At 38.0% G+C, this 144,179-nt stretch overlaps 2 protein-coding genes and 1 pseudogene across 2 annotated transcripts; all 3 read left to right on the forward strand.

Moving 5' to 3' along the window:
- The first annotated feature begins 11,828 nt into the window (after positions 1 to 11,828).
- LOC140507621 (NACHT, LRR and PYD domains-containing protein 12-like) lies at positions 11,829 to 40,567 on the forward strand. Its single transcript, XM_072615638.1, has 9 exons — positions 11,829 to 12,072; positions 14,212 to 14,254; positions 18,127 to 19,761; positions 31,767 to 31,880; positions 33,297 to 33,467; positions 36,561 to 36,731; positions 39,019 to 39,189; positions 39,988 to 40,158; positions 40,459 to 40,567. The coding sequence occupies exons 1-9, from the start codon at positions 11,829 to 11,831 to the stop codon at positions 40,565 to 40,567; spliced, it is 2,829 nt and encodes a 942-aa protein (XP_072471739.1).
- Positions 40,568 to 40,860: 293 nt separating this feature from the next.
- LOC140507622 (uncharacterized) lies at positions 40,861 to 106,736 on the forward strand. The gene is given in 26 exon segments (XM_072615639.1): positions 40,861 to 40,935; positions 41,744 to 41,841; positions 45,305 to 45,475; positions 47,372 to 47,542; positions 48,323 to 48,493; positions 49,758 to 49,925; positions 53,264 to 53,434; positions 54,778 to 54,948; positions 56,361 to 56,531; positions 58,485 to 58,655; positions 63,276 to 63,446; positions 64,243 to 64,413; positions 65,753 to 65,923; positions 67,333 to 67,503; positions 69,457 to 69,627; positions 70,409 to 70,579; positions 72,491 to 72,658; positions 85,794 to 85,879; positions 90,549 to 90,711; positions 91,147 to 91,367; positions 100,772 to 101,031; positions 101,246 to 101,371; positions 101,701 to 101,839; positions 103,703 to 103,753; positions 104,396 to 104,678; positions 104,680 to 106,736. Coding segments are annotated over 26 exon segments (4,098 nt in total). The 3' UTR covers positions 104,717 to 106,736.
- Positions 106,737 to 138,782: 32,046 nt separating this feature from the next.
- LOC140508831 (RNA polymerase II subunit A C-terminal domain phosphatase SSU72 pseudogene) lies at positions 138,783 to 139,363 on the forward strand (annotated as a pseudogene).
- The last annotated feature ends 4,816 nt before the right edge of the window (positions 139,364 to 144,179 follow it).

The following is a 144,179-nucleotide window of genomic DNA, read 5'->3' on the forward strand; positions in this document are numbered from 1 at the left end:
GGTAAGAAAGGCTTGGCAAGTGATTGTATATGAAGAGTAAGAGAGAAGATTAAATCTATGATCACTTCAGAATTGTGCATCTGGGTGACTGAAAGAATAGTTGTGCCCTGGACAGAAGGACAAAAAGGAGAAGGGTAGATCTGTGGGGAAAGAAAACTAGTTTGTTTTTGAGCATATTAAATTTAGATGCTTAGAGTTCAGTGATTTAGAGATATACGCAATTGGTGATGTGAGACTGAATTCAGAAGACACCAAAGCTGGATTTGTGGATTTGGGAGTTGTTTGTATAAAGGTCATAGCTGAACTCCTGGAAGCTGTAGAGATCTCCATGAGAGTACACACTGAGAAGTGAATAGAAGAGAGCCCAGGATAAAGCCTGGGGGCACTCCCACAAAATGAAGAAAATAAGTATGTAGATTGGAAAACAGGCATCTGTACAGAGATGCAGAGCAAACACTAACTGAAACAGAATAAATGATAGCCTGTGTTGATTATAAACATAACTGCATTGTAACAGTCTTCTGACATACTCAACACAGTATTTCAGGCGTGACCTAATCAGGGATCTATCACCTCGAATTCCTAAAAATGATTCTTTCATAAAGCCCAAAGTCAATTTAGCTCTTTTAGATGCCACATCACATGAGTACCTACTATTCCCCTAAAACACCAAGATAAACTGTTTCCAACCATAACTTTTTAGTCTTATATCAAATGATCAAATGAGTTAATGTGGAAATTACTTTACAGACCTTAAAGCAATATGTATACTGTTCATAGAAACTTTGTGTTCATTTTAAATCGAGATTCTTCCTAGCTGGGTTAGGACATTGAAAAGATAAACAATGTCCAGAAAGCAGCAAGCAGAAGGAGAAAGGTCTTGGAGCCCATGACAATGAGAATTTGCTGAAGAACAGGGCACAGAATATATTGCTTTAAAAACTTACTCCTCCATATTTAGTTCAGATAAGTTGAGCACTTGGAAAGGTAGCCTAGTCTGTGACGTAGATAAGATAATTGCTATAAAATATGTAGAATATTTTAAGTTCTACTGCTATTGAGGTAGAAGAAGTAAAAATGAAATTTTTCATTACGTTCTGGTGCTTCTATTTATATATATTCACTTTAGCACTGAAGACTACACTATAATTAGATGGGTAAGATTTGGTGCAGAGAGTTCCTGTGCTTTTTATTCTGTGATTATTTGATATAATTGTTATCTTCATTGTTTTCCCAGCTCCATTTTGTAGGCTTGCTGCAATGTAATAGTATTATCACACCATCAATGGGTAAATATTTTCATGTTGTTTCTAGATTTCACATATTACTATATTTCATATTAGTATGCTGATTATGAAAATAAACAGTAATCAGGAGTGGCAGCATTTTATTTTAAAGAAACTTTTCTTGTTTCAGGTCAATAGTGTGTGACCGTCAAAATGAAATGAAGGAAGATGTCATGACAAAAAAGGAAGTAGCATAAATTTAAAAAATTACTCTTTGATTTTTTTTCCCTCAGAATAATTTACATGTTATGAGACAAGCTCCTTATCGTGGTCTAAATATTTTTCATAAAAATGTGAAAAATTTCAGATTGGAATAGTTGAAGGAGATGAGTATTTAAATATTATCTGGTAAGAGTTAGAAAATTAATGCAATCTGTACTAAACTAAACAAGTGTTCACATATTTTGCTAAACAAATAATTTTATATCTCTAAGTTTTGAATGTAAGCATGTATGTATTTTATTTCATCCTAGTTTGGAAATAATATGTGCATATATTTGTTTTTAATTCATTTTCATTAAAAATTTTGCTTCCTTTCTAAAAAAAAAAATGAATTCATTTTGCCTTAGCTGATGTAAAAAAAAAACAAACAGTGGTAGCAATCATGATCTAAGACAAGGTTTAAGCTAAAGTACTAAAGAAAACCCTGCTCAAATGAATTCAATCCAAGCCTTCTTTCAGCTGAAGAAGGTCAAAGTTTTTTATCTTATCTACAGATGGATTGAGGAAGGAGTCTGGGATTGGCCCCAGGTGGTCTGGGGGTTCCAGGGATGGTAATAATGGGAGTGACCAGTAACCTCGAGATTTAGATCAATAGGATCAAAGATGGGAAATAGAATAGAGATTTGGGCATAATGATAAGGAAGAGTTTATGTGCCTCTAGAAAGCCAGATCAAGTACAGAAATCTAAGGAGCTTTCAAGGTGAGGTTTTTCCAGGGCCATTTTAGACAAATGGGACTAAAACTGCTTTGGAGTAAGGGACAAAGGTCCCAACTTGGAATAAGGTCTTTACCTATTACAAAATGATATAAAAGCAATTGGTATTTAAAACAATTGGACTGAATCAAATTACTGAGACTAAATCAGAGACATCTTTAATTAAGGGGAAAGAATTTGTGTAGTTTCTTAGAGGCAGGTAACCTCTGGTAATATTTGGCATTAATGAAAAATTAAATGCTTCTGTTTTGATTTGAATTCATTTAATGAACATAAGTGGACATTAGTGTTTGAATTTATCATATGTGTAGTTCATTCTTTTAGAATGAGCAGGGTTATAAAGGCATAGAGAAGCTTGGGAAATAGATGTAAACAACATGGTTTTAATGGTAAATTTCATTTTGACTGTTATTTAATCAGGAATTAGAATATGTATAGAAAGGCATGTAAGCTACTTAACACTTGCTTCAAAAGATGTTCCTTAGCCAATGTGAAATTATAGTCATATCTGAAACTGATTATTGGAGTTTGATATGTTAAGGTTTTATGGGACTATTAACTGATTGTTCTTCTGAGTCTAACTCCAGGTGTGGATAGCAAGAAAGATCATCTGAACCATTAATCCATGATGCCAGTGAGCCTTTGAGATGTTGATATGAACTGCAAAGGTGATCTCATGGGAAGGTTGGGGAAACTACTGTTCAGCCCAGGCTGAGGCAGGATTTTCCTGACACAATTTCCCCACTGACACCTGACAGACTTTAACCCTGGCTGGATGCCAGTTGACAATCTACTCCTTCCTGGGACTGACATGAAGTTAGGGAGATGTTCCCCTGAAATGTCCCTAGTCTTAATGTCAATTTCCTATAATCAAAAGTTTTGTAAGCATAATACCAGATCTATTAAATAGTAGATTGTTGGTAGGGGAACATCTGAGGTTAAGTCCAAAAATTAAGTAATTAGGCTTAGGATTTTAGACCAACAGCAATGAGTTAGAGTCCTTTCATTCTTAGTAATAGTATAGAGACAATCAGGTCAAGGGCTTGTGAGGTTAGCATACATAATTATTATTTTGTCTCAGTTGGTTAGTGTGAATTTCTTAAACGTGACAATTGATCAAAGTTCCAATTTTGATTTTGCAACAGTGATAAGTATATAAAGCTCAGGAATGATCATCTAAAATTGTATTAAAGTCAGTTTTGTAGGAGAATGGACATCTGGATTTCTATAAGAAGGCAAAGGAAAGAAGATGCTGAGATGCTGTGCCGAAGATGGCTTGAAGAAGCATCACATGACCAGAAGTGGGAATGATTTTATGATGCGATAGGTACTGTGTTTACAATGATTATTTAGTAAATTTATGTAAGTACTGGAGCCTGTTATTGACTCAGTGAAATTTCATGAAGGGGACTGCCCCCCACCGTAATTTGTCGATGCATCAATCAGCCTCCTACCTGAATGAAGGGACTGGTGCCAACTCGACCCAGTGGACTGTGACATCACAAAATCCTGGAACCTTAAAATTTAAAGAAGGGACTGATCCATTCATGATGGAAAAGACTGTTGTGGGTTTATTGTTCTAATTAGTTGTTATACCTGTTTTTTACTTTCCTGAAGGTGTTTTGAAGTGTACTGGGAATGGTGTAGGGGGTCTTCAAATGAGAAATAAATATCTTTCAGGGATTGAGTGGAACAGGTGTATTTAGTAAAGACCCTGCAGGGAGCAGAATAGGTATATTTAGTGAAAACCTCTCAGGAGCCCCTTGTGTCAGCCCCGTTTGTCTTACCTGGCCTTGAGAAACCAAACAAAAGAGATTCTGGGTTTTTTTTCTTAAAATTCTTTTTTGTGCTACGAGATAGTGCTTGACAGAGACTGCTTTTGCTTACTCCCAGAGTGCCTTTACTCACTGCCTTATCTCCTTTTGTAGACTTTACTCCATGTTATGTGATAGTCCTTGAACAGAAGTTGCTCACTCCCTTACCCCTGTCTTTTTCTAAAAATTACTCTTGTATACGTGTTCCTTGTTGCTGGGGTAGATTTTCCATGGATATATTGTACCCTCTAGGTTCAGCTAATGGGCTAAGAAGAAGGGGGTTAGGGTGGGGTTTTTGTGGTCAGGGTCTATAAAAACTGCTGTGCAGGGCACACCCTAGCCCTCCTCAGCCATCACCATCTTGAGCACAGGCAGGAGTGCCCCTTTTTGAGAAAGCTGAATAAATATCTTTTCTTTTTACTCCTTTGGTCAAGGCTCTAATTTTGTTAAGGGGTTACCCCACACAAAAGGGTCCCTTTTTGTGGAGAACAATCTCCTTCATACTCCTACACCCTAGCTTCCAACCTTTACAATCTGCAAAACCAGTGCCTTCTCAGCCTGCTGTCTGAATAGCTCTCTGGTAGATGTGGGTCACTGCTCCCAAGGACAGAAGAAGCAGAGCTGTCATCAACATTAACACTGTGGCTCTTGTCTCAGTGGAAAAATTGGTGGAGGTGGAAGAGTTGTTGAGACTTCATGGCACTAGCCCCAACCTAGAAAAAGCAGAGATGGCAAAATCAGGGAGGAGTTAGCAATCTCCTTTAGCTAGTATAGAGAGAGAGGGAGTGAACCAGAGTACAATAAAGAAAAACTATCCCCTCCACCATTGTGGATACCATCTCTCTCTCAAAACATTCTTGATTTCTATGTCACAAAGCTGCTTTATATTAAGTTTGTTGTACATATACATACACTCACACAGACACATTCCAGATCTTTCTACACAAATAGTTATCTTGTACAGCCATCTTGTACTTTCACAGTTGATTTTTTGTACCCTATTTAATACATTTTAGAATTTTGTTTGAATCAAAGTGAAGCATCCTGGCCTCTTACTTGAATTACACACCTTCTCCTCCTTTGAATACCGAAGCATTTGTCCCTCTGCAGTCTTGTGGCAATTCTTAAGTCCTTCTACATCACATCTACATTACCAACTAATTTGTTACTTTGGGGGTTTCCTCATGAGGAAGGTACTTATATTAGTGAACACAAAGGTCCAACTCCTGTCTCTGTCCTCATCCACTATCCCCAATACAGATGTGGGTCTACATGGGGATCTGAGTGGGAAATTATTTGTCTCTTTTTTTTTAATTAATTTATCAATCAGGGGGGATTTTCAAAGAAACTAAATGAGATGAAGATAGAATTAGATTTATTGAGTATGGTGATTCTAAATGAACTGTGGGATTGAGCTCTTTCTCAGAGACATATGGGTAGTGAATGAGTGCTGGAGAATGTTAGTGATCATGTCCTGTATGTTTTTTTGTTTCCTTCAGAATAACTTATTCTCAAAGATTTGGTGTTTTTGTTCTGGATTTTTTTCTCTGCTTTCTGCAAGTATGAGAGCCTGAAAACCTTGGACCTGAGTTTTACTCACCTTGCGGAGGGTGAAGTGAAGCTTCTGTGTAATGTTTTGACAAAACCGGAGTTTAAACTACACTCAGGTGAGGCTCTATGAGTTTTCTTGGGATGAGTATCTTTGGTGTGGTGGTGAAAGAGATAAGTAGGAAGGAAAGGTGGATCATAAGTTAGAGGAGGAGATTGGAAGCTCTATTCTTGAGTTAGGTTCAAGAATCAATGTCTCACATGTTTTCATTACTGTAGGGAATTTCTTTCTTCTGAGAAATTGGCCAGAAAGTTGTTTGCTTAGTGATTTCTCAAATTATCCCTGAAAGGCTCATTTGAAAAGTCTCTTAGTTCTACAGCTGCCAAGTGGTAAATATTTTTCTTTCACACACCCTGCCCCTGATTTTTTGTTGTAGTTCTTTGTTTGTTATTTGCTCTGTGTTAAAGGGCTGTGTTCTAGAGTGAAGAGGATGAACAGGACTGGGGAAGAGGCATAACAAAGACTCGATAAGGAAAAATTATGCTGTATTCAGGGAAAAAATTTATTAAGGTGAGACCTTCCCTTATTCACTAATTCCACAGGCCACAGATGGAGAGATCATATTTGTTTCTCAAAGCTATTACAGAGTGACCAAGCTGACACAGAACTCAAAAGTCATCTATTCCAAAATGTCCTTGAATAGGAATCTTCTTACAACATCCCTGAAACATGATCATGTGCATCCCCAGTAGAAGACCTCCTGTGATGAGGAAGCCACAACGTCGTCTGGCAGCTGTTCTATGTTTGAACGCTTTTCATAGTAGGAAAATTTGTATTGATATAGAACTAAATTATGTTTCTCTTAAAGGCATGCATACACCATTGTTTCATTTTCAAAGAAGTAGAGCACATTTCAGACCTCTTTCATGTGGCTGACCTTCAGTTTCTTCAAGTAATTGATTCTTTTCCCCAACCTCTGTTTGTCATTGTCTCCAAAGCTCTTGAATTCTTGTCATGCTTTTCTGGACATACTCCTTTTTAGTCTGCTTCCTAAGTGAGGCAAGGATTCATTTATGGTAAGAAGAAGGAGGTGATAGGCCTTTTGTGCACTACCCTTCTCAAGGTGCTAGACCTGTGTTGTCTCATTAATTGGTTTCATTTGTTTGTGTGTCATTGTTTTCCTTTAACTTCTCCCCACCCACTGAACCTTCCCTTGAAACTGTGAAGAGTATTAAGCAAAACCTAATAAACCACCAAAAGTATCTGCATATACCTCAATCTGCTTCCATAGTTTTCCTACTAAGGAACAGAGTGCATTGGGTCTAAGGTTTTAGGGGAGACAAGAAAGGAAAAAGGGAAGGGAAGGGAAGGGAAGGGAAGGGAAGGGAAGGGAAGGGAAGGGAAGGGAAGGGAAGGGAAGGGAAGGGAAGGGAAGGGAAGGGAAGGGAAGGGAAGGGGAGGGAAGGGGAGGGGAGGGCAGGGGAGGGGAGGGAAGGAAAGGGAAGGGAAGGGAAGGGAAGGGAAGGGAAGGGAAGGGAAGGGAAGGGAAGGGAAGGGAAGGGAAGGGGAGGGCAGGGCAGGGCAGGGAAGGGAAGGGAAGGGAAGGGAAGGGAAGGGAAGGGAAGGGAAGGGAAGGGAAGGGAAGGGAAGGGGAGGGGAGGGGAGGGCAGGGGAGGGGAGGGAAGGAAAGGGAAGGGAAGGGAAGGGAAGGGAAGGGAAGGGAAGGGAAGGGAAGGGAAGGGAAGGGAAGGGGAGGGCAGGGCAGGGCAGGGAAGGGAAGGGAAGGGAAGGGAAGGAAAGGGCAGGGCAGGGAAGGGAAGGGAAGGGAAGGGAAGGGAAAGGAAAAGAAGGGAAGGGGAGGGCAGGGGAGGGGAGGGAAGGGAAGGGAAGGGAAGGGAAGGGGAGGGGAGGGGAGGGCAGGGGAGGGCAGGGGAGGGCAGGGAAGGGAAGGGAATGCACCCCAAGTTAACTGGGCAGCTTCTGGCCACAAAATTTTACCTTCTTTTGAAGAGGAGAAGGAAAAAGAGAGGGCTAGGTAGAGAGAGAAGATGAGATGAGTTACCCAGTTAGCTGGGTCCCTCTTTTGTATTCAAAATTAAGATACTAATCACAGGATGGGGGCCCTTTCAGTATTTCAGGGGAGTAGTCAAGGGAGGAAAGGAGTAGTGAATATTCTGGAATGTTGACCCCAAACTGTATTTTAACATATTATGATCAGTACTTTCTTCAACATACCTATTTATGTTGCCTCAAGATATCTTATGGTAAAGAAGTTGAGGGCACTGAGGGAGGAAGGAGGAGATAATTATACCAGTTCTTCAAGGCAGAAATGACTTGAATAATGAAAATGATCAACAAAAAGGTTCTTGGCAGAATTGTGCCTAAAATGTAGTGCAGTATCAACTTCCCTCCTTCACCAAAAGCTTCAAGGTGCTGATTTAGATGAATTCTGACAGTAACCAGAAAGTAAGGATTGGGCCCAGGACCATTTATTTTCAAAATAACTCCATGGGTCCCCTAAATAGAGCCCAGGAACAGATTAAACTCCTCTAGCAGGATTTTGGGAGCAGAATTGCCCTATCCTTGGTGACTTCTCCTTAAGCTCACTAAAGCTGACTGTTTAAGCAGAAGACCAAGTCTGCCAGAGACATCTGTTCATCTATGTTTGTTTATATCGTTTATAGCAGGTCATAAACTCTGCAGGTATAAGCCTTTCCTTAACAGCAATAAGTGACCCAGTCTGGAACTGAAATCAATTTTAAAAGAGGAAGCAGACCACCTGAGAACACTGACCCAGTCTAGGACCAGGAGTTTAATTGTTCCAGGCTGCTCTGGGAATTCCACAACCACAAGATTCTCCATCCAGAGACTCTCAACTGTCCCCAAACAATAGGTTTCTTATTTTGTTCACAGTTCATTGGTGGCTTGTTCAATGCCTATTAACCTATTCTTTGTTTAGAAATATCCAGGACTGAGTGACTGATCTTATGTCTATAGATTCTCCATAATAAAGGGGTGTACAACGACAAAATCACAAGGATCTCTTCCACCTCACCCCAGAACTACTTGACCTCTCACTAAAGAGATTCTTCTTGTTATTTTGGAGTGCTTGACTCAAAATTTTTAGCAGATTTTCCCATATGATTGACTGATACAAGATTAGCAGATCCTTAGGAATAGGAAACAAGGCTAGATATCCTCTGTGTACAGCAGGAGGGAAGAAAGAAAGATGGAAGGAAGGAAGGAAGGAAGGAAGGAAGGAAGGAAGGAAGGAAGGAAGGAAGGAAGGAAGGAAGGAAGGAAGGAAAGAACAAAAAAAAACAAAGAAGGAAGTGGGGAAAAAAAAGACCAGTTTCCAGGATAAGAGCTGAAATGAAACTGTTGGTCAATGAGTTTTGAGAACAGATTCTCCACTGTGCAAGTAAGGTCATTACTTAGTGTTCAACTTTAGCAAAGTTGGGAGACCTCAGAATGAGGAACAGAGCATATAAAAACTTCCCTGACACAGGAAAAGATTGTATTTGTATTCCACTCTTTAGAGAAATAAACATACAGATTTCTAGACTAATGATTTGACTAAATTTTTTAAGGATTTTTAAGTCTTTAACCTGTAGTCCAAATTAATGTTGCACTCAATATACTGTGAATGAATGTTGCTAGTAATGGAAATATTTGTGTTGCCCCTGTTTTGAAGTCCAGACATATCTAGTGCTGAAGGACTACCCCAAAGCTTATTCAAATTACCTTGGCAAAGGATTTGCCTCAGGAAGACATAAGCAAAATACTTTTGAGAAAAAAAAGCAAAATTTGATTTTAAGAATCTAGTCTACCTGAGCACTGTATGAATGATTTTGAAATATTTGGCAGAAGTTAATATAGAAGCAAAGTTACATGAAAAGAATTAGAATAGATCCTGCATTTACAAGTGCTTAAAAACCAAATTGGAAATATTTACTTGGTATAATGAGAAACTGTGAACCTGGAAGTATTCACCCTGACCACCTAAAAGAAAAGTTTTACAGCAAGTTTGAGATGCATAAAAAAAAGACACACTGCAGTGAGGCTTGTAGAGAGAGAAAGAAAAGCCAACTACACCTAAAAACAATTTGAATAATTACTTGAAAGCAGAGAAGTTTAGAAAATGAATTTCTGAACTGAGTCAGGATAGAATGCCAAAATTGTTACAGGATATTTCTTTATGATTTTTTTGTTAGAAGAAGTGGAGATGCATTCAGCTGGATTAATATCATATGAATTCAAATGTATTGAATTGTATTAATTGAACTGGATTAATATTATTTGACTGGCAACATAATATGATTTTTCCTTTGTTCAAGATTCCTATAAATGTTACCTCAAATCAACTTCTGGTACAGAGTCATGTTCAAAGATATGTAAAGGATCATTCCAGTTTGAAAACTTCTCTCTCCTGTGTAGAAAGGGCTTTGATATTGAATAATGACCATTTAAATGAAATTATTTCTGGCAGATTTGTGTCTAAAACATATGATGTTACTATTTTTTTTTTCCCCAGTAGGACGAGGCTATAAAGGGCTTTAAGTTCCCAACCCAGGTACTTATATTTCATCCCAGAGGCAATAGGGAGCCAGGGAAGTTTTTGAGCAGTGACACAGACAGACCTGTTTTTAGGAATATCACTGGCAGCAGCAATGGGGAAGGTAGATTGGAGAAGGGTAGAAATGAATTAGGAGGCTATTGCTGATCCAGGTGAGTAGGGGAATCTGATAGACTGAATTAGGGTGGGAGTTGTAGCAATACACAGCAAGCGGTATATGTGAGAGAACTGCTGTGGAGCTAGAAACATCAAGATTTGCAACTGATGGCACCTGTGACCTGAGGGGGAAACATAATAAGAATTTACTAACTCTGCATTCTCTCTGGTGCCAGTTCTAATCTTCCCATTCTCCTCATGGAAAGTCCCTAACCCTTCTTTCATCTTATTTTCTTCTAACATAGACTAAACAAATAAAACAAAGAAAAAAAAAAACTTTGTTTTCCTTAGGAGCAACAAAAGGGAGAAAAGTTCCTGCCTTTTTTAATTTCTGGGTTCCCTCCAAAGAGCTCACTTACTGGTTATATGGGGCAGTAGGTGGCAAAGTGAATGGGATTCCAGGCCTGGAGTCAGGAACAATCATTTCTGTGTTCAAATCTGCCCTCAGACACTTACTAGCTGTGTGACTCTGGGTATGTCACTTAATACTGTTTGCCTCAGTTCTAATCTGTAAAATGAGCTAGAGAAGAAAACAACAAACTGTTCCAGTATCTTTGCTAAGAAAATTCCAAATGGAGTCACAAAGAATCTGAAGCTACTGACCAACTGCATTATACATGTTTTGGGCCATAAGCAACTCCTATTATGCTAAATACTGAGGACACAAAGTTTTCTTCAAAGCTCAGCTCAGAGATGGCCTCCTACCTAGTTCTAGAAATGTTAGTCATGATGATAAGGGAAGGGTATTAAAAAAAAGAATACTCATTATCAGAGAGGAGACAGGGTGATCTATGTATCAGGAGAGAAGTAAGTGATCATCGGATTGCAGATGCAGCTCAGAAAGGGTAGGGGGAGAAAAGAACCATTTATTAAGCACCTTTCAATTCTATGCGATTAACTTTCATTAAGCTCCTCTTATATGGGAGGCATTCTGCTAATACTTTACAAATATTATCTGTGAAAGGCAGGCATCCCAGAAGCCCTGTAGTCTAATTTCTGTCCTGAATTTTACAGATGAGAAAACTGAAGCCTATGGAAGTTAAATGACTTTCCTAAGGTAATACTAGCAATAACTCCCATAAGTGGCATTTGAATCCAGGACCTCTACTTCCAGGTCACTAGGCTGATGTAGACTGGAGGATGGAAGAAGGAAAGATGCAAATACCTGGGCTGTGCAGGGATCAGACAGGCTGCACTCCCCAGTCTCATCCCCAGGGCCTCTGGCTCCTCTGACCAGGTACTAGGAGTAGTCTGGGCCATTAACAGTCAAAAAAAAAAAAAAAAAAAAGCCTGGTCCTTGAGCCCAGTCAGGCTCCTCTTCCCTCCAATTCAGCCAGTGATCTAGGGAGGGGAAAATCCAAAGGTCTTGGGCGGGTATCATTCTTGTTCTTTGCCCAAGGCGTCACCGAAATTTACAAGGCTGCTTGTTGGGGACTGCTTCACTTGTACTTGTACTTGTTTTTTCCTCTAGTCTCACTTAGTCTAAGGCAGGGTAGCAGAGGGGGCTTCGATGGACATAAGTATCCACCACCAGATGCTGGTTCAGGGCTTGAAGAACCTGACACCAGAGGAACTAGAGACATTCAAGCTGTACCTGCCAGACTGTCTTCCCCGGGGCCTCCTGGAGGAGGCCGATCACACCATAGTGACAGATCTCCTGGTCAGTTCTCATGGGCCATATGAGGCTTGGGTGCTGTCTCTGAGGATCTGGAAAATGATGGGCCTAACAGAGCTGGGGGAGCCAGCCAGGAAGGGTAAGGGTCTGCCTGAGAGCTGGAGCTTCCCTCTCCACTTTGCAGGGCTCCCCAAAGTCCCTAAGTTCGTTCATTCTTTTCTTCCTTCCTCCCTCATTGCCTCCATCCTTCCTCTCTCCCTTCCTTCTTTCCTTACTTCCTCCCTCTTTCCTTCCTTAAAATATTTTTCTAGGACTTCTCCCAGATCACAATTACTTTATCTTCATTCTGTATAGATTTTGCATTTACAAGTAGTTTCCCTCTACAAAATGTAAGCTTCTTCAGCACAGGCACTGTTTCATTTTTATATCTGTATGTCAAACACCTAACCTGGTGTCTTGCCCATGGGGACTTAAATCCTCATATGGTAATTTCTGACTTTTGACTTTAGAATAAGAGGATCCAAGTGGGATACATGACAAGGCTTAGATAGGAGGGACTGTCACCTTTATGCTTTTTCCTAACCGTCAAGATGGGAGGAGTGGAATTCAGTCACTGTGCCCCGATACTGGGGAAGAGGAACATCTGGGCCCTGAGGAGAGTTTGCTGGAGGCAAGAGCGTATTCAAGAGATCCCACCAGGGAAGGAAGGAACTGAAGAGAAGGGGAGATGGTTGATCTGGGACAATAGAAGTAATGGGGGAGATTTCAGCTATGGTCTCAGCTAGTAAAGAAGAAAAAGATTCGGGGCTGGGGTTACAGGAACAGTAGAGAAAGGAGATGAAATGAAATGGGTCAGGCTTTGATCAAATATTGTATCTCAGCACAAGGAAAATGTCCCAGGAAGAACCTGTTTAGACTGCTGAATTTAACACAATTACTTAGAATCTGTGCTGAGTCAGGAACAAGGATAGAAGTTCTTTTCTTTTTTAAAATGAGTGCTAAATAACAAGTCCATCAGATGGCATGAATCAGATGGCAAGAATAAGAAAGAATTTGGTTTTGTTGGCGAGTCATGACTCTTTGTGATCCTACTTAGGGTCTTCTTGGCATAGATACGGGAGCGATTTGCCATTTTTTTTCTCCACCTCATTTTACAGATAAGGAACTGAGGCAAACAATATAAAGTGACTTGCCCAGGATTATACAGCTAAATGTCTGAGGCCAGATTTGAACTCAAGAAGATGAGTTTTCCTGACTTCAGGTCCACTGCTTTATCCACTGTGTCACCAATTGCCTGAAACTTTAGTGGGTCATTATCAAAAGGTCACCTCAGAGGCATGTGGTCGACTGCTTCACTTGTACTTTCTTTTCCCTCTAGTCTCTCCATGCCTGTGCCCACTCCCATCTAGGACTTGAAATTTAGATACCCAGGACTGGGAAGGAGAGAAGAAATAGGAAATAGCAATAATTGTCATTTAAAGTTCTAAAGTAGAGACAGTAACTTAGGATCTTTAAAACATTGGTATGATATTTGTGACCCCATCTCTCACTGGGTTTCTCAGACTAGCTCAGCCTTACCAGGAAACACTGAGGTCCAAACCACAAGCTTTCTGGGCACTTGGAACTCTCCGTAAGAGCCCTGGTGTGTGTTGAATGGTTTTGCCAAGTTATTATCAATCTCCAGTTTGAACATCTGATGTCACTGATTAAAAAAGTTAAAATTCCTCTTTTATTCCCTTAGAATTCAAAGACAAGAACCAAGAGGAAAATAACATGAAGCCAAGGTTCTACTCAGCTGGAGACAAAAGGGTGCTAGATCCTCTCCTTTTCCCCACCTGAGCAATACAGAAGATCATCCCATTCCCTTGAGACCCAGATCAAGTCTCACTTCCTTCAGGAAGTCTTCTGTAATCCATCAGCCTACAAAGATCTCTTTTTTCTCTTGAGCTCCTGGTTATCTAAATGCCTTTAGAAGAGGAATACCTGGCATACAGCCAGTATTTAATAAATGCTTGGTGATTAATTGATTCATATATCATATAGTTTCCCAACCAGAGCTCACAAATCATATTATTGTGTATGTGTCAGTCAATATGCCTTTATTTGTGGAGATTGTGGTGCTGAGACCAAGCACAATTCATTTGAGTTCCTCAGGGCTCAAACTGAAATCTACTCCCTAATGCTTTCCTCCAGCTCCATTCCTACTTTCAGCTCCCAACTATCTCCTTATGTACCAGATGGGTCTCTCATTATCTTCTGTTTTTTTTTTTTCCTACAGAGGATTGTGGGTTAGTTCCTGCTCAAGTTCTTCCAGCCTCCTCAGATCAGTAAACACTGTCAATGCTTGTCTTGGATCAGTTAGTTTTGGGGTTTTTTTTCCACACATTTGTCATCCTGGATCTCACATTGCCTGTTAATAGAATCCCATCAGTGAAATTTAAGGGGATATGCTGCAGGAACCTGGACCACTTCTTCACCCACTGAGTGAATTAAAGTCTTGTGTGTTATCGTAGATAATATATCTCCTAGGAGTGCATATGGACAAATACTGGTAGTGCCCTTGTTTGGTAGTAGGGTAAAATGGTCAGACCTACACTGTATTGATGCTAGAGGTAATAGAGAAGTATTGGAGTTTATTGATAAGGGAAATCTCATGATCAGACCAATGCTTTAGTAATTAGCCTTTGTAGTAGTATGGTAGATGGAGAGGGGAGAGGTTTAAGATGAGAGGCTGACTAATTAGGAAGCTAATGTAACAGGACGGGACAGGAGGGAGGTAGTGTACTCTTAGATCTAGTGACTCTGACCTAGCTTTTTCCAGGAATAAGACTGTCCATCTCTAGTTCTTGGCATTTTCTCTGACTGTCCCCCATGCCTGGAATACTCTTCCTTCACCATCTCCTCCTACCGGTTTCCCCAGCTTGCTTTGAATCGCAGCTGAAATATCATCTTTTACACTGTTTTTCGTGATACCCCTTAATACCAGTGCTTTCCCTCTCTTGGGTATTTTCTATTAGCTTGTATATAGCTCATTTATACATATTGGTTTGCTAATTTGCCCAAATAGATTGCAATTCTGTGAAGGAAAGGACGATCTTTTGCATCTTTTTGTGTCCCCAGTGCTTAACATAGTGCTTGACGTATACTAGACACTTCATTAATGTTTCTTGACTGTTTTAACAGTATTCTTATACATATATGTATATATTTAAGCATAGACATGCAGTATAGACACACACACATGTATACATGAACTCTGACAGACACAAAAATGTACACTTACACATAAACAAATTCATTCATGGGCTCTCAGAATGCCATTCCAGGTTATAGACATTTTGTCCTTCATACTATTTTGCAGACTGTGCCTCTTGACATTTCATCATTAGTGTGTTTACTTTTGCTAATTTTCAAAAAGCATATACTCATTTTAAATCACAATCACTTGGGAAATATTCAAATAAATCAAAATATAAAATATTAATTATTAGTTAATTAATAATTAAAATACTTTATTTTAAATTAAATTTTAATCAATTAACTTAATTTCATAAATTAATTTGATTTATTATTTATCATTAACCAATTAATTATTCATTATTTTATTTATCTAATTATTTTATTTAATTATTATTAATTTTCATTCAATATTAATTACATTAATTTCTTATTTAAATTTTAAATTAAGTCACAGTTATCCTTATATACAGATTAGTACCCCAATTTACATTTGAGTTTGACATCACTAATGTAGAGGGCACTCATTCTCCTACAAATCCACACCCTTAGTTAGAAGACTAGAAATGCCTAAGAACTGTGTATGGGATACATACTAGTGAGAATACTTTTGACCAGAGTACATGTATTGAGGGATGTCTTCTGGAGGTGTCATTGCTAGATCTAGTATTACTCTTTGCCAAACATTCTTGTTGGGTGCCATGTCTCTTGGGCTCCTTAGTGAGTGGCATAGTTTCACTTTAGCCCAAACCTTCAGCTCTCTTTCTGGCTATCTAAGACAGTTGGGCCACCTAATACAACCTCTAGGTGGAGCAGTGGATAGGGTGCCAGAAGAGAAGAGAGTCCCTTGATGGACGAGATCCTCTGACTCTGAGGGATCTTTCCCCCTGTAATTCCCCTGATAGTGTCAAAGGCAGAGTTAAAGCCAGGTCTTCTCTGAACCCATGCCCAGTGCTGCCTTTCTAGTGCTCCTTTTCTATTACTTCTTTACCTTTGCATTTTTCATTATCTCCCCCTCCCCAAAGAAGGATAAAATGTAAAGCACATTCAATGAAACAGTAAATGCAAAAATATTAACAAGAACATGAGGTAATACACAAAATCTATTCTTTGTCCATTGTACAAAAATATTGTCAATATGGTTAGGATCAAGTTATGTCATGCTTACCTCTGACTTAGCAGCCACTATAATGAAGTCAGGTTCTGGTTTCCCCTGGGGAGTTAGGGGAAGGAGAGGGTAGGAGAAGAGGATGACAGTAGTTAGGCTTCAAGATCATCTATGCATTCAAAGCATTTTGCATAATAGAAACTTTAACTAATAAACCAATACTCTAACATCCTAAAGGGAAGAGACCACCAAGAATCTCCCAGGAGAAAGCAGAGTGCACCTCACTTCATCACTTGAAAGGAGAGTTCTTCCAGGCAAAAACCTGAGATACACTGGAAACAGATTCAGTCAGTTCCATATGGAACACATGAACTAATTTCCATCCTTTCACAAGCCCTGTCAACTTACAACCTTCCCCTTCCCGAATCTGGATATATAGATATATTTAGGTTATAGATAAATACACACACACACACATACACACGAGAAACCAGCATAAAGATTATTAAATGCATAGGCATTGTTAAAATCTTTGAGAGAGTGAGTGTATAGAGAGAAGGGATGTGACATACTGACATTTAATAGGAGACAGAAGGATATTTATCCATCAAAGAGTAGTCTGAGGAGCAGAAGGAAAAACCAAGAGAAATCAGTATTTCAGAAGCAAGGGGAAGAAATTATCTAGAAGGGAAAATGTGATTGGAAGTGTCAGAAGCTTCAGGGAGGTCAAGAAGAATTAGGATTAGAAAAAGGTTATTACAGCAGCAAGGATAGCTTGTACATACCCAGGCCTAGCTTCATACCATCCAAAGAAGAGGGACATGCAATACGCATGTACACACATACATACACACATGCATGCATGCATACATATGTACACATATACTTACATGTATACCAGGAGGGCCAATATAAGGAAACCTGTCCTACGTCTTCTTGTTCCCTGGAGAGGTCTAATGCATGCTGTGACTGTGCCATTGGCAAAGAGAATTCAAGTTGCCTCTTGTCACTCAGGAATTCTGTCATATGTCATATATCATATGTCAGTCATGAGATCTGTGGCCAAGTGCTTGACCCTTCCCATGACTTTTGATACTCTCAGAAATCCACCAGTGATCCTACTTGGCAGTGGAATTTTATTCTTGTGACAAGGCTATCAGTCAATCTTAAACATTCTAACAAATAGATTTTGGTTTCTGCCCTGGCTCCCCCATTGCACATACTACACAAAGCCTCTTCTCTCCTAGATAACGATGGCTCCCATGAAGCATTCTTTTTGTTGTTGTGTGTTTGTCATCCTAGTTTTGTTGTACCCTGTTCACTGATCTCTATATTAAGATTCGCCCTGCTTCTATCACTGGCAATCCAGGGCCACTTCAGACAGAAATAATTGGATGTTTGAGTAATGCCATCCACTGTCACTAGGACAATTGGTTCTTCTGTCCTAACTCTGTAATAGCCATTCATTCTTCTATTTTAAATGTTTCCATTCAAAATATTTTTTCACTTTAACCTTTATTCTGCACTCAAGGAAGGAAATAAAGATGGACAAATAGAAAGGCCTAGAATTGTGGGATGAATTTAGGTTTTATCCCATGGACAAGACAGAGACATTGAAAGCTTCTGATCAAGGCTGATTATCAAAGTTGTGTTTCAGAAAAATCAATGAAGTTGAAATGCAGGCAAGGTTTGGTGGCTTACCTTGGACACCAGCAGATGTGAGGTGAGGCCAGACTCATGTGGGCTCTGGGCACAATGATGCCCAAACCATTATCTCAGGGCCTTTTGCCAAAGGTACCCCAGCAAATTTAATCCTGAACATCTCTTTACTGTGTTTCTTATGACTTTAGATGAAAGAAAGAAGTACCAAGAAAGAATGAGAGAGAAATTCCAGTTCATGAGGAACAGGAACTCTCGTCCTGAGGAGCACGAGCTCTTTCAGCATCAATTCACACAGCTGCTGCTTCTTCAGGTGTATCGTTACAAGGAGCAGAAACACCATGAGCTCCTAGTCCAAGGATGGGAGCATGCTGAGGTCATGGAGGAACGAGGAAAGCCCATAGAGGTGTCAGCTTTGTTTGATCCTGATCAAAAAACAGGCATCCAACCACACACTGTTGTGCTGCAGGGAGCTGCTGGTATTGGGAAGACCACCCTGGCCATCAAAGTGATGTTGGACTGGGCAGAGGGAAAACTCTATCAGGAGAGGTTTGACTATGTTTTCTATCTCACTTGCAGAGAACTGAACCCATTGGAAAAGAGAGAAATCAGTTTTGCTGATTTAATTGGCAATATCTGGACTGGCCCCCTGGCTTCCATGACAGAGATCATGTCTAAGCCAAAGAGACTTCTGTTCATCTTTGATGGTCTAGATGAACTAAAATTCCCTTGTAATGAGCTCAAATATAATCTGTGCAGAGACTGGAAGCAACAGAGGCCAGTGCCCATCCTGTTGAGCAGTTTACTAAGGAAAACCCTGCTCCCTGAAGCCTCTTTGCTGCTCACTACAAGACTCACTGCTCTGGAAAAATTTATCCCTTTGTTAAACAATCCACGTCACATAGAGATCTGGGGCTTCTCTGTGAAGCAGAGGTTAGAGTATTTCTGCAATTTTTTCAGAGATGAACATTTAGGTAAAAAAGCCTTTAGTTTGGTAGAAGACAATGACATGCTACTCACCATGTGCTCTGTTCCCCTGATGAGTTGGATTGTCTGTACTTGCCTGAAACAACAAGAAGAGAGAGGGCAGGACCCCATTCAGACTTTGAAAACGACCACTGCTCTATACATGTGTTATATCAATTTAATTATACCTGGTGACAAGAACTTTATACTTCAGCACATGAGAGGCCTTTGTAGATTGGCTGCTGAGGGGATCTGGGAGAGGAAGCTGCTGTTTGAGAAGGAGGACCTGAGAAGGCATAACCTAGAGGCAGCTGATGTCTCTGCCCTCTTAGACATGAACATTTTTCAGAAAGACAATGAGTATGAAAACTGCTACAGCTTCATTCACTTGAGTTTCCAAGAGTTTTTTGCTGCCATGTTCTACTTGATGAGCACAGACAAAGAAGGGGAGAAGAGCCCTGACTCCTTCATTCCAGATGTCAAAAAACTTCTGGAGGAGTGTAGCCAGCACGATGCCAGCTTTGTGGTCCTGGTAGTGCGCTTCCTATTTGGCTTCCTAAATACACAGACAGCAAGGGAGTTGGAGAGGAAATTCAGTTGTCAAATGTCACTGGAAATCAAGTCACAATTATTGCAGTGGATTGAGGGAGAAGTCATAAAAAATCATGGAAAATCCCTTTATTTTAAGACTATTTTCCCAGAATGCTATTCTCATTTATATGAGACCCAAGATGCTGAGTTTGTAACACAGGCACTAGTTACGATCCAAGAAATTGAAGTAAGCATTCGCTACCAGTATGAGGCCTTGATTGCAATTTTCTGCATTAAGCACTGTCCTGGGGCTCGAAGAATTTTGTTGTGAGTATCTTCATTTCTGATGTCTTGAAGCCTTTGTTAAGCTTATTGCAGACAGATTGAATTATGAATTTCTTCTGAGGAAACCCAGTGTTCTCTTTTGAACTTTGAACATCTCTCCATTCCAGATTGTCACTCTGGCTTTTCTTTGGGGATACAGAGTTTTCAGACAAAGAGCCAAACAACAGGTCCTGCTGCACTTTTCCTTTGTTTGTGCCTTTATGGAAAACTAAGGTGGTGTTCTTTTCCATCATTTATATGTCAACACATTTAAAAGCACATCAGATTGAATTTGGGTTGTGTAAGTTGCATTTGAAAGCAAAGATGTCTGTGTTAAGATAATGCTATATATCTTCATTTATGACAGGAAAAAAATGATAAAACCTGTGCATAGAATTTAAATATCCAGCTGAGATTAATTAAAGGATCTTCTGTCCAGGCAACTGAAGGCCTGCAGAGTAGGGAAGAGGACAGGGGACTGGAGAGGGAGCAGTGGGGTTGGGGGTGATGCATATTTCTAGGTCTGTGTCCAGCAGCTTTCCCTTTTTGTCCAGGAAAAAAAAATCCCATCTCTGGGGTGTGTTACAGATGCTCTCTCTCTTTTAAGAGCTATCGGGCAATGATTGGTAGGGGAGTAAATTGTATCATGACACCTGTTCTCTTTTTTGAAAACCTTAAGAATGTCCTTGATTGAGGGGGCAAAGCGGAGAGAAGGGAATGGAAGAAGAATAGAGTTCATTCCATGGCTGTTAGTGATAGGAGGCTGCTTTTCATTTTCTTGGCTGGATTACAAGATATCCTCTCTTGTACTGATGTCAATGGGCTCATAAAGGCCAATGGTGCCCATGCTTGTTCATGGTAGAATTTCAGATTCATCTTCAGCATTTTCAACCAGGTTCCCAAATCTGAAGCTCACCCTGAAGCCCAGGTGGAAGGAACAAGCTAATATCCACTCAGGGTCACTACTTCACAAGTTGACATCTCTTGCATATATAAAATGGATCAGTAGGAAATCATTTTCAAGCTAGAAATAAACCCTTACAGTGTGTCATCTTTCAGATGCATTTGAAGCTATCTTTTTGGGGGAGATTGGGAAAGGCTGTCATTAGTAGCCCCTGCTTGGCAGCTTAATAACAGGTGGCTAGGTACTACTTGTTCTCAAGGTTTTCTTCTCCTTAAGATCTTTGTGTTCAGTTTTTCCCTTTATATTTACCTATTTCTATTTCCTTTATCTTTGATGTCAGATCTCATTTATTAGCCATATATTATGTGCACAGCAATAGGTTAGCTTCTGCAGATACAAAGGAAAACTCTCACAAGGAGACTGAGTTCGATTGTTTTGATGTCCTTGGGTTCCTCATATATTAGTCTCCACATATTCTTAAAATCCTCAGGACCTTCCCCAGGAGGTATACCTGGGAAAGTGGGCAACAGACTCAGAACAAAAAAAAAAAATTGAAGGTGCCTTAGGAAGGGAAATTAAAAAAAAAAAAGAATACTGAGCAGTGGATGGAGAAGTTTAGAAAAATAGTCTTGCCTCTCTATCTTGGTTAAGGTTGGGAAGGTTATGTGCTGAATATATTAATAGAAGACTTTGGAATTTAAATAATCTTTTTTAGCACCAGTTGGGGGTTCCATCTCCTCAGCACTGAGACTCTCTGGGAATTTCTGTCCATTATCTCATCCCAAAAGCACTTCCCTATTACAAATTTCCCAATTACTGTCGCCTATAGAGGTGTCTTGGTATAATTAGTCTCCAATTATCCTGAAAGACTGAGTCTATCATTATAAATTTTGGGCTTCTGTGCATGTTACATATTTAGAGATCTTCTTCCATAGGTCAGGTTTCTTCCTGCTCCATTCAACTTAACTGATCTAGACTTTGGTTTCAGCATTGCCAATGTTGGGGTTGAAATTAGAAAGACAATGAGAAAAGGTGGTAAGGAGGAGGGGGGTGGTATGAAGGCTGATAGAACTGGCAGTAGCTAGTACTTGGATTTGCCTCAGATGCCCTGTACTTGAGTCCCAAGCATCTAATCCCACATGTTCTTCTCTCCCTGAGAATTGCTATTATTTGCTATAGGACCTTTTCATTTTTTCCCATAAAAATAGGCACACACATTAATACTAGGAGGCAACTTGACTGCCACTGACACCCACAGTAAAATTCTCCTCTCATTTCTCTCTCTAGTTCTGGTTTTGGTTTCATTTTTGACTTATGTGCTGGTATTTGTGAAGATCTCTCGTCTGTGGTCAACAAGAATCAGAACCTGAAAGAGCTCCAGCTGAGTTACATTAGATTTGCTGATTCATGTATGAAAAATCTTTTTGTGGAACTAAGAAATCCAATCTGTAAACTGGAAAAACTAATGTAAGTCTGAACTGGTCCCACAGCTGAGGTGGCTGCCTCTGTGGGAATGGGGAAATTGAGGTAAAGCACTGAAGAAGATGTGAAAAATAAGGTCTTAGGAGGAAAAGAAAGGATAGTTCAGAATCTAAATTAATGGAAAGGTAGGACAATGAAGAGTGGGGCAGAAGAGAGAGGGAAAAGAGACATATGGTACTTCTGATGCCACTATTTAATATTGGTCTAGAAATACTAGTTTTAACAATCAGAAAAGAAAACAAAATTAAAGATATACATATTACGAAAGAGAATGCATAGTTATCTCTATTTGCAGATGGCATGATGGTATACTAAGGAAACCCCAGAGAATCAGTAAAGAAACTAATTGAAAATAAAATAATAGATTTAGGACTAAATAGAACTTTGAAGACCATATAGTTCAACCCTTTCATATTACAGATGAACAAGTCAAGCTCCTTGACATTAACTGACTTGCCTTAGGTCATACAAGTAGAATCCAAAGCACTTTCTACTACAGCCTCAATAAGGTACCAGGACACAAAATTTGTGCCCCTGCCCATAATGAACAAATCATGTATTTCTATAAAGTAAAAACAAAAAGCAAGAACGATAAAAATATCTATATATTCAACCAACTTTGGGCTCTCTCTTGAGTCTTGCCCCACATCACCCTGTTAATTGCTGGACATTTTAAACTTGATATTCCATAGGAATCTCAGGTTCTACATATACACATAAACCACTGGATTTGGTGTCAGGAAGACTTGTGTTCAATTTTTGCTTCAAACAGAACCCTGGAAAAGTCATTAAACCTCCCTGTGCCTCAATTTCCTTATGTGTAAAATGAAGAGGATAAACTTCAAGGTCTCTTCCTGATCTTAATTTGAAGATTCATTAATCCCCTCCCCTGGTACTCACTTATCTTCCCACAGTCCCTTTTCTGTTAAGGAAACCACCATTCTTCTATATATGCAGCTTTGTCATCTTGACTCCAACTTTAGTTCTTTATCCTTCCTCATTCCCTGTATCCAAACAATTTCTAAGTCTTATTGATTCTACTTCCACAATATCCGACATCCCTCCATTCTTCTTCACCCACATGTCTACAGTCTTATTCAAGTCCTTATCACTTCTCATTTCAATTACTGAAATTGCCTCCAGGTTAGTCTCCCTATCCTGTGTGTGTGTGTGCATGCATGGATATGTGCTTATGTATGTGTCTATCTATGTGTGTGTATGAATGAGTATGCACCTGATAGGATTGTAGAATATATAGGTGTGTGTGTATATATATATATATATATATATATATATATACATATATATGTATATATATGTGTGTGTGTGTATGTGTGTATATGTGTGTGTATGTATGTATATGTGTGTATGTGTGTGTATATAAGTATATGTGTGTATATATAAATGTTTGTGTATGTATATATCTATATCAATATCTATATAAGCACACACATATGCACATTTTGGATGTTTCCTAATTTTCATTATTTGAATGAAATTCTGTTTATTCCACATGTATTTATAACATATATACAAAAATAAAGGAAGACACAAAAATTGGAGAGAGATTAACATGGTAATGCTGTTTTGATTTATGGGTTTAGTGTTATGCCAATCAAGTTACCAAAGTGTTTTATATTATCAGATAAAATAATAAAAAAATTCATTTGGATAATCAAAAGATCCACTCTGAAAGGAAAAATAGGAAAGAATATAAACAAAAGACATTAACAGATATCAAACTATTATAAAGCATTAGAACCAAATCTATTTGGTAGTGGTTAAAACAGAAGAGTAGATAAGGAAAAGAGCTAAGATAAAAAATAAACAGAAACCTTTGAAAACAGTATCCCACTGTTGGATAAAGCCAACAATATAATTTACAAGGGAAGGGATTCCCTTTTCAACAAGTCCAGTCATGAAAACTAGAAAGCAGCTGGGTAGAAATTCAGTCGATTCTCATACCATGTATGATAGTAAGCTCAAAATGGATTAGGTGAACTAAATATAAAAATCCACACCATAAAAATAATTAGATAAGAACAGAATCGGGTATCTTTTATAACTATGAATAGAGGAAATTTTTTGAATAAGATAGATAAAAGATCAGAAAATGTAAAACATACAAGATTGATCATAGTTCACTTCTATTCCCTCTTTCCCTAACCCTCTGGAAAATTGGATTCTACTCCTGGAACTCTCTTTGACTTTGATAGGCCAGCTCTGGCCTTGTTTTGCTCTCTCCCAGGCCGACTTCTCTATTACACTTCTCACACATTTCCACCTATGCCACTCCTTAACCCCCAGACAATCGTATTCCAACCCTTGCCCCTTTCTATCTCTCCTTTATTTGCTATTTTCCCTATGAAAATGTAAGATCCTTAAAGGAAGTGACCGGTTTGTTTTTATTTATATTCTTTTTTTAAAATTTATTTATATAGCACTTGGCTTTAAATATTTTATCTGTTTATCAAAATAAAAGAAAAAATAGTATAGAAAATATTTCATCAAATACCAATCATAAATGTCTGATATCCTGAATTGATATGAAATTAACACAGATAATTAGGTCAGTAGATAGGAACAAAAAAGTGGTGAAAAATAAATGGCCACATGAAAACATGATCCAAATCACTCTTTCTAAGAGAAATATAAATTAAAAACACTCAGGTTTTATCTTTTTGCTATTCAAATTGGTAAAGATGACAAAAAATGAAAACAGCCAATCATGGAGATACTGTGTGAATATATGAATACTAGTGCTCTGTTCACAGGATGGTGAATTGGTCCAAGTATCCTTGATATTCATTTAGAACTATGCCAAAAAATTAGAAATCATCCATGCCTAACAGAAACCATTTTACCTAATTATATGCTAACGAATTGATAACTTAGAAGTAACATAGGAATATTTGCAAAAATATGAAATGCCCAGATTAGCAAAAAGAGAAGTAAACTATTTCAACAACCCATTAGCAGTAAAAAGAAATTCCACAAGCCATAAATGTGCTTCCAAAGTATAACTAAACTTCATGATCAAGTGGATACCCAAGTGAATTTCCTCAATTATTCAAAGAACACAGATTCCAATAATATATTAAAAATTTGCTATAATAAGAAAAGGCAAACTTTGAATATTTTTCTCTGATGTAAATAAGTTTTTGACAACTAAGCCAGGGAAAACAAAGCAGAGAAAGTAATCCAAAGACCATTAACTCTAATGGAAATTGACACACACCCACAAAAATAAAACATTATTCAGAAGTCTATAACAGTGTGTTATATGATCGTACACTATGACTAGGGTTGGTTCAACATATGGAAGACTATAAATAAAATAAGCTATGTTAATAATACAAATAGTAAAAACCATATAATATCAAGAAATGCTGAAAAATATTTTGAATAAATCAATCCTTTTTTAATTTAAAAATCTAGAAATCATAGGAATCAATGGACTTTTCCTTAATATAGCAAACTGTCTTTAAGTCAAAGAATAAAATTATATACATTGAAGATTCCTTTCCAGTAAGATCAAGGGTAAAACAAGAATGTCCATTATCAACTGCCAAGCCTAGAGGCCTGTATTGGGCTACCCGAGTCTTCCTTACCTCACCTCCCGAGGTCTTCGGCTGGCCACGCCGGATGCACGTATGAGAGAAAGGACGTTCCAGAGTCAAACAGGGGTTGAGCTTTATTACAGGGTTTCGGTTACAAGTGCAGGGGCTCTTCTTTCTTAGGACGAAGAGGGGGAGATTTCCTAAGAAGGCTAAGCTTAAGGGAATGGAAGTAGAAGTACAAGCGGGGGAGAGAGGGGGAGGGGAGAGAGGAAAGAAAAGAAGCGGAGCCCTACTTTTCTCTTTGGCTCCACACGTGCTAAGAGCTTTTAGGCTTCCTCAATCCTACTTAATCTTCAGCCACACAGTTTGCATCTCAATACCGTGCTGTTAGGTAACTAGGTGTGCTCCAATCCGGGACGACCTCGAGGGCAGGGAGACTCCACCCATCAGGTATCTCCGGGGGAGAGGCGGAAATACCCGAGCTAGCCGAGCTAGCTCGGTCTGACCTTCTCGAACCCCCGCTGTTCATGGAGGGCCTCGTAAGACTCTAAGATTTAGAAGTCCCACTTTTACCTGCCCGAGACTGTCCACACGGAATTGAGCTTCCAGTCCCAACATATCCCCTTCTTTGTTATGCGCGGAGCGCACCTGGCTCTAGAGCAAACAGTGGCTGGAGGCTGAGTGGATTAGGAAGGCCTTTAGCATATGAGTACCTTACAACAAGACTTCATTCACACAGAAATCTGCAGCTAGCACAACTGACAAAGGGAGGCATCAAATAAAACAAAGATGAAACTAAATGGCTGAGTTACAACTGGGGAAGTGCAATCAACTAAAATCCCAAAGCATATTTTAAGAGAAGCAGGTGGTGTAGGCGCCTTACACCACCACTCCCTTAATCTTGCAAATGGATCTATACAGGTGGAAAATTGGTCACCTCCTCCCCACCCAAGTGTCCTGGGTTTGTGATATCAAAGTCCTCATTCAGCTGGTGAAAAAAAGGATGCCTAGATGGGAAACTGTCAGCAGCAGTGTCTGCGGTTGTGATGAGGGCTGCCTCCTCTCTGGGCAGCAAGGTTAAAGCTGTCAGCAGCAGGCTCAGGTGGTGTATGATCCTTCTCCGGGGTCTCCGTCGTCTCCGACCTCGGTTCCCACCTACGGATCCTTCTAATGGGAATCCATGCATCACTTTTTCCTGTGGAGACACAAACATACCCTCGACCCCCTATTAGTATCTTAAAATGTCTCATAGCTGGAGTAGTATGTGCGTTCCTTGAGACAGCTGTATCAGGCTCTGATTGTATTAGGCCTCTTGATCTTAGCTCTGATTGTATTAGGCCTCTTAATCTTAGCTCTGATTGTATTAGGCGACCTTTTCCCCTTCTTTGTTTAGCGAGGATCGCCTTTAAGGTAAAATTGATAAGAATGCATAGTGGCTGGTTACTTTGGTATAGCAGCTGCCAGGAGCTTACAAATGCTTGATTAACATCTGTAAGGAACCTGAACTTTACTGATTTTTTCTTTATAACAAACACAGAAGCATTCCAGGGTGCTAATTGCTCCTTAACCAGTATTTGTAATGCCTGGAGTTTTTCTGAAGTCAGAGACCATTGCTCCACCCAAATCGGGGTGTCTGACTTCCAATTCAAGGGTGGGGACTCCAGTACAACTGCAATGGCCCTTACTAAAAATTTGATAGCTTCATCCCGAGGCGGCTCATAATGTCCCTGCCCCAGATGTTAAAACTAAGTCCTGGAATCACCAACGGCCATACGGTCCTTTGGCGATCCTCTGCCTCCCACTTTACTGGGTGCATTGTCTCTAAGGTATTTTGGCACCCTCCTATTCCCCACACTGGTCTCTGGCTTTCTTTAAGCTTCCAGTGCCTTAAGGGAAGGGCAATAGCTATGGGAAGCTGATCCTGGCCCCTCCCTGTACTTATTTCTTTCTGCCCAGGGGTAAGGCAGGCTCTAGCTAAGCTCTTCCAGTCATTAGGAGTCAGAACGAACTGACCGCTGAGAGTTTCAAGCATGGCTATAACAAAGGGTGAATTAGGGCCATGCTTGGTACAAGCCTCTTTAAGAGTCGCCACTCTCTTCCACTCTATAGGTATGTGGCTCCTCCGAACCCCACCAGGGACACTGGGGTCCGCTATTTCTAACACAGGAAATGTCCCTACATCTGCTCCATTCTCTATAGCCTTTCCCATTCCTTCTTCCAAACTGGACTGTGGCCCTGAACTGTCCGACCAATGGAGCAGGTTATAAGGAGGCGCGGAGGGAAGGCACGGCGTATTCTCCCCTGCCTCGCCTTTCCCATCCTCTAGATGGAGCTCCGAACCTATTTTTTCTCTACACTCCTTAACTTTCTGCTCGCCAGGGTTCTGCTCGCCAAGGTCCTCCCCTCCCCTCTCTCCGCTTCCACTCTTATTCCAATCCCGCCCTGGCCTCTCCGGCCCTTCCTTACAAAATTCTCGGAGGTCGTTTAACTCTATTGTGACCCCCGCCTCCCTGCCTTCCCTGTGAAGTTTCTCAGCCCAGATCTCCTGTTCCTCTGGCTTTATTACTGGCAATTGATTCCTCATCCCTGCCCTTTTCCCAGGGGTTTGGGAAGCTTCTCTCCCCTTTCTCTCCTTCCGAATCTAGGATTCGGGACTCGCTTCTTTCACAGCCCCTTCCGGGTGTACCCCAAAAGCACCCAGGATTATCTACGCTCCCAATCCCTGTTGGGGCGACAACTGCCAAGCCTAGAGGCCTGTATTGGGCTACCCGAGTCTTTCTTACCTGTCCAGGTCTTCGGCTGGCCACGCCGGATGCACATATGAGAGAAAGGACGTTCCAGAGTCAAACAGGGGTTGAGCTTTATTACAGGGTTTCTGTTACAAATGCAGGGAGTCTTCTTTCTTAGGACGAAGAGGGGGAGATTTCCTAAGAAGGCTAAGCTTAAGGGAATGGAAGTAGAAGTACAAGCGGGGAGAGAGGGGGAGGGGAGAGAGGAAAGAAAAGAAGCGGAGCCCTACTTTTCTCTTTGGCTCCACACGTGCTAAGAGCTTTCTGGCTTCCTCAATCCTACTTAATCTTCAGCCACACAGTTTGCATCTCAATACCGTGCTGTTAGGTAACTAGGTGTGCTCCAATCCGGGACGACCTCGAGGGCAGGGAGACTCCACCCATCAGGTATCTCCGGGGGAGAGGCGGAAATACCCGAGCTAGCCGAGCTAGCTCGGTCTGACCTTCTCGAACCCCCGCTGTTCATGGAGGGCCTCGTAAGACTCTAAGATTTAGAAGTCCCACTTTTACCTGCCCGAGACTGTCCACACGGAATTGAGCTTCCAGTCCCAACAATCAACACTGCTATTTTAATGTAGTATTAGAAATGCTAACTTGAGTAATAAGAAAAGAGTTAGAGAGAATGAGCATAGGCAAAGAGAAAACAAAATTGTCCCTTTTGCAGATAATATGATGGTGTGTTTGTAGAATTCTAGAAAGTCAGTTCATCTCTAGAGTAAAAAATTAATTGAAATAATAACTTTTGCAAAGTTTCAGAATATAATAAAAAAATCTGATATACTATTATTCCTCTATCTAGCCAACAGAATTTGTGGAAAGAGCTGAAAAAGATAGTACATTCAAATAACTACAGAAACTATAAAATATTTGAGAATATTATGAAGATTCACCAAGACACCCTATGAATTGCACTATAACACACTCTTTGTTGAATTAATGGCAGACCTAAATAATTGGAGAAATAGTGATATCTCTCATTAGAGTGTCAGATCAATACATAAAAAAAATGACAATATTACACAATCTTCTTATTTACTACCATGCAATTCAAATTTCCAAAAGAATATTTTTAGAGATGTAGGGGGGAGAAGTTCAAATGGAAGAGCAAAAGATCAAGAATATTGTGGGTAACAACAAAGCAAAATGGGAAGGAGGCTGTCTTTCATTGTCATATTTTAAATGACCTTACAGAACAGTAATCATAAAAACAATTTGGTATAGGTTTGAAAAAGGGATCAATTTATGTAACGGATCAGGTATACAACATAAAGAAGCAAACAAACACAACAGCATAGTGTTTGATAAACAACTCAAAAACCTTAGTTATTTAGGAGAAGGACTTGTTAGGTTTAAAAAAAAAAAACTGGTAGGAAACTATGTAGCAATCCAATGGCAGAAATTAGGTTTAGGCAAAACATCATACCATATACCAGGGTAAGTTCCACATGGATATATGATCTCCATATATAAATATCCACATCTTAAATCAGAGGAATAAGGAAGCAATTATCTTTCAGATCTATGGAAAGATAATAAGTTCAAGACTAAAAAGTGAGAGGGGATCACACAAGGAAATATGGTCAATTTTAATTATCTAAAGTTGAAAGACTTTTTCACAAATCTAATATAGTAAAAATTTCAAAGCAAAGAAAAAATGAAAAATATTCTCATCAAATTTCTCTGATAAAATTCTCATACTCATGACACATAAGTAACTGTTTCAAATTTATAAGATTAAAAGTCATTCCCCTATAAATAAATGGTCAAAGGATATGAAAAAGTAGTATTCAAAAGAAGAAGCTAACAACAATTATGAAAAAGAAAATGGTTGAAATGAATGAAATGAAAAATGAGTACAAAAGTGCTATAAATCAGTAAAACAACTAGAAAAATGAAAATTAAGACTGTTTTGATGTTCTATCTCATACCTATCATATAGGCAAAGATGGTAAAAATGAAAAATGACAAATGTTAGACTGGCTTTGGGAAAACAGGTACAGCAATGTGTCTATGGAGGAGCTGTGACTAGTCCAGTCTTTCTGGAAATCAGTTTGGAACTATACCCAGAAAAATCCTTAAATATTTATAATATTTGACCCATCTATGCTACTACTTGTACTATACTCTAAAAATCATAGAAAAACAAAAGGGATCTATATATTCAAAAATATTTATATCAGTGCTCTTTGTGGTAGCTAAGAACTGGAAATTAAGATGCCCTTCAACAGGGAAATGCCTAAACAAATTTTAGCGTGTGAATCAAATGGAGTTTTATTGTGACAAAAACAAATGATGAAATGGACAATTTCAGAGGTAATTTAGGAAGGCCTTTGTGAATTAATGGAAATCAAAGTGAGCAGAACGAGGAAAACAATTCATTCAAAGAGGACATTATAGAACAAAACAACTAAACTATGAGTCCAAGAGAGAGAAGATGAAATATGTCCTTCACCTCCTGATAGAGAGGTGACTAACTTAAAATACAAGAAGACTCATGCATTTTTGTACTTTGACAATGTGATCATTTGAATAACATTAATATACCATATGTTATCAGTATTTGCAGTTCTATATTAAGGGCATTAGTGGGAGGGGAGTTGCTTTTTCCTTTGCTCATATACACACACATGCATATGTACACACATTAGAGAATATATGAATATATGATTGTCTATATATGTTCATATATATATGTGTATATGTATATGTGTACATGTGGATGTATGTATATGAAATGTGTGTATGAAAGTATTGTAAAAATAAGGGCTATCAGTGGAAATTTTTTCTAAATAAGAATAATTACATGAGTATGTACAGCCTAGTATAGTGGCACAGTGTTGAAATGTCAAAGATACTGAGTGTTCTCAAGAAAGATGAGTTGAAATTAATAAATTAATTTCTATCTCCTTTACTGCATTATTAATCCTCATAATTCCTAGTCAGCATAAACTTCTTTCTCATTTTCTTCCCCTTCACATGTCATGTGGTTCACCCAATGTGGCACAGGTATGAAGATCATCAGAATGGTCTCGTGAATTAGGATATTAGGAAAGGAAAGTTTTTAAAGAAATTGAATTGTTTACCATGGAATGGGGATGTAGATAGATAATAGCTATAAAGAAATGGTGGCTCTGACCTCCTTTCCAGAAGGAGAAGAAAGAAGAATATGTTGGAGAAACAAATGGATCATTTAAGCTGTAGTTATGTCTCCTACAGATTGGAAGACATCGCACTAACTTATTCAGATTGTCACAGTCTCTGTTCTGCTCTCAGTATCAATGAGAGTTTGAAATACCTGCACTTGAGAGACATTGTATTTGAGGATGATGGCATGAAGCTGCATTGTGAGATCTTGAGAAAAAACAACTGTCAGCTAGAGACACTAAGGTGAGTCCCCATCAAAGTCCTCTCTTCAGAGCCTACAGAATAGTAGGGATATAAGATTAAAGTCACCAGGAAGAAGAACACTGATTTGGGGAGGGTGGCTACAAGCTGCCTGTCGGAGATCGGGGAGGGTTTTTTATTCTTTTACTCTTCTAGGGAATTTTGCACAATAGACCCTTCTCTTTGTTCAGGGAAGTGCCCCCTCCTTCTGATATCCTGTTAAAACCTTTCTGACCTTGCTCTTTGACTTGATAAAAAGGTACCTTATGTTGTCTTCAGTCTATGTTTCTTATGCTAGAGTACTTTAGTTCTAGTGTGAGAAGGATGAATTGCACTGATAGGCAATAGTGGGGAAAAATAGCCACTTATTTCAGTGAATAAATATTATCGAAAGGGTCCTTTTTCGTGGAGAACAGTCTCCTTCATACTCCTTCCCCCCAGCTTTAAGGTCTGCAAAACAGGTGCCTTCTCAGCCTACTCTCTGCATAGCTCTCTGGTAGATGTGGGTCACTGCTCCTAAGGACAGTAGAAGCAGAGCTGTCATCACCATTGATACTGTGGCTCTTGTCTCACTTGAAGAGTTGGTGGAGGTGGAGGAGGTGTTGAGACTTCATGGCACTGACACCAACCTAGAAAAGGCAGAGGTGGCAAAATCAGGGAGGAGTTAGTAAATCTCCTTTTGACTAGAACAGAGAGAGAGAGAGAGTAAAATAAAGAAGGACTACCCCCTCCACCATTGTGGATACTATCCCTCTCTCAATACATTTTTGGTTTCTATATCACAAAATTACTTTATATTGATTTTATTGTACACACACACACACACACACACACACACACACACTTCAGATCTTTCTGTGCAAACTGTTATCTTGTACAGCCATCCTGTACTTACACAGTTGAATTTTTTTGTACCCTGTTTGACACATTTTAGAATTTTGTTTGGAAACAAAGTGAAGCATTCTGGCCTCTTCCTTGAATTACACACCTTCTTCTCTTTTTGAATATTGAAACATTTTTCCTTCTCCAGTCCTGTGGCATTCTTAAGTTCTTCCACATGACGTCTAAACTTATCAACTAATTTGTTACTTTGAGGGTTGCCTCACGAGGGAGATACTTATATTAGGGAAACCAAAAGTCTAACCCCTGTCGCTGTCCCCATCCACTATCCCAAATACAGATATAGGGCTACATGGGGGTCTGAGTGGGAAAAAATTTAGCAGTCTTTTTTTTTAAATTTATCAACCAAAGGGCATTTTCAAAGAAACTAAATTTGATGAGGATAAAATTAGATTTATTGAGTATGATGTTTCTAAATGAACTGTGGATTTGAGCTCTTTCCTACAGACATGTGGGTAGTGAATGAGTGCTGAAGAATGTAATTGATCATGTCCTCTATGTCTTTTTTGTTTCTTTCAGAATAACTCATTCTGGAATATTTGGTGTTTGTGTTCCGAGTTTTTTCTTTGCTTTGTGCATCTATGAGAGCCTGAAAACCTTGGACCTGAGTTTTACTCATCTTGAGGAGGGTGAAGTGAAACTTCTGTGTAATGTTTTGACAAATCAGGAGTGTAAACTACAGACACTCAGGTGAGCCCCTATGAGTTTTCTTGGGGTGAGTATCTTTGGTGTGGTGGTGAAAGAGGTAAGTAGGGAGGGAAGGTGGAACATAAATTTGGGTAAGAGATTGGAAACTCTATTCTTGAGTTAGGTTTAGGGATTGAGGTCTCATGTTTTCATTGCTATAGGGAATTTCAGAAACTGGTAAGAAAGTTATTTACTTAGTGATTTCCCAAATTATCTCTGAAAGCCCCATTTGAAAAGTCCCTTACTTCTACTGCTGCCAAATGGAAAACATTTTTCTCCTACACACCTTGCCCCTGTCTTTGTTTGTTTTGTTTTGTTTTGTATTAGAGGGCTGTGTTCTAGATTGAGGAGGATGAGCAGGACTGGGGAAAAGGCAGAACAAAAATTTGATGAGGAAAAACTATGCTGTATTAAGTGAATAAATTGATCAAGGTGGGTCCTGCCTTATTCACTAATTCCACAGGCCACAGATGGAGAGATCATATTTGTTTCTCAAAGCTATTATAGAGTGATCAAGTTGATATCGAACTCAAAAGTCATGTTTTAAAATGTCCTTGAATAGGAATCCTCTTACAACATCCCTGAAACATGATCATCTTCCTTCCCAGTAGAAGACCTCCTATGACGAGGAAGACACAAAGTTGTCTGGCAGTTTGTTCTATGTTTGAACACTTTACATAGTGGGAAAATTTGTATTGATATAGAACTAAATTATGTTTCTCTTAAAGATATGCATACACCATGGTTTCATTTTCAAAGAAGTAGACTTCCTCCTCAGAGGTTTTGTCCCTCATTTGAAGCACTTTCTCCCTTTCTCCAAAGAACAGTTCATATTTTTCTTTTAAGCTGAGAAGTAGCAAGGTATTCTCCCAGCACTTCTCCTCTTCTGCTAGGACCATAGCCAGCCTACATCTTGTTGCTCTGTAGCTGTCACTTGGGTCTTGTAGGCACACTCTCTAGATCACTGGAAATTTCACTCCTGCTCTCCATGTTTCCTGGAACTGAGATCTTCAGTTTCCTGTTACTTTATGATTTACTTACACTGATCATTCACTGGCTTACTGCCAGTGTAGAGTGCCTAGTGGTTGTACCTCTTGTGAATGTGGAGGGTCCAAGTCCTTGGATTCAAGTAATGGTTTAGCTTTAGTGGTCTTTCTTAAATTTTTCTCACCTTTACTCATCTTTTCTCAGCATTCAATGTAGTGCTGTGATTTATTTGTCTTCTTTTCTATGATAATCTGTCACTTTCAGGTTCCTTCCAAAGTTCTAATGCAAGTAAGAGTTACCTTCAACTGTTTTATGTGTGTGTATGTGTGTGTGTGTGTGAGAGAGAGAGAGAGAAAATCTTATGTATGATTTGATATCCTGCCCTGTTGTCTATACTTCCAACAGTTTCTACACAATCTGGTCTCATAAATTTTGGCTTTATATTACACTCATTGCTTCTTTTGCCAAATGCAAAACATCTTGCTTATTACTAGTTAAAATGTAGAGCTGGAATTAATCCATCATCTTTTTCTTCAATATTGTTCATAAAAGTACTTGACCACAATTGACTAGATTGTTTATTTTCTCCCTGAATATCACATATTTGACAGGCTATAGTCCAGGATATTAAATTAAAGTGGAAGAGTAGCTTTGGAAAATGCATTTTTTTTGTCATTTATAATTTATTTCATTTTTCATTTTTGCCATTACATCGCATACATTTCCTAACACATTTCTATAGTTTTCCTTTCCCCCTAACAGAGTTATGTCATATTTTTATTAGTTTTAAAATTTTTATTCCAAATTTAGTGAACGCCTAAAAAGCAGGGAATATTTCCAGATACAAAATAAAACACTTAAAAATTATTTATAAAGTTTGAAATCTTTATAATGCTATTTTTTAAAAAAAATTGCAGTTTTTTCTTTAAAAGTTTGCAATAAATTCAGCATGTTACTTTCAAATTATCTTGCTTATATAGGATTCTCTCTGAACTTACTTTTCCTCCCTTCTCTGCATTACAAAAAAACAAAAAAACAAAAAAAAACACTTCAATGACCTTCATTTCTGCCTTTGATGTTCTTGTTAAATGTAACTAGCAGTGATCTCTGGGCCAAAAGGTAGAGATATTTTAATCATTTGTTAGCTTAATTCTGAAATGACTTTCCTTAAAAGTCATATCACTTACCTCAGAATAGAATTACTGAACTTATCTTTCTGCTTTGTCATTATTGCTGATTTGCCTCAGAGTTGTTTTACTATGCATTTCTTAATTTTAGCAATAATTTGTAGCAGTCTTTCATGTGGCTATTAGAGGTTTACAAACTCTCTTTGGAGAGATTAGTTCATCTCCTTTGACCACTTATTTGTTGAGTAATGACTTGAATCATATAATTCTGTCAGTTTCACATATATAATCTTAGATATTAGTCGATATCAGAGATTGCTGCCCAAAATGAAACATTTCCCAAATGTCTCCCCTTCTTATCACACAACTTCCTCTGTTCATGCAAAGACTTTTCAATTGCATGTAATAGATATGAGCTTTTGTTATTACCACTAAGAATTCTCCTTTGTTCATAGCTGTCTAATGTTCTTCATCAGTTTCTCCGCCTACTTGTTATGATCTACAATATTCAGGTCACATGTACATTTTGAGCTAATTGTGATATATGTTGTAAATGTTGGTCTAAACCTAATTCATGCCAAAATATTTTTCAGTTTTTATAGCATTTTTTTTCCTGTAGCTGGCATTCTTCCATGAGTAATTTAAGTTCTCATTCTATTAAAGACTACTTATTAAGTTTAGTTGTTTCTGATTCTTTCTTACTTAATTTGGTCTATTGGTATACTTTTATATTTGTTTTACTAGTACTAAATGGCTTTAATGACTATTGCCCTACAGGTTAATTTGAGGTCCAAAGACACTGTCTCTGGAAAAGACTGACAGTTTTTAAAGAAAATACATTCATTCTACTGAAAAAGAGATGACAAAGGATGGTGACCATAAAGAGATTGTGTTTTAAGCATCACCAGAGAAAAAAAGGAAATGAATTAATCGTGGAAAATTGAATTGACCACTTTCTCTCTGATTATGTTTTCTCCTACAGTTTAGCAGGGTATGATCTTAGTGGTACAGGATCCCAGAATCTCTTCTCGGCTCTCAGTAACAACGAGAGCCTGAAAGACCTAGATCTGAGTAGAAATTCTTTGGAGGAGGATGAAATAAAACTTCTGTGTCAAATCTTAGAAAATCAGCACTGCAAGTTAGAGAAACTGAGGTAAGTTCACATAAATTCATTTGGTTGATGTTTTGCTTGGCATCAGGGACCAAAGTGCGTTAGGAAGAATGAGAACAACATAAAGCTGGCAATGAGGAGTGGAATCTGACTGCCTAATCCAGGTTCAAGGTTCATAATTCTCTACATTTCTCCATATCACTCTCCCCTGAGGAATAATGTGAAGGGGAAAGATTGGTTTGCTAAGGGAATATTGCCTTTCTCTCTAACAGCAAATTATCACAACTATGTGCATGGCTCCTAAATCTGTATATCTTCATCTCTGTATATCCTATAAGCTTGTCAAACTCAACATGTATGAACTGAACTGGTTATCTTTTCAATAAAACCCATATCCCTTCCAAATTTCCCTATTTCTATGGAAGATACCATCCTTCCACTCACTCAAGTTTCCAACTTCACTATCATCCCTGATTCCTGCACTGAATACATATAATCAGTTGTCAAATTTTGTAATTTCTTCTTTCCAAAAAAAAAAAATTTCTTTTTTTAAAATCTCTGTGCATACAATTACTCTTCTACTTCATATCCTCATCATCTTTCACCTTCACTATTGTACTAGCCTACTAACTGATTTCCATACTTTCAGTTTTTCCCCTCTCTAATCCATTCGAGGAGGAGGGGAGAACAGGAGAGGAAAGGACAAAAGAGACAGCAAGTGAGCTGGAGAGGAAGTAGAGATGTAGAAGGTCAATGGAAATCAAGTCACAATTACTGCAGTGGATTGAGGGAGAAACCAAAAGAGATTAGAAAAAATCATGGATTTCTAATACTAATTTCCAAGAGTGTTTGTGACTCAAGATGCTGAATTTGCAATATAGACACAAGTTAACAGTAGATGTGTTTTTAGCATTCTGTCTTTCTCTGGGCAATGCTTCAAACACAGCCTCCACATTCACACAGAAATCAAAGTAGATATTTCCAAGTGGAATGAAGCCCTGAGTGAAGTTTTCTACATTGAGCTCTGTCCTGGGACATGGAGATTTCCTTATGTCTTGAAGCCTTTACCAGGACTTTTACAGACAGGTTGAACTACAAATCTTATGAGAAACACAGTGTTCCTTTTTTTCAGCTTTGGATGTGTTTCCATCCCATATTCTCAAAGTAGATTTTCTTTGTGTGGAGACACAGAATTTTGGAACGAAGAGTCCCAAACCAGGCACTTATGGACTTTGTATTTCCTTGTTCCTGTGTGGAAAACTAAGGTGGTATCCTTGTACACCATTTATGTGTTAACCCCAAGAAAGGCATGCCAGATTGAATTAATGCTATTAAAGTTGTGTTAGTCAGCAAAGAGATCCCTGGATAGAGGTTGCTGTATCTTCATTTATGCCAGTAAAAGGAAAGGACAAAACTTTTGCACAAATTTCTATGTCAAACTGAGACTAATTAAAGGATATTCCATTCAGGTAACTGAGGTCCTATAGAGTGGGGAGGTAGTAGGACAAGGAGCTGGGAGGGAGGCAGTGGGGGTGGAGTCATGCAAATTTCCAGATTGGTGTCCAGCATCTGTCTATTTTTACACAGGAAAGATCTCATCTCTAGTTTGTGCTACAAATGCTGCTTCTCTTTTAGCAGCTTTTGGGCAGTGATTGGAAGGAAAATAAATGGCACTGTGGCACCAGTTCTCTGCTTTAAATCTTAAGAATTGAAAACTTTTCACTTTCATAAAATAAATTTGAGCTAGTCTGACTTTTGTTGTTGCCACCATCTAAGAATTCTCCACTTCCCATACCTGTCTAAGGTTTCTGATCTGATTCTCTTCTCTCTCTCTCTCTCTCTCTCTCTCTCACTCTCTCTCTCTCTCTTTTCCTCATGACTTTCAATATTCACGCCACATGTAATTATGGTATATGTTGTACATGTTGGTCTAAACTTAATTTCTACCAAAATATTTTCTACTTATTCCAGCAATATTTTTTCCTTCAAGGAGAACTTTCAGAAGTTATGTTATTATGTCAGTCGTAGACTAAGCATTGAATTTTTTTGTTTCTGATTCTTTCTTATTTAATCTGACACAACTTTTCCATTTTTTAAACTAGTACTCAATAGTTTTGTTTAGTACTGTGATTTGTGGTCCAAAACTGCTGTTCTCTAGCAGAGACTGATCATTTAAGAAATATATTCTTTCCACCAAAAAGGAGATAACAAGGAATGGTGATCCTAAAGTGAATCTGGTTTTTTAGCATTTTCCAGAAAGGACAGGAAGTGAATTAATCACAGAAAATCCAACTGACAACTTTCCCTCTCATTATGTTTTCTTCTGCAGTTTGGCATGGTGTAGTTTGACCCCTATGTGTTCCCAGAATCTCTTCTCTTCTCTCAGTAGAAATGAGAGCCTGAAAGACCTGGATCTGAGTCAAAATTACTTTGAGGAGGGGGGAATAAAATATCTGTGTATGGCCTTGGAAAATCAAAACTGCAAGTTAGAGAAACTAAGGTAAGTTCCCACATGTTCCCTTCTTTGATGTTCTACTTGGCAGAAGGGACAGGAGTGCAATAGGGAGAGAGAGCAACACAAACCAGGAAATGGAGAGTGAAAATTACCTGCCTAATTGAGGTTCCAAGATCATAGTATTATACAATTCTTTCTTTTCCTATATCCTAAAGAGTTGTCATTTGTCCTTCCTTTTTGAAGACAACAATGAGCTAAATCCATGACATGCAAATGAATTGGATTTAAGTGAGGAAGCATTGTGTGAAGTCACCAGCCACACTTTCTCCTACAGAGGCATTTGGATCCAGGGATGAAATATAGATCATGATGACTGGACTTGGCCCTGAGTACAATGGGAGACCTTGGCCATTATGAATTTATTAATAATTAGTATAGGGAGCTTTTCCATGAGTAATCTATGTTCTCATATTTATTGAAGGCTACTTGTTGACTTTAGTTGTTTCTAATTCTTTTTTATTTAATCTGGTCTGTTGGTATGCTTTTATATTTTTTGAACTGGTACTAAAAATTTTGATGCCTCTGGCCTTAAAGTATGATTTAAGCTTCACAAATGTTTTTCTCATGAAGAGATTGACCATCTTTCAAGAAATTATGTTCATTCCACTGAAAAGGAGATGACAAGTGATGGTGATCCTAAAGTTGATATGGAAAAGGAGATGACAGGTGATGATGATCTTAAAGTAGATGTGTTTTTAGCATTGCTCAGAGAAAGACAGGAAGAGAATCAATCATAGAAGACTGAATTGACCACTTTCCCTCTGACTGTGTTTTCTCCTACAGTATGCAGTCATGTAAATTTGATCCTACATGTTCCCAGAAGCTCTTGTCTGCTATCAGTAGAAATGAGGGCCTGAAATACCTAGATCTGAGTCATAACGTTATTGAAAGGTACTCAGTGATACTTCTGTGTAAGGCCTTGGAAAATCAAAACTGCAAGTTAGAGAAACTAAGGTGAGTTCCCATATGTTCCCTTGGCTGATGTTCTGCTTGCCATCAGGGGCAAAAATATATCAGGAAGAGAGAGCAACACAGTACAGGGAATGGGAAGTGGAAACTATCTCCCTAGTCAAGGATCCAGGATCATAGTCTTATAGCATTCTCCCTCCCACTATTCCCTAAGTTGGTTTTGTGTGTCCTTACTTCTTGAAGAGGGCCATGACATCAGGGAGCTGAACACATGACTTGCAAATGAACTGGATTTAAGTGAGGGAGGGCTGTGCAAAGTCACCAGAATGACTTTTTTCTCCACAGCCATCTAGATCCAGTAGCAAGATACAGGTCAAAACACCTGGATGTGTCCCTGGATGCCATGGGAAACCTTGGCCTTTTTAAGCTCAGTTCTTTCACAGATTCCATTTGATTGTTCATACATTAATGGCAGGTTATAAATGAGGCAGAGAATGGCCTTTTCACATGGTTAGAAAAAAATCAATCATGGAGGGGAGTACCCCATGGGCTTCAGGCCAAAACAGAAACAATTGCTATTAACATTTTCTCTGAACCAGTCAGGGCCCAAACAATGACCAAGAGAGGCTTGACCTGGGGTTTATTGTAGGCCAGTCAATGAGAGCCAGAGTGATTTGAGTTTCAGGCTTGGTCCTTAAGAAAAAAACAATTTTCAGAGATCAAAGTTGACATTCCTTTGGGCAAAGCATGCTCAGGGAAGGTTGTGATAGCCTATATGGACCATCTGTGATGCCCAAGTGGCCAGTTCCAGTTGAGTCCCCAGTGAGACAGCTGCTCTTTCTACCCACAGAGGTTTTTGCTTGTCCTTAGTTCTTGAAGAGGATCATGACATCAAATCATCAACTTCAGTTTCTCCTCCAGAGTCCTCTGGGTCCAGTGGTAAGATATAGATCCTGATGGCTAAAGGTGCCCTGAATACAGTGGGAGACCTTGGCCTTTATGAATTGTTATAAGGAGTTATAGGGAGTTCTTCCATGGGTATTTTATGTTCTCATGTCTATTGAAGACCACTTGTTCAGTTTAGTTGTTTCTGTTTCTTTCTAATTTAATCTGGGTTACTGGTATACTTTTAAAATTTTTTTAACTAGAACTAAAAATTTTTGGATGATTCTTTTCTTATAATATAATTTGAGGTCTGAAAATTCTATTCTTTGGAAGAGACTGACCATTTTTAAAGAATTTGCATTCATTCCACTGAAAAGGAGATGGAAGATGGAGGAGTAGAAAGATACACATACACTTAGCTCTTACCCCACAGCCCATAAAATACCTGTAAATAAGAACTCTCAACAAATTCTAGAGCAGCAGAAGCCACAGAACAATGGAATGGAAGAGATTTCTGATCCAGAGAGACCTAGAAAACCCACGGGAAAGGTCTGGTGTGCACTGGAGGCAGAGCAGAGCCCAGCCCTGCCTTGGCCATATGGCACTGTAAGGAGCAGATCTGAGCAGGCTTTAGGGACAGAATCTCTAGCAACAACACAAGTCTCTCAACCCACAAGTGCCAAAGGTCAGTGAGAGGGTCTTTTCGACTGGCTGAGAGAGGAGCGGGGTGTCCCCATAACGCAAGCCCCCTCAGGAGACAGTAGCGGAGGAGGCAGCGGACAGGAGCTCCCAAAGCAGTCAGCGGCCCCCATCTGTTGAAGGTCTCCTCGTAAACACCCTGAGGTAACTAAGCCGTGTGTGTGTGTGTGTGTCTGTGTTTGTGTGTGTGTATGTGTGTGTGTGTATGTGTGTGTGTGTATGGTGGCCCTTCCCTGACCTGAGCAACTGAACTTAATCTCACACTGAATAGCAGCCCTACTCCCACCAAAAACTCCTAAGGCTTGGGAGCAGCATTTGAATCTCAGCTTCCAAGCGCTGGCTGGACAGAACTGGAGGTGAAGTGGGTGTGGAGAGGAAACTCAGAAGTCAAGTAACTGCCTGGGAAAATGCCCAAAAAAGGGAAAATAATAAGACCATAGTAGGTTACTTCCTTGGGGAAGAGGTGTCTCCCCCCATCCTTTCAGATGAGGAAGAACAAGGCAAATTGTCAGAGGAAGTCAAGGCCTCTGCCTCCAAAGGGAACTTTAAATGGGCTCAGACAATAGAAGACCTTAAAAAATAAGTTAGCAGCTTACTGAAGGAGAACCAAAAAAATGCTGAGGAAAATGCTGCTTTAAAAAGAGGCTAACTCAATTGGAAAAAGAGGTCCAAAAAAGCCCATGAGGAGAAGGAGGTTTTAAAAAGCAGAATTACTCAAATGGAGGAGAAGGTTCAAAAGCTCACTGAACAAAATAATTCATTGAAAGAGAGAACTGAGTTCAGGGAAATGAATGACTAAGAGTTAAACCAAGAAGCTAGTAAACAAAACCAAAAATTTGAAAAAATAGAAGATTAAGTGCAACAACTCATTGAAAACAAACTGACCTGGAAAATAGATCCAGGAGAAATAATGTAAAAATTATTGGACTACCTGAAAGTCATGATCAAAAAAATAGCCTAGACATTATCTTTCATGAAATTATCAAGGAAAACTGCCCTGACATTACAGAATCAGAGGGAAAAATGTGTATTGAAAGAATTCATCAAACACCTCCTGAAAGAAACCTGAGCAGAGAAACTCCTAGGAATATTGTGGCCAAATTTCAGAGTTCCCAGATCAAGGAGAAAATACTGCAAGCAGCTAGAAAGAAACAATTTGAGTACTGTGGAAATACCATCAGGATAACACAGGCTCTGGCAGCTTTAACATTAAAGGATCGAAGGTCCTGGAGTGAGATATTTCAGAAGTCAAAGGAACTGGAACTGAAGCCAAGAATCACCTACCCAACAAATCTGAATATAATGCTTCAAGGGAAAAAATGGTCATTCAGTGATATAGTCAAATTTCAAGATTTTATGTTGAGGAAAAGACCAGATCTGTATTTGAAAATTTGACCTCCCAAGACAATAATCAAGAGAAGCATGAAAAGGTAAACAGAAAAGAAAAATCATGAAAGACTCTCTAAAGCTGAATTGTTTACATTACTACATGGAAAGAAAATATTTTTAACTCTTTAATCTTTTCTCAGTATTTGGGTAGTTGGAGAGATTGTACATATACACATACACACACATTAACAGATAGGTAGAGAGTACAGGGTGCATTATATCAGAAGAGATGATACACACACACACACACACACACACACACACACACACACATACACACACATACAAATAAAATAAAATAAAAATTAAGGGGTGAAGGTGGAAAATTCCAGGAAGATAAAGGGAGTAATGGAATGGGGCTGGCTATAACTCATAAAAGAGATAAGAAAAATCTTATTCAATGGAGGAGATAAGGGAGAATGGGAGAGGGGGAACAATAAAGCTACTCTCCCCACATGTGACTGGAGGAGGGAATAACATGCTCACTAAATTTGATATGAAAATTTATATCACACCACAGGAAAGTAGGAGAGGAGGTGACAAAGGGAGCAAGAAGAATGTTAGAAGGGAGGGCAAATGGGAGAAGGGAGTCACTAGAAAGAAACACTTTTGAGAAGGGACATGGTCAATTGTAGTGGGGGAAAAGTAAGGAGGGATAGGGTAGGTCAGAAGGCAATATAATTAGTATTACACAACATGACTACCATGGAAGTCTGTTGCAAAACAACACATATTTAGTCTGTATTGAACTGCTTGCCTTCTCAGTAGGTCTGGGGAGGGAGGAGGGGAGGGAGAGAAGTTGGAATTCAAAGAATTAGAAACACATGTTGAGAATTTTTATTGCATATAATCGGGAAATAAGAACTATAGGGATAAAGGTATGGAAATTTATCTTGCGCTGCAAGAAAGGAGAGAAGATGGGGATAGGAGAGGGGTGGGGTGTGATGGAGGGGAGGGTACATTGAGGGAAGGAGTATTCAGAATGCAAGATATTAGGAAGCAGGGGTAGGAGAGTGATGGGGAGAAAAACTGGACATGTTGCAAAGTGAGGCAAAGTCAATTAGTATTAAAACAATAGACTGAATTAATTACTGAGAATAAATCAATGACATCTTTAGTTTGGAGAAAGAATCTCAGTCTAAATTTCCTAGAGGAAGGCAACCTTGGGTAAAATTTGGCATTGATGGAAAAGTAAAGGTTTTAATGGTAAATTTGATTTTATGATTGCCATTTAATCAGGAACTAGAACATGTATAGAAAGGCATGTAAGCCACTTAAGACCTGCCTCAAGAGATGTTCCTTAGCCAAAGTGAAACTATAATCATATTTGAAACCTGGTTATCAGAACTTGCCAGTTTTAGATGCTATGGGACTATTAAGTGACTGTTTTTCTGAGTCTAACTCCAGGTATGGGTAGCAAGAAAGGTGATCTGAGCCTCTAATCCATGATGCCAGTAAGCTGATGAGATGCTGGTATGAACTGCATAAGGTGATCTCAAGGGAAGGGTGGGAGATTGGCTGATCAGTATGGGCTGAGATGGGATTCTCTTGACTCAGTTTCCCCACTGACACCTGGAAGACTTTAAGCCTGATTGAATGCAAGTGGATAATCTAATTCTGCCTGGAATTGACATGAACTTGGGGTGATATTGTACCCTTGCTATGTTCTTACTATTGGTGCCAAATTTCTATAGTCAAAAGGTTTGTAAGGTTAATACCAGATCTATTCAATTATAGATTATTGGTAGGGGAACATCCAAGGTTGTCTAAAATTAAGCTATTAGGCATAGGATTTTAGACCAACAACACTAAGTTAGCATCCTTTAATTCTTAGTAATACTGTGGAGACAATTAGTTCAAGAGCTTGTGAAGTTAGCAACATAAAAATTATTTGTGTCTCAGTTGGTTAATGTTTAAAAAAAAATTTCTTTTGTGGTCCATATTATGAATACTTTAAAAAGAAGTATCACCTGTCCAAAACTTGGAATTTCTTTATCTGTTATAAACTATGTTAAAAATAAATAATAAAAAAAGAAATAAAATAAAATAAACAGGGTCACAGTCTTCTCAAAAAAAAGAAAAAAAAGAAAAGGAGATGACAAGAAATGGTGATCATAAAGTCCATATGTTTTTAGCACTGCTAAGAGAAAGAAAGTAGTGAATTAATCACAGAAAATTCAATTGACCAATATCCCTCTTGTTATATTTTGTCCTGCAGTTTGGAGTGGTGTCATCTTACCCCTGCAAGTTCCCAGAACCTCTTCTCTTCTCTCAGTAACAATTCCAGCCTGAAAGAGCTAGATCTGAGTCAAAATTCCTTTGATGAGTGGGGAATAAATCTTCTGTGTCAGACTTTGGAAAATCAAAAATGCAAGTTAGAGAATTTAAGGTGAATTCCTACATTTTCCTTTGGTCAATGTTTTGCTTGGCATCAGAGAAAGAAGTTCATTAGGAAGAGAGAGCAACACAAACCAGGGAATGGAGAGGGGAAACTATCTGTCTAAATGAGTTTTTGAAATCAGAGGATTATACCATTCTTTCTCTCACTATGTCCTAAGGAACTGTTGTTGTATGTCCTTCCTTCTTGAAGAAGACCATGACATCAGGGAGTTGAAACCATGACATGCAAGTGAATTGGATTTAAGTGAGAGAGGGCTGTGCAAAGTCACCAGTCTCACTTTCTCCTCCAGAGACATCTGGGTCCAGTAGGGAGATATAGGTCAGTACAACTGGAGATGGCCTTGGTTGCCATGGGAGACTTTGGCCTTTTTAAGCTCAGATCTTTCACAGGTCTTATTTGATTTTGGCAATGCCCATTCATTGATTAAGAATAGGTTATCAATGAGATAGAGAAGGGCTTTTTAACTAGTTATAAACAAAAAAAAAAAAGCTGGGAAGGGAACACCCTCTGGATTTCTGACCAAAATATAAACAATTGCTATTATCATATCCTATGAGTCACTCAGGGCCCAAATAATGACCAAGTGGGGCATGACCTGGGACCTATTATCCCCTCAATGAGAGCCAGTCAGATGAGTTTAAGGCTTAGTGCATAAGAGGAAAAAAAGAGTTTCAGAGATCAAAATTTACATTTCTTTGGACATGCATCCTCATGTAAGGGTACTATATGCTACATGGACACTCTGTGCTGCCCAAGTGGTCAGTTCCAGTTGGATCCTCAGTGGGGTAGCTCCTCTCCTCTCCAGTTATCTCCTGCCCTCCACACCCCTCCCCTCTCTTCTTCTCCCCTCTCCTCCCTTCCCTCCCCAAACCTGCTGCACTCTGAAGCTCCTACATGGGACAATACTTGGCCCCTGCCTAAGGGCTCTTCTGGACCCTCCTGGCTTAAGAATGATTATCCATAGTAACTGTTTCTGTTTCTCTCCCACCCTGATGTCATTTTTTCTTTGCCTCATTACATGAGCCATCACCTGATTTCTTCTCAAACAGGCCTATTCACTGAATGAGCATTACCTCACCCTAAGTGAGTACCTGAATAGCCAAGGCCTAAAGAGGCCAAGGTCCTGGGTCATCTCCAGTCATCCTGATGAATATCTTGTCACTGGATTCAGATGACTCTGCAGAAGACGTGAGGCTGGTGAAATTGTGCAGCCTTCCCTCATTCAAAACAAAGTCAAGTGCAAGTCATATTATCATTGCTCTGATGGCATGATCTTCAGCCACAAAGGATGGACACAACAACAGTTCTTGAAGCAGACCATGAAATCAGGGAGGTACTTTCATGTTATGCAAGTGAACTGGATTTAAGTGAGGCAGGGCTGTGTAAAGGTACCAGCCTGTTTCTCCTCCAGAGATTTCTGGGTGCAGTGAAAAGATGTATATCAGAATACCTAGATATATATCAGAATCCCACTGGATACAGTGGGATTCCCTAGCCTTTATGAATCTATTCATAATTAATGTAGGGAATTCTTCCATGAGTAATTTACATTCTCCTGTATATTGAAGACTACTTATTGAATGTAGTTGTTTCTGACTCCTTGTAATTTAATATGGTCTTTGGTGTAGTTTTATATTTTTTTGTATTTGCACTAAATTGATGATTATTGCCCTGTAGTATAAACTGAAATCTAAAAATGCTGTTCTCTGGAAGAGACTGACTATTTTTAACGAAATTTTATTCATTCCACTGAAAAGGAGATTCCAAGGGGTAGTGATCATAAAGTGAATGTGTTTTTAGCATTACTCAGAGAAAGACAGGGAATGAATTAATCACAGAAAATTTAACTGACCACTTCTTTTCTGATTTTGTTTCCTCTTACAGTTTGTGGTATTGTAAACTTACCCCTACATGTTCCCAGAATCTCTTCTCTGCTCTCAGTAGGAATGAGAGCCTGAAAAACCTAGATCTGAGTGGAAACTCCTTTGAGGAGGGAGAAATCAAACTTCTGTGTAAGGTCTTAGAAAATCAAAACTGCAAGTTAGAGAAACTAAGGTGAGTTCACGCATGTTTCCTTGGTTGATGTTCTGCTTGCCATCAGGGGTAGGAGAGCATCAGGAAGAGAGAGCAACATAAACTGGGGAATGGAGGGTTGGCAACTACCAGTCCAATCCAGGTTCAGGCTTCATAGTGTTACACCATTCTCCCTCTCACTATCCCCTAAGGAGCTGTTATTGTTGTTTGCTCTTCCTTCTTGAAGAGGACTACGATACAGGGAGCTGAAGACTTGACTTGTAAATGAATTGGATTTAAGTGAGGCAGGGCTGTGTAAAGGTACCAGCCCGTTTCTCCTCCAGAGATTTCTGGGTGCAGTGAAAAGATGTATATCAGAGTACCTAGATATATATCAGAATCCCACTGGATACAGTGGGATTCCCTAGCCTTTATGAATCTATTCATAATTAATGTAGGGAATTCTTCCATGAGTAATTTGCATTCTCCTGTATATTGAAGACTACTTATTGAATGTAGTTGTTTCTGATTCTTTGTAATTTAATATGATCTTTGATATAGTTTTATATTTTTTTGTATTTGTACTAAAAAGTTTTGATGATTATTGCCCTGTAGTATAAATTGAAGTCTAAAAATGCTGTTCTCTGGAAGAGTCTGACCATTTTTAACGAACTTTCATTCATTCCACTGAAGAGGAGATTACAAGGGATAGTGATCATAAAGTGAATGTGTTTTTAGCATTACTCAGAGAAAGACAGGGAATGAATTAATCACAGAAAATTTAATTGACCACTTCTTTTCTGATTTTGTTTCCTCCTACAGTTTGCGGTATTGTGAACTTACCTCTACATGTTCCCAGAATCTCTTCTCTGCTATCAGTAGGAATGAGAGCCTGAAAAACCTAGATCTGAGTGGAAACTCCTTTGAGGAGGGAGAAATCAAACTTCTGTGTAAGGTCTTAGAAAATCAAAACTGCAAGTTAGAGAAACTAAGGTGAGTTCATGCATGTTTCCTTGGTTGATGTTCTGCTTGCCATCAGGGGTAGGAGAGCATCAGGAAGAGAGGGCAACATAAACTGGGAAATGGAGAGTTGGCAACTATCATTCTAATTCAGGTTCAGGCTTCATAGTGTTACACCATTCTCCCTTTCACTATCTTCTAGGGAGGTGTTATTGTTGTTTGCTTTTCCTTCTTGAAGAGGACTATGATATAGGGAGCTGAAGACTCAACTTGTAAATGAATTGGATTTAAGTAAGGGCGGGCTGTGCAAAGTCACCAGCCTCAGTTTCTTCTCTACAGCCTTCTGGGTGTAGTGGTGAGATATACATCAGTAAGGCTGGAAGTGGTCCTAGATCCGATGGGAGACCTTGGCCTTTATGAATTTATTGATAATATAGGCAGTTCTTCCCAAGTAATTTGTGTTCTCATGTCTACTGAAGACTACTTATTGGGTTTAATTCTTTCTGATTCTTTCTTATCCAATCTGGTTCACTGGTATCCTTTGTTTACCTGACAGTTTGGTTAATTAAAAAGGCAAACAGGCTGGGTGATAAATAAATTCAAATTATGAACGTGGTTCTGACTGTCTGATAAAAGAATAGACAGCTTTAAATACATTTCAGGGCAATCACAAGTCAGGATGTTTGTATCCCTCAGATTTCTGGTCTCCATATGTGCTTAACTATACCATGAGAAAGAAATTTTCTTAGTTGAATAACTTGTAAACATAAGTTGACAACACAATTGACAAAGTAGTGTCAGTTGCAAGTTATGATCCTAGGGTATCTGTTTTTCCTTGTAAAACATATGCTCCTAGGACATTAATATAAGAGAAGTCCCACCACTCTGGTTGTAGGCATACTGTGACAAACAGATTTTGAAGTAGCTTACATACTGAAAGGATATTTTTTACACTGAAGCAAAGCAGTCAGCTTGATTAGTTCAGGCTTTGGCCTTTATTGGCCTTCTAAATGTTTCGGGATAGTTCTATAAGTTTCAAATATTTTTAACTAGTACTAAAAAGTGTTGATGTTTCTTGCCTGACAGTATAATTTGAGGTGCAAAAAAATGCTTTTCTCTGGAAGAGACTGACCATTTTTTGAAGGAACTACATTCACCCCATTGAAAAGGAGGTGACTGTGAAAAGGAGTCACAAAATTCATGAGTTTGTAACATTGCTTATAGAAAGACAGAAAGTGAATTAATCACAGAAAATTTAATTGGCCACTTTTTTCTCTCATTGTGTTTTCTCCTACAGTTTGCAGTATTGTAAACTTACCCATACATGTTCCCAGACTCTCTTCTCTGCTCTCAGTACCAATGAGATCCTGAAAGACCTAGATCTGAGTGGAAATTCCTTTGAGGAAAGGAAAATGAAACTTCAGTTTTCTTCCTTGCCACATCGAACACACAAGTTAGATAGAAGGTGAGTTTATATATGTACATTTGGTAGAGGGTCTACTTGGCATCAGGGACCAGAGTACATTAGGAAGAATGAAAGCAGCACAAACCAGACAATGGAGAGTGGAATCTAACTGCCTAATCCAGCTTCAAGGTTCATAGTCCTATACCCTTCTCCCTCTCACTCACCCCAAAGGAGTAATGTGAAGGGGAAAGATTGGTTTGCTAAGGGAATATTGCCTTTCTCTCGAACAGCATAGCTCCCAAATCTGTATCATCAGTCCCCATCTCTGTATATCCTGTAAGCTCAATGTTTTTGAACTGAACTGGTTATCTTTTCAAGAAAAACTGTGCCCCTTCCAAACTTCCCTATTTCTATTGAGGATACCATCCTTGTAGTCACTCAAGTTTCCAACTTCACTATCATCCCTGATTCCTGCACCACATACACATAATCATTTGTCAAATATTGAAATTTCTTCTTTCCAAAAAATAAAAAATTCCTTTTTTTTAAATCTCTGCATACAACTACTCTTCTACTTCACATCCTCATCACCTTTCACCTTCACTATTGTAGTAGCCTACTAACTGATTTCCATACTTTCAGTTTTTCCCCTCTCTAATCCATTCGAGGAGGAGGGGAGAACAGAAGAGGAAAGGACAAAAGAGACAGCAAGTGAGCTGGAGAGGAAGTAGAGATGTAGAAGGTCAATGGAAATCAAGTCACAATTACTGCAGTGGGTTGAGGGAGAAACCAAAAGAGATTAGAAAAAATCATGGATTTCTAACACTAATTTCCAAGAGTTTGTGACTCAAGATGCTGAATTTGCAATATAGGCACAAGTTAACAGTAGATGTGTTCTTAGCATTCTGTCTTTCTCTGGGCAATGCTTCAAACACAGCCTCCACATTCACACAGAAATCAAAGGAGATATTTCCAAGTAGAATGAAACCCTGAGTGACGTTTTCTTCATTAAGCACTGTCCTGGGGCATGGAGAATTTTCTTGTATCTTGAAGCCTTTACTAGGCATTTTGCGGACAGGTGGAACTACAAATCTTATGAGAAGCACTGTGTTCATTTTTCAGCTTTGAATGTGTTTCCATCCCAAATTCTTAATGTAGCTTTTCTTTGTGTGGAGACACAGAATTTTGGAACAAAGAGTCCCAAACCAGGCACTTATGGACTTTGTATTTCCTTGTACCTGTGTGGAAAACTAAGGTGGTGTCCTTCTCCACCATTTATGTGTTAACCCCAAGAAAGGCATGCCAGATTGAATTAATGCTATTAAAGTTGTGTTACTCAGCAAAGAGATCCCTGGATAGATGATGCTGCATCTTCATTTATGCCAGTAAAAGGAAAGGACAAAACTTTTGCACAAATTTCTATGTCAAACTGAGATTAATTAAAGGATATTCCATTCAGGTAACTGAGATCCCATAGAAGGGGAGGGAGTAGAACAAGGTTCTGGGAAGGAGGCAGTGGGAGTGCAGTCATGCAAATTTCCACATTGGGGCCCAGCATCTATCTTTTTTTTACAGGAAAGATCCCATCTCTAGTTTGTGCTACAAATGCTTATTCTTTTAGCAGCTTTTCGGAAATGATTGGAGGAAAATAAATGGCACTGTGGCACCAGGTCTCTGCTTTAAATCTTAAAAATTGAAAACTTCTCACTTTTACAAAATAAATTTAAGCTAGTCTGACTTTTGTTGTTGCCATCACCTAAGAATACTCCACTTTTCATAGCTGTCTAAGGTTTCTGATCTGATTCTCTCTCTCTCTCTCTCTCTCTCTCTCTCTCTCTCTCTCTCTCTCTCTCTCTCTCTCTCTCTCTCTCTCTCTCTGTCTTCCCCCCCCCCCGACTTTCTCTCTCTTTTGCTTGTGACCTTCAATATTCATGCCACATATAATTATAGTATATGTTTTAGATGTTGGTCTAAACCTAATTTCTACCAAAATATTTTCCAGTTTTTCCAGCAATATTTTTTCCCATAGGGAGATCTTCCTTAAGTTATTTATATATATATATATATATACATATATATACATATATATGTACACACACATATTTATGTATATACATACATATATCTGTGTATATATATATATATATAAGCCCTTATGTTGGACATAGACTAAGTATTGAATTTTGTTGTTTCAGATTCTTTCTTATTTAATCTGACCCATTGGTAAACTTTTCCATTTTTTAAACTAGTACTTAATAATTTTGTTTAGTACTGTGATTTGTGGTCCAAAACTGCTATTCTCTACAAAGAGACTTACCATTTAAGAAATATATTCTTTCCACTGAAAAGGAGATAACAAGGAATGGTGATCCTAAAGTGAATCTGGTTTTTTAGCATTTTCCAGAAAGGACAGGAAGTGAATTAATCACAAAAAATCCAATTGACAGCTTTCCTTCTTCTTATGTTTTCTTCTGCAGTTTGGCATGGTGTAGTTTGACCCCTATGTGTTCCCAGAATCTCTTCTCTTCCCTCAGTAGAAATGAGAGCCTGAAAGATCTGGATCTGAGTCAACATTACTTTGAGGAGGGGGGAATAAAATATCTGTGTAAGGCCTTGGAAAATCAAAATTGCAAGTTAGAGAAACTAAGATAAGTTCCCACATGTTCCCTTCTTTGATGTTCTACTTGGCAGAAGGGATGAAGCACAATAGGAAGAGAGAGGAACACAAACCAGGGAATGGAGAGTGGAAATTACCTGCCTAATCGAGGTTCCAGGACATAGTATTATACAATTCTATCTCTCACTATGTCCTAAGAAGTTGTCGTTTGTCCTTCCTTCTTGAAGAGGACCACGAGATGAATCCATGACATGCAAATGAATTGGATTGAAGTGAGGAAGCATTGTGCAAAGTCACTAGCCTCACTTTTTCCTGAAGAGGCATTTGGATCCAGGGATAAAGTATAGATCATGATGACTGGACTTGGCCCTGAGTACAGTGGGACACCTTGCCCATTATGAATTTATTAATAATTAGTATAGGGAGTTCTTCCATGAGTAATTTATGTTCTCATTTCTATTGAAGGCTACTTATTGACTTTAGATGTTTCTAACTAAATCTTTAATCTGGTGTATTGGTATGCTTTTATATTTTTTGAACTGGTACCAAAAATTTTGATGCCTCTGGCCTTATGTATGGTTTAAGGTTCAAAAATGTTTTTCTCATGAAGAGATTGACCATCTTTCAAGAAATTATGTTCATTCCACTGAAAAGGAGATGACAAGTGATGGTGATCTGAAAGTACATGTGTTTTTACCATTGCTCAGAGAAAAATAGGAAGAGAATCAATCATAGAAGATTGAATTGACCACTTTCCCTCTGACTCTGTTTCCTCCTACAGTGTACGGTCCTGTAAACTTGCCCCTACATGTTCCCAGAAGCTCTTGTCTGCTTTCAGTCACAATGAGAGCCTGAAATACCTAGATCTGAGTCATAACTTTATTGAGGAGGGGTCAATGAAACTTTTGTGTAAGGCCCTGGAAAATCAAAACTGCAAGTTAGAGAAACTAAGGTGAGTTCCCATATGTTCCCTTGGCTGATGTTCTGCTTGGCATCAGGGACAAGAATGTATCAGGAAGAGAGAGCAACACAATACAGGGAATGGGAAGTGGAAACTATCTCCCTAATCAAGGATCCAGGATCATAGTCTTATATCATTCTCCCTCTCACTATTCCCTAAGTTGGTTTTGTTTGTCCTTACTTCTTGAAGAGGACCATGACATCAGGGAGCTGAAGACATGACTTGCAAATGAACTGGATTTAAGTGAGGGAGGGCTGTGCAAAGTCACCAGAGTGACTTTTTCCTCCACAGCCATCTGGATCCAGTAGCAAGATACAGGTCAAAACACCTGGATGTGTCCCTGGATGCCATGGGAGACCTTGGCCTTTTTAAGCTCAGTTCTTTTACAGGTCCCGTTTGATTGCTCATGCATTGATTAAGGATAGGTTATAAATGAGGCAGAGAAGGGCCTTTTTACATGGTCAGAATAAATCAGTCATGGAGGAGAAGACCCTATGGGCTTCTGGCCAAAACAGAAACAATTGCTATTAACATTTTCTCTGAGCCAGTCAGGGCCCAAACAATGACCAAAAGAGGCTTGACCTGGGGCTCATTATGGGCCAGTCAATGAGAGCCAGAGTGATTTGAGTTTAAGGCTTGGTCCTTAAGAAAAAAACAATTCTCAGAGATCAAAGTTTACATTCCTTTGGGCAAAGCATGCTCAGGGAAGGCTGTGATAGCCTATATGGACCATCTGTGATGCCCAAGTGGCCAGTTCCAGTTGAGTCCCCAGTGAGGCAGCTCCTCTTTCTACCCACAGAGGTTTTTACTTGTCCTTAGTTCTTGAAGAGGACCATGACATCAAATCATCAACTTCAGTGTCTCCTCCAGAGTCCTCTGGGTCCAGTGGTGAGATATAGATCAGGAAGAGTAGAGGTGGCCCTGGATACAGTGGGAGACCTTGGCCTTTATGAATTGTTCCTAATTTACATAGGGAGTTCATCCACGGGTAATATATGTGCTCATGTCTATTGAAGACTACTTGTTGAGTTTGGTTGTTTTTGATTCTTTCTAATTTAATCTGCGCTATTCGTACACTTTTATAATTTTTTTGACCTAGTACTATAAATTTTTTGATGATTCTTGCCTTATAATATAATTTGAGGTCTGAAATTTCTGTTCTTTGAAAGAGACTGACCATTTTTAAAGAATTTGCATTCACTGAAAAGGAGATGACAAAGAATGGTGGTCATAAAGTCCATATATTTTTAGCACTGCTCAGAGAAAGAAGGAAGTGAATTAATCACAGAAAATTGAATTGACCAATATCCCTCTTGTTTTATTTTGTCCTGCAGTTTGGAGTGGTGTCATCTTTCCCCTGCAAGTTCCCAGAACCTCCTCTCCTCTCTCAGTAAGAATTCAAGCCTGAAAGAGCTAGATCTGAGCCAAATTTCCTTTGATGATTGGGGAATAAATCTTCTCTGTAAGACCTTGGAAAATCAAAAATGCAAGTTAGAGAAACTAAGGTGAATTCCTACATTTTCCTTCGGTTGATATTTTGCTTGGCATCAGAGTCAGAAGTTCATTAGGAAGAGAGAGCAACACAAACCAGGGAATGGATTGGGGAAACTATCTATCTAAGTGAGTTTTGAAATCAGACTATTATACCATTCTTTCTCTCACTATGTCCTAAGGAGTTGTTGTTGTATTTCCTTCCTTCCTGAAGAGGACCATGACATCAGGGAGTTGAAAACATGACATGCAAGTGAATTGGATTTAAGTGAGTGAGGGATGTGCAAAGTCACTACCTTCATTTTCCCCTTCATACCCATCTGGGTCCAGTGCTGAGATATAGGATAGTACAATTGGAGGTGGGCCTGGAAGCCATGGGAGACTTTGACCTTTTTAAGTTAAGTTCTTTCACAGATCTCATTTGATTGTGGTAATGCCCATTCTTTGATTAAGGATGGGTTATAAATGAGACAGAGAAGGGTCTTTGTACATAGTCAAAAACATCAGTTATGGAGGGGAAGAGCCTCTGGGCTTCTGGACAAAACAGAAACAATTTGTATTAATATTTGTTCTGAGCCAATCAGGACCCAAACAATGATCACATGAGATTTGACCTGGGACCTATTGTTAGCCTATCTATGAGAGCCAGAGTGATTTGAATTTAAGGCTTGGTCCTTAAGAAAAACAAAATATTCCAGAGATAATAGTTTACATTCCTTTGGACTGAGCACCCTCAGAAAAGGGTATGATACCCTACATAGACAATTTGTTTCCCATGGGGCCAGTTCCAGTTGGGTCCCCAATTGGATAGCTCCTCTCTCTACTCACAGATCTTTCTGCTTGTCCTTAGTTCTTGAAGAGGACCATGACATCAGGGACACAATTTGATGCTAGGCAAGTGAATTGGATTTAAGTGTAGCAGGGCTATGCAGAGTTACCAGCCTCACTTTCTCCTCCAGAACCTTCTGAGTGCAGTGGGGAGATATAACTCAGAATGCCTAGAGGTTGCCCTGGATAGAGTGGGGAATTTTGACATTATAAATTTATTCATTATTAATATAGGGTGTTTTTCCATCAGTAATTTGTATTTTCATGTCTATTGAAGACTACTTAGTGAGCTTAGCTATCTTGGATTCTTTCTTATTTAATCTGGTCTATTGGTATACTTTTATATATTTCTTAGCTTGTACTAAAAGGTTTGATGATTCTTGGCTTATACTGTAACTTGAGGTCTAAAAATACTGTTCCCTGGAAAACACTGACCATTTTAAAAGAAACTGCATTCATTACACTGAAAAGAAGATGACAACAGATGGTAATCACAAAGTAGATATGTTTTTATCATTGCTCAGAGAAAGACAGAAAGTAAATTAATCACCTAAAACTGAATTGACCACTTTCCCTCTGATTATGTTTTCTCCTACAGTTTGGCTGTGTGTCATCTTACCCCTACATTTTCCAAGAATCTCTTCTGTGCTCTCAGGAGCAATGAGAGCCTGACAGACTTAGATCTCAGTCAAAATTTCTTTAAGGAAGGGGAAATCACATTTCTGTGTAAGATCTTGGAAAATCAAAGCTGCAAGTTAGAGAAACTAAGGTGAGTTTCCACGTTTCCCTTGGTTGATGTTGTACTGGGCATCAGGGAGAAAAGTGCATGAAGAAGAGAGAGCAACACAAACCAAGCAATGGAGAATGGAAACTGTCTGCCAAATCCAGGTTCCAGGATCATAAGATTATATCATTCTGTCTTTCCCTATGTCCTAAGGAGTTGTTGTTTGTCTTTCCTTCTTGAGTAGGAACATGGCATCAGGGAGCTGAGGACATGACTTGCAAGTGAATTGGATTTAAGTGAGAGACGACTGTGCAAAGTCACCAGCCTCACTTTCCCCTCCAGAGACATCTGGATCCAGTAGAGAGATGTAGGTCAGTACAACTGGAGATGGCCTTGGTTGCCATGGGAGACTTTGGCCTTTTTAAGCTCAGATCTTTCACAGGTCTTATTTGATTTTGGCAATGCCCATTCATTGATTAAGGGTAGGTTATAAATGAGACAGAGAAGAGCCTTTTTACCTAGTTATAAACAAAAAAAACCAGCTGGGAAGGGAAGACCCTCTGGATTTCTGATCAAAATATAAACAATTGCTTTATCATATACTATGAGTCACTCAGGGCCCAAATAATGACCAAGTGAGGCATGACCTGGGACCTATTATCCACTCAATGAGAGCCAGTCAGATGAGTTTAAGGCTTAGTGCATAAGAGGAAAAAAAGAGTTTCAGAGATCAAAATTTATATTTCTTTGGACATGCATCCTCATGTAAGGGTACTATATGCTACATGGACAATCCGTGCTGCCCAAGTGGTCAGTTCCAGTTGGATCCTCAGTGGGGTAGCTCTTCTCCTCTCCTCTCCAATTATCTCCTCCTCTTCCCTCCCCTCTCCTGTCCTCCCCTCCCCTGTCCTCCCTTCCCCTCTCCTCCCTTCCTGTCTCCTCCCCTCCCATCCTCTCTCCTCCTTTTCTCCCCTCCTCTCCCTTCTCCTCCCCTCCCCTCCCCAAACCTGCTGCACTCTGAAGCTCCTACATGGGACAATACTTGGCCCCTGCCTAAGGGCTCTTCTGGACCCTCCTGGCTTAAGAATGATTATCCATAGTAACTGTTTCTGTTTCTCTCCCACCCTTATATCATTATTTTTCTTTGCCACATTAAAGGAGCCATCACCTGATTTCTTCTCAAACAGGCCTATTCACTGAATGAATCACCCTAAGTGAGTACCTGAATAGCCAAGGCCTAAAGAGGCCAAGGTCCTGGGTCATCTCCAGTCATCCTGATGAATATCTGGTCACTGGATTCAGATGACTCTGCCGGAAATGTGAGGCTGGTGAAATTGTGCAGCCTTCCCTCATTCAAAACAAAGTCAAGTGCAAGTCATATCACCATTGCTCTGATGGCATGATCTTCAGCCACAAAGGATGGACACAACAACAGTTCTTGAAGCAGACCATGTTATGCAAGTGAACTAGATTTAAGTGAGGCAGGGCTGTGTAAAGGTACCAGCCCGTTTCTCCTCCAGAGATTTCTGGGTGCAGTGAAAAGATGTATATCAGAATATCTAGATATATATCAGAATCCGACTGGATACAGTGGAATTCCCTATCCTTTATGAATCTATTCATAATTAATGTGGGGAATTCTTCCATGAGCAATTTGCATTCTCCTGTATATTGAAGACTATTTATTGAATGTGGTTGTTTCTGATTCTTTGTAATTTAATATGGTCTTTGATATAGTTTTATATTTTTTTGTATTTGTACTAAAAAGTTTTGATGATTATTGCCCTGTAGTATAAATTGAAGTCTAAAAATGCTGTTCTCTGGAAGAGACTGACCATTTTTAGCGAACTTTCATTCATTCCACTGAAAAGGAGATTCCAAGGGGTAGTGATCATAAAGTGAATGTGTTTTTAGCATTACTCAGAGAAAGACAGGGAATGAATTAATCACAGAAAATTTAATTGACCACTTCTCTTCTGATTTTGTTTTCTCCTACAGTTTGCGCTATTGTAAACTTACCCCTACATGTTCCCAGAATGTTTTCTCTGCTCTCAGTAGGAATGAGAGCCTGAAAAACCTAGATCTGAGTGGAAACTCCTTTGAAGAAGGAGAAATCAAACTTCTGTGTAAGGTCTTAGAAAATCAAAACTGCAAGTTAGAGAAACTAAGGTGAGTTCATGCATGTTTCCTTGGTTGATGTTCTGCTTGCCATCAGGGGTAGGAGAGCATCAGGAAGAGAAAGCAACATAAACTGGGAATGGAGAGTTGGCAACTATCAGTCAAATCCAGGTTCAGGCTTCATAGTGTTGCACCATTCTCCCTCTCACTATCCTCTAAGGATCTGTTATTGTTGTTTGCTCTTCCTTCTTGAAGAGGACTATGATGTCAGGGAGCTGAAGACATGACTTGCAAATGAACTGAATTTAAGTGAGGGAGGGCTGTGCAAAGTCACCAGCCTCACTTTCTCCTCCAGACCCATCTGGTTCCAGGAGAAAGATATAGGTCAGGACCCTTGGAGGTGGCCCTGAATGACATGGGATACGTGTGGTCTTTTCAAGGTAAGGCCTTTAAGAGGTCTCAGTTTGATTGTGGCAATGAACATTCATTGACTGAGGATAAGTAATAAATGAGTCAAAGAACAGCCTCTTTACAGAGTCAAAAAATAAAAATCAAACTGGGAGGGGAATACCCTCTGAATTTCTAGCCAAAACAGAAGCAATTGCTATTAACATTTACTCTGAGCCAATCACGGTCCAAAAATACCAAGTGACATTTGACCTGGAACCTCTTGGTGGTCAGTCAATGAGAAACAGAATGATTTGAGTTTAAGACTTTATCCTTATGACAAAAAAGTTTCAGAGGTCAAAGTAGACATTCCTTTGGGCAGAGCAAACTTAGATAAAAGTATGATACCTACGTGGGTAAGCTGTCTTTCCCAAGTGGCAGTTTCCAGTTGTATTCCCAGTCGGGCAGTTCCTCTTTCTACTCACAGACCTTTTTACTTATCCTTAGTTTTTGAAGAGAACCAAGACATCAGGGAGGTATTTGTTGCTAAGTAAGTGAGTTGTATTTAAGTGAGGTAGGTCTGTACAAAGCTACCAGCCTCAGTTCCTTCTCCACAGCCTTCTGGGTCTAGTGGTGAGATATACATCAGGAAGGCTGCAAGTGGTCCTGCATATGATGGGAGAATTTGGCCTTTATGAATTTATTGATAACATAGGCAGTTCTTCCCAAGTAATTTGTGTTCTCATGTCTACTGAAGACTACTTATTGAGTTTAATTCTTTCTGATTCTTTCTTATTCAATCTGGTTCATTGGGATCCTTTGTTGACCTGACAGTTTGGTTAATTAAACAGGCAAACAGGCTAAGTGATATGTTCATTCAAATTATGAACATGGTTCTGACTGTCTCATAGAGGAATGGACAATTTTAAATACATTTCAGGGCAATCACAAGTCAGGATGTTTGTGTCCCTCAGATTCATGGTCTCCATATGTGTTTAACTATACCATGAGAAAGAAATTTTCTTAGTTGAATAAGTTGTAAATATAAGTTGACAACACAATTGAAAAAGTAGTGTCACTTAGAAGTTATGATCCCAGGATATCTGTTTTTCCTTGTATAATATGTGATCCTGGGATACTAAGATGAGAGAAGTCCCACCACTCCTCTTCTAGGCATACTGTCACAAACAGATTTTGAAATAGCTTACACAAGGAAAGGACATTTTTACACTGAAGCAAAGCAGTCACCTTGATTAATTCACTTTTGCCTTTATTGGAATTCTAAATGCTTTGGGAATACTTCTACAACTTTCATATATTTTTAACTAGTACTAAAAAATGTTGATGTTTCTTGCCTTATAGTATAATTTGAGGTGCAAAAAAATGCTTTTCTCTGGAAGAGATTGACCATTTTTAAAGGAACTGCATTCACCCCACTGAAAAGGAGGTGACCGTGAAAGGAAATCATACAGTACATGAGTTTGTAGCATTGCTTAGAGAAGGACAGGAAGTGAATTAATCACGGAAAATTGAATTGGCACTTTCCCTCTGATTACTTTTTCTCCTACAGTTTGCAGTATTATAAACTTACCCGTACATGTTCCCAGAATCTCTTCTCTGCTCTCAGTACCAATGAGAGCCTGAGAGACCTAGATCTGAGTGGAAATGCCTTTGAGGAAAGGAAAATGAAACTTTAGTTTTCTTCCTTGCCACATCGAACACACAAGTTAGATAGAAGTTGAGTTTATATATATGTACATTTGGTAGATGTTCTGCTTGGCATCAGGGACCAGAGAGACAGACAATAGACAGTGGAAACTGACTGCCTAATCCAGCTTCAAAGTTCACAGTCTTATATCCTTCTCCCTCTCACTCACCCCAAATGAGTAATGTGAAGGGGAAAGATTGGTTTACTAAGGGAATATTGCCTTTCTCTAACAGCGAATTATCACAGCTATGTGCATGGCTTCCAAATCTGTATTATCAGTCCTCATCTCTGTATATCTTGTAATCTTGTCAGACTCAATGTGTCTGAACTGAACTGGTTATCTTTTCAAGAAAACCCGTATCTCTTCCAAACTTCCCTATTTCTATTGAAGATACCATCCTTCCACTCACTCAAGTTTCCAACTTCACTACCATCCCTGTTTCCTGCACTGCATACACATAAACCATTGTCAAATTTTGTAATTTCTTTCCAAAAAAAGAAATCCCTTTTTTTAAATCTCTGTGCAAACAACTAGTCTTCTACTTCATATCCTCATACCATTTCACTTTCACTGTAGTAAGACTCCTAACTGATTTCCATACTTTCAGTTTTTCCCCTCTCTAATCCATTCAAGGGGAAGGAGAGGAGAGGAAAGGACAAAAGAGACAACAAGTGAGCTGGAGAGGAAGTATAGATGTAGAAGGTCAATGGAAATCAAGTCACAATTACTGCAGTGGGTTGAGGGAGAAACCAAAAGAGATTAGAAAAAATCATGGATTTCTAATACTAATTTCCAAGAGTGTTTGTGACTCAAGATGCTGAATTTGCAACATAGGCACAAGTTAACAGTAGATGTGTTTTTAGCATTCTGTCTTTCTCTGGGAAATGCTTCAAACATAGCCTCCATATTCACACAGAAATCAAAGGAGATATTTCCAAGTGGAATGAAACCCGGAGTGAAGTTTTCTGCATTAAGCACTGTTTTGGGGCACGGAGAATTTTTTTGTATCTTGAGGTCTTTACTAGGTATTTGCAGACAGGTAGAACTACAAATCTTATGAGAAGCACAGTGTTCATTTTTCAGCTTTAAATGAGTTTCCTTCCCATATTCTCAAAGTAGCTTTTCTTTGTGTGGAGACACAGAATTTTGGAACAGAGTCCAAAACCAGGCACTTACGGACTTGGCATTTCCTTGTTCCTGTGTGTAAAGCTAAGGTGGTGTACTTGTCCACCATTTATGTGTATACCCCATGAAAGGCATGCCAGATTGAATTAATGCTATTAAAGTTCAGTTTGTCAGCAAACAGATCCCTGGATAGATGATGCTATATCTTCATTTATGCCAGTAAAAGGAAAGGACAAAACTTGTGCACAAATTTCTATGTCAAACTGAGATTAACTAAAAGATATTTCCTTCCAGTAAGTCAGGTCCCGTAGAGTGGGGAAGGAGAAAGACAAGGAGCTGGGAGGGAGGCAGTGGGGATGAAGTCATTCAAATTTCCAGATTGGTGTCCAGCATCTGTCTATTTTTATACAGGAAAGATTCCATCTTTAGTTTGCGCTTCAAATGCTTCTTCTCTTTTAGCAGCTTTTGGGCAGTGATTGGAAGGAAAATAAATGGCACTGTGGCACCAGATTTTTGCTTTAAAACATAAGAATTGAAAACTTTTCAGTTTCATGAAATAAATTTGAGCTAATTTATCTTTTGTTGTAGCCACTATCTAAGAATTCTCCACTTCCCATAGCTGTCTAAGGTTTCTGATCTGATTCTGTTCTCTCTCTCTCTCTCTCTCTCTCTCTCTCTCTCTCTCTCTCTCTCTTTCTCTCTCTCTCTCTCTCTTTATCTCTCTCTCTCTCTCTCTCTCTCTCTCTCTCTCTCTCTCTCTTTCTCTCTCTCTCTCTCTCTTTCTCAGTCTTCCACCCTCCCACACACACTTTCTCTCTCTTTTGCTTGTGATCTTCAATATTCATGCCACATGTAATTATGGTATATGTTGTAGAGGTTGGTCTAAACCTAATTTCTATCAAAATATTTTCCAGTTTTTCAGGCAATATTTTTTCCCACAAGGAGATCTTCCTTAAGTTATATATGTATATATATATATATATATATATATATATATATATATATATATATATATATATATATATATATATATATATATATATATATATATATATGTGTGTGTGTGTGTGTGTGTGTGTGTGTGTGTGTGTGTGTGTGTATGTATATGTATACACATATATATAATATATGTTGGTCATAGACTAAGCAGTGAATTTTGCTGTTTCTGATTCTTCCTTATTTAATCTGACCCATTGGTAAACTTTTCCATTTTTTAAACTAGTACTCAATAGTTTTGTTTAGTACTGTGATTTGTGGTCCAAAACTGCTGTTCTCTACAAAGAGACTTACCATTTAAGAAACACATTCTTTCCACCGAAAAGGAGATAACAAGGAATGGTGATCCTAAAGGGAATCTGGTTTTTTAGCATTTTCCAGAAAGGACAGGAAGTGAATTAATCACAGAAAATCCAATTGACAACTTTCCCTCTTCTTATGTTTTCTTCTGCAGTTTGGCATGGTGTAGTTTGACCCCTATGTGTTCCCAGAATCTTTTCTCTTCTCTCAGTAGAAATGAGAGCCTGAAAGACCTGGATCTGAGTCAACATTACTTTGAGGAGGGGGGAATAAAATATCTGTGTAAGGCCTTGGAAAATCAAAATTGCAAGTTAGAGAAACTAAGGTAAGTTCCCACATGTTCCCTTCTTTGATGTTCTACTTGGCAGAAGGGATGAAGCACAATAGGAAGAGAGAGGAACACAAACCAGGGAATGGAGAGTGAAAATTACCTGCCTAATCGAGGTTCCAAGACATAGTATTATACAATTCTATCTCTCACTATGTCCTAAGAAGTTGTCGTTTGTCCTTCCTTCTTGAAGAGGACCACGAGATGAATCCATGACATGCAAATGAATTGGATTGAAGTGAGGAAGCATTGTGCAAAGTCACTAGCCTCACTTTTTCCTGAAGAGGCATTTGGATCCAGGGATAAAGTATAGATCATGATGACTGGACTTAGCTCTGAGTACAGTGGGACACCTTGCCCATTATGAATTTATTAATAATTAGTATAGGGAGTTCTTCCATGAGTAATTTATATTCTCATATCTATTGAAGGCTACTTATTGATTTTAGTTGTTTCTGATTCTTTCTTATTTAATCTGGTCTATTGGTATACTTTTATATTTTTTGAACTGGTACCAAAAATTTTGATGCCTCTGGCCTTATACTATGGTGTAACGTTCAAAAATGTTTTTCTCATGAAGAGATTGACCATCTTTCAAGAAATTATATTCATTCCACTGAAAAGGAGATGACAAGTGATGGTGATCCTAAAGTTGATGTGGAAAAGGAGATGACAGGTGGTGGTGATCTGAAAGTAGATGTGTTTTTACCATTGCTCAGAGAAAAATAGGAAGAGAATCAATCATAGAAGATTGAATTGACCACTTTCCCTCTGACTCTGTTTCCTCCTACAGTGCACAGTCTTGTAAACTTGCCCCTGCATGTTCCCAGAAGCTCTTGTCTGCTTTCACTCACAATGAGAGCCTGAAATACCTAGATCTGAGTCAGAATTTTATTGAGGAGGGGTCAATGAAACTTCTGTGTAAGGCCCTGGAAAATCAAAATTGCAAGTTAGAGAAACTAAGGTGAGTTCCCATATGTTCCCTTGGCTGATGTTCTGCTTGGCATCAGGGACAAGAATGTATCAGGAAGAGAGAACAACACAGTACAGGGAATGGGAAGTGGAAACTATCTCCCTAATCAAGGATCCAGGATCATAGTCTTATATCATTCTCCCTCTCACTATTCCCTAAGTTGGTTTTGTTTGTCCTTACTTCTTGAAGAGGACCATGACATCAGGGAGCTGAAGACATGACTTGCAAATGAACTGGATTTAAGTGAGGGAGGGCTGTGCAAAGTCACCAGAGTGACTTTTTCCTCCACAGCCATCTGGATCCAGTAGCAAGACACAGGTCAAAACACCTGGATGTGTCCCTGGATGCCATGGGAGACCTTGGCCTTTTTAAGCTCAGTTCTTTCACAGGTCCCGTTTGATTGCTCATGCATTGATTAAGGATAGGTTATAAATGAGGCAGAGAAGGGCCTTTTTACATGGTCAGAAAAAATCAGTCATGGAGGGGAGGACCCTATGGGCTTCTGGCCAAAACAGAAACAATCGCTATTAACATTTTCCCTGAGCCAGTCAGGGCCCAAACAATGACCAAAAGAGGCTTGACCTGGGGCTTATTATGGGCCAGTCAATGAGAGCCAGAGTGATTTGAGTTTAAGGCTTGGTCCTTAAGAAAAAAACAATTCTCAGAGATCAAAGTTTACATTCCTTTGGGCAAAGCATGCTCAGGGAAGGCTGTGATAGCCTATATGGACCATCTGTGATGCCCAAGTGGCCAGTTCCAGTTGAGTCCCCAGTGAGGCAGCTTCTCTTTCCACCAACAGAGGTTTTGCTTGTCCTTAGTTCTTGAAGAGTGACATCGAATCATCAACTTCAGCGTCTCCTCCAGAGTCCTCTGGGTCCACTGGTGAGATATAGATCACAATGACTAGAGGTGAAACTGGATACAGGAGGAAATCTTGGATTTATCAATTGTTGCTACTTAATGTAGGGAGTTCTTCCATGGGTAATTTATGTTCTCATGTCTATTGAAGATTACTTGTTGAGTTTAGTTGTTTCTGTTTCTTCCTAATTTAATCTGGGCTATTGGTATGCTTTTAGATTTTTTTTAACTGGTACTAAAATTTTTTGGTGATTCTTGCCTTATATTATAATTTGAGGTCTGAAATTTCTATTCTTTGGAAGAGACTGACTATTTTTAAAGAATTTGCATTCATTCCAATTAAAAGGAGATGCCAAGGAATAGTGATTATAAAGTCCATATATTTTTAGCACTGATCAGGGAAAGAAAGAAATGAATTAATCACAGAAAATTGAATTGACCAATATCCCTCTTGTTATATTTTGTCCTGCAGTTTGGAGTGGTGTCATCTTACCCCTGCAAGTTCCCAGAACCTCTTCTCTTCTCTCAGTAACAATTCCAGCCTGAAAGAGCTAGATCTGAGTAAAAATTCCTTTGATGAAAGGGAAATAAATCTTCTGTGTAAGACCTTGGAAAATCAAAAATGCAAGTTAAAGAAACTAAGGTGAATTCCTACATATTCCTTTGGTTGATGTTTTGCTTGGCATCAGAGACAGAAGTTTATTAGGAAGAGAGAACAACACAAAAGAGGGAATGGAGAGGGGAAACTGTCTAACTGAATTTCTGAAATCAAACTATTATACCATTCTTTCTCTCACTATGTCCTAAGGAGTTGTTGTTGTATGTCCATCCTTCTTGAAAAAGACCATGACATCAGGGAGTTGAAACCATGACATGCAAGTGAATCGGATTTAAGTGAGAGAGGGCTGTTCAAAATCACTAGCCTTATTTTCCCCTCCATACCCATCTGGGTCCTGTAGTGAAATATAGGTCAGTACAACTGGCAGTGGGCCTGGAAGCCATGGGAGACTTTGACCTTTTTAAGTTAAGTTCTTTCACAGATCTCATTTGATTGTGGTAATGCCCATTCATTGATTAAGGATGGGTTATAAATGAGACAGAGAAGGGTCTTTGTACATAGTCAAAAACATCAATTATAAAGGGGAAAACCCTCTGGGCTTCTGGCCAAAACAGAAACAATTGCTATTAATATTTGTTCTGAGCCAATCAGGGCCCAAACGATGAAAAAATGAGATTTGCCCTGGCACCTATTGTTACGCTATCTATAAGAGCCAGAGTGATTTGAATTTAAGGCTTGGTCCTTAAGAAAAACAAAATATTCCAGAGATAATAGTTTACATTCCTTTGGACTGAGCACCCTCAGGAAAGGGTATGATACCCTAAATAGCCAATCTGTTTCCCATGTGGCCAGTTCCAGTTGGGTCCCCAATTGGGTAGCTCCTCTCTCTACTCACAGATCTTTCTGCTTGTCCTTAGTTCTTGAAGAGGACCATGACATCAGGGACACAATTTGATGCTAGGCAAGTGAATTGGATTTAAGTGTAGCAGGGCTATGCAGAGTTACCAGCCTCATTTTCTCCTCCAGAACCTTCTGACTGCAATGGTGAGATATAGGTCAGAATGCCTAGAGGTTGCCCTAGATATAGTGGGGAATTTTGACATTATAAATTTATTCATTATTAATATAGGGTGTTTTTCCATCAGTAATTTGTATTTTCATGTCTATTGAAGGCTACTTAGTGAGCTTAGCTATCTTGGATTCTTTCTTATTTAATCTGGTCTATTGGTATACTTTTATATATTTCTTAACTTGTACTAAAAGGTTTGATGATTCTTGGCTTATACTGTAACTTGAGGTCTAAAAATACTGTTCTCTTGAAAACACTGACCATTTTAAAAGAAACTGCATTCATTACACTGAAAAGAAGATGACAACAGATGGTAATCACAAAGTAGATATGTTTTTATCATTGCTCAGAGAAAAACAGAAAGTAAATTAATCACCTAAAACTGAATTGACCACTTTCCCTCTGATTATGTTTTCTCCTACAGTTTGGCTGTGTGTCATCTTACCCCTACATTTTCCAAGAATCTCTTCTGTGCTCTCAGGAGCAATGAGAGCCTGACAGACTTAGATCTCAGTCAAAATTTCTTTAAGGAAGGGGAAATCACATTTCTGTGTAAGATCTTGGAAAATCAAAACTGCAAGTTAGAGAAACTAAGGTGAGTTTCCACGTTTCCCTTGGTTGATGGTGTACTTGGTATCAGGGAGAAAAGTGCATGAAGAAGAGAGAGCAACACAAACCAAGCAATGGAGAATGGAAACTGTCTGCCAAATCCAGGTTCCAGGATCATAAGATTACATCATTCTGTCTTTCCCTATGTCCTAAGGAGTTGTTGTTTGTCTTTCTTTCTTGAGTAGGAACATGGCATCAGGGAGCTGAGGACATGACTTGCAAGTGAATTGGATTTAAGTGAGAGACGACTGTGCAAAGTCACCAGCCTCACTTTCCCCTCCAGAGACATCTGGGTCCAGTAGGGAGATGTAGGTCAGTACAACTGGAGATGGCCTTGGTTGCCATGGGAGACTTTGGCCTTTTTAAGCTCAGATCTTTCACAGGTCTTATTTGATTTTGGCAATGCCCATTCATTGATTAAGGGTAGGTTATAAATGAGACAGAGAAGAGCCTTTTTACCTAGTTATAAACAAAAAAACCAGCTGGGAAGGGAAGACCCTCTGGATTTCTGACCAAAATATAAACAATTGCTATTATCATTTGCTATGTGTCACTCAGGGCGCAAATAATGACCAAGTGAGGCATGACCTGGGACCTATTAGCCAGTCAGTGAGAGCCAGTCAGATGAGTTTAAGGCTTAGTGCATAAGAAGAAAAAAATATTTCAAAGGTGCAAATTTACATTCCTTTGGACTTAGTACCCTCAGGTAAGGGTACTATATGCTTCATGGGCAATCTGTGCTGCCCAAGTGATCACTTCCATTTGGATCCTCAATGGGGTATCTCCTTTCCTCTGCTCTCCTCTCCTCTCCTGTCCTCTCCTCTCCTCTCTTCTCTTCTCCTCTTCCTCTCCTCTCCTGTCCTTCTTCTCCCCTCTCCTCCCCTTCCATCCTCTCCTCTCCTCCTCTCCCCTCCCCAAACCTGTTGCACTCTGAATGTCCTACATTGGACAATTCTAGGCTCCTGCCTAAGGGCTCTTCTGGATCCTCCTGGCTTAAGAATGATTATCAAGACTAACTGTTTCTGTTTCTCTCCCACCCTGATGTCATTTTTTCTTTGCCTCATTACATGAGCCATCACCTGGTTACTTCTCAAACTGGCCTATTCACTGAATGGGCATTACCTCACCCTAAGTGAGTACCTGAATAGCCAAAACCTGAAGAGGCCAACGTCCTTGGTCATCTCCAGTCACCCTGATGAATAACTGGTCACTGGATTCAGATGACTCTGCAGGAGATGTGAGGCTGGTGAAATTGTGCAGCCTTCCCTCATTCAAAACAAAGTCAAGTGCAAGTCATATCACCATTGCTCTGATGGCATGATCTTCAGCCACAAAGGATGGACACAACAACAGTTCTTGAAGCAGACCATGAAATCAGGGAGGTACTTTCATGTTATGCAAGTGAACTGGATTTAAGTGAGGCAGGGCTGTGTAAAGGTACCAGCCTGTTTCTCCTCCAGAGATTTCTGGGTGCAGTGGAAAGATGTATATCAGAATAACTGGATATATATCAGAATCCCACTGGATACAGTGGGATTCCCTAGCCTTTATGAATCTATTCATAATTAATGTAGGGAATTCTTCCATGAGTAATTTGCATTCTCCTGTATATTGAAGACTACTTATTGAATGTGGTTGTTTCTGATACGTTGTAATTTAATATGGTCTTTGGTATAGTTTTATATTTTTTTTGTATTTGTACTAAAAAGTTTTGATGATTATTGCCCTGTAGTATAAATTGAAGTCTAAAAATGCTGGTTTCTGGAAGAGACTGACCATTTTTAAAGAACTTGAAATCGTTTCGCTGAAAAGGAGAATACAAGGGATAGTGATCGTAAAGTGAATGTGTTTTTATCATTACTTGGAGAAAGACAGGGAATGAATTAATCACAGAAAATTTAATTGACCACTTCTCTTCTGATTTTGTTTTCTCCTACAGTTTGCAGTATTGTGAACTTACCCCTATATGTTCCCAGAATGTCTTCTCTGCTCTCAGTAGGAATGAGAGCCTGAAAAACCTAGATCTGAGTGGAAACTCCTTTGAAGAAGGAGAAATCAAACTTCTGTGTAAGGTCTTAGAAAATCAAAACTGCAAGTTAGAGAAACTAAGGTGAGTTCATGCATGTTTCCTTGGTTGATGTTCTGCTTGCCATCAGGGGTAGGAGAGCATCAGGAAGAGAGAGCAACACAAACTGGGGAATGGAGAGTTGGCAACTATCAGTCTATTCCAGGTTCAGGCTTCATAGTGTTACACCATTCTCCCTCTCACTATCCCCTAAGGAGCTGTTATTGTTGTTTGCTCTTCCTTCTTGAAGAGGACTACGATACAGGGAGCTGAAGACTTGACTTCTAAGTGAATTGGATTTAAGTGAGGCAGGGCTATGTAAAGGTACCAGCCTGTTTCTCCTCCAGAGATTTCTGGGTGCAGTGGAAAGATGTATATCAGAATAACTAGATATATATATCAGAATCCCACTGGATACAGTGGGATTCCCTAGCCTTTATGAATCTATTCATAATTAATGTGGGGAATTCTTCCATGAGTAATTTGCATTCTCCTGTATAATGAAGACTACTTATTGAGTGTGGTTGTTTCTGATTCTTTGTAATTTAATATGGTCTTTGATATAGTTTTATATTTTTTTGTATTTGTACTAAAAAGTTTTGATGATTATTGCCCTGTAGTATAAATTGAAGTCTAAAAATGCTGTTCTCTGGAAGAGACTGACCATTTTTAAAGAACTTGCATTCATTTCGCTTAAAGGAGATTGCAAGGGATAGTGATCATAAAGTGAATGTGTTTTTATCATTACTTGGAGAAAGACAGGGAATGAATTAATCACAGAAAATTTAATTGACCACTTCTCTTCTGATTTTGTTTTCTCCTACAGTTTGCAGTATTGTGAACTTACCCCTACATGTTCCCAGAATGTCTTCTCTGCTCTCAATAGGAATGAGAGCCTGAAAAACCTAGATCTGAGTGGAAACTCCTTTGAAGAAGGAGAAATCAAACTTCTGTGTAAGGTCTTAGAAAATCAAAACTGCAAGTTAGAGAAACTAAGGTGAGTTCATGCATGTTTCCTTGGTTGATGTTCTGCTTGCCATCAGGGGTAGGAGAGCATCAGGAAGAGAGAGCAACACAAACTGGGGAATGGAGAGTTGGCAACTTTCAGTCTAATCCAGGTTCAGGCTTCATAGTGTTACACCATTCTCCCTCTCACTATCCCCTAAGGAGCTGTTATTGTTGTTTGCCCTTCCTTCTTGAAGAGGACTATATACAGGGAGCTGAAGACTTGACTTGTAAGTGAATTGGATTTAAGTGAGGGAGGGCTGTGCAAAGTCACCAGCCTCACTTTCTCCTCCAGACCCATCTGGTTCCAGGAGAAAGATATAGATCAGTACCCTTGGAGGTGGCCCTGAATGACATGGGATACCTCTGGCCTTTTCAAGGTAAGGCCTTTAAGAGGTCTCAGTTTGATTGTGGCAATGAACATTCATTGACTGAGGATAAGTAATAAATGAGTCAAAGAACAGCCTCTTTACATAGTCAAAAAAAAATCAAGCTGGGAGGAGAAGACCCTCTGAATTTCTAGCCAAAACAGAAGCAATTGCTATTAACATTTACTCTGAACCAATCAGGGTCCAAAAATACCAAGTGACATTTGACCTGGAACCTCTTGGTGGTCAGTCAATGAGAAACAGAATGATTTGAGTTTAAGACTTTATCCTTATGACAAAAAAGTTTCAGAGGTCAAAGTAGACATTCCTTTGGGCAGAGCAAACTTAGATAAAAGTATGATACCTATGTGGGTAAGCTGTCTTTCCCAAGTGGCAGTTTCCAGTTGTATTCCCAGTCGGGAAGTTCCTCTTTCTACTCACAGACCTTTTTACTTATCCTTAGTTCTTGAAGACGACCAAGACATCAGGGAGGTAATTTGATGCTAAGTAAGTGAGTTGTATTTAAGTGAAGTAAGTCTGTACAAAGCCACCAGCCTCAGTTTCTTCTCCACAGCCTTCTGGGTCTAGTGGTGAGAAGTATACATCAGGAAGGCTGGAAGTTGCCCTGGATACACTGGGAGACCTTGATTTTTATAAATTTATTGATGATAACATAGGCAGTTCTTCCCAAGTAGTTTGTGTTCTCATGTCTACTGAAGACTACTTATTGAGTTTAATTCTTTCTGATTCTTTCTTATTCAGTCTGGTTCATTGGGATCCTTTGTTGACCTGACAGTTTGGTTAATTAAACAGGCAAACAAGCTGGGTGATATGTAAATTCATATTATGAACATGGTTCTGACTGTCTCATAAAAGAATGGACAGCTTTTAATACATTTCAGGGCAATCACAAGTCAGGATGTTTGTGTCCCTCAGATTTGTGGTCTCCATACATGTTTAACTATACCATGAGAAAGAAATTTTCTTAGTTGAATAAGTTGTAAATATAAATTTACAAGACAATTAACAAAATAGTGTCAGTTGGAAATTATGACCCCAGGATATCTGTTTTTCCTTGTATAGCATACGTTCCTGGGATACTAAGATGAGAGAAGTCCCACCACTCTTCTTGTAGGCATACTGTCACAAGCAGAGTTTGAAATAGCTTGCACACGGAAAGGACATTTTTACACTGAAGCAAAGCAATCAGCTTGATTAATTCAGACTTTTGCCTTTGTTGGAATTCTAAATGCTTTGGGAATACTTCTACAACTTTTGTATATTTTTAACTAATACTGAAAAATGTTGATGTTTCTTGCCTTATATTATAATTTGAGGTGCAAAAAAATGCTTTTCTCTGGAAGAGATTGATCATTTTTAAAGGAACTGCATTCACCCCACTGAAAAGGAAGTGACCGTGAAAAGGAATCATAGAGTGCATGAGTTTGTAGCATTGCATAGAGAAAGACAGCAAGTGAATTAATCACAGAAAATTGAATTGGCCACTTTCCCTCTGATTACTTTTTCTCCTACAGTTTGCGGTATTGTAAACTTACCCCTACATGTTGCCAGAATCTCTTCTCTGCTCTCAGTAGCAACAAGAGCCAGAATGACCTAGATCTGAGTGGAAATTCCTTTGAGGAAAGGAAAATGGAACTTCAGTTTTCTTCCTTGGCACATCAAACACACAAGTTAGGTAAAAGGTGAGTTTATACATACATATATATATATATATACACATTTGGTAGATGTGCTGCTTGGCATCAGGTACCAGAGCGCATTAGGAAGAATGAGAGCAACACAAAACAGGCAATGGAGAGTGAAATCTGTCTGCCTAATGCTGGTTCAGGGTTCATAGTCTTATACCCTTCTCCCTCTCACTATCCCCTAAGGAGTAATGTGATGAGAAACGATTGGTTTGCTGAGGGAATATTGCCTTTCTCTCTAATAGAAAATTATCACTTGTATATGCATGGCTCCCAAATCTACATCAGCAGTCCTAGTCTCTGGATATCCTGTAAGCTTGTCAAACTCAACATGTCTGAACTGAACTGGTTATATATATATATATATATTATATATATATATATATATATATGTATATATACATATATATATGTATATATATACATATACATGTATATATATACATATATATGTATATGTATATATATGTATATGTATATATATTTTAAATTAAATTGTTTTACTTGTTTTCAGTGTTCTACAATCACTTCCATATATCTTAAATTTTTTCCACTCCCTCCTCTTTCCCCACTCCTTCCCTGAGATGACGTAAAATTTTATATAGTTTTTATACATACATTTCTATTAAATATATTTTCTCCTTAGTCATGTTGCATAGAAGGATTATAATGAATGGGTGAAATCATGAATCAAACCAAAACATAATACAAAAGAAAATGATAAGTTTAATTTGCAATCAAATTCCATTGTTCTTTCTTTGGATTTGGGAGTCATTATGCCTTAAGAGACCACTGTGAATTTTTTGAATTCCTGCATTGCAATGAAGTACTGAGTCTACTAGATTAATTCCTCATACACTGTAGTTTTTGCTGTGTGCAAAGTTCTCTCCTGATTCTGCTCCTTTCACTCAGCATTACTTCCATATAAATTTTTCCAGGCCTCTCTGAAGTCTTCTTGTTCATCATTTCTTATGGTACAATAGTATTCCTTTACATTCATATTCCACAATTTATTCAGCCATTCCCCAATTGATGGGCATCCCCTTGATTTTCAGTTTTTGGCCACCACAAAGAGAGCTGCTATAAATATTTTTGTACATGTGGGACCCTTTCCGAATTTTTATGATCTCTTGGGGATACAGTCCTAAAAGTGGTATTGCTGGGTCAAAAGGTATGCAAATATTTGTATCCCTTGAAGCATAGTTCCAAATTACTCTCCAGAATGGTTGGTTCAGCTCACAACTCCACCAACAATGAATTAGTGTTCCAACTCTCCCACATCTTCCCAAACATTTATCATCATCCTGTTTTTTTCTTATTAACCAATCTGATATATGTGATGTATCTCAGTGTTGTTTTGATTCGCATATCTCTTATCAATACTGATTTACAGCATTTTTTCATATGACTATAGATAGTTTTAATTTCTTCTTCTGAAGACTGTCTGTTCATATTCTTTGACCATTTATCAAGTGGGGAATGACTTGTATTCCTGTTCATTTGAGTCAGTTCTCTATATATTTTAGAAATGAAGCTTTTATCACAGACACTAGTTACAAAAATGCTTTCCCAGTTTTCTGCTTCGCTCTTAATCTTTGTTGTATTGCATTTGTTTGTGCAAAAATTTTTCTATTTAATGTAATCAGAATTATCCATTTTGCACTTCCTAATGTTTTCTATCTCTTGTTTAGGCAAGAATTTCCCCCTTCTCCATAAATCTCATAAATTCACTATTCTTTGCTTCACTAATTTGTTTATAGTATCAGTCTTTATACCTAGATCATACACCCATTTGGGCTTTATTCTTATGTATGGTATCAGGCATTGTTCCATGCCTAGTTTCCTCAACACTGTCATCCAGTTTTCCAAGGAATTTTTGTCAAACACTGAGTTCTTATGCCAGAAGTTAGGGTCACTAGGTTTATCAAACAGTAGATAGCTATATTCATTGACTACTATGCTTTGAGTACATAATCTATTCCACTGATCTACCCCTCTGTTTTTCAGCCAGTGCCAAGTAATTTTCATAATTGCTACTTTATAATACAATTTGAGATCTGGTAGAGCTAGGCCACCTTCCCAAGCATTTCTTTTCATTACTTCCCTTGATATTCTGAATTTTTTGTTCTTTCAGATGAATTCTGATATTACTTTTTTCTAGCTCTTAAAAATAATTATCTGATAGTTTGATTGGTATGGCACTGAATAAGTAAATTAATTTAAGGAGAATTGTCATTTTTATCATATTGGCTCAGCCTAACCACAAGCAGCTGATATTTTCCACTTATATTTGACTTCATTTGTGTGAAAATTATTTTGTAATTGTGTTCATATAGTCCCTGTGTTTGTTTTCACAGGTAGACTCCCAAATATTTTATAGTGTCTACCTTATCTTTAAATGGAATTTCTCTGTCTATCTCTTGCTGTTGGATTTTTTTAATAATATATAGAAATGAAGATTTGTGTAAGCTTATTTTGTAACCTGCAACTTTACCAACATTTTTTATTATTTCAAATAGTTTTTGACTTGATTCTCTGGGATTCTCTAAGGATATTATCATATCATTTGTAAAGAATAATAGTTTCTTCTTTGCCTATCCTAACTTCAATTTCTTTTTCTTCTCTTACTGCCACAGCTAATATTTCTAGTACCATATTGAATAACAATGGTGATAATGAGCATCCTTGTTTCACCCCTGATCTTATTGGAAATGCATCTATCTATTCCCCATTGCATGTAATGCTTGCTCAAGGTTTTAGGTAGATACTACTTATTAATTTATGGAAAGTTCCATTTATTCCTATGTTCTCCAGTTTTCAATAGGAATGGGTGTTGTATTTTGTCAAAATCTTTGCATCTATTGAGACAATTGTGTGGTTTCTGTTAGTTTTGTTGTTGATATGATCAAGAATGCTAAATCGTTTTCCTAATATTGAACAAGCCCCGCATTCCTAGTATAAATCCTACCTGATCATAATGTATTATTCTCATGATAAGTTGCTGTATTCTTTTTGCTAAAATCTTATTTAAAATTTTTGCATCTATATTCATTAGAGAAATTAGTCTACAGTTTTCTTTCTCTCTTTTGGCTCTTCCTTGGTATTTGTATCATAAAAAGAATTTGGGAAGACTCCTTTTTCCCCAATTTTCTCAAATACTCTGTACAGTATTGGAATTAACTGTTCTTTAAATGTTTGATAGAATTCACTTGTAAATCCATCCAGCTGTGGAGATCTTTTCCTAGAGAGTTCATTGATGGCATATTCAATTTCCTTTTTTGAGATGGGGTTATTTAAGCATCCAACTTCCTCTTCTGTTAATCTGGGCAATTTATATTTTTTTAAAAATAATCATCCATCTCATTTAAAGTGTCAAATTTATGAGCATATAGTTTGGCAAAGTAATTTCTAATTATTGTCTTAATTTTCTCCTCTTTGGAGGTAAGTTCACCCTTTTCATTTTTGTTATTGGTAATTTGGTTTTCTTCTTGCTTTTTTTTTTTTGATCAAATTGATCAAAAGTTTATCAGTTTTATTGGTTTTTTCATACAACCAACTGTTAGTTTTATTTATTAGTTCAATAGTTTTCTTAATTTCAGTTTCATTAACCTCTCTTTTGATTTTCAGTATTTCTAATTTATTATTTACTTGGGGATTTTCAGTTTGGTCTTTTTCCAGCTTTTTCAGCTGCATGCCCAATTCATTGATCTCCTCTTTCTCTATATTATTCATGGAAGCATTCAAAGATATAGAACTTCCCCTAAGAACTGCTTTTGCAGTTTCACATAAGATTTGGTAGGTTGTTTCATTATCATCATTCCCTTGAATGAAGTTGTTGATTGTTTCTATGATTTGTTGTTTAACCCACTGATGCTTCAGTATTAGATGATTTAGTTTCCACTTAATTTTTGGTCTACCTTTCCATGGCCTTTTATTACATATAATTTTTATTACATTATGATCTGAGAAGGATGAATTCACTATCTCTGCCTTCTGCACTGAACTGTGAGGTTTTTATGCCCAAGTACATGGTCAATTTTTGTATAAGTGCCATGTACCGCCTCAAAAATGTATTTTCCTTTCTATGCCCATTCAATATTCTCCAGAGTTCTATCATATCTACCTTATTTGGAATTTTACACATCTCCTCAACTTATTTCTTGTCTATTTTGAGGTTAAATTTGTCAAGTTCAGAGAGGGGGAGGTTGAGGTCCCCCAGTACTATAGTTTTGATGTCCGTTTCTTCCTGTAACTCCCTTAACTTCTCCTCCAAGAATTTGAAATGCTATACCACTTGAAGCATACCTATTTAGTCATGATATTGCTTCATTGTCTGTGGTGCCTTTTAGCAGGATAAAATTTCCTTCCTTATCTCTTTTGATTAGATCTATTTCTGCTTTATCTGAGATTAAGATTGCTGCCTCTATTGTTTTTACATCAGATGAAGCAAAGTGCACTCTGCTCCAACCTTTTACCTTTACCCTGTATGTATCCCCCCCATTTCAAATGTGTTTCTTGTAAACAACATATTGTTGGATTATGGTTTTTAATCCATTCTGCTATCCATCTCCATTTTATGGGAGAGTTCATCCCGTTCACATTCACAGTTATGATTATTACCTGCATCTTTCCCTCCATCCTCTTTCCCCTCATTTGTGCTTTTAGTTCTCCCTTCTCCCTTTCCCTCCAAAATAGAGTTTTAATTTTTGATGACTGCCTCCCTCAGTCTTCCCTTCCTTCTTTTAGCCCCTCTCCCCTTTACTCCCCTTTACCCTTACTATTTCTTCTCTCACTTTTAGCCTCTCCTCCTTTTTCTTTCCGCCTTGCCCTCCTACTGCCTCTAGAGTTAGTTAGATTTATATACTTAATTGAGTTTGCTATTCCCACCTTGAACCAAATTCAATGAGAGTAAATATCAAACAATGCTCATCTCCCTCCCCTCTTTCCCTCTATTGTAATATAATTTTGCTCCTCTTCCTGTGATATAATTTACCATTTTCTGCCTCTTCCTTTTCACATGTCCTATTATAATCCCTTTGTACCCTTAAATCACATTTTTATCATCATATCATTTACTTTATACCCACTCCCTCTATCTAGGTATATCCCTTTTATATATCATGATAAATATACAATTCTCAAAATTAACAAGTATCATCTTCCCTTATAGGGATGTAAACAATATGCCCATATTGAATAACAAATTTTTCTCCTATTTACCTTTTTATGCCTCCCTTGAGACTTGTGTTTTAAGATCAAATTTTCTATTGAGCTCTGGCCTTTTAAATAGGAAGGTCTGGAAATCCCTTAATTCATTGAATATCCATCTTCTTGTCTGAAATATTATTTTCATCTTTGCTGGGTAATTGATCCTTGGTTGTAGTCCCAGCTCCTGTGCCTTTTGGAATATCATATTCTACTTCCTTTGATCTTTTAAGGTAGAAGCTGCAAGGTCCTGTGTGATCCTGACTGAAGCTCCTTGATATTAGAATGGTTTCTTTCTGGCTGCCTGTAGTATTTTCTCCTTCACTTGATAGTTCTGGCATTTGGCAACAATATTCTTTGGTGTTTTTAGTTTGGCATCCCTTTCAGGAAGTGAGTGGTGGATTCTTTAGATGAATATTTTGCCCTCTAGATCTAGGACTTCGTGGCAGTTTTCTTTGATGATTTCTTGGAAGATATTGTCTAGACTCTTTTCTTCATCATGGCTTTCTGGTAGACCGATAATTATTAGATTTTCTCTCCTGGATCTATTTTCCAGATCAGTTGGTTTTCCAATGAGATATTTTACATTTCCTCCTATTTTTTCATTCTTTAGATTACGTTTGGCTGATTCTTAATGTCTCATAGAGTCAATAGCTTTTACTTGCCCAATTCTAATTTTTATCAAAATGTTTTCTTCACTTTACTTTTTCATCTCCTTTTCCATCTATTCAATTGTTCCTTTTAAAGAGTTATTTTCTCCAGTTAGTTTTTGTACTTCCTTTTCCATTTGTCCAATTTTCCTTTCAAATTCTTCTGTGATTTTTTTCATATTTTTAAAATCATTGGCCAGTTATTCTTCTATTTATCTAATTTGCCTTTTAAATCCAAGAATGCTCTTTCTCCTTCTGACCGGTTAATATTCTTCTGAAGTTTCAGATGGGAGTACAGTCTCAATGCTGACCTCTTTGGCATTCGTGCTTTGGTCCTTGTCCCCACAGAAAGATTCTTTGGTCTCTTTTGTGCTTTACTTTTTACTCATGATGATGATGATAATCACCCTTTTCCTGACTTTTAAAGTAGATCTCTGCTTCTGGGGCACGAGGGGCTCTGTCCCACAGTTCATGTGTCTTGAACTTAAGACTCTGTGTGTTCTGGCCTCTGGTTCTTTCAGCAAGAAGCTAAAATGCTGAAGCTTATCTGGTGCTGAACTGACTTGTGTGAGAAAGCAGAGATCAGGTGAAGTCTTTTTGGGTTTCAATAGAGTTGTCTTGGAACTAGCTGTGTTAAGTGTGGGGGAGGGGTGGTCTGGCTACAGCTCTTCTCTGCTGAGTTAAAGCATAGGCAAACTCAGCCATGGGTGATACCGGCTGCCCTTGTGTCTTCCCGATTCCCCTGGGGTGCTGAGGCATACCTGGGTTCCTGGTGTTGGCAGTTGTGGGCTCCACCCCCCTGGGGCTCCAGATCTCCTCCTGATTTGCTGAGGTGGAGCTGTCTGGGACAGCTCTGGTCCTGCACTGGTCCACTTCAGCCACAGCAAGAGGGACACTGCTTAGAGATTTTCCTATCCTCAGGTACTAAGATACTGCTTGCCCTTTCTGTTGATCCCACTGTTTCAGGGTTATTCTGTTCAGATAACTGAGCTCCTGCAGAGTGCTGTGAAGGACAAGGAGCTGGGAGAGAGGCAGTGGGGGTAGAGTCATGAAAATTTCCAGGTTTGTTTTCAGCAGCTTCCTGTTTTTGTATAGGAAAGATTCAATCTCAAGGGGGTGCTACAAATGCTCCTCTTTTAAGAGCTCTCAGTCACTGATTGGAAGGGAAGTAGATGGTACTGTGGCATGACTTTTCTCTTTTGGAATCTTGTTTTTATTATTATTTTTTAAATTTATTTTAAGTTTTCAACATTCATTTCCAGAGAATTTTGAGTGACAAATTTTCTCCCCATCTCTCCCCTATCCCCAACCCCAAAACACCGAGCATTCTAATTACCCCTACCACCAATCTGCCCTCCCTTCTAACATCCCTCCCTTCCCTTATCCCCATCTTCTCTTTTGTCCTCTAGGGCAAGAAAAATTTCTATACCCCATTACCTGTATTTCTTGTTTCTCAGTTGTAAGCAGGAACAATACTCAATAGTTGTTCCTAAAACTTTGAGTTTTACCTTCTCTTTCTTCCTCCCTCCCCACCTATTCCCACTGAGAGGGCAAGCAATTCAATGTAGGCTATATATGCGTAGCTTTGCAAATGACTTCCATAATAGTCATGTTATGTAAGACTGAATATATTTCCCTCTATCTTATCCTGCCCCCCATTTCTTCTATTCTCTCTTTTGATCTTGTCCCTCCCCAAGAGTGTTGACTTCTAATTGCTCCCTCCTCCCATTGCCTTTCCTTCCATCATGCCCCCCACACAGCTTATCCCCTTCTCCCCCACCTTCCTGTATTGTAAGATAGATTTTCATACCAAAATGAATGTGCATTTTATTCCTTCCTTGAGCCAAATGTGATGAGAGTAAGCTTCATGTTTTCCCTTTCACCTCCCCCCTTTTTCCGTCCAGTGAAATGTCTTTTTCTTGCCTCTTTTATGAGAGATAATTTGCCCCATTTCATTTCTCTCTTTCTCCTCCCAATATATTCCTCTCTCATCCCTTAATTTTATTTTTTTAGATATGATTCCTTCCTATTCAGCTCACCCTATACTCCCTGTCTCTCTGTCTCTCTCTGTCTCTGTCTCTGTGTGTGTGTGTGTGTGTGTGTGTGTGTGTGTGTGTATAATCCCACCAACTACCCAGATACTGAAAAAAGTTTCATGAGTTACAAATATTGTCTTTCCATGTAGGAATGTAAACAATTCAACTTTAGTAAGTCCCTTATAATTGTTCTTTCCTGTTTACCTTTTCATGCTTCTCTTGATTCTTGTGTTTGAAAGTCAAATTATCTTGTCAGCTCTGGTCTTTTCATCAAGAATGTTTGAAAGTCCTCTATTTCATTGAAAGAACATTTTTCCCCTGACGTATTATATTCAGTTTTGCTGGGTAGGTGATTATTGGTTTTGGTTCTAGTTCCTTTGATTCTGAAATATCATATTCAATGCCCTTTGATCCCTTAATGTAGAAGCTGCCAGATCCTTTGTTATCCTGATTGTATTTCCACAATGCTTGAATTGTTTCTTTCTAGTTGCTTGCAATATTTTCTCCTTGACCTGGGAACTCTGGAATTTGGCCACAATATTCCTAGGAGTTTCTCTTTGGGGTCTCTTTCAGGAGAAAAGCAGAAAGAAAATGTTCTTTCAATATTTATTTTGTCCTCTGGTTCTAGAATATCAGGGCAGTTTTCCTTGATAATTTCATGAAAGATGATGTCTAGGCTTTTTTTTAATCATGGCTTTCAGGCAGTCCCATAATTTTTAAATTGTCTCTCTTAGATCTATCTTCCAGGTCAGTTGTTTTTCCAAGGAGATATTTCACATTATCTTCCATTTTTTCATTCCTTTGGTTTTGTTTTGTAATTTCTTGGTTTCTCATAAAGTCATTAGCCTCCATCTGTTCCATTCTAATTTTTAAAGAACTATTTTCTTCAGTGAGCTTTTGAACCTCCTTTTCCATTTGACTAATTCTGCTTTTTAAAGCATTCTTCTCCTCATTGGCTTTTTGAACATCTTTTGCCAATTGAGTTAGCCTCTTTTTAAAGGTGTTATTTTCTTCAGCATTTTTTGAGTCACCTTTAACAAGTTGTTAACTTGCTTTTCATGCTTTTCTTGCATCTCTCTCATTTCTCTTCCCAATTTTTCCTCCACCTCTCTTGCTTGATTTTCAAAATCCTTTTTGAGGTCTTCCATGGCCTGAGACCATTGGACATTTATTTTGAATGTCTGAGATACAGAAGCCTTGACTTTTATGTCTTTCCTGATGGTATGCATTGTTCTTCCTCATCTGAAAGGATGGGAGAAGATATTTGTTCACCAAGAAAGTAACCTTCCATAGTCTCATTTTTTCTCCCTTTTTTGGGCATTTTCCCAACCAGTTACTTGACTTTTGGTTCCTTTGTCAAGAGTAGGGTATACTCTGGGGATCTGTAAGATCTCAGTTCCTCCAGGGTGGATCAATGAAGTCTGTACTGGTTTGTGAGCAACAAAAAACTTTTGTGTCCAGAATCTAGGAGTAGTAGAGTTTCCTCTCCACAACCACCTTGCCTCCAGTTCTGCCAAGCCAGCATTGGGGGCTGAGATTCAGATGAGCTTCTCAATTCCCCTAGGGGATTTAGGTGGGGGCAGAGCCACCATTCAGTGTTAGATTAAGATCAGCTGCTCAGGTGGGGGCAGGGCTACCACAGGGTGCTCAAATCCCCCCAGAGCTTTACAATGAGGCCTTCAACAATGGATGCAAGCTGCTGCTACCTTGGAAGCCCCACCCACTGCTGGTTCTGCCACAGCCACCTAAGACCAGAGCTATGGGGGTACCCTGCTCCCTTCTCAGTCAGTTGAAAAAAACCCTCTCACTGACCTTTGGCCCCTGTGGCTTGAGGGATCTGCACTGTTGCTGGACATTCTGTCCCTGAAGCCTGCTCGGTCCTGCTCTTCCTGGTGTTGGTATCGTGTGGCCAAGGCTGGGCTGGGCTCCACTCCATGTCCCATGTGACAGACTTCCTGTTGGCCTTTCAGGTCACCCTGGGCTACAAATGTCCACTTCATTGTTCTGTGGCTTCTGCTGGTCTAGAATTTGATGAGAGTCTTCCTTTATAGGTATTTTATGGGCTGTGAGGGAAGAGCTAGTGTATGTGCATCTTTCTACTCCACCATCTTGTCTCTGCCCTCTCTTTTGGAATCTTTAAGCATGTTCTTGATTGAGTGAGGAAAGCATGGGAAAGTGAAGGGAGGAGAATAGGCCTCATCCCATGGCTAACTTTGAGCCTATTAGTGATAGGAGGCTGCTCATCATGTCCTTGGATGGATTCTAAGATACTCTCCCTTATACTTGTGACATAGGGCTCATAAAGGAAATAGATGCTCCTGGTTGATCATGGCATAATTTCAGATGCCCCTTTAGCCTCCTTTTCCAGGTTCTAGACTGTGAAGCTAGCCTTGGAGGTGGGGGGAACAGGCTAACATTCAGCAGAGGTCTTTTGTTCAGTCCTTCCCAGGTTGGAGGCTTTTGCACACATGAGATTGGTCAGCAGGCAGTCATTTCTGTGCTAAAATAAACCTTTACATTTCGTCATCTTGAAGATGCAATTGAAGCTATCTGTTTTGGGGGGAGATAAAAAAGGTTGTCATTAGTAGACCCTGCCTAGCAACTTCATCACAAGCAGCTGTATGCCCATAAATTTGACAATCTAAATGAGATGAATGATTGTTTTAAAAATCTAAATAAAGTCAGATCTAAGTAAGTAGAAAAACATCAGTTCATCGTAGGTAGACTGAGCCAATATAAAAAAAACAACAATTCTATCTAAATTAATTTACTTATTCAATGCCATATCAATCACACTATCAGATAATTATTTTCTAGAACTAGAAAAAATAATATCAAAATTAATCTGGAACAATAAAAGATCCAGAATATCAAGGGAACTAATGAAAAGGAATGCTATGGAAGGTGGTCTAGCTCTCCCAAATCTCAAGTTGTTTTATAAAGCAACAATTATTAAAACCACTTGGTACTGGCTAAGAAACAGAAGGGTAGACCACTGGAATAAGCTAGGTACTCAAGACACAGTAGTCAATGAATATAGCAACATACTGTTTGATGAATCCAAGGACTCCAGCTTCTGGGATAAGAACTCATTGTCTGAGAAAAATTGTTAGGAAAAATGGATAATAGTGTAAAGGAAACTAGGCATAGAACAATGCCTGATATAATACACAAGAATAAAGTCCAAATGGGTACATGATCTAGATATGAAGATTGACACTACAAAAAAAATTAGTGGAGCAAGGAATAGTGCATTTATCATATTTATGGAGAAGGGAGAAATTTTTTGACTAACCAAGAGATAGAAAACATTATGAAGTGCAAAATGAATAGTTTTGATTACATTAAACTGAAAAGTTTTTGCACAGCCAAGCTCAATGCAACCAAGATTAGGAGGGAAGCAGAAAACTGGGAAAGAATTTTTGTGACTAGTATCTATGATAAAGGCCTCATTTCTAAAATATAGAGAGAACTGAGTCAAATGTACAAGAATACATGTCATTCCCCAATTGATAAATAGTCAAAGGATATGAACAGGCAGTTTCCAGAGGAAGGAAGCAAAGCTCTCTGTACCCATATGAAAAAAATGCTCTAAATCACTATTGATTAGAGAGATGCAAATCAAAACAACTCTATGATACCACATCACACCTATCAGATTGGCTATCATGACAGAACAGAAAGATGATAAATGTTGGAGAAGATGTGGGAAAGTTGGAACACTAATTTATTGTTGGTGGAGCTGTGGGCTGATCCAACCATTATGGAGAGCAATTTGGAACAACGCCCAAAGGGCTACAAAAATATGCATACTCTTTGATCCAGCAATATAGCTTATAGGACTCTTCCCCAGAGATCATAAAAATGGGAAAGGGACCCACATGTACAAAAATATTTATAGCAGCTCTCTTTGTGGTGGCCAAAAACTGGAAATCATGGGGATGCCAAACAGTTGGAAAATGGCTGAATAAAATGTTGTATATGAATGCAATGGAATCCTATTTTGCTATAAGAAAGGATGAACAGGAAGACTTCAGAAAGGCCTGGAAAGATTTATATGAACTGATGCTGGGTGAAAGGAGCACAACCAGGAGAACTATGTACACAGTAATTCTTTGTACCAAGAGGTATGAAATAAAGGAAATAGAATTCAGAACCTGTGAATTTGAATTTCACCAAATAAAAGAAAAATTTTAATGGAAAGTCAGCCTGGAAACCCAAGGAGAGGAAGATAGGGACAATTCAGAACACATTGTTTTCCCTTCCACTTCCTTGTATTTCTCTATTTCCACTACTTGCACCATTGGCCTCTCTGTAAACTGATAGATCCTTCAGAGTCAAGCTTAGTTTCCACTTCTTCATAAAGCCTTGAGTGATCTCCCAAAAAACAAAAGAAAACAAAATGTAAAACAAAACAAAGTGACTTTACCTGCTCAGATCTTTGTAGAGAACTATCTGGATTATTCCTTTCTCCTATTACATTCTTCCTTGTATTATATTTATGTGTCCTAATCCCCCTTGAGGGTAAAAGGACTGTTTTTTTTTTTTCACCTCTGCATCTCTAGCACTAAGCACAGGGCCTTACATATAACTATGTATTTAAAACAATATTTGTTGGTGTTATTGCCAATTGATGAAAGGAAGTGGGATGAAAGAAGTTTCTTTTGGGGAGAACAGATGTGAGGAAGAAGAAAATCCAAGGGGGGAAAAAGAAGCTTCTGAAGTAAGGTTTAATTTAATTTAATCCCCAGGAAAGATCCTTTATAAGCAACAGACCTTGCAGTGGTGGCTCCATTTCTTACCATGAATCATGCAGGCTATTTGAGTTCAAAGTATATGTTTCAGCATCAGGCCTCTTGCAGTGGATAAAGAACTGAGCCTGGAATCTAGAAGATTGAATTCAAATCTAGTCTCAGGCACTTATCAGATGTGTGACCCTGGGCATATTATTTAATCACTGACTGCCTCAGTTTCTTCTTCTGTAAAATGGGGATAATAATAGTGTCCGCCTCCAGTTTATTGTGAGAATTAAATGAGAATATTTGTCAAAAATTCAGCACAGTGCCCTTAACATTGTTGGTGCCTACTAAATGCTTATTCCTCTTATTCCCTTTCCTAGTTCTTGACCTGAGAGAGCACATGACACCTCCAGGGTCAGTGTCTATGCCCAAGTATGAAGATATTCTCTTTTCTTACCTCCATCAACAAAATGTCACCCTTGATTTCCTATTTTCTTTTCAGGAAATCTATACAGATAATTCTTGAGGATGATGTGAAAGAAGAGGAACATCATACTTCCCCACAAGAGCATCTGGGGTTCAACCTGGGTAATGAGAGACTGAGTTAGAAGAGGCCTTTATCACTTTATCCTAAGCTAATGTAACAGCTTCCTAACCCTTATTTCTACTGTCATTTTTTTATCACAGATTAATCCTCCTTATTAACTCCAGATTAATCTTCCTCATTGACAACTCTGCTACTGTCACTACTGAATAAAATTCAAAATGCTTTAACCTTTACACAAAAGTTCATCAGCAGTCTGTCCTTTCACTATCTTTGCCGCATTATTTCTTAATGCTTCGCCAGAAAATGTCTTTATTCACTGTCTATAGGGTGACAGTTCTGGTGACACAGTGGTAGAGCAACTGGGCCTGAGTTCAAATCCAGTCTAGGATATTTAGTAGTTCTGTGACTGTGGGCAAGTCATTTAACCTCTTTTTGTCTCAGTTTCCTCAACTATAAAACAAGAATATTAATAGCACCTGCCTCCCAAGGTTTTTGTGAGGATCAAGTGAGATAATATTTGTAAAGATCTTAGCAAAGCACCCTGGGCATAATTTATTTCCTTTCTCCTTGAAAACAGGGACTGTTTTTGTCTTTCTTTGTATCTCCTGCACTTAGTACAGTGCATGACGTAGTTGGTGCTAAATAAAAGCTAATTTACTGACAGTTGCAAAGTCTTGCTGACCACCTCTATAGCATTTCTCTTATGTATCCCCTTCCCTTCACTCAAATGGTTCCTCTCCTAATTCAGATTCTTGTTGTCTGAACTTAATGAATTACCTTAATAAACGCAAGTTGATTGGCTGGCTGTCATCTTTTTATAGAAAATGTCCAAGTTTACATTTCCATTCCTGAACTGTCTCCTAAGCTTTAAATTTTCATTTCTAACTATTTATAAGTATCTTTGTCTTGATGACCTACCAACATCTCAAAATCAAGATTTTTGTACCAAAAGGGGATAAAGTGAATGGAGGGCTGGACCTGAGCCAGAAGAAACTTAGTTTAAATCCTGTCTCAGATATTTGCTAGCTATGTGACTCCAGGCAAGTTGCTAAACTTCTGTCTGCATCAGTTTCCTCATCTATAAAGTGGGATAATAATAGCACCTATCTCCCAGTTGTAAGGATAAAATGAGATAATATTTGTAAAGCACTTTGCAAACCTTAATGCCCTATATAATTTCAATTATTATTATTGCCTACCTAAAATCACCATATCAGCTTTCTCCATAAACCTACTCCTTTTCCTGATGTCTTTTTTTCTGTCAATGGTACCATTTTTCTTAATTGCTTTTGTTCACAAAGGCAGAATTATCTTTGATTCTTCCCCTTCCATGGCCCTTCCACAGAATCAGTTTAAAAAGATTCAACATCTTAATTCTTTTTCTATAACACCTCATATTTATACTACAGTTACCATTTCCTCTCACATGACATTGGTCCAGGTCTTTATTACACTAAATCTGAATCCTATAATAGTTTACTGATCTCTAGTCACTCCTCATTTCAATCTATTCCACATCTTGCTACTAGATTAATCTTCCTAATGTATAGTTGTGATCTAATTGCTCCACTCCCCAGAATCTTTAATGGCTCCACACTCATTATCTTGGTATTCAAGGCCTATGTCCATCTCACCTCCAGTCTTATCTCACACTACTCTATATCATGTCTTCTTTGCTTTAGAAAAATTGAACTGTTTGACATCCTCTTAACCCTGCTTGTACTCACCCAAGTCTACCCACTTATGCTTGAAAGGCCCTTCTTATTTCTCCTACTGCCATAATCTTACCCATCCTTCAAGCCTACTTCAGATGCCTCCTAATACTTTGTCCTTCTCTTAAGCACTCACTATATTCAAATCTGTGCTGTATTTATCTTTATGTGTATAATGATCCCTACTAGTTAATAAGTTCCTCAAAAGCAGGGTTCATTGCTTATTTATATTTGTTTCCTTTCTAGTACCTACCTCTAGAACTTATTATAGCACATATAGTAGGCAGTTAGCAACAGCTATTTGTATGAATAAAGATGGTAGACTGTAGAGAAACAAAAGACCCTACAAAACCGGGAGTAAACTGAAGTCCTCGATCAAAAAGACTTAAGGGGAATAAAATGCACACTCATTTTGATAGGAAAACCTATCTCATAATACAGGAGAGTGGGGGACAGGGACACAAGCAGGGTGGGGGGGAGGATGGAGGGGAGGGCATGGGGAGGAGAATGCAATCCGAGGTCGACACTCATGGGGAGGGAAAGGATCATAAGAGAATAGAAGTAATGGGGGACAGGATAAGATGGAGGGAAATGTAATTAGTCCTATACAACACAACTAGTATGGAAATCATTTGCAAAACTACACAGATTTGGCCTATATTGAATTGCTTGTCTTCCAAGGGGAAGGGGTGGAGAGGGAGGGAGCTAAAGAAGTTGGAACTCAAAGTGTTAGGAACAAACGTAATGTTCTTACCACTGGGAAATAAGAAATACTGGTTAAGGGGTCAAGAAAGCTATCTAGCCCTACAGGACAAAAGAGAAGACGGAGACAAGGGCAGGGAGGGAGGATAGAGGAGAGAGCAGATTGGTCACAGGGGCAATTAGAATGCTTGGGTTTGGGGGGGGAGGGGATAAAAGGGGAGAAAATTTGTAACCCAAAATTTTGTGAAAATAAATGTTAAAAGTTAAATAAAAAAAAAAGAAGAAAAAAAAAAGACTTAAGGGAGTCCATGAAACTGAAAGGCAGAAACCAACAAGCAATCAGGAAGTATATATACCAAGATAAAAGGAGTTGTTTTGGTAGCGAAAGATCAACATTAGAATCATCTCTCTAAAAAGTCCTGGGACATCCATGAGGATATTAAGTAAAAAACTGTCCTATAACTTCTTTGGGAGGGCATATTATGGGGAGAGGGTAGCAAAGTCTTGTTTCATTATTATAAGAGGATTCTGCATCTCCTTGTTTCTGCAAGAGAGGGCAACATAGGATCCCTTGATGCTATGATCTCCCCTTTACCACACCTCTCACTGTTCCCTCTTTTCCCTTCTATTTCAATATGCAACCCTTTCCAGTGGCCTCAGCAATAATAAACAGTCTTCTCAAGTAGTCTTCCCCTTAGCCCTGTTTCTTCACAGTCTCAACTCATCTCTACCATTCTCCAGGGTCTCTAGGGAATGTTCATAATTCTACAAAATTCTAAGGAATTTCTGTCACTGTGAGTGACTTAAGACTGTGAATGACACATCATTATACCCAAATTCATATCGTTGTATTATTTTTGGTGATTTAAATAGTTCTGAATTAGCCCTGAAAATGAAGAGACAAGGTGAATTATCCTGATGAACTCTACAGAACAGGGAAAGATTTCAGTCTTGGAATCCTCTCTATAGATAAGCATTTCAAAGATCATAGCCCCTCCTCCATCCCATTGTAAGTAGAATTTAAGTTAAACTATTTAGGACAAACAGCTTGTATTATATCAAATTTTAAATAATCAATAAACAAAGTCCTTTTGTCTCTCAATCAGTATATTCTAAAAGGAAATATTCACCAAAATTTGTTATTTGTTTATGGGTAGCTAGGTGAAATAGTGAATAAAGTGATGGGCCTAGAGTCAAGGAGACTCATCTTCCTGAGTTCAAATCTGGCTTCAGATATTTCATAGCTGTGTGATCCTGGGCAAGTCACCTATTCCTGTTTGTCTCAGCTTCCTCCTCTATAAAATGAGCTGGAAAAGGGAATGGCAAATCATTCTAGTATCGTTGTCAAGAAAACTCCAAATGGGGTCACCAAAAGTTGGAAAGTACTGAAAAAAAAAGTTTCTTTTTTTACTATTTTATTACTTTTTAAAAATTCATCTCTTTGAATGAAAAGAGTAGTTTAAATGTATTATCAGAATAATCCTCATTTTCTCTGCATTTTCAGGGCTACTTGGAAACTAATCTAATCACCAAAGACAATACCACAATATGGATTTTGGCATAAAGATGAATCAGCCATTGTCTTAAGTTACCCACAATGACCCTAATTCATTAGGAATTTGCAGGTGATCTAAATGACCAGATGAAATACAGTCAATATGGCCAAATCATAGCTTTTTACTCCTTCCTAAGTCTGATTCTCCAAATTGTAAGGTAAACTTAGAGGAAAGAATCATACAAATATTTAAGTTCATCCCTCTGTGTAGTAACATGGTTACAGGAAAAAAAATGTTATTCTTATAAATAGAGAATTGTTGCTACTGGTTGCTTTACAGTTTGGCTTGGGGACAGTGTTATAAAAGTGTGGGAATAGTGAAGATCTCCCCCAATCTCTTCCCTTACCTTCACATTGTTTCTCCTCCCCTGGAAAAAAAAAATGGTACTGTTTTAAAGCTCTTGGGAATAAATTGCTACTGGCCATGGTCATCAGTGAGTCATGGAAATGAGTATAAGCCCTGCACCAAAGTGAATACGTAGGAGACATGCTTCATAATCCAGGAATATGGCTTCCTCATCTAGGATGAAGGCATAAGACTCATGTAGTCTTATAGTAATCATGTAGATCACACCACTTACTCACATTACCTGAGAAAGCACTTTATGCCTCTAATGAGTTTGCCATAGTGACCAGAAATGGTAGCACTGTAACAAACTATTATATCTTGATGTAAATCTGAGAGAATCAGTTTTTTTTTTCTTTTCGTGAATTTTTTACATATTTAACATTTATTTCCAGGAGAAATAGCACCACAAACAAAGATAAAAAGGACTTCCTCACTTTCCCCTTTTGACCCTTTAAAAGATGAACAGTTAGAAGTGGAAAGGTGCCACAGTGAATTCCTGGGACCAAATGGAACAGTAAAACTCGAATTGATAGACAAGAACAGAAATGTATACAGGTGAGAGCCAGTGGTCTCTTCATTTCCTTCTGTCCCATGGGTAGTTATGTGTTGGTGTATGTAACTCAGTCTAGATGGAGCTCCCTTTTTCTTTTCTTCTCTCTCCTCCCCTCCATTCTTTTCCATTCCTTTCTTCTTTCCTTCCTTCATCTCTTTTTTCCTCTCATCTCAGTGATGGTTCATCTCAGTGATATTCCTATTTACCATAAATATTTAATGATGTTTCATTATTAGATTTTTTTTCAGTCTTTTGTGTTATCTTACTATTATACAAATATGAGAATTAGTCTGTCCCCACTTGCTCCTTTTTGATAAGGGATAAAGAAGGTAATTGATGTGTGTAGAAATTGTATTGCTTATGGCCTACTGTGAAAACTGAGAATCCTTTGAAGCTTCTTCTCCTCTACTGTGATGGTCTCTCCTTGTGCTTCCCAGAGTTCATTTACCCATGGCTGGCTTCTACCACTGGCCTGATACTGGACTTGGTTTTTCTGTGAGAAGTGAGGTGACTGTTGACATTGAATTTGGTACCTGGAATCAACATCTGAATTGGACTCAGAAGCAAAACTACATGATTGCTGGCCCTCTATTTCATATCAGAGTTGATCCTGGAGTTGTGACTTCCATGCATCTCCCTCATTTTGTGTACCTTGAAGGTAAAGAGATATGGGGTGAAAATCTTATTGTAATAGCAATGAACAACAAAATGTGCAGCTACAGACTTAATAGACTAGTAAATGAATGAAGGGATAGTATTTTAAAACTATATCCAGTTGAGAATATATCTAGATTTTAAGAAAAACAAAATTGAGAGGAGGACCATCCAGTCTGCAAAATATGAAACCTCACTGTCTCACTCCACAGACTGTTCTAAATATTTGGTGCTAATCATGGTGGAAATGGCAATAGTAATGATTGAAGTGATGATGATGATGATGATGATGATGATGATAGTGAAGTCCATAATGATGAAAAATGGGGTGGTGGTCATGATAACAGTCATTGCTGTGGTTTCATAGATAGAACGTATGTTCAAATGGATGATAATTGACACTTACTTTGGTGAGCTGTAGTGCCAATGCAATATTGCCCACAGAAGCCATGAATATCACAGTGTAATTCAGAATCATGAAATACCACAGACTTTCCACATGGAAGGCAGAACCAAAACATTTATTCAGACCCAAATCCATCACCGCAACAAAAATCTATGCACAACAGCAATGAAGAGAACAACACCATCCCCAAGCCTTCTCCCTGCTAGGCTTCCCACAAACTAGGTCCACCACACTCATCACAAACAGGCTGTCTTAAACAAAATCACAAACAATCACAAAATCACTCAAGCTGCATCCTTCCTGGCTCTCACTGCTCTCAAGACTAACTTCCTCTCAGCTCTGCTCTAGCTCTGCCTCTTCCTGCTCCACCTATTCACAGCCTCCATGTGACTTAATGGGCCTATTAGTTAATAGGAAAGATTTTCCAATTCAGATGGCCATTACATGAGCTTAGACAAGATACTTTTTAGGAGCTTTATTTTCTTGACTTGTTTAAATGAGTTATTGTTGTCATCATTGTCATCATCACTATTCTATTATCTTCCCCTAGACTGAACTGAAGCAGATGATGATAAATAGGAATAAATATAAAGTCCTTGATTCAGGTTAAAAAAAAAATAACTGCTCAAGAGTAAGATGAAGAAAATGTGGCCACATATAATTTCCTGTGAAAAAAATGCTGGACCTTAGTAGACTGAAAACTCAATAGTGAACTTCAAGATAAATATATTTTCTTTGCAGGATTTGACCCTGTGGACAATCCTGTTTATTTTTTTTCTAAATAATATCTCCTAATATCAAGATTGTCCTCATCTTTAAGACCGTTTTTCAGCAACATGTCTAGGGATTATGGTGAAGCTAAAATGATTATCTCATTAACCCAATAGTTTGGCTATGTATGGTACTGAGCTGTCAGTATATGAGTTATATTTCATTACTATGGCATGCAAGTTACCAAGGCTTCCATCCCATCATACAAAGGGCCTATTTTGAAAGGTCATATGTAAAAGTTCTATCACCAAAATAGGAATACTGCCTCTACTTTCCCTGATGTAGGTGGAACTCATGGTAAAAATAGTTACAAAGACTTACAGAACAGATTTAGGAAATTATATATATGTATATATATATATATATATATATATATATATATATATATATATATATATATATATATATATATATATATATATATATATATATATATATATATATATATATATATATATAACAACAACAATATAGCTCACTTTATTAGTATCAAAGGACAATTCCATTAATATGACAGATTATGATTATACTCTATATTACAGCCATCTCTTCTTTTTCAATGTAAATTAGCTTTTATGAATTATCCTCATAGATAAGATAAAGGCCTTTTTTCATTAAGACATTAAGAAATGCATTTTCTGTGATAAAGGAGAGTAGTACCCTTTTGCAAATCAGTTATCAAGATTAAAGCAGAATTCCTTGATATTTCTGTGTAGTGAAAACAAAAAATAATAATAACTCCCACATGTTCCCAGTGTGATGAAGGTAAGGGAGTCAAACAACATAGCTTCAAGGGTCTGTACAACTAAAAGAAGAGAAGTCAAAATGAGTGACAAAAGAGGCAATGAAAGGGATTCTCTCTTTAATTGGAGAACCATTAAAACTCCAAATTATTAAGAGATAAAGGCTAAATTCAAGCAGGTAAACCAATGGAGAAGACCCTGAAAATAGAAAGAATCAGTAAAACTGCAAAGAAATCAAAGCATACTAAAGAAATATAGAACATAAAGGAAAATGAATCAGAATTGCCTGATGAAAAATAAAATGATGTGGACATCCCGGAGATGAAGGAAAAAGACTAAAAAAAATGAGTACAGTAAAAAAAAAAAAAATAGGAAAATATGTAATTAGAAATAAATGTAGGGGTGGAGCCAAGATGGCAGAGCAGAAAGACATACATATGCAGGCTTTCCCCACACAGCCTACAAAATACCTACAGAGAGGGACTCTCAACAAATTCTGGAGCAGCAGAAGTGGAGAGCAACAGAGTGGAGGAGATTTCCAGCCCAGGATGACCTGAAAGGCCCACAGGAAACTGTCTGTTGCACCAGAAGCAGAGCAGAGCCCAGCCCAGCCTTGGCCTCAGCCTTGGCCGCACATCGCAAGAACAGCCCTCCAGAGCAGAATCTCCAGTCCCAGCAGCAGCAGTTCACAGATCCCTCAACCCACAGGTCCCAAAGGTCAGTGACAGGTTTTTTTCAGCTGGCCAGGAAGGGAAAAGGGCCTTCTCATAGCTCCTGTGGCAGAGGCCACATCAGTCAGATGGCAGCAGTTCCCACAGTAGCCCCTATAGCAGCCAGTATCCATTGTTGGATTGTAAAAACCCTGGGGGCACCGAGGAGCTGATTATTATCTCAGCCCTGTGTAGAGGCCCTGAGGGAGCTGATCTTTATCTTACACTGAATGGCAGCCCTGCCCACCTGCTGCTTATCTGAACCTCTGTCTCCAGTGCTGGCTTGGCAGAACTGGAGGCCAGGTGGCTGTAGAGAGGAAACTCTGCTAATATTCTGGGCACAAAAATCCCTTCCTGCTCCCAGACCAGTGTACATGCTTGATTGTGCTACCTTGGAGGAACTGAGATCTTACAGATCCCCAGAGTATACCCTACTCTTGACAAAGGAACCAAAAGTCAAGTAACTGGTTGGGAAAATGCCCAAAAAATGGAGAAAAAATGAGACTATGGAAGGTTACTTTCTTGGTGAACAAATATCTTCTCCCATCCTTTCAGATGAGGAAGAACAATGCATACCATCAGGAAAGACATAAAAGTCAAGGCTTCTGTATCCCAAAAATCCAAAATAAATATTCAGTTGTCACAGGCCATGGAAGACCTCAAAAAGGATTTTGAAAATCAAGTAAGGGAGGTGGAGGAAAAACTGGGAAGAGAAATGAGAGAGATGCAAGAAAAGCATGAAAAGTGGGTCAACACCTTGATGAAGGAGACCCAAAAAAATGCTGAAGAAAATAACACCTTTAAAAACAGGCTAACTCAATTGTCAAAAGAGTCTCAAAAAGCCAATGAGGAGAAGAATGCTTTAAAAAGCAGAATTAGTCGAATGGAAAAGGAGGTTCAAAAGCTCACTGAAGAAAATAGTTCTTTCAAAATTAGAATGGAGCAGATGGAAGCTAATGACTTTATGAGAAACCAAGAAATCACAAAACAAAACCAAAAGAATGAAAAAATGGAAGATAATGTGAAATATCTCGTTGGAAAAACAACTGACCTGGAAAATAGATCCAGGAGAGACAATTTAAAAATTATGGGACTACCTGAAAGCCATGATCAAAAAAAGACCCTAGACATCATCTTTCATGAAATTATCAAGGAAAACTGCCCTAATATTCTAGAACCAGAGGGCAAAATAAGTATTCAAGGAATCAGCTGATCACCTGCTGAAAGAGATCCAAAAAGAGAAACTCCTAGGAACATTGTGGGCAAATTCCAGAGTTCCCAGGTCAAGGAGAAAATATTGCAAGCAACTAGAAAGAAACAATTCAAGTATTGTGGAAATACAATCAGGATAACACAAGATCTAGAAGCTTCTACATTGAGGGATCAAAGGGCATGGAATATGATATTCCAGAAGTTAAAGGAATTAGGACTTAAACCAGGAATCACCTATCCGGCAAAACTGAGTATAATACTTCAGGGAAAAAAATGATCTTTCAATGAAATAGAGGACTTTCAAGCATTCTTGATGAAAAGACCAAAGATGAAAAGACCAAAGCCGAAAAGAAAATTTGACTTTCAAACAGAAGAATCAAGAGAAGCATGAAAAGCTAAACAGCAAAAAGAACTCGTAAGGGACTTACTAAAGTTGAACTGTTTACATTCATACATGGAAAGACAATATTTGTAACTCTTGAAACATTTTTCAGTATCTGGGTAGCTGGTAGGATTACACACATACACACACACACACACACACACAAACACAGAGAGAGAGAGAGAGACAGAGAGCACAGGGTGAATTGAATAGGATGGGATCGTATCTTTAAAAAATGAAATTAAAGGGTGAGAGAAATATATTGGGAGGAGAAAAGGAGAAATGGAATGGGACAAATTATCTCTCATAAAAGAGGCAAGCAAAAGACTTTTCAGTGGAGGGAAAAAGGGGGGCGGTGAGAGAAAAAAACATGAAGGTTACACTTATCACATTCAGCTCAGGGAAGGAATAAAATGCACACTCATTTTGGTATGAAAACCTATCTTACAATACAGAACAGTGGGTGAGAAGGGGATAAGCAGGGTGAGGGGGATGATGGAAGGGAGGGCAATGGGAGGAGGGAGTAATTAGAAGTCAGCACTCTTGGGGAGGGACAGGATGAAAAGAGAATAGAAGAAATGGGGGGCGTGATAGTATAGAGGGAAATATAGTTAGTCTTACATAACATGATTATTATGGAATTCATTTGCAAAACTACACAGATATGGCCTATATTGAATTGCTTGCCTTCCCAGTGGGGATGGGTGAGGAGGGAGGGAGGAAGAGAAATTAGAACTCAAAGTTTTGGGAACAACTGTTGAGTTTTGTTCTTGCATACTACTAGGAAATAAGAAATACAGGTAATGGGCTATAGAAATTTATCTTGCCCTGCAGGACAAAAGAGAAGATGGGGATAAGGGAAGGGAGGGATGCTAAAAGGGAGGGCAGATTGGTGATGGGGTAATTGGAATGCTCGGCGTTTTAGGGTGGAGGGAGGGGAGAAATGAGGAGAAAATTTGAAACTCAAATGAACTTTGAAAACTTAAATAAATAAATTTAAATACAAAAAAAAGAAAGAAATACAGGTCAGATGTTAGTTGCCAATAGTAAATTTAAAAACAATTAGCAAGGAAGGAAAAACGGTATATATATGATAGGAAATTCATCCAAAAAATAGAAGCTCTGAAAAAGAATAAGAGATTTAGGACATAAAAATATAGAAGTTAAGGAAAAAAACAAGAAGAGAAATAAAAAGCAAAAATGTTAAAAAAATACAAGTTTTCTATAAATCCAAAGTGACTGATTTTCTCCAGATCCAGTGACAGGATGATCAGAAGTAACTTAAGTATCATAAGTTTCCCCAAAGAACATGAGAAGTCAAAAAACCTGAATATCACCTGCAGGAAATAACTCACTAAAGGTGCCAAGAACTTTAGAATACAAACAACCAAGCAATGATTTAGAGAATCCATAGATCATTATAGGAAGTAGAAGGTGGCAAGTGGATAGGGATGGAACTTGCATGCACTTGAAACTCTGAAATATCTAGTTGTCAAATTTAATGATTTCAAGGGAAAGCAAAAAATTTTGCAAGGAACCGAAGAACAGACCTTCAAATATGCAGGAAAATCAATTTGTATAAGACATGATAATTTCATGGTTCTGAGAACTGGTGAAGAGGATGGAATAGTACATCCCTAAAGGCAAAAGAACTCGTTTCAACCCAAAGTAGCATGTCCTGTAAATAGGAGAGAGAACTACTCCTCTGTGATGATGGCATGATGATTTAGAAAACTCCAAAACAATCAACAAAGAAATTCTCTGAGACAATAGCTTCCATGAATTAGCACGATGTGAAATAAACTCCTACAATCAATTGCAGTTGTCTATAGTTATAAAAAAAAAAAAAAAGTCCAGGGGGAAGTTTGAATGAGGGAAGTTCTAGTCAAAATATCTAGAAAATACATAAATTATCTTTCAGTCAATCTACCAAGACATATTCAAAATTTGTATAGATACAATTGCAAAACATAAAGATAACAAAGGATTATTTAAATATCTTTAGAGGTGTGCAAACTCATGGCTGGTAGAACTAACAATAAAAATCATGGTTACTTAAGGTAATTTATAGATTTAGTATTATGTCAATAAAGCCTCCAAGTGAATTCTTTATAGAGGTAGAAAAAATATTATATTTGGAAGAATAAAAGGTTAAAAGATATGGTAATTTTTGAGAAGTAGGAATGACCAGAGAGTAAGAAGTAATCATTTAATCTTTTTTGCGCTAATTTAAGAGGAAAACGCAGATTGGAAAGAGGAAAGGAAAGGAAAAATAAGACAGAAAAATAAATTATTGGATTCATTTGTCCTTAAACCCACTTGTTCAGTACTCCTAAGTACATAAATTACTTTGAGTAATAAATTACTATTTAACAAGAAATACTGGGAAAACTGAAAACCCATATGGTAGAAATTAGATTTAGAACAGCATTCTACCCTATGTGCCACAGTAAGGTCAAAATGAACATGCAACTTGAATATAATTTGAACTGTTAGATGAGAACAATATCAGGTGTTTTTCAAAAACTATAACTAAGGGGTAAATTCTTTTCTAAAATTTATTTTTGTTTTTCAAATAACAAGGTTTTTTTTTTATTATTCATCTGACACTCCCATGACCTGCCTCCGCTCCCACCTCCAACTGAAAAAACTTAGGGAGAAAGGAAGGGAAGACCAGGTATTCTTTCAATAAGTATTCTTAATTAATTTCTCAAATACACAGTTAGTTGAAACTCTTTTAAGCAATCATGGATTTCATTTAGGAGTCTGCACTGCTGAAATCAAAACCATATTATTTGCCAATAGGAGTATCTAGAGGACCTCATATTTTATAGCAAATCACTATTTGGCATGAATTCTATGCTGGATTGCCTCCATGATAGTAGCAAATATTCATTCCCTGTTTGTGCCTCACTAAATAATATTAGTCAGAATAATGATATTATATCCATTGTTGTATCTTTCAAGGAATCATAATTTTTGTTTGTTTGTTTCATTTTGTTTTGTTTTTGAGACTGAATCTTCCCTTCTTATCCAAATAGGAAGTACAACAGTCGCTGACAGTTGTAATCCCAATGCTGACTGGCAGAAAACTTTCAACTACTTAATTTTTCCAGTTTGGGCCAGTTCTTCTTGTTGCCTTCCATTCCTAGGGGCTCACCATATTGGTGTCAGACTTAGTATAACAACAAAGACCCTGATATACACAGGAGGGCCTGCTATACAGGTTCTTAGATCTGTTTTTTTTAAAAGGAAAGCAATTTTTGAGGGGTCAGCAATGACTTTAATCAAGCACAAATATCATTCACTTAGTTCAGGAGAAAAAAAATAGCACCTTGAACTTCAGAAAAAATATAGAGAAATAAAAATCAACAGGCAAGGCTTCCAACTGTCTAACCATAAGCAATACATATATAATTACCAGAGAAAGAAGCATCCAACACCTGGGTTTTCAAAGCCAGGGGACTCCTTAGCGAATTCTCAGAGTCTCATCTGGCCAAACAAACACTTCCAGTGAGTAAGCCCCAAAGTAAAACCTTACCTCAAAGTATTTATACACTTTTCAGTGCCTCAATAGAAATTAACAAAAGGGATTGAAGCCTATTAATGGATGGGGAAGATTGTTAACTCTTCCCCCCACCCACCAATAACCTTAAAATTACCATTACACTTAGTGCTGACATCCTACCCAATCTTTTTTAGTTCTACTGTATCTCAGTACTCTCAAACTCAAATAACCTCAGCCTACCCTACTTAGTAGCACTACAGATTCTTAGCACCATCTGTTTTTCCACTAATCTATCACCTACATAGAAAAGTAAAGGAAATTTCATAGAAATGAAAGGCATTGTTTATTTTTATTTGATAAGTTACCATGGCTACAGCAATTGTCAAAAAACAGGTACAGTCTCTTTTTGAGACCACACTTCATTAGTGTGATAGAAATTGACAGAGCTTACATTCTTCTACCATGACTTTTAAGGACCCAGGGTCAGCTCCACACTAAATAAAATCAAAATCTAAGGAAAAGTTAAATTGAAACATAAACTTAGTAGTAAATTTATAAACTGTGTAGGGTACTTAGCAGTATTATGGTCAATCATTAATCAAGTATTTATTAATGTATACATTTTTCTATCTTTTTTTAATTTAGTTTATTTAATTTTAGTTCACAACATTCAGTTCCACAAGCTTGTGAATTCCAAATTTTCTCCTCCTCCCCCTCTCCCCATGATACCATACAGTCTGATACAGTTTCTACATATGCATTCACATTAAACGTATTTTCACATTAACCATGTTTCAGAGAAGAACTGTAACCAATGGAATGAAGCACATGAAAGAAGAAACAAAACAAAAAAGACGGAGCAAATAGTTTGCTTCAATCTGCATTCAGACTTCATAATTCTTTCTCATTTTCCATCATGAGTCTTTTGGACTTGATTTAGAACCTTGCATTGCTGAAAAAAGCCAAATCTGTCAAAGTCAGTCACCCCTGGTTCTACTCCCCTCACTCCACTCAGTTCATGTAAGTCTTTCCAGGTTTTTCTGAAGTCCATCTACTAATCATTTCTTATAGCACAATAGTATTCCATTACATTCATATACTACAACTTGTTCATTCATTCCTCAGTTGATGGGCATCCTCTCAATTTCTAACTGTTGGCCACCACAAAAAGAGCTGCTATAAATATTTTTGTACATGTGTGTCCTTTTCCCATTTTTATCTTCTCTTTGGGATATAGTCCTAGAAGTGGTATTGCTAAGTCAAACGTTATGTGCATTTTTATAGCCCTTTTGTCGTAGTTCCAAAATCCTCTCCAAAATGTTTGAATCAATTTACAATTCCACTAACAATGCATTAGTGTTCCAATTTTCCCACATCTTCTCCAGCACTTTTCCTGTTTTCTCATGTTAGTCAATATAACAGTACATTTTTCTTAACCAGCTTACAACTGTCTAAATTTTTTTTCTACTCATTTTACTTAATGTGATCTCAAAAACTGTCACATGGAATTTGCTTTTAACTTAGAGCTTTAATTAATTTCCTCTTTTTAAATGACAGAACTGGCTTTTATTTGGTCCTCAGCTGTACTGAGGTCACACAAAGAAAGTGACCATTGACTACTAGAAGTATAAGGAAAGAAGAAATAGAAAATAATTTTTATTGAAATTCTCTGACAGGAGGAAATTTTGATGTCTCCTTGTTCAAAATTGCCCACTTTAAAAAGGAAGGTATGGTCTTGGAGAATCCAACAAGAGTGGAATCATCCTACGCCATCCTGGAAAACCCTAATTTCTCTTACATGGGAGTTCTGCTGAGAATTGTAGATTCCAACTTTAAATTCCCCATTCGTTCCACCACTCTTCTATATTGCCAACTCAGGGCTGAGGACATCACATTCCACCTGTATCTGATCCCCAGTGACTGTACAATAAGAAAGGTAAGCTTAAATTGTCCTAAGTATGAATTGGGAAAAAGTACTTAGATCTTAAAGAAGCTGACAACCCCATCCTTATCTTAAAATCCCCAATTTGACATCAGTTCTATGATGAAATCCATTGACGTATATGGCAAGTAATTGTGGCCTTCCTGTGTACTCTTCTGGGACAAACAGAGATTTCTCAGGTTGAAAATTTTTCTTTCCCTTTCTTCAGGCTATAGATAAAGAAGAAAAAAAGTTCCACTTTTTTCGCTTGCATAAGCCATCTCCAGTAACCCCACTTTTCATTGGCTCTCGTTTCTTAGTATCTGGATCAAAACACTTGGAAATAAGGCCTACAGTAAGTGATATTGGTTGATCACATCCTGTTGTAAAAGCACCTCTTTTTTGTTCAAAACAAATTCAACAAATTTCAGTGAAATCCTCTACTTCACTATGCATCTCTGTCATAATTCCTAAACTTTTTAGCGATAAATATCTTACTTTTGTTAAGTAACTTGATATAAGGATGTGAGTTACTTTAAAATAACTTCGAAATAAATACATAGTTTGAATTAAAAAAAAAAAAACAATTTAATATAAGAATGACCTTGCTCAGCCATACTTCATTTGACTTGGTTCTGTTCTGAGAACCTGTAATGCACACATACTATTGGTGTTTCTCTCTAGGAACTAGAACTCTGCTATAGCAGTGCTGGGGAGTGTCAGATTTTTTCTGAGATTTACTCTAGCAAAATGAAGGAAAAAATCAGTTTGGATTTGAGACACACAGGTGGGACGGTGGTCTGGGAGACACTGGTGAGATCAGGTAAGATAATCAGTGATGAATGAGTCAGACACTGAAGTTTTCAGGCAAGAATGTGTGGTGTGTGTGTGTATGTGTGTGTGTGTATGTATGTGTGTGTATGTAGATGTCTGCATAAGTATAGGTATCTGTGCATTACTACTTTACTTGGGAATCTTATCAGCTCCCATAGACTTAATCATCTCTGTGTTGATGATTGTAGAATCTGTTTTTTCTATCCTGACCTTCTGTTGACCTTCAATCTCACATGTCTAACTGCCTTTCAGAAACCTCAGACTGCATGTCTGATAGACATTTTAAACTCAGCATGCCCAAAACTGAACTGATTATCTTTTCCCCTAAACATTCCCCACTTCCAAATGTCACTGCAGTTGTAGAGGTAATACCATCCTCCCAGTCCCTCACAGTCATGACCTAGATGCCACCCTCAACATCCCTCCCCACCATATCCAATCTGTTGCCAAAGCCTGTCAATTTCACCTTTGCAATTTGCCTCAAATACATCTTCTCTCCTCTGATATTGCCACATCTCTAATGCAGGTCCTCACCACCTTACACTTGGACTACTGCAGAAGCCTGCTGGTGGGTCTGCCCTGTCTTGTCTCTGCCCACTCCACTCCATCCTTCTTTCAGCCATTAAAGTGATTTGCCTAAAGCAGACTTCTGATCATGTCACCTTCCTAATTCGATAAACTCCATTGCCTCCTTATTGAGTCCAGGATCAAATAAAAAATCCACCAGCATTAAAAGTCCTTCATAATCTAACCAATGTCACTCCTCTTCCCCACCACTCACCACATCTTTCCTGTCTTCTTACGTCTTATTCTTTGTCATGTATTCAGTGTCATGTGACATTAGCATCCTGATGGTTCTTTGAACAAGATATTCCTCAATTAACTCTGGGCATTTTCTCTTTCTGTGATTTATGTGATCCCGGAATGCTCTCTTTTCTACCTTCTGGCTTCCCTGGCTCCTTCAATTTCCAACTAGAATCCCACTTTCTACAGGAAGGCTTTCCCAATCCCTCTTAAATCTAGTACCTTTACTCTGTTGATTATTTCTTATTTATCCTATGCACAGCGTGTTTGCACATAGTTTGTTGTTTCCTCCATTAGATTATGAGCTACTTCAGGGGCATGGACTATCTTTTGCCTCTTTTTTTTATCCTCAGTGTTTAGCACAGCGCTTGGCACATAGTAGGTGCTTAATAAATGTTTAGTGACTGACTACAAGGAAAGAAGGGGAGATGTGCTGTCACTGGATGTAAATGGTCCCATCCTCACTGATCATTAATTCAGGAATGGATTTTGAACCATGGAAGCATTGAGCAATGTTTCTTGTGTGGGTTTTTGTTTAATTAAGCTCCATCTAATGCTTTTAAGGTCAGCAGAAATAGCAAGTAAGAAAATAACTTCACCTTACCTCTCTTAGTAATACATAAGATGCATCAAATTAATTTTAATATGACTAATGTAGATGCAGCAAGGTGTTTCCCTGAGAGTACCAAGCAAGAAAGAAAGAAAGAGAAAGAAAGAGCTAAAGTCTTTCACTCTAGAAATGTTAACCTGCTTTATAAGGCCCATGATCAAAAGCAAATTCATAAAACATGGGGTCCTAGCTACCATGGCCTTTACTTTTTACTTAATCTTTCCTATTATTCACTGTGAGGTGAGGATGACAGAATGTTTTATTCCCAACCTTCGGTGGCCTCTGATTGCTTTCATTTGGGCCTTTTCTTCTTTTCCCCTCCTCCAGGCCCATTGTAAAATCAGACCACCTTCCCATGCTAAGATTAGGAGTCCTAGGAGTATCAGACATCAGTCAGAAATCTGACTTAATACCTCATTATCTTTTTCTCTCTCCCAGGAGATCTTGAACTTGCACTTGGTTATACCCCAGGTTCTTCAGCTCTGACAGGTTAGTAATGTCCTCATTCTTACATACACCAACATGTGGAACTTCTTTGACTATTGAGGGGTGGGAGAAAGATGTCTTATCCAGAGAGGGCATAATGTGTGACCAAAGGAAAAGTCACAGACAGGGTGACAAAAAAAGTCACAGGACAGATTTAAACTTCTGTACCTTAAATTTGCAGTTAGACTTGTGATACCCTGTATATCACAAGTGTCCAGAGTTCCTTTCTGTAATGCCAAGTTCCTGGGTCCAGAGTGCTTCAGAAGGGAATGTACTGACCAGACATGTCTCTCTAGCTAGGTTAATTGAGGGTGGGGGAGAATTCAAATTCGGGCATATCACAGTGAAAAAGTCTGGTGGTCTCCACAAATTATGTAGTTGTTCATATTCTACATTGACTGTACTTAACTACAAAAAGTCCTCGGACCTGAATGAGCATAAGCCTTAAGGACAGCGATTGCTCCAATGGTGAGTAGAATGGATGTAGAAACAGGAGACAGGGAGCCAAGGCTCCAAAGTTAATAGAAATAAGAGGCAGGAGGCCATGGTAGTGACTGGAACTATTTATTAATACATTAAGATATTTCTATCTCTCTGCCTGCATCAGAAGCTCCATCAGTCTCTCCCCTTATTCTCTTCCTCCAGGATGTCACTTTGTTGACCAACACAGGGATCAAATAATTTCTAGGGTAACATCAGTGGACACGATCCTCGCCAGACTTTATAACAAACCCCTCAGCATTGAGGAGTATGAAAACATACGGGCAGAGAAAACTAACTCTGATAAAATGAGACAACTGTTTGGTTTTATCACATCTTGGGACAGAAACTACAAAGACTACTTCTATGAGGTCCTAAAAGACATACATCCTCACCTAATGAATGAAATACAGAATACTTAAAAGGCATCAGTGAGAAAGCCTGTAGGCTAATGAAATTGCCATTTTTCCTCACAAGATGAATTAGGCTAATGTCCAGTCACTGAAGAGCAGCTGATGAAAATTTTTACAAAGTTCAAAAATTGACTAAAGCAATGTAGAGCACAAGGCTACGGTGATATTAACATTTAATTACAAACGCCAATATTTTCATATTTTAAATAATCTTAAATTTTTTTCAGTAAATTTGTAGAATTTATACTTCTGAAGTTTTTAAAGCTAAAACTGCACTAAATTTTTTGGGGGAGACATTCTGTATATAAGGCAAACACAAGGCACCTTTGGAGAGGAATGCACTAGCAGTTGGGGAAGCATGAAAATCCTTTACAAAAGATGGCTAATGAGCTGATTCTTAAAGGTAAGAAGAGATAGCAATTCAATCATAGAGTTGAGGGGAGCCAGAGCAAAGACGAGGACAAAGAAGGTGTCATGTGTGGGGAAACACCAAATAGGCCAGCATAGGTCGACTTTAATAGGGAGGGGAGCAGTATATAAGAAGGTTGGAAAGGTAGGATGTAACTAGGTTGTTAAAAACTTTAAATGCCAAACTGAGGATTTTATATTTGATCCTCGAGGTAACAGGGATCTACTGGAGTGTAAGGAGAGAGGTTATGTGGTCAAACCTACATTTTATGAAAATTATTTTGGCTGCTGCATGAAGAATGAATTGAACTGGGGAGAGATGTGAAATAGAAGGATTATTAGGAGACTATATCAGTAAGCCAAGTAGGAGGTAGCAAGGGCTTTAACTAAGTGATAGGTAAGTGGAATGAAGGGGATATATATGAGAGATCTTATAGGGACAGAAATGAGATTTTGCAATTTATTGGACATGTGCAGAAAGAGTGAGGAGCCAAGAATGAAACTAGGGTTAAGAAACTGGGCAACTGGAAGGACGGCCATGTCCTCAATAGTAATAAGAAGTTTACTAGAAGCTTGAATTTGAAATGGGGAGGGGAGAGACAATGAGTTCTATTTTAATATCTTGAGTTTAAAATGTCTACGGAGTAGCTAATTCAAAATGCAAAATAAGGAGCAGTTGATGCAAGAATCCCGCTCATTGCAAATGATACCTAATAGAATGCTCATATAAAAAAAATGATTAAAATTTTCCAGGTTATATGGCAAGAAGAGATTATCCCCCAAGAGTTCCAGGATGCCTCCTTCATCCACCTCTATAAAGATACAGGAAATAGATTGTCCTGTGACAATCACAGGGGAGTCTCTTTTTTAGTTATTACTGGCAAGATTTTTGCCAGAGTCCTCCTTAAGAGACTGAACCTTCACTTGAAAGACGGTCATCTATTTAAGAGCTAGTGTGGCTTCAGAAAGGGCCAAGGAATAGTCAATATGATGTTTGCTATTCAACAAATCCAGGAGCAGAACACAGGTCTATATAAAAATTTGTAAATCTGACCACTGTGATGGCAAGCAAAATAGGATCTTTTACTGTTTTTGTTTTATTATAATCAAGTGCCTCTGATTGAATCTTGCCTTTATCAATCAAGAGTCTTTACTAGAAGTAAAGTACAGAAAAAAGAGTTTCTTTAACTAGAAACAGTATATCTATTTGTATTGGTAATGTGATTAAAGATCTTTCCCACCCATTAATGGGCCTGCCCATTAAGGAGAGTTTGATTAGGGAAGATTTGTAGGAACTCCCATATCTTGTGTTAATGAGGTTCTCAAGGGTTGGGATGCCCTCTGGCTCTAAAATAGGTATAGATACTCTGAGGGTGAGGTTTTACTTTGGGGCTTACTGATTGGAAGTGTTTGTTTGGCCAGATGAGGACTCCGGAAAGCTGCTAAAGGAACCCCACCCCCCAGCTTTGAAAACTCAGATGTTGATGCTTCCCTCTCCCATGGTCAGACAGTTGGACCTGTCTGTTGAATTCAGGCCGAGGAAGCCATGTCTATCGGGCTTGGATTTCTCTGTATTTTCTTTGAAGTTCAGGGTGCTGACTCCTCTGAACTAGGTGAATGATATACGTACTTGATTAAAGGAATGATACTTGTGCTTGATTAAAGTGATTGTTAACCCCTTGTAAGTTGCTTTCCTTTTATGAATACAGATCTAAAAACCTGTGATAGTCAGCACCCCTGTGTATATTGGGTTGCTTATGGTTACAACCATGACCTTTGATATTGTCAATCATAATGGTTTATGGAAAATTATGTCAAAATTTGGTTGCCTGAAGAAGTTCATCAGCATTGTATGTCAATTTCATGACTGTATACTTGCCCAGGTTCTAGAGAATGAGTGATGTTCTGTCACTTTCCTAGTCACCAGTGGAGTGAAACAAGGCTCTCTGCTTGTTCCCATGCTTTTTAGCATGATGTTTTCAGCCATGTTATCAAATGCCTTTAACGATGACAAATGCGGCATCAGGGTCAGCTACCACACTAATGGTAAATTCTTCCACTTGAAAAGGCTACCAGCTAAGACCAACATGAAGGGAGTGTTGCTGCATGATTTTCTGTTTGTAGGTGATTGTGCAGTCAATACAGCCTCTGAAGCTGACATGCAACAAAGTATGAATTGATTCTCTGTTGCTTCTGCTAATTTTGGCCCAACAATTAATGAACACCAAGAAAACACAGATACTTTACTAGCCAGTACCACACCACCAATATATGGAACCATTGGTTATAGCAAATGGAGAAGTCTGTAATATTTATCTTGGTAGTGTACTTTTCAGGGATGTGCACACTGATAATGAGGTTGCCACGTGCATTGCTTGAGCTAGCTCAGTGTTTGGGAAGCTCTGAAAGAAAGGGTGGAGAGAAGAGATATTAGACTGACTGCCAAACTGAAGTTCTACAGAGCCCTTATATTCCTGGTGAAATCTGGACAGTATACCAGCACTGTGCCAGGGAACTGAATTGCTTCCATTTGAATTTTCTTCGGCAGATTCTGAAGATCACATGGCAGAATAAGATACCAGACACTGAGGTCCTTTCTCAAACTAAACTGCCACACATTCAAATTCTACATCAGAGAATGCAACTCTGATGGGTTGGTCATGTTGTTCAAATGAAAAATGTACTTTTATGGAGAACTCACACAGGGCAAGCATAAAAATGATGGTCAAAGAAGTGATGCAGAGATACTCTCAAGGTCTCTGAAGAATCTTGGAATTGATTGTGTGACACAGGAGACACTGATACATGACCTCTTACTGTAGCATGTCTTCATCAGAGAAGGTGTTATACTCTATGAGCAAAGCAGAGTTGAAGGAGCTGAAAAAAAATGTGAAATACAAAGTTTAGAGAATTCATCTCAAATGTTCACATGGATTATTTGTGCCCAACCTGTGGTAGAACATTCCCATTCATACTGGTCCGATCAGCCACAGTCAGACACATTGTAACTTGACTCTAGCATAATGATGCCATTTTGGTCCTCTTTGAGAACAAAGAACAACAACCAACCAATCAACCAACTGGCAGTGAGTCTGCAGTAGGCAGTCTATAGGCTTGACACACAAACTTACAAGAAAACCCAATCCTGCATCCCTACTTCCCCCCTCTTTCACTTGCCATGGAGAAACAATCTCCAGGATGCAGAAGTTTGCTAGAGTCTTAATGACCACTGCCTTGATAGGGTCCTGTGCTGAAAATGATTTTTGCCAAAGAGTAGAGGAACAGAGGGAAAGGGACAGGATACATCTCTAGACTTAAAAAAGAACTCAACTCCATGCTTTTCCCCCTTTGACCCAAATTCCAAATGACAGAAATAACCCTGACTACAGTGATGACAGCCTAGCAGTGCTCAGAGCTACCAGGCTAGAGAAAGGAGGTACAGAGGGAAAGGGAAAGGAGGGAGAGGTACACAGTATTGGGATGGACACTCCACTAAACTTATCCACTCAAAAGTTAGTTAGGGCAAAGACCTAGGCTGATGAACCGAGTTTGCCAGTCAGAAGGTTAGCAATAGGAGAAAGTAAGAGTGTTTATGTGTGTGGCAGGGAGGAGGTGGGGAAGTGGTATTACAGAAGTGCTCAAGAGGAAACAAAACCTCAAAGCCTTGACTATAAGCAGATAAATCAAAAAGGAAAACATTTGCATAAGGAAATATGACCTCCAGATCCAGCAAACAAGTTTAAGTATCTATGAATAAATATTCAAAATAAAAGAAAACTAAGATAACATTTGATGAAGCAGAGGATCTTGTGAAATTTGGGAAACATGGAACTACCACACTTTGTTCCTGAATTTTTTAAAAGAAAATTGAGAATTCTGTGAACAGAATTTGTGACCTGTATAGAAAAAATAATTGGCAGAATAAAACAATTGGAATCTGTCATGGCAAGTCACAAAGAAACAACAGAGAGAATAAGAGATTGGGAATTAAAATATACAGAAGTTAAGCACAATCTAGTAGCAGAGAAGCAAAAACACTAATAACATAAAAAGAAAATATTTTCTCTATGCAAAGAACACTTAATGATCTCAAAGACAAAACGTATAAAGACAACCTAATGCTGCTAAATTTACAAAAAGAAGATAAGTAAAAAAAAAACACCCTAAAAATCATAATTCAAGAAATGCAAGAAAACTGCCTAGATCTTCTTAATGCAGAAAACAAAATAACAATTGAAAAATTCATAGATTATCTCCAGAAATAAAACAGAACAAAACAAGCTGCATATTCCAAGATATATAGTGGTTTAATTTAGCAGTTCAATTTCACAAACAAATTCTGCAAGTAACAAGGAGAAAGACCTTCAAAATTCAAAGGAAAGAAAACTCAAATACACAAGACTATTCTGTACCCACTAGAAAATAAGGAAAGGAATGGAATAATGTATTCTAAAGAGCAATTTGCAAATATAAGCTTAACCACAAATGAAAATATGTGTTCAATAAGAAAGAGGTATTTGAGACATTCTTAGAAAATGAGACTTGCATATGGAGTCTAATATAGTTTGGACATGAATATCCACATGCATGTAAACCTCAGTTATGGTTTAAGGTCTCTTCCCTTGTGGTTTTATGGTATGATGATAAAAGATCATCAGAATTATGGAAATTCCCATAACTTGAGAGTGGTAAAGGACTTCAGAGGTTACTTACTCCAAACTTCTACCCAGTGAGGAATTTGCTTGTAGCATTTAGGGCAAACCCTTCTCACAAGTGTAGACCCTAGAATATTTATTTTAGAATAAGTTTCACTGTGGGTTGACATCCATTAAACTACAACTCATAAACCCTAAATGGTATATTTACTTTTTTCTTGTCAGATGTCAAAACTGGTTCAAAGCAAAGACATGTAATGAAATATAAAACAGCAAAATTTGAACAGAACAACAGGGCCACATTGTCCCATGCACCTCCAGTGAGAAATTAGGAATTCATAAGGATCATACATTAGGGACATACATTTAAGAAAGAAAAATTAACAGGACAAAAGAATTTGGAAAGATAGGTTATATATCCAATCCAGTATCATTGACTTCTTCTGGTAATGTCATCACACTAGTCTAATTGCCTGTTTACCTGACTCTGTTCTAATGTTTTCACTAAGGATATGTTAGGTAGAGTAGGCTTTGCTCAGCATTGTTCTGATTTTTTGAGATAGTCTCAAGGCTTCTCGGAAATTCTAGGTGTTGTTCCCTGCTACCAGTTTTAGGCTGGCTATTTTTGCTCCAATCTTTTTTTTCCTTAATATCATTTAATCTCCCACCACCACCAATTACACGTAAAGATAGTTTTCAACATTCATTTTTGTAAAATCTTGAGTTCCAAATTTTTCTTAATGTAATTTTTTTCACAATAAAGATTACCAACCACATATTTCCCTCCAACATATTTTCCCCATTTATCCTTTTCTCTCTCTTCTTACTCTATCCCTTCTCAAAAGTGTTTTCTTTCTGAATTTTTCCTCTTCCAAACTGCCTTCCCTTCTATCAACCCCCTCTCCCCCATACTGTCCTACACTCCTGAATGGTAAGATAGATTTCTACACCCAACTGAGTGTGTACATTCCCTCTTTGAGCCAATTCTGACCAGCGTAAGGTTCATGTGCTCCCCACCTGTTTCCTCCATTTCCCTTTTAAGTCCTCTTTTCTGTCAGATAATTTATCCCATTCTACTTCTCTCATGTCTTCTTCTAGTGTATTCTTCTTTCTCATCCTTTAATTTAAATATTTAATTTTTATATTAATAATAATTATTTTATTTTATTATTTGATAATCATACCATCACAGCTCACACCTCTGCTTTCAGTCTATGTCTATGTATACTCCTTTTAACTGCCCTAATAAAAATTTTTGGGAGTTATAAATATAATTTTCTCATATGGGAATATAAACAATTTAACCTTATCAAATCCCTTATGGTTTCTCTTTCTTATTTACCTTTTTATGTTTCTCTTGCATCTTGTATTTGAAAGTCAGATTTTCTATTCTGCTCTGGTCTTTTCTTCAGGAATACTTCAAAGTTCTCTATTTCACTGAAAGTCTACCTTTTCCCTTGAGGAATTATACTGTTTTCCTGGGTAAGCAGTTCTTAATACTAATCCTCACTCTTTTGCCCTCTTGAATATCATATTCCAAGCCCTCTGATGCTTAAATGTAGAAGCTACTAGATCTTGTGTTATCCTAACTGTAGCTTCATGATATTTAAATTGTTTCTTTTTGACTGCTTGCAATATTTTCTCCTTGATATAGGAGGTCTGAAATTTGGTTTATCATTTTTCCTGAGAGTTTTCATTTTTGGATTCCTTTCAGAATAGATGGATTCTTTCAATTTCTATTTTACTCTCTGGTTCAAGAATATCAGGGTAGTTTTCTTTTATAACTTCTTAAAACGAGATGTTTAGGCTCTTTCTTTATCATGGCTTTCAGGCAGTCCAATAATTCTTAAATAATCTCAACTGGGTCTATGTTCAAGTCAGTTGTTTTTCCAATGAGATAATTCACATCCCATTCTATTTTTTTTCACCCTTTGGATTTTTAAATTTTTTTCTTTTTTCTTTTATGGGATGTTTATGGTACTTTATTGTAAAATTTGGGCTAAGTATTTGGTCATAGGCTGTATTATACAACATTATATATAACTTTTTTCATTTATTTTCTGCCAGGCCTAGAGGCCTGTGTGGGCTACCCGAGTCTTTCTTACCTCACCTCCGAGGTCTTCGGCTGGCCACGCCGGATGCACGTATGAGAGAAAGGACGTTCCAGAGTCGAACAAGGGTTGAGCTTTATTTCAGGGTCTAGTTACAAGTGCAGGGGGGTCTTCCTTAGGAGGAAGAGTGGGAGATTTCCTAAGGAGGCTAGGATCTTAAGGGCTTGGAAATAGAAGTACAAGCGGGGAGAGAGGGGGAGGGGAGAGAGGAAAGAAAAGAAGCGGAGCCTACTGTCCTCTTGGCTCCTCACATGCTAAGAGCGCTTTCAGGCTTCCTCAATCCTACTTAACCTTCAGCCGCACAGTTTGCATCTAAATACCGTGCTGTTAGATAACAATAGTGTGCCCAGATCCGGGACGACCTCGAGGGCAGGGAGACTCCACCCATCACGTATCTCCCGGGGAGAGGCAGAAATACCCGAGCTAGCCGAGCTAGCTCAGTCTGACTTTCTCGAATCCCCGCTGTTCATGGAGGACCTCGTAAGACTCTAAGATTTAGAAGTCCCACTTTTACCCGCCCGAGACCGTCCACACGGAATTGAGCTTCCAATCCTCACAATTTTCATTTTTAATTTTTTAGCTTTTAGTATTTTGTTTTTCCCCAGTTACACATAAAAGCAATTTTTGACATTCATTTTTAAAACTTTGAGTTCCAAGTTCTCACCCTCTTTCTCCATCCTCCCTCATTGAGAAGGTAAGCAATTTGATATAGGACATGAGTGTGTAGTCATGAAAAATTCATCCTTAATAGTCATGTTGTGAAAGAAAATACAGACAAAAATACAAAATACAGATAAAAACCTCAACAAAAATACAGTTTAAAAGTATGTTTCAATCTGTATTCAGACACCATCAGTACTTTCTCTGGGGATGGATATCATTTTTTAATCATAAATCCTTCAGAGTTGTCTTGGATTGTTGCATTGCTGAGATTGCTCAGTCATTTTCAACTGTACATCTTACAAGCTGTTACTTGACAGATAGTACGTTTCGCTTGGCAAGTTTTTCCAGATTTTTCTGAAAGCATCCTTCTCATCATTTCTTACAATACAATAGTATTTCATCATAATCACATACCACACCTTGTTCAGCATTCCCTAATTGATGGGCATCCCCTCAACTTCTAATTCTTTTTCCCCAAAAAGAGCTGCTATGAATATTTTTGTACATATTGGTCCTTTCCCTTTTTGTTTTTTGTTTGTTTTATCTCTTTTGATATACAAACCTACCAGCAGTATTGCTAAGTCAAAGGCTCTTTATGGTTTTATAGACCTTTCGGAATAGTTTTAAATTGTTCTAGAGAATGGTTGAATCAGTTCACAACTTCACCCACTGTGCAGTAAAGTTTCATTTGTGCTACATCCCCTCTAACATTTGTCATTCACCTTTTCTGTCCTATTAGCCAATCTAATAGTTATGATGCAATACCTCAGAATTGTTTTAATTTGCATTTCTCCACTCAATAGAGTATTTTTTCATATGGCTATATGTAGTCTTAATTACTTCATCTGAAAACTGATCATATCTTTGATTATTTAACAATTGGGGAATGGTTCTTATTTTTTATAAATTTGACTCAATTCTCCATATATTGAGAAATGAGACTTTTATTAGAGATACTTGCTTCAAATTTCTTTTCACAATCACTATTGCTATTTCCCTCCATCCTATCCCCTCATTTTCTCTCTCCTTTCACTGTTCTTCCTCAAAAGTGTTTTGCTTCTGACTACCCACTCCCTGAATCTTCCTTCCCTTCTATCACACATCCCCCTTTTCTTATCCCCTTCTCTTCCTAGTTTCTTGTTGGGTAAAATAGGTTTCTATAGCCAATTGAGTTTGTATGTAATTTCATTTTTGATCCCAGTTCTCCACTCTTCCCCTCCACTGTAAAAGCTTTTTTGTACTATCCCAACCTTCAGGGCTTTTGTGCAGTTATTTTCAGAGATACATCTGGAAGTTTTCAATTTTTCCAAGGTGGCATGTTGTAACATTGCAAGCATTGTTTATTAATCTCCTGGCCTGTGCCCTGATCTGTGAGCAAACATTACCTTTTTCTGCCCTGGAATTCTGAACAGGATTTTCCCTCTACTGCTACTGCATGCTCTGCATTGTCAATGCTCCTCCTCACCCTGGGATTGCCACCCAGGGGTGCAACCTGCCTCAGAGTATGAGCAAAACAACATAGTACTGCCTCAATGTTAGCAAAACTACCCCTGTAATCTCCTTGTGATCAGTAGTTTAACTCCTTTACTGTCTGTGGGTTGAGAGCTCTGGAAGCAGTTGCTGCTGCTCATTCAGTCACCTCCAAGGCCTGTTCCTGGTTTGCTGGGGCTGGAGCTGTGCTCACCTGACCTGTGTTAAACTGCATTCCACTCTCACTCAGGTGAGAAAACCTATTTTGCTGAACTTCTAAGTCAGGTAGGGGAAACCTGTGGCCTTCTAGGTCTTTGGATGTGTCCTTTTGACTGAGCTCATTTTACAGAACAAATCCTCTTATTAAGGGGATTTGTTCTGTGAAGTCTGGATTCAGTCAAAGGGCTTTACTTGAGGCCACAGGTTCCCTACCCCTGTTCTAAGTTGTCTTTGGCATCTGTGGGCTGAGAGGACTTTAAATGGCCACTGTTGCCAGTGATTCAGTAGTCCTGAGGCCTGCTCTGAGTTTGCTGGAGACAGGGTTTGCTGGACCTGGGTCTACACTGACATAGCCTGCACTAGACTCTGTCCCTCTCTCAAGCTGGTGCAACAGAGCTTTCCTGACGACCTTCCAAGTTGTCTTGGGCTGGAAATGTGTTTCACTGTCTTTTTGTAGATTCTATTAGTATGGAATTTGTTTAGTTTCATTTTTAAAGGTATTTGAAGGGATTTGAGGGAGAGCTCAGACAGATCTCTGCCTTTATTCCACCACTTTAGCTCTGCCTTCCTTGATTATTTCTTGATGTCTCATAAAGTCAATTTCCCATTGCCCAGTTCAAATTTTTAAGGAATTATATCCAGTGAACTTTTGTACTTTCTTTTCCATTTGGTCATTCTACTTTTTAAGGAGTTCTTCTCTTCATTGAATTTGTATGTGTACACATGTACACATGTATGTGTGTATATATAATATTTGTGTATATATTATATATGTATGCATGTGCGTGTGTGTGTGTGTGTGTGTGTGTGTGTGTGTGTGTGTATTTTCATTTGGTCAGTTCAGCTTTTCAAGGTATTCTTCCCTTTATTGGATTTTTGTTCCTCTTCTACCATTTGGCCTATTCTGTTTTTTTAGGTGTTATTTTCTTCAGTTTTGGGGTGGGGGTGGGGTTGTGCCTCTTTTACCAAGCTGTTGCTTTTTTTTTTGGTAAGGATTATCTTGTAATGCTCTCATTTCTCCTCTCAATTTTCCTCTACCTCTCTTACTTGATTTTTAAAATCTTTTTTGACCTCTTCCTTGACCTGGGACCAATTCATATTTTTCTTTGAGGCTTTGGATACAAGAATTTTGACTTTGTTGTTTTCCTCTGAGTGCATATTTTAGTCTTCCCTGTCACAATAGTAACTTTCTATGGGCAGAATTTTTTTTCTGTTATTTGCTTATTTTCTAGACTATTTCTTGACTTTTAACCCTATAATAAGTTGAAACTCTCCTTCTGAAGTGGAGAGGGCACTGTACCAAGTTTCAGGTTTTTTTGTGCAGCTGTTTTCAAAGGTAATTCTGGGGACCTTTAGGGTTTTGGCTCTTTCAAGGTGGTATGATCTAGAAAGAGATATGTTTACTACTCTCATGTCCTATGCACTGGTCTGTGAGTGACCACAAATAATCTTTTCAACCCTGATATTGTGGCCAGGGTCCCTACACCTTCCAGACCACACACTGCTATGCTACTGTTCTTCCTCACCTTAGGACTGCCATCCAAGCCTGCTACTCAGACCAAAGTATAAGCAATGCCTCTGGTGCTGGCAAAAGAGCTGCTATAAATCTCCTTCTCATCCTTCCCTGATAGACTTACCATTTGTGGGTTGAGAGGTTGGGAAACTACCACTGATGTCACTGATTCAGTTACCCCAAGGACTTCTCCTTTTTGGTTGGAGTCTGGTCTGCACTGGCATAACCTATTCTGGACTGTGCTCCTCTCTTACCCTGGTGCAACAAACCTTTCCTGCTGTTCCTTGAAGTTGCCTGGGGTTGGAAAAAGTTTCACTCTGTCTTTTTGCAGGTTCAGCTGCTCTAGAATTTGTTTAGAGTCATTAATTAAAGGTATTTGGAGGAGTTTAGGGGAGAGTTCGGGTGGATCTCTGTCTTTACTTTACTCATTTTGGTTCTGCCCACTGGAGCACAATAGTTTTAGAAAAACATGGAAAGACTTGTATGAATAATGAAGAACATAATGAGGAGAACCAACAAAACACTGTATGTACTAACAACAATATTTTTAAGGATGATTTTGAGTGAATAAACTATTTTATCTGTTATAAATACCCAAATGGACTATAAAGGGCATATGAAGAAAGACTCTATCTGCAACCAGAGGGAGAATTATATAAATATATCTTCTTATATGCATAATGTATTTATATATAAATAAATAAATATAAATAAACATAAATAATAAATAGAAATATGCATTGAATCACTTTATACATCATATGTGGAATATAATACACCTGATATATATATATATATATATATATATATATATATATATATATATATATATATATATATATATATATACACATTCCATATACGATGTATTAAATGATTCTATGCATATTTTTGTTTATCAGTTCTTTATATATGGTATATATGTGTTTATATGGTATTGTGTGTATATGTGTATGCATGTATGTGTATATACCATCTCTAGGGTTGGGGTGATTCGAGGGAGGAAAGAAAAGAGAAAAGAAATTTACATGATAATTTTGTTATATATTTGAGAAGGATAGCAAGTTGTGCCTAGTAGATTTGTAGTTTTATGTGCAATAATCCTTTTTATGCTATTATGTTATGGAAATGCTTGCTTTATTCTGTAAATTAAAAATAAATTGAAACAAAAAAGATTTGTAATGTGTTAAAGAAAAGTGTTTAGTATTGATTTGATAATTCATTGTTTTAGAAATTTTTTTTAGACAAGTTTGCTCTCTTTAATTCTTGTGGGTTATGAATTTAATTGTTAGAAGATTAAAGTAAAAATGTTATAAAAATAAAAATCAGTTACACTGAGTGCTTGTGTTTGTGGCAGATTGGTAATTGAGTTAAAGTATCAATATTTTATAATTTTAGGATCTAGCCTTATGCTTATCTTAAAGTGCGGTGATTTGATTTTAATTAAGAAGTAGAAATTGCAAAGGAAATTTTTTTTTTACCCCCACAGAAAATCAGTCTTTAACCTGAGTTGGTTAAAGATTCGATAAACAGCTTTGGTAAGGTTAGGTAAACATTTAGTTAGTTTTGTACACCCACCCTTCAAGATAATGTATAGGAAGACAGTATTAAATCTAACACTATATATATATTGGTTATGATAAAATATGCATTATTGTGACCTATGACTATTATATAGGATCTTAAATTTTTCCTTGCATTAAAATTGAGAACTTTTGAATTAACTCTTTCTGTGAAAGCTTGGAGGAAATAGGTCACACCCTCCCAGCATTAGATCAAATACCTTGGGTCTCAGAATCTCATAATATTTTAGCTCAACATACTTTAAGTTAACCAAATGATAACAGTTATGAATTCAGACTGTTTGCAAAACTTTATCTGCATTTCTAAGTACAGTCAAAGTTTCAAAGACAGGTAAAGGAGGTAGAAGATTGAGAACTGATCTAGTTCTTTGAGGAAACAGATTAAGGGTCAATACACACCTTTCAGAAAAAGGAAAAAGTATGAATTTATCAAAAATAATTTTGTTTTTGTTTGAAGGGCTAAGATTACTGGGACATGGGAATTAAAATTTTACCATTAGTAATCATAATTCCAGATTTGTTTTGACTTTGTCCAAAATTTGTCATGATGGAAATTACAATGTGGTATGAGCATGTTTTCCTATCGGGATAATTAGGATAAATCAGAACTTATTATAAAAGACATTTGCTATTTAGTGTTAAGACATTTATTAACTGTGTGACCCTCAAGGAAGTTACTTTATGTCTGTTTACCTCAGTTTACTATGTTGTAAGGAGATAATGATAGCACCCACCTTCCAGGATCATTGTAGGGATCACATGGTTATAAAGTGCTTAACACAATGCCTGGCATGGGGCAAATGCTATATTATGTTAATTTTATTATTATTTCTTTAATAAGATGCAATTGCTTCATACTTGATAATTCTATGTGGAGTTTTAGATTAGATCATTATACACTGCTGATGTTGATGTGTGAATGATTTTCTATGTAAAATAATTTGGAAACATATTCAGCTGAACTGAGGCCACCTGAATGGTAATGGATTTTGATTCGTTTTAAATACATAATGTTACATTTACTATTATTCTGTTTCTGAATTTTCTTATGTTGTGAAATTTGGTAAACAATTGTATTAAATATGTTGTTAGAAAAAGAACTTCTTTTATAATCTAGATGATGTTAGATTATGAATTGTACTATTAAAAGGAGGTAAAAAAAGTTTGAAAACTAAGTTATTTTATCACCCTGCTGACTACATGTTCTGATATTCTGAAATACTGTAATTTAAGAATTGCTAAATTTCTAGTTATCCATATATATATATATATATATATATATATATATATAATATATATGTATGTATACATATATTGCTTAATAGTATTTTATTTTTTCTCATTACATATAAAGATAGTTTTCAACATTAACTTTTATAAGATTTTGGGTTCCAATTTTTTTCCTCCTTCCCTCTCCACCTCCTGCCTAAGATGGCAAGCAATATTTCCACATTAGTCATCTTGTGAAAGAAGAATCAGAACAAAAGAGAAAAAACCTGTAGAAAAAAATGAAAATGAAAATAATATGCTTTGATCTAAATTCAGACTCCATAGTTTTTCCTCTGGATGTAGATAACATTTTTCCTTCATGAGTCTTTTGGAATTGTCTTAGATTATTGTATTGCTTAGAACAATGAAGTCTATCAAAGTTGATTATTGCATAGTGTTGCTATTGCTGCGTACAATGTTCTTCTGGTTCTCACTCATGTAAGTCTTTTCAGGTTTTTCTGAAATTTGCCTGCTCATCATTTCTTATAGCATGAGAGTATTCCATTGTATTCATGTACCACAATTTGTTAAGCCATTCCCCAACTGATGGGCATCCCCCCTCAATTTCCAATTCTTTGACACCACAAAAAGAGCTGATATAAATATTTTTGTACCTGTGGGTTCTCTTCCCTTTTTATGGTCTATTTGGGATATAGACCAACAGGATACTAAAAGGGATACAGACTCTTTGGAATACCGTAGTGATACTACAGTTTTGTAGCCCTGTGGGCATAGTTCCAAATTACTCTCCAGAATGGTTGCATCAGGTCACAACTCCACCAACAATGTATCAATGTTCAAATTTTCTCACAACTCCGACATTTATTGTTTTCCTTTTCTGTCATATTAGTGAATCTGACAGGTGTGATGTGGTATCTCAGAGTTGTTTTAATTTATATTTCTCTAATCAGTAGTGATATTGAACATTTTTATATGACTATAGATGGCTTCTTCCTCTGATAACTGCTTGTGCACATCTTTTTGCTATCAAATGAGGAATGATTTGTATTCTTACAAATTTGATTTAGTTCTCTATATAACTGACAAATGAAATTTTTTTCAGAAACATTGTGTTTGACTATATTTAAGAGGAAGTTTCACTTGAAAATATTTGGCTATCACTTACAAAAATTTTGAATTGTTTTAACTAAGGTGTTTGGAGTTATTGTCAGAATGTCAAAAACCTGTCAAGTATTTACATAGGTATTTTTAAAAGGATATTGAGTATATTTTTCTTTAATCTCCTGACTCCACATTTCCTAGGATCAAAAATGGTCATTAAAATAAATCTGAATTTGAACATCTTTTTGCATTGTTTTTCTTTACCTTATTATAATACTCTTGTATGTTGTTCTATTGATGCTGCTTATTTTTATTTTGTCAGTTCATACAAGTCTTCCAAAATACAGTTGATTAAATGTCCATTTTTTTAATTCAAAATTTTGTTGAACCTTGCTGGGTATGATATTTTTGGCCAGAACCCCAGTTCCTTTGCTCATTGTTACATTGTGTTCCAAGACTTGTGGCCTTTAGTGCCACCACTGCTAAGTCTTGTGTGGTTCTAATTGTGGCAACATCATATTTAAATTATTTTTTCTTCTTGCTCTTAATATTTTATTCTTGAACTGTGAGTTTCTGAATTTAACTATATTGTCCCTATTAAATTTTCTCATAGAATCTCTTTCAATTGGTGATTGATAGATTTTTTTTCCTATTTCTACTTCTGTTATTCTAATGCTTCAGGACAATTTTTATATTATCAAGATTCTCTTTTTGGTCATAGTTTTCAGGAAGTCCAGTTCTTCTTCTTTTTTTACATATAGGCCCTTTTACTTTTATTATTATTAATATTATTATTTTATTTGTTTTCAGTGTTCTACAATCACTTCAGTATAACGTAGATTCTTTCCCCTCCCTTTCCCCTTTCTTCCTGAGACAGAATACAATTTTATATAGGTTCTACACATAACTTCCTATTAAATACATTCTCACCTTAGTCATGTTGCAGAGAAGAACTAAAATGAATGGAAGGAATCATAAAACAAATGAAAACATAATACAAAAGAAAATGATCTGCTACATTCTGTGATAGAATTCCATAGTTCTTTCTCTGGATGTGGAAGGCATTTTGCCTTAAGAGACCATTGGGAATTTTTTAAGTCCTTGCTCTGCAGTGAAGTTCTAAGTCTACTAGAAAAAATCCTCACACACTATGGTTGTTACTGTGTACAAAGTTCTCCTGGTTCTGTTCCTTTTGCTCAGCATCAGTTCATATAAGTCTTTCTAGGCCTCTCTGAAGTCTTCTTGTTCTTCATTTCTTATAGCATAATAGGATTCTATTACATTCATATACCACAATTTATTCAGTTGTTCCCCAATTGATGGGCATCCCCTTGATTTCCAGTTTTTGGCCACCACAAAGAGTGTTGCTATAAATATTTTTTGTACATGTGGGACCCTTTCCCATTTTTATGATCTCTTGGGGATACAGTCCTAGAAGTGGTATTGCTGGGTCAAAGGGTATGCACATTTTTGTATTCCTTTGGGCATAGTTCCAAATTGCTCTCCAGAATGGTTGGATCAACTCACAGCTCCACCAGCAATGAATTGGTGTTCTTACATTCCCATATCTTCTCTAACATTTATCATCATCCTGTTTTGTCATGTTAGCCAATCTGATAGGTGTGATGTGGTATCTCAGCATTGTTTTGATTTGCATCTCTCAAATCAATAGTGACTTAGAGCATATTTTGGTAGTTTGATTAGTATGGCATTGAATAGGTACATTAATTTAGGTAGAATTGTCATTTTTATTATATTAGCTCAGACTGCCCATAAGCAACTGATGTTTTTCCAATTATTTAGAACTGACTTTATTTGTGTGAAAATGATTCATACTTGTGTTTGTATATTCTCTGGCTTTCTTTTGCAGGTAGTCTCTCAAATATTTTATAGTGTCTACAGTAACTTTAAATGACATTTCTCTTTCTATCTCTTGTTTTTGGGTTTTGTCAGTAATATATAGAAATGCAGATGATTTCTGTGGGTTTATTTTGTATCCTGCAACTTTTCCAAAGTTGTTTATTATTTCTAGTAGTTTTGTACTTGATTCTCTAGGACTGTCTAAGTAGATCATCATATATACAAGGTCACTTAGTTGCTTCTTTGCGTATTCTAATTCCTTCAATTTCTTTTTCTTTTCTTACTGCTAAAGCTAACATTTTTTACTACAATACTGAGTAATAGTGGTCATAATGGATATTGTTATTTCACCTCTGATCTTATTGGAAGTGCTTGTAGCTTATCCCTACTTCTTATAATACTTGAGGATTCTCTTAGGTGGATACTATTTATTATTTTGAGGAAGATTCCATTTACTCCTATGTTCTTTGATGGTTTTTTTAAATAGAAATAGGTAGTGTATTTTATCAAAAGCTTTTTCTGCATCTGTTAAGATAATTATATACTTTCTGTGAGTTTTGTTGTTGATATGATCAATTAGGCTCATAGTCTTCCTAATATTAAACCAGTCCTGCATTCCTGGTATTAATCCTACCTGGTCAAAATGTATTATTTTCTTGATAAGCTGCTGTAATCTTTTTGTTAATATCTTATTTAAATTTTTGCATTTATATTCATTAGGGAAATTGGCCTATAATTTTCTTTCTCTCTTTTGGCTCTTCCTCATTTAGGTATCAGAACCATATTTGTATCATAAAAAGATTTGAATCATTTTTGTATCATAAAAAGAACCCTTCACCAATTTTTGCAAATAGTCTATATAGTACTGGAATTAACTTTTCTTTAAATGTTGTCAAATTTATGAGCATACAGTTGGGCAAAGTAATTTCTAATTATTGTTTTAATTTCCTCTTCTTTGGAGGTGAGTTTACCCTTTTCATTTTTGATACTGGTAATTTGGTTTTCTATGATTTGTTGTTTCACACACTCATTCTTTAGGATTAGATTATATAGTTTTGTAAAAGCAAGGACCCTGACATACAAAGGAAGGCATGGGAAAAAAGTCAGTACCCTGAACTTCACAGGAAAAAAGGTCTACCAGATGCAACTCTGGGAAGCTGCTAAGCTGCTAGGCTTTGAAAACCTAGAAGTTGTTGCTTCAGTCTCTGGTATCAATGTATGTATGAAATGACTACACAATTGCATCTGTCTGTTGATTTGTGATGTATATATTACTTATGTCAGTCAGCTGAAAGCACTGTCTGTTGATGCTGATTTCTCTGTCTTTTATGTGAAGTTCAGGGTACTGACTTTTTCCCCATGAACTAAGTGAATGATCCATATGCTTGATTAAAGTGATTGTTGATCCCCTAAAAAGTTGCCTTTCCTGCCTCTGATTTCTGGGAGAGTTCATCCCATTCACATTCAAAGTCATTACTATCTGTGTCTTTCTCTCCATCCAAATCCCCTCTTCCTATTTGTGGTTTTATTTCTCCTTTCCACTCCTCAAGAGTTTTACTTTTGAACACCTAGTCTTCAGTCTTCCCTCCCTTCTATCAGCCCCCCTCCTTTTTCTCTTATTACTTCTTCCCTACCTTCTAACCACCCCCTCCCTTTACTTTCCCCTTTCCTCTCCTACTACCTGTAGGGCAAGTTAGATTTCTATACTTAACTATGTTATTCCCTCCTAGAACCAAATCTGATAAGAGCAAAGCTGAAACAATGCTCATCTCCCTCCATTCTTTCCCTCTATTTTAATGTTTTTTGTGCCTTGTTGTATAATGTAATTCACCCTTTTTATGCCTTCTCCTTTCCTCTTCTCCCATTACAATCCCTTCACACCCTTTAATTACATTTTTAATCTTCACACTCAGTTAATTTATACCCACCCCCTCTATCTATTCTTATTCCTGTCATAATAAATGTACAATTCTCAAGATTAACAAGTATCATCCTCCCTTATATGAATGTAAACAGTTTGCCCATATTAAATTACAATTTTCCCCTGTTTACCCTTTTATACCTATCTTGACTCTTGTTTATGAAGATCAAATTTTTGTTTTTATTATCTTTTAACCTATTGCTGGTGTAATTTTTTTCTTTTTCTCTTTTTTAAATTTATTAATTTATTTTTAGTTTTCTATAGACACTTCTACAAAATTTTGAGTTCAAAATTTTCTCCCCATTACTCCCCTCTGCCCACACCAAAACGGCATGCATTCTGATTACCCCTTCCCCCAATCTGCCTGACCTTCTATCACATCTCTCCCTTCTCTTATCCTCTTCTCTTCTATTTTCCTCTGGGTAAGATAGAGTTCTCTACTCCATTTCCTGTATATCTTATTTCCCAGTTGCATGTAAAAACAATTTCTTACATTCATTTTTAAAACTTTGAGTTCCAACTACTCTCCCCCCCACTCCCCACTGAGAAAGCAAACAATTCAATATAGGTTATATATGTGTAGTTTTTCAAAACACTTCCATAACAGTCATATTGTGAAAGACAACGTATATTTTCCTTCATTCAATCCTGCCCCCCATTTATTCTATTCTCTCTTTTGACTCTATCCCTCCTCAAAATTGTTGACTTCTAGTTATGCCCTCCTCCCACTTACCATCCCTTCAATCATTGCCCCACCCCCTCTTTTCCCCTTCTCCACTACTTTCCTGTAGTGTAAGATAGACTTTCATACCAAATTGAGTGTGTATGTTATTCACTCCTTAAGCCACATCTGAAGAGAGTGAGGTTCACTCTTTCCCTCCTCTTCCCCTTCATTGAAAAAGCACTTTCTTGCCTCTTTTATGTGAGATAATTAGCCCCATTCTATTCCTTCTTTTGTCCTCCCAATATATTCCTCTCTCACCCCTGAATTTTATTTTTTACATCTCATCCCTACCTATTCAACTCACCCTGTGTCCTCTGTCTACATGTATATAGTCCCTCCAGCTACCCTAATAGTGAGAAAAGTATCAAGAGTTACAAATATGACCTTTCCAGGTAGGAATATAAACAGTTCAACTTTAGTAAGTCCCTTATGATTTTTCTTTCCTGTTTACCTTTTCATGCTTCTCTTAATTTTTGTGTTTAAAAATAAAGACTTTTTATTTAGCTCTGGTCTTTTCAATAAGAATACTTGAAAGTCCTTTATTTCATTGAATGACCATTCCCCCCCCCCCCCCCCCCCCCCCCGCCAAGGTGTTATCCTCAGTTTTGCTGGATAGGTGATTCTTGGTTTTGATTCTACCTCCTTTGACCTCTCAAATATTATATTCAGGGTCTCCAATCCCTTAATCTAGAAGCTGCTATATCTTTTGTTACCCTGATTGTATTTCTACAGTGCTCAAATTGTCTCTTTCTGGCTGCTTGCAATATTTTCCCCTTGACCCAGGAGCTCTGGAATTTGGCTACAATATTCCTAGGATTCTTCCTTTGGGGATCTCTTTCAGGAGGTGATCAAAAGATCCTTTCAATATCTATTTTACCCTATGGTTCTACAACATCAGGGCAGTTTTCCTTGATAATTTCTTGAAAGATGATGTCTAGGCTTCTTTTGTTTTACCTTGGCTTTAAAGTAGTCCCACAATTTTAAAGTCATCTCTACTCGATCTATTTTCCAGGTCAGTTGTTTTTCCAATGAGATGTTTTTCATTGTTTTGACTTTGTTTTTATAATTTCTTGATTTTTCATAAAGTCATTCGCTTCCATCTGCTCCATTCTAATCTTTAAGGAATTGTTTTCTTCAGGGACCTTTTCCATATGGCCAGTTCTGCATTTTAAGCATTGTTCTCCTCATTGACTTTTTGGGTCTGTTTTGCCAATTGGATTAGTCTATTTTTTAAAGTGTTATTTTCTTCAGCAATTTTTGGGTCTCTTTCAGCAAGAAGTTGATGGTTTTTCATGATTTTCTTGCATCACTCTCATTTCTCTTCCCAATTTTTGTTCTATTTCTCTTTCTTAATTTCTTTTTTGAGTTCTTCCATGGGCTGAGACCAATTCATATTTGTCTTTGAGGCTTTTGGTGTAGAAGCTTCAACTTTGTTGTCTTCTATTTCTATACTTTGGTCTTCCTTGTCACTAAAGTAAGATTCTATATTCTGATTTTTTTCCTTGTTTTTACTCATTTTCCCAGCCACTTACTTGACTTGTGAGCTCTTTAATAAGGTAGTTCTCTGCTTCCCGTGGGGGTGGGGTGTGTACTGTCAGACACTGGTTCCCTGCTGCTGCCTTGCTGCTGCTATTGTGGGCTCTTCCTCTCAGGGTAGGTTCTTCCCTCCTCCCCCACTGCTGCCCTGGGGTGAGGCACAACCGCTCTCTCACACAGGCCATATAGATTTTTTCCATTGACCATCCAATTTGTCCTCGACATTTTGGGGTCACGAAGTCTGAAAACTGCCACAGGTGCCTGAGATTCAGTTGCACCAAGGTCTGCTCAGGTCCTATCTGTGCTGGTGCAGCCCACATTGGAATGTGATGTGCTCTCAGTATGGAACAGTAGACACTTTCTGGTGACATTGCAGGCTGTATTGGGCTAGAGATTTGCTTCACCCCATCATTCTTTGGGTTCCGCATTTTCAGAATTTGTTTGGAGGTATTTGGCTGGGTTTGTGGGGAGCACTCTAGAAAGCCCATGCTGTTACTCTGCCATCTTTACTCTTGAACATGAAATTTTCTTTTCAGTTCTGGCCTTTTCATCAGCAAGGTCTGGAAATCCCTTATTTCATTGAGTGTCCATCTCCTTGTCTGAAAGATTACGCTCAATTTTGCTGCATTCTTAATTGTGGTCCAAACTCTTTTACCTTATGGAATATCATATTTCAATCCCTATCATCTTTTTAATGGAGAAGCTGCAAGGTCCTCTATGATCCTGACTGTAATTCCTCTGTATTTTAATTGTTTCTGCCTGCTTGCAGTATTTTCTCCTTGATCTGATAGTTCTGGAATTTGGCAACACTATCACTTGGCATTTACAATTTGGGATCTCTTTCAGGAGGTAATCAGTGGATTCTTTCAAAGACTATTTTCTCCTCTCTATCTTGGACCTCAGGACAGTTTTCCTTGATGATTTCTTGGAAGTTATTGTCCAGGGTCTTTTTTTCATCATGGCTTTCTGGTAGACCAAAAATTCTTTGATTTTTCTCTCCTGGACCTATTTTACATTTCAGTTGTTTTTCCAATTAGATATTTTGCATTTCCTTTTCATTCTTTAGATTTGGTTTGACTTACTCCTGATACTTCATAGGGTCATTAGCTTCTACTTGCCCATTTGTAATCTTTAACAAATTGTTTTCTTCAGTTACATTTTGTATTTCCTTTTCCATTTTTCCAATTTTCCCAGTTGAATTTTGTACTTCCTTATCCATTTGGCAAATTTTACTTTTTTAAGGAGCTGTTCTCCTCAGTGATTTCTTTTTCATTTTCTCAATTGTATCTTTAAAATCATTGGACAATTTCTCTTCTACCTGTCTAATTTGACTTTCAAATTTCTTTTTGAGTTCTTCCAAGAATGCTTTTTGGACTTGAAACCAGTTCATATTCCCTTTTGAGGTTTCAGATGTGGACATATTGTCAATGCTGTCCTCTTCTTAATTCCTATTTTGATCTATCCTGTCCCTGTAGTGAGATTCTATGGTCTTTGCTTTTCTGATTTGCTTCTTGCTCATGGTGATTGCCTTTTTCCTGGCTTTTGAAGTGGATCTTCTGGGGAACAGGTGGCTCTGTACCTCATTTTTTACTGTGGGAGTCTGAGGCCTGGTTTCTAACATTGTAGGCTGTGGCCTCTGGTTCTTTCAGCTAGTAGCTATATAATGCTGCAGCTGATTTAGTGCTGAGCTGGCTGGTATGTTCCAAGGCCAAGACCAGGTGAAGTCTTTCTGAGTTTCCCAGGGGTTATACTAAGCTCCTGGCCTGAGATGTTGGGAAGGTAATCTGGCTGTGGGAAGTCTCCTCCTCCCCTAGTGTGGGCTAGAACTGTTGTGAGGTTCAGGGATTGTTGAAGCCCTGTCTGTACTGATGTCTGACCAATTCGCTTGGCTGTGTTAAGGCATGCCTGGGGTCATGGTGTTGGCACTTACTTACTTTGTTCCACCCACTGGGGATAAGACTTTTCTGCTACACCATTAAGATAGTACTTTCTGGGACACTTCCTGTCCTGCACTAGTCCCCTTCAACTACAGAAATGTGAATCTTTCCTGTCCATCTCTCTCAATCCTCCCAAGCTGAAAGACTGTTATTCCCTTTCTACTGGCTCCACTATTTCATGATTTTTCCTGGGGAAATATTCTATGGGTTTTGTGAGGTCAGCATGGGGAAGGTAATTGTATTTACTGTTTCCTCTGCCATCTTCACTCCTGGAAGTCCAAAGAGGTGACTTTTAAACATTTAGTCTGTAGACTGATCATGCCAAGAGTGCTTTCAGCTGGTGCCACGGGTCCTGCACTTTTTTTCACTCAGTTCCTCTTGACTTTTGTCTTGTGTTGAGAGGCCCTGGAATCCACACTGCTGCTTCTCATTCAGTCTACCCTGATGTTCCCACTCTGCTATGGCTATGGATGAATTTTCCCACTTGCTCTGCTCTCCCCCAGCCCTGTGTAAAAGATCCTTTCTGTTGACTTTCTGGGCTATCCCAGACTGTAAATCTGCCACACTCTCTCCCTTAAAGAATTCTGCCACTCTAAAATTTGTTCATATTCACTTTTTAGAGGTATCCGAAGGAGCATGTGGAGAAACCCAGGTGAGCCCTTGCTTTCAATCCACCATCTTGGTTCTGTTCCTCCCACTTCATTTTTCTAATGGGAACTATTTCTACTCTCAAAAATTGTTATCCCTAGCTTATGTTACCTGCTTATGTTCTCAGGTTCTCTCTCATCTCTTGTAACAAGGTACATTGTCTTTAGTTCCATGGGAACAGATTTTGGCAAATGATGCTTATATCCCTTACTCATGGGCACAATTAATGCACCTTTACCAAAGGAGAATTCTACAGCCCCATCTTCACTATTTGTGTTTGTATGTGTGTGCATGATATTTTAGATTCAGACTATGGAGAGGATTGAGGAGTTCAATTCTCTATAAAATGAGGAAGTGGATTAAAAATTGTCCCTGAGAACCTGGAAAAAATGTCTTACTAGGGCTGTGACTTTAAGCTAGTGGAAGAATGGGAACCTAAACTAATGTGCTCTTTCTACTATAACATCTTAAGATGCCAGGACTTTTGCAGAAATCTTATCTTTGGGGGCAAATTAAAATAAATTAAAGGCAGAAATTCCAGAATGGAGAGTAAGGGGATGCCTACTATGGCAAAGCAAAACCCATAAAGGAAGGTATTTGGGAGATAAGCAGGGTCAAGTTCCCAGCCTTCAGGGACAACCTTCTCTTTAAGGTACTTGTTAGAGCAATGGGTCTTAAACAAGGGTTCATGGATAGCTTTCAGTGGATATATGAACATGCTTGGGAAAAATTACATCTCTGCTTCAATACAATTTCTTACCTTTTATAGTTCTGTATATCTTATATAAAAACATGATTCTGAGAAGGGATTTATTGACTTTGCCAGACTACCAAAGAGTTCTATGATGCACAGAAAAAGGATAAGATCCCTTCTGTTAGGGGATGTCTGAGGCAGGAAACAGTCTCCAGGATGGGTGAAGAGGCCTGAGATATTCTGCCAGGGGTGAAGTCTGCATGGTTTCCAATGGAATAGTATAAATTCATAGGTGATTTCCTATGAGCAATGTGCTTTCCAAACTTAATGTTACAACTTTATATAAGTGGTTAATATAGTTGTTGCTACTGAAAATTCTGAGAGGCAGTCTGGTATAATGGAAAAAGTCCTCTTAGCCTCATACTTCCTTAACCGGGTTGGGAGCTCCTTGTGGTTATGACTTAGAACATATACCTTGGGTAGGCCACTTAACTTTTCTTCTTGCCAAATAACTCACAGCCAAGTCCTGGCATTGAAAATATATTTAAGGAATATGGGAATAGGGATAAGGGTTATTCAGGGTAGAAATATTTCCCCCTGGACAAAATGAAATGCATCTGGAGTGGAAGAGTCCTACAACTGAAGGCATTTTCCAAATTAAAGGTTCCCCCCAGCTTCAACAGTTTATGGATTTAGAGTTCTTTCTATCATCATCTGCCTGATAAAAGGATTTGATGAAAGAGGACATCTTTAATATTAGATTCTTTGGTCTCTTATCTCCCAGTCTACTCTACTGGAAATTACTGGGGATACTGAGAAACATTTAAGTCTGAGGACCTAGGTTCACAACTAAATTCTGTCACTTATTGAATAACTTGGATAAATCACATTCCCCCTCCCTGTCTTTTTTTTCCTTTGATTTGGAAAATTAAGAAGTTGGACTAGATTTCTAAGGTCTCTTTCAGCTCTAAATTAATTATCTTAAATACTTGATATGAGGTGAATACAGCAAATCCTCTCACAGTACAGAGGCTGGGGGTTTGAGGATTCCAGGGGCAACATCTTCCATATCAGTGAATTCAAGGCCATTTAGGATCACTAGGGACCCTGTTTCTGTTTCCATGTGCATTGTTCTTCTCTCCCTCTTCCCCCTTCTCCTAGCCCATTATAGGAACATACCTACTCAAGATATGTTGAATACCCTGGAAAATGAAGACATAGGATGGAAGCAGTGTCCTTTATTAATACACAACACAAGTTTTATGGAAGGAGTCTGGTTCATGTACCCCTGTCCCCATATCTATACAAAGGGAGGTAAAAGTAGAGATGAGATTGGGGCTAATGTAACTGGGCCATGTTTCTGCTTACTAAGGGAAGGCCTCTTCACATACCACTCTATGCATTCCCAGGCCTGGGTATTTTTTAGGCTTTTGTTAGAACCTTTATCTTTGCAAACATATGCTGATCACTACTAGTCCACATCTAAAAGGCTGGGTAGGTGTTAAATCTATAGGAAACCCAAGTAGGAAAACCAAGGAAGGGGATGGAGACATAGATTTCCCAAAAGTATCAGGGACTAGACTTGTTATGAGAGGGGGAAGAGGCTGATGATTGAAGATATGACCTCAGGCAAGAAAAGTGTGGCTGAGCTTCCTAAGTCTGTCTAAGGAGACCACTTCCAATTTCCCTTCCTGAATTCTCTTCACTTCACAGCCTTGTCCCATTCCCCAACTATTTTGGGTCAATATTCAGAGGCACTATTAGCTTTCTTTATCACTCCTCCATAGAATCACCAAGTGTCTAAGCCCACTTGCACAAAAACATAGCAAGCTCCCTTATAGCATTCCTATCCAATGGTTATTCAACTGTTTTGGATCCTTCAATGATTTAGAACACATTGTTCTCCTGGAGCAGTAGCTTCCCATTGTGGACATCTCTAAATGTTGAGTGGCAGTAAGAGGAAGGTAGAAAGCAGGGGAATGAGAGCCCTTCAAATGCCTGAAGACACAGACATTATAAATGTCTGTTCTACTTAGTCTCATACCTCAAAGCTGTAGAGAGTAAACTTTTTCATACGCTAGGCTAAGATCTGCCTAAGTCACCATTTCATTGTTCCCACTTCTGGATTAGAGACCCAGTGCAGAGAGAGGAAAAATAGGAAGAATATGTGATGACTGTGGTAAAGGGAAAAGGGGGTGGTGACTTTGTCCTACTGTCTTTTGTAGGGTATATCTTTTGGAGCCCCAGGGGGATCACTTTTAACATAACTAACCCTCCCAAAATAAAATGACAAAACTTAATGACTCCATTTGTGCTCCTGCCCTCTGAGGACTACCACTTTCCCAAGCTCAGGCTGAGTACTAATTTATATAACCCTCTTTCCAACAGAACAGGGGAGGATTGAATGAAAGCTTCTAAAAAGATTGAAATATATATTTTATATCCCCACTAAGGGAAAAGAAAAGGGCAGGTAGATGAGGCAGTGGAAAGAGGACCAGTTCTGTGTTAGCAAAACATATTTTCCTGAGTTCCACTCTGGACTCTGAGTCAGTCATCAAAACTTCTTTGCCTCTGTTTCCTCATTTATAAAATGAACTGGAGAAGGAAATGGAAAACCACTCTAGGATCTTTGCCAAGAAAACTCACAGACCTAGAGTGAAGTCCAACAAGACATTTTAAAGGTATGTGCATCTTCCTTTTGAGTGGCCTGAGAGGACATCGTTTGAAACTTGTCTGGCAAAAGCAAGGCAATCTTGATTGGCAGACATATTCATGAGGGGTAGGTTAAGTTTTCAGCTCTTCCCTATTACTTCATCATAAAGGAGTTAGTGGAAATGACTGAGCCAGGTGCTGAACTCCTAGAGAAAGGGGGAACATCACTTAAAGGCTAGATTACCAAAAAAAAATGAATCCAGGCAGTGTGACAAGTGAGGTGAACCTCAAAGGAGGGGAGGCTTCTGAGTGGGGGTCTGCAAAGTGGCAGCTCTGGATGTTACAGGGTTTGCAAGAAGGATCACCCAGCACTGGAGATAATGAAGAGGAATGCAGCGTCTTTGGGGGAAGAAATCCAGGTTCCTGTGACTACTAGAAAATAGAAAGTATGAAAAGAAGATATCTAAGACAAAAAGGAATACAATAAAGTATATATAATTGAGATATATACATATATATATAATATCAAACACTTTACATATACATATATATAATAAAATGTAATAAAAATAGATTCCACAGACTGATGGAGAAAATGGAAGAAAAAATGAACAAAAAATGAATTGGGACAAGGCTAGGATGCTAAGGGCTAAGAATGAAATCTACACTGAAAAGGGGGTTTCCAATTAAGCAGAGGTACCTCTTGATCAGAGTTTTATATAGATCAGAGCAGAGGCAAGAAAACCTTGGGAATGGTACTCCAGAGAGTCCTGCAGTGGAGACCTCTCATGTCAGGCAAACTGTGACCTGGAATGGTGGCTTTTCTTTAGTCTTCCATGGCAGGAACGGCCTTTTGTATTTCTTCATTATCCAACCAGGGAAAGGTGAGTAGGAGAAACCTTAGTATTAATGGTAGTGGGGAGGGCTGTCCAGGTGTTTTCTAATACCAGGCAACACATAGCCTTGGTAGTAGGAATTCCTTACAGATAACTTAATTCAATCATTTCATATTATAGATAAGAAAATTGATGAGAAGAAAGTCATGCAAAAGAGACTTGTTCAAATTCAACCAGCAAGTGAGAAGATTCAGAGCTAGTTTTAGTCTCCATCACCCCAGCACAGAATACTGCTGTAGCATCTTCATATTCTCTCATAATGCTGAGAAAATGGTGTAATGATTTTGTTCTGGTCAGTGCACTCTCTGATTCTTTGCTTAAAGTGTATTGCTGCAGCCTGGTCAATCATCAGATGGATTTCGTTGTAATACTTAGGTCTATGTCCTCAGTTATGTACCTTCTAGTCATTTCTGTCTGTTATTCTTCCTCCCCTGTTTTGATGTCTGTGACTCTATGTGTGTATGTATGTGTGTGTGGGTATGCACACGCTGAAGGTACTGTAACATGTTTTTAAAAACTCATTTGTTGTACATGAAATAGACTTAAGATTTGCTCTTCTAATATCCTGCTCATACCTGACTGAAGGACAGTCAGTTGAGGAGCATGTCTGCCTGGACTTCATCAGGGGCAGGTCCAGGCTGGACAGAATCTTCCTTAATAGTCAGAGTCTTGACATATAGTCAGTCCTATTCCTGGGTTCAAAAAAAAAAGTGCACAGGTGCCAGAAAGGGGGAAACATGGATACATACCAGTTGATATGAAAGGATCTGGGTTACAAGTCGTTCTGAGTCAACACTTTGACATATCAGACAAAATAGCTAGTTTGTGAATTTGGGCTTCATTAAGAGAAGCATAGCATACCAAAGGAGGCATGAGTTAATCATTCTATACTCTGCCTTAGTCAAGCCAGAGTTTGATTATTGTATTCTTTTGGGGCATTAAGTTGGGGGGCCGGTTTTAGGAAAGGTAATGAGAAACTGAACGATGTTTATAGGAGAGTAACCAGGATGAAGAGGTAGGTGGGAAACAAGGAAGGAAACAAACATTTATTAAGGACCTACTATGGTACAAGTTGCCTTATGTACATTACAAATATCTCATTTGATCTTCAAAAGAACCCTGTAAGGTGCTATTTTTCTCTCCACTTTATACTTAAGGAAACTGAGGCAAACAAAGCTTAAGTAACTTGCTCAAGATTACACAGCTAGTAAGTATCTAAAGCCAAATTTGAATTCAGGTCTCTTTCTGATTTCAAGACTAGTGTTCTATATGTGGCAACACCTGGCAGCTTCCTCCATAGTGCTGCGTGTGAGTCAGATGAAGAAGTTAGGGGAATGTTAGGAAAGCAGGGACATTTCAGTTGAATTTGATTATTTGAAGGCTAGGCATGAGTTTTTTACTTTTTTGGTTCTATTTTTATTGTTCTATGGTGGGACAAATGGAGAAAGAGGTGATAAATGTAAAAAACTAATTTAATCACTCTCTGCATATACATGTGTGTATATATACATGTATGTATATGTACACATACATGTATGTTTGTACATATACATGAATACTCATGTATGTCTGTGTGTGTGTGTATATATATGTGTATATATATAAATATATATATATAAATATTTCAAAGGAGCCTATAAGTAACCTCATTAGTTACAGGTTGGACTTAATCAGTGAAGTCAAACTCAACTAGGAATGATTCCTTTAGGGTCACATATTGACTTTAAAAAGTATGAGTTAACACTATCTATGTTGTACTGCATTTTTATTTATTTTATTAAACATCCCCATCTGAATCTGGTTGGGCCACCCTGGGAAATGTTTTGGCCAAAAAGTCAGACCCTCCGGTCTAGATGTGGTGTCTTTCTCTAAGATGCTATGATTTTGTGGGAGTTAGAGGAAAACAAGAGAAGATCCCTGTCTCCCCCTTGTGGATTAGTAGGTGGAAGAGATTCAATCTTCATAGGTAAGCACTAATGAGGCAATTGTCTTTAGCAGTTCCCTCTATGCCTCTCTTCCATAATCTGTCTTCTAGAACTGCTCAGCATCTTCACATTAGGAACACAAACCTTTCCTTTCCAGAAAGAAACAAGAAAGAACAGTGAGACAGAGAAATAGGTCTCCAGAGAAGAGGAAGAACTAAAGAAAGACTGGAGAAGCTCACTGGGTTTGTCAGAAGGAAATGGACTCTTCTGAGCAAACTAACCCTGACGGAAGCCAGTGACATGCGAAGTAAGAAGGGGGAAGGCTTCTCTAGACAGAATGTCCAGCAGGAAAAAAAAATATCTCAGAATCAGACTGTAGGCACTGGCTGACTGTGGAGTTCTTTTTCAATTTTCCTGCTCTTAGCTTTTTTGGTGGTTCTAGTAAAGAACTGGAAACTTAGAGGGTGTCCATCAAATAAGAAATGACCGAACAACATATGATATATTAATGTGATGGAATATTGTTGTACTCTAAGAAATTATGAAGGGAATGGTTTCAGAGAAATCTGGGAAGATCTGTATGAACTGATTTGGAGTGAAGTAAGAAAAACCAAAAGAACAACTTACACAATAACATCTATGAAGACAAATATAAAGACAAACAACTTTGAAAGATTTTAGAACCCTGACTAGTTAAGTGATCACCACAATTCCAAAGGACTCATGATGAAATATATTACCCACTTCTTTATATAGATGATGAATTCAGGGTACAAACACCTTACAGTCTAATCAGAGAGATAATGTGTAAATGACTGCGTACAAATGAAATACATACAGGACAAATTGGAGGTAATTCCAGATGGAAAGTAATAAAATCAAGAAAGATTATAGAAGATGGGATTTTATTTGGAATTTGAATGAAACTAGGAGAGGGACATTATCTCTTCTTTCTTCTCTAAGGTTTTATAAGCTTACCCTATTTTATTTTATTCTAGAATTTTAAGAGAAACTAATATCAGCTTATCTCCAAATAAGATTATTAAATCACTTATCATACCTTCTTTCCAAGGCAGGACATAATAGACCCCCACAACTGTTACAGTTCCAATTCCAATTCCCTAATTATGACTCTGATCTACAAGACAACACATAGAACCATAAACATATTTAAATAATACATAGGTAAAGAGATATGTGTATGCATATGTAGGTATACATGGCTATGAAAATATGTATATTTATGTACTTATTTATCTATTTATTTGCTAGTCTATTTCTTTGTTTATTCAAGTTTATTTTCTTTACAAAGTAAAGCAGAAAATACAGTTCATGGGTCTGAGCTCCAACTCTGCAACTTAATGCATTTATGCCACCATAGGCAAATCATATGCCCTCTCTCAGCCTCAATTTCTATCAAATGGGGGAAAATTATGGTTGTAATAGTTATCTCATAGGGCTGTTATGAGGGAGACATTAAATTTAAAAAAAGATCTAATTGGGGGGTAAAGCAAAGATAGTAGTATACTTTGCTGACAAATAAGATGAAAACATATAACCAGAAGGAGATAACAAAATCAAAGCACCTACATCAAAACTCTCCAAGAAAAATATAAATTGGTCTCAGGCCATGGAAGAGATGCTAAAGAGATAAAAAAAAATTCATGAAAATAACACTTTAAAAAATAGACTAACACAAAGAGAAAAAGAAGTACAAAAAGCCAATAAGGAGAAGAATGTCTTAAAAAGAAGAATTGGTCAAATGAAAAAGGAGGCCCAAAGTTCACTGAGAAAAGCAATCCCTTAAAAATCAGAAAGGAGCAAGTGGAAGCTAATGACTTATGAGAAACCAAGAAATTATAAAACAGAACCAAAGAATTAAAAAAAAAAAATAAAAGACAACGTGAAATATCTCACTGGAAAAACCACTGTCCTGGAAAATAGATCCAAGAGAGACAATTTAAAAATGATTGGACTACCTGAAAGCCATGATCAAAGAAAGAACTTAGACATCATCTTTCAAGAAATTATTAAGCAAAACTGCCCTGACGTTCTTCACAGAGAGTAAAACAGAAATTGAAAGAATCCACCAATTGACTCTGGAAAGATATTCTAAAAGGAAAACTCCTAGGAATATTGGAGCCAAATTCCAGAGTTCCCTGGTCAAGGAGAAAATGTTGCAAGCAACCAGACAGGAACAATTCAATATTGTGAAAATACAGTCAGAATAACAAAAGATCTAGTAGCTTCTACAATCAGGGATTGAAGGTCTTGGAATATGATATTGCAGAAATCAGAGCAGTTAGGATTAAACCCAAGAATCACCTACCCAGAAAAACTGAGTATAATTCTTTGGGAGGAAAATGGAACTGCAATGAAATAGAGGACTTTCAAGTATTCTTGGTGAAAAGACCACAGATGAATATAAAATTTGACTTTCAAATACAAGAATCAAGAGAGAAGCATGAAAAGGTAAACAGGAAAGAGAATAATAAGAGACTTATTAAAGTTGAACTGTTTACATTCCTATATGGAAAGCTGATATTTATAGCTCATGAGACCTTGCTAGGTATTAGGGTTGTTGGAGGGAATAGATAGATAGATAGATAGATAGATAGATAGATAGATAGATAGATAGATAGATAGATAGATGGCACAGGATGAGTTGAATATGAAGGAATGATATCTAAAAAATAAAATTAAGGGGTGAGAGAGGAATAAATTGGGAGAAGGAGAAAGGAAGAGATAGAATGTTGTAATTATCTCACATAAAGAGGCAAAAAAAGGTTTCACAATGGAGTGCAATAAGAAGATGAGAAGGAATGAATGAACCTTATTCTCACTGAATTTGGCTTAAGGGAATAATATACACACTCAGTTGGGTATCTTACTCTACAGGAAAGTAAGGGGAGTATATAAGAAGAAGGGTGTGATAGAATGAAGGGCAGATTGGGACAAGGAGTAGTCAGAAGCAAATACTTTAGAGAAGGGAGAGGCTGAAAAGAGAAAGTAGGATAAGTGGGGGTGGGATAGTATGGAGGGAAATACAGTTGCTCTTTCACAACATGACTATTATGGAAATGTTTTGCATAACTAAACATGTATAACCTATATTGAATTGGTTACCATCTCTGTGGGTGGGTGGGGACAGAAGAAGGGAGAGCATTTAAAAATCAAAATTTTAAAAGCAAATGCTAAAAAAATGTTTTTAGATGCAACTGGGACATAAGATATACAGGCAATAGGGTAGAGAAATCTATCTTGCCCTTCAAGAAAGTAAAGGGGAAGTATATAAGAGCTTGGATGAGTGGAGGTAATAAGAATGCATGCCATGTCAGGGTGGGGGGAGGAGAGAGATAGGGAGAATATTTGGAATTCAAAATCTTGTGTAAATAAATGATGAAAACTAAAAATTAGTTCATTAATAAACAAACAAAAATTCTTCAAAAACCTGTAATACATCAATAATCAGAACGACTTGGTACATTGCAAGTAAGTTATTTATTTATTCTGTTCACTTTGTATCTGCTATCCCACCTGGTTTCAATTCCATGGAAAAAGATGCCTCAGTGACCAGTATATTCTAGCATACTGTCCTTGTCCTCCACCTCCTGATTTCCTGTCTCATTTCATTTGTTACCTACTTCCTTTAGACTGTAAGCTCCTTGAGGGCAGGTGATACCCTTATTTTTATTAATTGTACCCCTAGCATTTATCACTGTTCTTGGTTCATGGTAGGAACTTCCTAAATGTTTATGGGATTAGATCAGATTTTTTCCAAAAATACAAGAAAATAAAGCATTTGGGTTCTGCAGTATATTAGATCTGGATGTTAATATTTATGACTCAGTGTCTCTCTCTCCTCCTACTTTTATTTGTATTTTTTTAAATTGGCAAGCAGATAAGAGTAAGAAATCTTTATAGAAATGAAAATATAATTTGGGCTTGTAGCTAATTATAGCTCACTGTGTTACAACAGCTTCCCTATGAATAGTCACAAGCCTAAATATCCCATTATGGTTAATCATGCAATGATTAGGAGAAGATTACTAATGAATGTCCCTATGAAAAATGTCTATGATCTTCAAAACCACATCTAATAAAACAAGGATTTTTTAAAACATTGTCCCAAAAAGATGAGGCTCATAGGATTTCAGTATTCTATTAATAGTTTCTTTTTCCCCCCTCTTAATGTTAGCAGAATGCAAAAGCCCCCCTCCTCCTATGGCACAGCCAGGCTGCTATTTAAGCAGCCTGACTTCGGGTACTAGCATGAGTTTGCTAGACCAGCTGAAGTTGCTGCTTTAGGAACGTCGCCGTCCCGCAACTCCCTTTTCACCACAGTGGCCGCCAGACTCTTCAGTCACCAGCAGCTTCACTCTCATCCATGATCATGCAGTCTTCGCAGCTTCAAGTTGCTGTGGTTTGTGTGAGCAACCAGAACCAGAGCATGGAGGTTTACAGCCTCCTCAAGAGACGAGGGTCCTGTGTCAGATCTTTTGGAACAGGAACTCGTGTGAAACTCCCGGGACCAAGACCAGACAGGCAGAATGTTCATGATTTCAAAACAAGATATGAGCAGATGGACAATGATCTTGTTAAGAAAGACAGAAAATTCTATACACGCAATGGTATTTTGCACCTGATGGCCAGAAATAAAAGAATAAAGCCTGGGCCAGAAAGATTCCAGAATTGTAGAGATTTGTTTGATCTCATCTTTACCTGTGAAGAGAGAGTCTATGACAAAGTAGTAGAAGATTTAATTTCGTGAGTTTAGGTGACCTTCCAGCCAGTCCACGTAATTAATGTGGATATTCCCAACAATAAAGAGGAAGCTACTCTAGGAGCTTTTCTCATTTGTGAGATCTGTCAGTGCATCCAGGAGACAGAAGACATGGAAAATGATATAGATGAGCTGTTACAGAAATTTGAGGAGCAAAGAGGACTTTCCTCCACACAGTCTGCTTTTATTGAAGTCTGAATGGTTTTCTTAGTCCCCAGTCAAAGGAAGCACACTGTCCAGTTTTCTGAATATTCCCTACTCTGCCAGAAGTCCAATTTCCAATCTTCCTTTTCTTAATACTTTTTTTCCTCTTCATGGTGTTTGCTTTTACTTTCTGGTATTTTGCCAGGGCGCAGTGGATAGAGAACTAGACTTAGACTTGGGAACACTCATCTTCCTGAGTTCCAATCTGGCATCAGCCAAAGGTGGGAGTGGGGTGGGGCTCTGTTCAGTCAGTTGGAATAAGACCTGACAAGCTTGAGCCCTTGGGCCTTAGGCCTTGTGGGTTCTATCCCCTCCCTCCCCCCATTGTGGGTGGTTCCCTGGAGGTCCTGGCCCCTATGCTACCTGGTACTCAGAGGCCTTCATGGTGTGTGGGTCCTGAAGTCTGGCAGGCTTAGCAGCTGTGACCAATTCCTTTGACTAGCTCTGACTGAGCAGCATCAGAGGGAAACTTCGTGGTGACCCAGATCATTTTCTGCAGGCAAAAGTAGCTGATGTAACTTTGAGGCCCAAGACCATGAAAGCACGAACAGAATCTACAGACTGGAAATGTGTTTTACCTGTTTCAGCCTGAAAGTCCTTACTCAAGTCTTCCTACACTCGAGAAAGCATGACTGAAGCAATGGAGAATGAAACCATTTTTATGTCAGCTCCATGACCCCTGTCATTTTAGGAGGTGCCAGATTTTAAGGGTCATCAATATGGAAAGCTGTTGAGGGAGCCAGCTTTGACTCAGCTAACAGTATGACAATCTCTCAGTGGCCAAGACCTTGCAAATTCTGTGGCCCAAGATTGCTGAGCTTCAGGGGAACCTGTAGAGATGTGGACATCAACCTCTTCTCCCTAGAAGACTCCTTCCCCAGTTTTCTCCCCACAGTACCAGACTGAATATTGCATCTGGGAGAAGCTTCTGGGACTTGATCTGCTTCCTATCCCTTCACTGTCTAGTAGACAACTCTGCCTTAGAAATTCTGAGGTCACATGGTAAACACTAGTTTTAGTGACTAAGTCTTAAAAAGATTTACTTGCCATCTTCAGCCTTTAACCCAAAAATAAAAGCAGGCAGTAGGGGGAAGCACAGGCCTTCATGTTACTACCACACCTGAAAGAAAACTTTAGAGGAAAAAAAAAACCCTACCCCTCTCTCCAAAATAAAACTTTGGTTTTACAAGGAATTCTGGCACTTTTGACTACATTAGACACCTTTTTTAATGTTATAGCAAGTTTGACTACCTAGTAACAAAGCAAGGTAAAAGAGACTTTTCATTCACATTCCTACTAATGAAAAAAATAAAAAATAAAAGTATTCTATATGTGCTGTGTGGGGAAAAAAGAAAGAAAGAATAAGACCTGGAATAGACTGTGGCTTCTGACTGAAAAATTTGGACTTAAAGAGAAAAAAAAATATTAGGGAAAACAATCAGACAGTATAAGAGTGACCTACCTAACATCCCTTATGAATATGCAGTGGAGGTGAAGAAAAGATTTGAGGAATTCCAACTGGTAGATAAGAGTGTTTGAAGAACCATGGACAGAAGTTCACAATATTGTATAGGAGGCAGCAACAAAAAAAAAGAAAGAAAAAGAAAACAACAACAACAACAAAAATCCAAAACCTACTGAGGCTTTACAAATAGCCGAGGGGAAAAATAATCAGAAATAATAATAATCAGAAAATAATCAATTTTTCCTTACTAGTAATCTACGCTCTTGAGAATTGGGTTATAAAGAAAGATAAGCACCATAAAAGCTACACTTTCAAACTGCGATTCTGGAGAAGACTTTTGAGAGTCCTTTGGACAGCAAAGAGATCAAATTAGTCAATATTTCAAGAAATAAACAGTATTCATTGGAACCTCAAGTACTGAAGCTGAAGTTTAAATACTTTGACTACATATTGAAAAGACAGTACTCATTGAGAAAACTCTCATTCTGCGAACGATTAAAAACAAAAGAAGGGAATGGCAGAGGATGAGATGGAGAGTGTTTTGGAAGCAATGGATATGACCTTGGGCATACTTCAGGAGGAAAACAGAATGACCTGACTTACTATATTTTCTAGGGGGTCATGAAGAGCTGGAACATGATTAAATGAGCACCATGCTGCCATAGGATACTGTATTACCAGAATAAATTGTACATATAAAATGAGAAGAGAGAGATACATAAAAGCCATATGATAATAAAGATTTTCTTTTTCTTATCTCACTTTTCTTTGTGATCAGTGGCAAATTAATTATAATGAGGATGTTTTTTCCTTTAACAAATATTTACATTGCGTTTTCCCAGTGTCTTTCTTTCTTCAGTTGTGCCTTTAAAAATGTAATTGGTTGCAGTATTGGTAAAGACCTGAATGAAACAAGTGAGTATATATTACGAGGTGTAGACTTATGATCATCCAATAAAAGGTACCACCAGGTTGTCCTCTGCCTTCAGAATAGAAGGGTTAATTGCTCCCTTTTTCTAGAGCTGGATCCAGTCATGTTGCATTAAGAGGGGGCTTTTTATCAAAATCCTGGGTTCAGGATCACTTCTGAAAAAGGAAACTTGATAAGGCAACAGCAATAGAGCTACCATTGTGACCATGGCTAGCCCATAGGCATACCCATGAACACTATCTCTCCTCACAATGCCTGTTTCTTAGCTCAGAAACCTTGCTGATCTTGCTTTTGGACAGATCAGATCTTCATGAACTAGGAAGTTCAGCACAGACTCTGAGCAAACGTTGTGTGCTGTTTCTTTTTGTTTTTACATTAAAAAACAATCAAGTTCCCAGATGTATTTCTTGTTTTAGACTCTGAGCAGAAGGAGCCAACTGAGATTCAGAAGATGGGGTTCTTGTTCCACAAAAGCTTTTGCATTGTCCTTGGAGAGCATCTACAAGTTCCATGTCTCATGATCATTGGCAGAGATGGTCAGTTTCAGTTCACTTCATTTTGCCTGAAGGCCTCTTTGAATTTTCTGTATATCACCTATTTGCTGTTGGAGCAACAATGATGCTTTCCTCATGCTGGACAACAGAGTAGAATAATTTACAAAAACCACAATGATCAGGAAGATTTCCTTGATTCAAATGACTTGGTGCTATATCCAGTTTGCTCTGGTCCATGATGTGTTCTGCTTCCCTAACTCTTCCAAGGACTGCAGAATAAAATGCGAGAAAAAGTTTACTGAAAAGCCATGGTAAGATATAGACATAAAGTCTTTGGCATCCACCTCCCCTAGGTTCATGATGGGAATTCAGAACTCCTTGTTTTCTTAATAGCCCTTATTGAATCTGTCAAATAAACACTCACCCATTTTCCTCTCTCCAGTACTTCTTGAGTTAAAACAAACAAACTTAAACCAAAAAAAAAAAAAACCATTCTGACTTAAATAAGTAATAAAAAAGAACTACATCATCATTTTTAGAACCAAATGCAATTAATTTATGTGGGAAAGTGCTTCAAACATGGATAAGAAACACATGCACACAGAGAATTAATAACAACAACCATAACAACATCCTAATGCATCAAGGCTTTATAAAATGTGTTCAAAAAAGAATCTTTTACAATGATTTTTTAGAAATTCTGAGTAATTAAATTCAGCAAGTTTGTTCCAAGAGAAGAGTTGTGAAAAATGTACTTTCTCTCTTCCTTTTTTTGCTGCAGTAGGAAAATTGCACATTAATATTTAGACTGTATTTCTGTATATTGGTTTATTTTTGCTGAATGGCTTATGTTTTCCTTTCCTAAAAAGAAATAAATAAATATTTTGTTACCAGGGAAGAATTTTCAGATGGAAGAAAAAGCAGAGTTATATTTGGAGCAAAATATTTTATGAAATATATCAAAAAGCTTTTAAAATGAATGTTACCTGAGGGAAGTATTTCAAATCATTCATATTTTTCCCCTTCAAGTTATATTGTTTGGAAAATAAGACTTTTAATTGTTTAATTCCATTTGCAATTTGCAATTTAGTGATTCAACTGAAAGCCATAGTTGAACAACAGAAATTTTTCATTTGCTTTGCCTGCACCCCCAAACCCACCAACATGGATGATAAGATCACTTTTTTATGACTACTTAAGAGACTTCAATTTTCTAAGACTTGTAATTAATACAAAGCAAATAAGCTGTCATATGTAACGCACTCTGTGAACATTACAACACTATATAAATCTTTGTTGTTGTTGTCATCTTCATCATCATCATCATCATCATCATCATCTTCATCACCATCATCACGTCTAAAGATACTAGAATTGCAAAGGAAAAAATTCAAAATTTAAGAATTGGAAGAGACTTCAAAGTTCACTTAGTCTGAACTATACTCCCCCAAATAACCCTCATTCCAATACTCTATAGAGTTTGCCACCTTAGACTTCTATTACTAGGCCTCCAGTGAGGGAGTCTACCTCCTCCACTATTTGCAAAGGCAGCCTATTACTTCAGCTCAGACCACTCCCTCTCAAACATACACATTCTTAGCAGAGGCAACATTGCAATGAGCCTAGGTGGATATTTTCAACAGCCCTAATAGCAGAGCGATTGGGTATTCATATGACAATCTATGATGGAAGCATAAGGAAGTTGGAAATTCAAATGATTCATGGGGTTGTTTAATGAGCTTTGTATGTACGATCATGGAAGTTCAGTATTTGGGGGAGAAGGGGAGAGACACAGATGGTGGAAAATCACTCAGGTGCCAAATAATGCTTACCTTATATGTTATATTTGTCCTGAAGTATAATTTCAAAAAGTACATGCAGAAATGCTTTCCTCATGTAAGCTCCCTCATAAT

This window comes from Notamacropus eugenii, chromosome 5 (genome assembly GCF_028372415.1).
Source record: "Notamacropus eugenii isolate mMacEug1 chromosome 5, mMacEug1.pri_v2, whole genome shotgun sequence".
In the NCBI taxonomy this organism is placed as follows: Eukaryota; Metazoa; Chordata; class Mammalia; order Diprotodontia; family Macropodidae; genus Notamacropus; species Notamacropus eugenii.

What these genes read in the sequence shown, in the direction of transcription:
- LOC140507621 (XM_072615638.1), top strand. Translation starts at nt 11,829, where the DNA reads ATGGACATAAGTATCCACCACCAGATGCTGGTTCAGGGCTTGAAGAAC. An exon ending in GGGGCTCGAAGAATTTTGTT is followed by an intron (nt 19,762 to 31,766) that starts GTGAGTATCTTC and finishes TTCTGCTCTCAG; the next exon opens with TATCAATGAGAGTTTGAAAT. An exon ending in TGTAAACTACAGACACTCAG is followed by an intron (nt 33,468 to 36,560) that starts GTGAGCCCCTAT and finishes TTTCTCCTACAG; the next exon opens with TTTAGCAGGGTATGATCTTA.